This window comes from Mus caroli, unplaced genomic scaffold (genome assembly GCF_978045245.1).
Source record: "Mus caroli unplaced genomic scaffold, Mus_caroli_1 scaffold_4, whole genome shotgun sequence".
Lineage (NCBI taxonomy): Eukaryota > Metazoa > Chordata > Mammalia > Rodentia > Muridae > Mus > Mus caroli.
This window is the reverse complement of record NW_028227259.1, coordinates 11,966,686-12,088,581: the sequence shown is the minus strand read 5'-3', so window position 1 is coordinate 12,088,581 and position 121,896 is coordinate 11,966,686. Positions and strand designations below refer to the sequence as shown.

Sequence of the window (121,896 nt, the reverse complement as noted above, 5' to 3'; positions counted from 1 at the left end):
TAAGTACTGTATTAGAACATCTGAGAAAGAAGGGAAATGGAAATGACTCCTGATTGGACAATATAAAATTAAAGTAGCAACTTTACAACAGTGCAGAAGCCAAATGTAGTATAAATATAAAAACAAGTCAGATCATGTTACGTTCAGAGCAAAGTTTTAACATTTGAACAAAAATTTAACTGTTTAAAAATTGTAGCTTCTTGGAGTCACAAAACAAAACAAACAAGCAAACAAACAAAAAACCTGCCAAGCATTACTGTATGTATTTGACAGAGATAAATACAATTCACTCTTAGGTCATTTATGTAGCTCATGGCAACATCATATAAATAACAACGAAAAGAGTACAGGTGGTTTTGTTCATTTAATGGAAAAACCATAGTGGATAGCATTTCAGTTCAAAACCTTGTGAGCTAAAAGAGCCAGGCCACAGGAGAACAGCTTCAGTATCTCATACACACAGGACTTTAGCAAGCACACTGACCTGTGCTTGGAACACTAAGATCTATGCTATGTGAACCCTAGCCTGAAAGCAAGTGATGTAGTTCAGATGACACCAGCAAGTTAAAAGTCTGACAGATGTTGTACACGAACTAATGTAATCCTAAGTATTTAGTATTTTTACAGATGACTTTTCAGAGACAACCTGTAATTTGAATTCTGCATGTAATTGGAAGCAAAAACATGCAAGTATGCATTCTCAAATTCTTTTTTTTGTTGTTAGATATTTTCTTCATTTACTTACTTTGTTGGGTCTTTGTATGGTTTAGGTATCAGAGAAATTTGTGGCTTCATAGCATGAATTGGGTAAAGAACCTTCTGTTTCTATTTTTTTAAATAGTTTGAGTACAATTGGAATTAGATCTTCTTTGAAGGTCTGATAGAACTCTGCACTAAACCCATCTGGTCCTGGGCTTTTTTTGGTTGGGAGACTATTAGTGACTGCTTCTAGTTCTTTAGGGGGTATAGGACTGTTTAGATCATTAAGCTGATCCGGCTTTAATTTTGGTACCTGGTATCTGTCTAGAAAATTGTCCATTTCATCTAGGTTTTCCAGTTTTGTTGAGTATAGCCTTTTGTAGCAGGATCTGATGATGTTTTGGATTTCCTCAGGTTCTGTTGTTATGTTGTAAGACCCCCAACTCAATGTGTTTCTTAGACCCCTAGAAACGAATCCCAGCATGGAGTTCTTTGTTCTTTCACCTTCAGCCTGAGAGATGAGCTGTAATTCACCATTCCCATTCTTTGTGGTTCTATCCTCGCCTCACTTTGCAGTTTATTCTCTAAAAACCCTCGACTGCAACTGCTTGGGGTCGATTTCCTCTGCCCCTGTGTGGGTTCTGAGCTCGGCCTCAGCATGCTGATACTCGAATAAACCTCATGCATTATTGAATTAAGAATCATTTCTCTCAAGTTATTGGGGCGACAGCTCATCCTGGGACTTAAGCAAGAGTCTCCCCAGAAACAGGGGTCTTTCAGTTGGGGGCTTGTCTGGGATTTTGTGGCCTCCCCATGTTCTCGGAGACCCCTCTTTGAGGTAAAATTCTGTCTTTGTCTATGTCTTTGTCTGCCGGCTGTGTCTGAATTCCGTACTTTCGGTTCAGTTTGCAGTCGTCTGTGCTCGTGAGAGGAACAGACTCCTTGTCCAGGACAGAAGAGAGGGTTATAGACAGATGTGTCAGGGGATACCTGGCTGCCATCCTAGGAGACGTCCCAGGAGGTCTGAGGGAGCTCTAGGGACACCTGGAGATTTCCCATCTGGGTGCCAAGTTGGAATCTGAATCCCTTCTGGAGAGGAGAGATTTTGTGCCCACTCAGCCATCTGATTCTGTTTCTTGGTGTTGGAAGTCCCGCAGGAAGCGGATCCTGGCTTTGACTGGGAGGTATGGGGATCTCCTCTAGAATGTGTGTGTGCTGGCAGGTGTCTCTGTTCTGAGTGTCTGTTTTCTGAAACGAATGTGCACTTGTTGTTTTTGGTTTGTTTGTGTCTAGTCCTTTGTTTCTGAAGCACGTCGCAACCTGAGTTTGGATCTGTCTGAGTTTATTCTGATCAGCCTGAGTCTGGTTTAAAAATTGCCCTGGGGGACGCCCCATCTGTGGGGACCTCTGTCCCATCTGAATGTCTGTAGTGATACTGTAACCCTCTTGTCCAGAACCAGCCATCTGATTCATCGACCCTCTGGGTCATTTCTCTAGTTTTGATCTTTGTGTTTGTTGACAGTTTGTGTGCTGTTTGTATTCTTTGTGACTAAGACGATGAGACAGACTGTGATGACCCCCCTAGTTTGACTCTTAACCATTGGACTGAAGTTAGAACTAGAACCCATAACCTCTCTGTGGAGATCAAGAAACGATTTTGGCAGACTTTTTGTGCCCTGAGTGGCCAACTTTTGACGTTGACTGGTCACCGGAGAGAACTTCTTACTTGACTAAGCCATTATCTTTCAGGAAGGACCAGAATGGCACCCTTACCAACAGCTGTACATTACAGTAATGGCAAAGACCTCTAAAAAGTCTGTAATTTCTTATTTCTTCCTTGACCAAAGTATCCTTGAGTAGAGTGTTGTTTAGCTTCCATGTTAAGGTTGGCTTTCTATAATTTATGTTGTTGAAGATCAGCCTTAGTCCATGGTGATCTGATACGGTGCATGGGATAATCTCAATACTGTTGTATCTGTTGAGACCTGTTTTGTGACCAATTATATTGTCAGTTTTGGAGAAGGTGCCATGAGCTGCTTAGAAGAAAGTATATCCTTCTGTTTTAGGATAAAATGTTCTGTAGATATCTGTTAAATCCATTTGTTTCATAACTTCTGTTAGTTTCAATGTGTCTCTGTTTAATTTCTGTTTCTAGGATCTGTCCATTTGGCCACATGAACCGGGTCCTCCTAAAAAGCAGGCTGGGGCTAAAAGAGAATAAAGGGCGAGAAATAGACAAGGCCAAGACAACTGCTGATCAAAACCCAATGTTTACTGAAATTCTGTGCTTATAAAGGGGGAAAAGCCCATCTCCTGCAGATCCACTCTTGATGACTGCTGCCAGCCTGTAAGCAATTTGCCTGACATCACTAGTTTGGCAAGAAGTTGTCAATCACTGGGTTGCCTGCTTTCTCAGAAATCTCTCAGCCTCTCAGCAGGTAGCAGTGTTTTGGAGAAGAACAGCACAGGTGACAGAACAATAGAACCATCTCAGTAGGAAGGCTGCACCCCAGGTGGTCTTATTCTCAGTGGCTGAGCCAGCCTGCTCAAGTCTGGGGGAGGCTAGAATTCCTCCTTAAATATAAAATAAAAATTAGCTGGACTGGGGCATAAAATGTATTTATGCTCCACAGTCCTGCCTGGGAATTATGGTGGCTTGGGACTAGATTTTCTATGAACTATTCTTATTCATCAAGGAAGCATAAGCAACTTGCTTGTGTTGATTTTGCACAAACATGACTCTGTAGTGTATTATTAATAAACCACGGCCTCTTGGCATATACATCTGTCTTAGATTGATATAGTTCAGAAATCTGGTTGCCCGTCATTGACTAACCAGTCCTCATAGCACACTTTATTCCCAATCAGACCAAAGCCGCAATATATACTCAATATCTTTCTTCATATTGATGAATTTCTGCCACCTGCTCTTGCTGGAGGAAAGGCTGAAAGCTTTGTGAAGACAGGCAGTGCTGTCAGACAAATTGCTTACAGACTGGTGACAGGCATCAAGAGTGGATCTGGGGGAGATGGGCTTTCCCTCTATATAGGCACAGATTTTTAGTAAACATTGGCCTTGTTCAGAAATCTATCTTGGGGCTGGAGAGATGACTCAGAGGTTAAGGGCATGGTCTGTTCTTCTGGAGGTCCTGAGTTCAATTCTCAGCAACACCACATGGTGGTTAACAGCCATCTGTAATGGGATCTGGTGTCCTTTTCTGGTCTGTAGGATCTATGCAAGCAGAATGCTGTATACATAATAAATAAATCTTTAAAAAAAGAAAGAGAGAGAGAGAGAGATAGGAAGAAAGGAAGGAAGGAAGGAGGGAGGGAGGGAGGGAGGGAGGGAGGGAGGGAGGGAGCTAGGGAGGGAGCTAGGGAGGGAGGGAAGGAAAGAAGGAAGGAAGGAAGGGAGGGAGGGAGGGAGGGAGGGAGGGAGAGAGAGAGAGAGAGAGAGAAAGAGAAAGAAAGGAAGGAAGGAAGGAAGGAAGGAAGGAAGGAAGGAAGGAAGAAAAGAAAGAAAGAAAGAAAGAAAGAAAGAAAGAAAGAAAGAAAGAAAGGAAGGAAGGAAGGAAGGAAGGAAGGAAGGGAGAGAGAGAGAGAGAGAGAGAGAGAGAGAGAGAGAGAGAGAGAGAGAGAGAGAGAGAAAGAAAGAAAGAAAGAAAGAAAGAAAGAAAGAAAGAAAGAAAGAAAGAAAGAAATCTGTCTTGTTCTCATTTCTTCTTTCGCCATTCCCTCCCTTACAGTTCTGGCTTCCCACTCAGGAACCTGTTTTGTGTGGCTGCAGCTGGCCACACTTGATGACAGGAGCCTGTTATAGCTGTCTTCTGAGAGATTTTGCCAGAGCCTGACAGGTACAGAGGCAGATGCTTGCAGCCAACCATTGGACTGAGCACTGGGACCAAAATGGAGGAGTTAGAGAAAGGACTGAAGGAGCTGAAGGGGTTTGCAACCCCATAGGAAGAACAACAATATCAACCAACCAGATCCCCTAGAGCTCGCAGGGACTAAACTACCAACGAAAGATTACCCATGGAGGGGCCCATGGCTCTAGCTGTATATGTAGCAGAGGATGGCATCAATAGAAGGAGAGGTCCTTGGTACTGTGAATGGTTGATACCCTAGTGTAGGGGAATGCCAGGGTGGTGAGTTGGGAGTGGTTGAGTAAGCACCCTTGAAAAAGCGGGGCGGGGCAGGGATGTTATTGGGGAGTTCCTGAGGGGAAAGCAGGAAAGGTAATAACATTTGAAATGTAAATATATCACATATCCAATAAAGAAAATGGAGAAAAAAATATTTTCTGTGTGTTTGACCTTGGTTTCTTCTCTTCCAACTATTCATATTATTCTCATTTTGACTTATTTTCATATTTTCCCAGATTTTCTGAGTATTTTGTGCCAGGAGTATTTTTAATATAACATTTTCTTTGATGGAGTTATCCATGTTTTTCTAACATGTCTTCAATATCTGATAGTCTTTTTTTTTTAAATCTCTTGTATTTCTCAGATTCAAGATCTTGGAATGTTATTTCTATTTCAATTTTTATCATATTTTTGTCTGCTCACATAGATTATTTTCTTACTGCATTCAGTTGTTTCCCTATATTTTAAATTTAAATCTATAGGGCAGTCATTTGAATTCTTCCCGAGCATGCTGTTCATGTCCTCATCTTTTCACACTCCATGCTTCCTGACGGTTTTAGCACTGTGGTCATGCACCAACATCCACACAACTGAGGGAGGTAGCACTTTTTCCATTCTTTATAGACTCTGTGTAAAATGTTATGAAATGCTATGCTAAGAACCAGCACAGAGCTGACTACCTGTATTGGTACCACTCTATCTGTTTCAGTGTTATAAGATGCTTCAAATCTATAACACTACACAAAGAAACCATGTGACCACTGCAAAGTGCACTATGAGACATATCTGAAGCTCATAGCAATAGAAATCTACCTATCTATAACTTTCCCCTGAAGTCTAATGCCACTGCAATTTCCTAGTATTGATGCATGCTAAAAATAGAGTTCACCTTCATGGAACTTTGGGTGCTTGACTGATTAGTAGTGGAGAATTTATCAGGTTCCCTATAAGACATGGAAGATTGTCTCCGAATACTGACGCACACCTGGTACTAAAGTCTATAGCAAAGTCTAACACTCCCTTCTAGGTAAAAAATTTTTCTGTCCATACTTTTCTCAGTGAATTTGCAGAGAAATTGATGTGGGTAATATGAACTGTTCTTACTATTCTGTTCAATGTATCTTTTCTCAATACTATACTGCAGCCATGTGGTGTGATCTCACCCCTTGTTTCTCAACTCTGGTGAAGCTACTTCTATCAGTATCTTAAAGCAATGATCTCCCCATTTATTTAAAAGATCACTATGCTTTGAGGACCTTCAGATATCTGAAAGATTCCTCCTAAGAGGTGTTAGCGTAACTTGAGGTTTTAGTAGGATTTAAAAAATAAAACTAAAAACTAACACCTAGATGCTATGTAATTATTTTTAATAGTTCTTTAAATTTTACCATTTATTTATTTAAATTGTTTCTGTGGGAGTGGCACAAGCCTCTAATACCAGCACTCAGGAGGCAGAGACAGGCAAATCCAGGCCAGCCTGGTCCACAGAGCAAGGAGCAAGTTCCAGGACAACTAGAGCTACACAGAAAATCCTGTCTCAAAAAACAAAAACAAAAGCAAAAGCAGAAACAAAGAGAAAAAAATAGAGAAAAAAAAGTTTCTTTGAAATCTGATTTTAATGACATCGTTTCCCACACTCCTTTCTCCTCTACAACCTTCTCATACACTCTTCCAGCCTCTTTAAAATCCATGTGCACGTGCATACCTGAGTGTATGAATGTTCACCACATGCACTGCAGAAGGGTGCACAGGAGAGGCAGGCATAGTATCAACTCTAACAGGAATCATATGAGGCTGTGAGCAGACATATAGAAGCTGGGAACCAAACCCAGGTCTTCTGTAGGAACATCAAATACTCCTAACCACTAATCCAGCACTCCTACCCAAAGCTGGCATGCAGTTTTGATTATTTTTATATCTAGACAAGAGAGTTAGTTGTCTCACCTTTCCTTTTATTTTTCTACGTATAGAACAGAAAATGTTTGTTTTTATTTTGTGTTTTATACCAGAATTTATTGGGACTAATACTAAGTGAAATTGATTATTCTGCTAAAGGAAGTAGAACAACCTATCACTGTGTCTTACCCTGGAAAACATTTGCCTTCAGTCTCACACTGCTGCTATAAAATTATAACAAAATATCTGTGTTCAATTGGATTAAGACATAGCAGAAATGTTAAATGATTCAGAAAGACACAGGACTTCAGATAGAACACTTCTACAAAACAAATAAATAAATAAAATAAATAAATAACATACTGTGATTCAATAGTAACTAGACAAAAAGTTTGAATTTAAGGAACAACATCTTTTAATGTTAGAAACCAGTCCTTTTTTGGGTGATTATGAAAGCAGGAGATATTACCACAAATATATATTAAAGCCCATTCTTTTGTAAGATTCCATATAATAATTCATTTATTATCATTTACATCTTTTAACACTATAACAGCTCTCCAAGGTGTTATTAGTTGCAGCTGAGCAGAAAGAGAAAAAACTACTCAGTTTTTTAAAAGAGCTATGCAGCATGGAACATGACAACATACTTAAAATACAAAGAGCTAAGGTATGCTAAAAAAAAATGTCCATTTCATAAGCTCTGTGTCAGAGAGTAAAAAACAAAAACAACAAAACCAAAACCAATGTGATATCTGGCCTTGCTGTTGCCAAGAACTCCAGAGAGGGAGAGACTTAATATATAAGCAGTGGTTCACATGTGAATTGTTCATTTTTCATTCTTAAGTCTTTCAAGATGTTATACTTATGCCATGCGCTGACAGTTGCAAGCCATATTTGCTATAAACAAAGGGGCCACCCCAGTCATGATAGCAGTTTCCTCCAGCGAGGAAAACAAAAATCTCTCAGAATGTACATTCTTGAAATTTGCCAACATGGAACAAATCAGTAAATCAGAACCAAACAAGATAATTGGTTCTACAGAAATTGAAGTCCACTCAGTTGCAAATGATGGACTTTTAATAAAAGTGCAAGATTTTATTAAAAAATATTGGCTATAGTGACATATTAATTTTTTGAAATATGCTGTGACTTATTGCATATATATATATATTTACAAATAAATATATATCTGCAATAAGAGAGAGAGAGTGAGAGAGAGAGAGAGAGAGCACACACCATCATTTCTTCTCCTAAAGATAGGTGTGTTTTGTAAAAACAAAGCATATAATAAGTCTTCATTTTGTAGATTGGCTTTACCAAAGATGTAGCCAGTGTATATGTAGGCTCATTCACTACCTATAAAATAGAAGAAACATTATCAATCAGAAAGTAGTGAGATAATAAAAAGACAAAATAGTCTTATATCATATCATATATACCATATCTTATTTATTATATCATGTCAAGATAATGACACTTTCAGTTCTGCAGTTCAAGCTAAAGAAAGAAGTCATGTAAGAGCTTCATTACAAAGGAGACACATGCTCCTATTCAAGAATGAGACAGAGAAAGCTGATCCTGACCCCCAAGATCTGACAATAATAAGAACATGGAGGGTAGTTAATTAAATTTGCTGCTGAGCATTGCCATTCTCTCAAGACTGTCTTCCATGAAGAAGTGCACATGCCCAACATGAAAACTGAGCTTAGTGTAGCCTCACAATCTGTAAGCAGCAAGCCACTTTCTCCCTAACATGCTACCTTATCCCATTCTGTACATTTATCCTCTTTTAACATTATGCACACATTTTCCCAGAGACTTAAATTTTTAGAATATTACAAGGTGGTTATTTCAGCAAACCTGTCTCTAATAATTCTGAGCCTAGTAAAGTCAACTTATTGCCAAGGAAAAATCTGTTTTGTGGAAACATCGCCTTTAAAAGGTGTTATTTTTCTTTATAATAGTAGGAAGTTTGAATAAAACAGGCATTTAATGATGTAGACACTAAGAGCTTTTAATTCTGTTATTAATTAGTAGTCTATGAGTGTAAGAAACCTTATAATCAAGGATCATTAAACAATGATGAAGTTATTCATTTAACTAGATAAAATAATAATTTGTACAGGCATGCTTTTTTATTTGAGCAGGATTTGATACATTTTTAGCAGACATTCTGTTTAATCTATGATATCAACATATGTTCACATTTGTTCCATTATAACTTGCTGGGCTAATGAGAAATATTAAAGTATTTTAACTTTGGAGGAGACAATTTTTCTCATGATTTTATTAAAAATAAATGTCTTTCACAAAACAGATTTAAAAGTTTTAATTTTATATGTGTGGGTATTTTGCCTGCATGTCTGTCTGCCCTGATGTGTGTGCAAAGACTGTAGAGGCCAGAAGACATCAGCTAGTGGTACTGGAGTTAGCAGCCACCTGGTGGGAAAGGGTCCTTTGGAAGAGCAATGGTGCTCATAACCACCTGTCATGGCTCCACCTCTTATTTTAATCATTATAATGTATATGTGTCTTGCTAGCCTTTTAAACAGATATTGTGCAAACAAATTTAAATAGGGTGACACAAATGATCCAGAACAAAACATTGAGTTGCATTTTCTACATCATTAAGATTCTCAATTCCCATAAAATAAATATAACTAATTTCCACACTACTTTTGAAAACATTAAAATGGTTATCCTAGACTTCAATATGGATAGTTTGATATCTGTTATAAATTTCTAGAAAGCCTCTAGAACATATACCATAGTATTTACATACATACATACATACATATATACATACATAGGGATAATGTGATAATTCATGTAAAATGTTTAGCATTGTCACTATTTGTTCAATATCAGTTATTGGAATTAAAATAAAAATTTCTGAAAGATACATATTATGGTCAATTTTTGGCTTAAGTAAAATAAGTTTATTTATTTTGAAGTGATTTTTCTTTTTTTTTTAAGATTTATTTATTTATTATATGTAAGTACACACTGTAGCTGTCTTCAGACACTCCAGAAGAGGGCATCAGATCCCATTACGGATGGTTGTGAGCCACCATGTGGTTGCTGGGATTTGAACTCCAGACCTTCAGAAGAGCAGTCGGGTGCTCTTACCCACTGAGCCATCTTGTCAGCCCTGAAGTAATTTTTCAAACCAAGCATTTTGTACTCATACTTCATTTTTCTGACAGGGATTGGAGTCTTCTATTTCAAAGTTTACTTCCATTTAGGCCAGAGAAAGTAGCTTAAGCTTCCATTTTTGTACATGTAAAAAATATGGATATTAAAGTCTAGACACAGTGGTCACTAATATATAAAAACCCCTGCACAATTTTGCCAAGACTCTAAGTATTATGCAAAATTATGTACTTTTTCACTAAACTGAGTGACTCAGTTAATTAATTAATTATATTATTATCTTGTAATTTTATATTCTAACTCTCAGACAGTGATTTTTAATTCATCATCAGGATGCCATAGTATTAAGCCCTGATTGGGAAAAGGTATGGCTGGCATCTACAAGCATCCTCCCACAGTTTATGATGATAATTTCTCTTATACCTGTGTTTTATCAAAATTTATATATTTCTACATCTTCATCTTGTTATTATAAAGTTCAATCTACTAAAATGTTATAATTATAATTTTTCATAAAGTGTAATCTTAATAATTGTTAAAAGAAATTAGAAAGTCTAAATTTTGACAGAAATTAGCATTGTGCTAATTTTCCTATGGTCATGATTTTAATCATAGGTTTCTTAATTTACAACAATTACATCAAAAATTGGGATATATATTAAGAAATTATAACTGGTTAAACATGTCCAGAAATATTTGTGCCTTAATTTTTAATCACTTTGATAAGATGAAAATAGTTAAATAATACATACTTTGCTTAAGAACACTTACTTATTTTCCATTCTTGGATTTGCAAGCACAATATGAAATCATAAAAGCAACAAACATCACCACTCCAATCCCAAGTAAGGCCATCTCTACCATGCCAAGGAGTTTGATTTTCCCAGTCACTTGTGCTTTGAACATTTCTGCTTTCTCATCACCAATGGTCCCAGTCTGCAATCAAAGAAACCATTAATGTTATTTGAGTAAATTAATCGAACAAAATAATTTTATATGATTATCTTCTTTAAATCTACGTATAGGTGTCAGCTACCTGTGTCAGCCAGACAGAAAATTCACTTTATGTCCAAAGTGGGCATGCTGGATATGCTGCTCAGACATGCTGATGATAGGCTTCACATGCTGATGCCCCTGCTGATGCCCCTGCTGTTAGCCCTGCTGATGCCCCTGCTGATGCCCCTGCTGATGCCCCTGCTGATGCACATGCTGATGCACATGCTGATGATGCCCCTGCTGATGCCCCTGCTGATGCACATGCTGATGCACATGCTGATGATGCACATGCTGATGGGCAGGAATGGTTCCTTTCCCACTGTGATCATGCTTTCTGGTACTCAGCAGTGCACAAGCATCCATTTGATCTTTCAGATTTTCTGAAATATTTTGCAACTTTCCAAATGTTTTCCAGTGTCAGGGAGAAATTGCAAAGGTCAAAATCTGTACTTGTTTTGAAGGTGTGTGCAATGCATTTTCTAATTCTGTGACTAATCAGTTCAGTAGCTTACAGTAAGATAGTTTATTAAGCGATAGGATTGTCAGTCTCATGTAGTCTATCCTGACTCAGAATCATTAGTTCTTTACTATCACTGTTATATTCAACTAGCCGTGAATTCTGTGGTGTTGCATTATTGTATGTCTCTTTCTTGAGTACTTGAGTACTCTTACTTGAGTATAAGTAAAATATGTAAAATTATTTGTCTGTCTGAAAAGTAGATCTTAAACTTAACAAATACATCTATGTAATTTAGCTTTTTCTCTAATAGATGTATCAAAGTGTAAGAGCATATATACAGGCAATATAAATACATCTTCATATAGTACTTATGCCATTTTAAATACCAAAAGCTTTTATATAAAATTGTTTTAATGAATAATGAAATACTAACCTCATTTAGCCACAATATAGGTACAATGTAAGGTCTCTTCAGATTCTTTAATGCTCTATAATACACATCAAAAATAATTGTGAGTATATTTATACATACTTAAAATACATTTATAATAAATAAACTATCAGATATCAATTACTCTTGTATATTGCTTAAGTTCTTTGATTTTGTTCTGTCCAATGAATCAATTTTAATTCATATGTCTCTCATATTTTTTACTCATATATCTAATGTAGATTTCTAATTATATTTTATGGGTTTATAGCTACACATTTTGGTCTACAAAAGTATATGACCTAGAAGTTATAGTACTAATAATTGGATATAGGATGCATAGAAGTATGCCCAAAAATATCCAACTAATAGTAGTTAAAATAGACCATTTTAATAAGCATTAGATCTGATTCTTTTTCAAGTAAAATTTGTCCTAGAAATTTAATAATTCTATAATGATATAAAGATAAAAAACATAAGACACTCTTTCCACTTTTGTTAATCTACTCACATTCCTATAAAAAATGCTACTAATGCCAAAAAATGTCAACATTGTTAGGGAGACTCACTCTATTTTTCTAGCTGGCTTGACCAATATGTTGACCTGCAGTCGTTTTGCAAATTGTAGAGTGAATCCAGTTATCTAAAAATAACAAATTTAAATAATTACAAACTCCTAAAACATTTTTTATAATAGCCAGAATTTAGCTTTTCAGTTATATAAGATAGCCATTTTGTATTTAAAAACAGAATTCTTAAGGCTGAGAAATTAGAGTCCTTTAAACTTTGTTCATAAGTACATAAGTAGTCATGTTTTACATGTATTTATATGCACACATTGTATCTGCATATATAACATGTATATATATATATATATACAGAGAGAGAGAGAGAGAGAATTTGTCTTAGCTAATATTACAGTTTTCTTTAGATTGTGAAATAAACATAATTTGGTTCAGAAAAAAGAACATTAGTAAAACAATATAAAAAGGCCAACTTGGTTCATTTTGTTACTGAACTATATGTCCAAATATTTATTTATTCAGAGTCCACCATTACTTAAGGAGAAATGTGTCTCCACAGCTCTCAGATGCTGATAGCCAGTTCCAGAACCTGCATGCCTAGCAAGTTTTAGACTATTGAGAGCTACATTCATTGTCTCCTTTCAAAGGTTCAAAAGAGCATCAAGAGAATTTAAATGTTAATAGTACTATAACCACTGTTATATATTACTCTTGTTACTTATTTTTTCGAAACTTACATATAATCATAATTGTTTTAATCCCCAATAGCAGTGATTTCTCACAAAAGCAAGTCCAGTTAAGTGAAACAACAAACACAATAACAACAACAACAACAATAAAAATAATAAAGGGTAATTACATTAACTTTTATCATTAGAATTCCTTGACTCTAGTAAAAGAATTATGGAGCCATCTTGGTTCCCATATCTCTCAGACACCAGTCTGCACAAGTGAGAGTGTGGACTACAGAAGCTACACAGCTTCTGGGACAGGCAGAAGGGACACAGCTTCTGGGGCAGACCCTGTTTCGGGCTCCAGACATCCGGGCACCTTCCCTGCCAGAGGATAGGTGCCTGCCCTGCCTGGGAGGGCTTTGCCAGAGCACCTGGGGGAGTCATCTTGGTTCCTGGATCCCTCAGAGACTAGTTTGCACAGGTGAGAGTGTGGACTAGAGAAGCTACACAGCTTCTGGGGCAGACCCCTTTTCAGGCTCCAGAAATCCGGGCACCTTCCCGGTCAAAGGAGAGGTGTCTGCAGCGCCTTGGAGGGCTTTGCCGGAGCACCTGGGGGAGCCATCTCTGGTCCTGGATCTTTCAGAGACTAGTCTGCGCAGGTGAGAGTGTGAACTACAGAAGCTACACAGCTTCTGGGACAGGCCAAGTTTCGGGCCTTCATCTTCTGCCAGGAGGCAGGTCTGAAAGCCAAATATCTGTGCACCTTCCCTGCAAGAAGAGAGCTTGCCTGCAGAGAGTACTCTGATCACAGAAACTCAGGAGAGAGCTAGTCTCCCAGGTCTGATGACAGAGGCTAACAGAATCATGGGAGGAACAAGCTGGAGCCAACCAGAGACAACCATAACAACTAACTCCAGAGATTATCAGATGGCGAAAGGCAAACGTAAGAATCTTACTAACAGAAACCAAGACCACTCCCCATCATCAGAACCCAGCAATCCCACCTCAGCCAGTCCTGGATACCCAAACACACCTGAAAAGCTAGACCCGGATTTAAAAGCATATCTCATGATGATGGTAGAGGACATGAAGAAGGACTTTAATAACTCACTTAAAGAAATACAGGAGAACACTGCTAAAGAGGTAGAAGTCCTTAAAGAAAAAAAGGAAACACAACCAAACAGGTAGAAGTCTTTTAAGAAAAACAGGAAAACACAACCAAACAGGTAATGGAATTGAACAAAACCATACTAAACCTAAAAAGGGAAGTAGACACAATAAAGAAAACCCAAGTGAGGCAACGCTGGGGATAGAAACCTTAGGAAAGAAATCTGGAACCATAGATATGAGCAACAGCAATAGAATACAAGAGATGGAAGAGAAAATCTCAGGTGCAGAAGATTCCATAGAGAACATGGGCACAACAATCAAAGAAAATGCAAAATGCAAAAATATCCTAACTCAAAACATCCAGGAAATCCAGGCCACAATGAGAAGACCAAACCTACGGATAATAGGAGTGGATGAGAATGAAGATTTTACACTTAAAGGGCCAGCAAATATCTTCACCGAAATTATAGAATAAAACTTCCCAAACCTAAAGAAAGAGATGCCCATGAACATACAAGAAGCCTACAGAACTCCAAATAGAATTCCTCCCGACACATAATAATCAGAACAACAAATGCACTAAGTAAATATAGACTATTAAAAGCAATAAGAGAAAAAGGTCAAGTAACATATAAAGGCAGGCCCATTAGAATTACACCAAACTTTTCACCAGAGACTATGAAAGCCAGAAGATCCTGGACAGATGTTATACAGACCCTAAGAGAACACAAATGGCAGCCCAGGCTACTATACCCAGCCAAACTTTCAATTAGCAAAAATGGAGAAACCAAAGTATTCCATGACAAAACTAAATTCACACAATATCTTTCCACAAATCCAGCCCTTCAAAGGATAATAACAGAAAAAAAAAAACAATACAAGGACAGTAAAATCCTGCAAGAGGAACTCTCAATTCTGAACATCTATGCTCCAAATGCAAGGGCAGCCACATTCATTAAAGAAACTTTAGTAAAGCTAAAAGCACACATCACACCTCACACTATAATAGTGGGAGACTTCAACACACACTTTCATCAATGGACAGATCATGGAAACAGAAACTAAACAGGGACACAGAGAAACTAACAGAAGTTATGAAACAAATGATTTAACAGATATCTACAGCACATTTTATCCTAAAACAAAAGGCTATACCTTCCCAGCACCTCATGGTACCTTCTCCAAAATTGGACACAAAACAGGCCTCAACAGATACAAAAATATTGAAATTGTCTCATGCATCCTATCAGATCACCATGGACTAAGGCTGATCTTCAATACCAACATAAATAATAGAAAGCCAACATTCACATGGAAACTGAACAACACTCTCCTCAATGATACCTTCATCAAGGAAGGAATAAAGAAAGAAATTAAAGACTTTTTCTAGTTTAATGAAAATGAAGCCACAACATACCCAAACTTATGGGACACAATGAAAGCATTACTAAGAGTAAAATTCATATCTCTGAGTGACTCCAAAAAGAAACTAGAGAGAGCATACACTAGCAGCTTGATAGCACACTTAAAAGCTCTAGAACAAAATCAATCAAATTCACCCAAGAGGAGTAAACGGCAGGAAATAATCAAACTCAGGGGCGAAATCAACCAAGTGTAAACAAGAAGAACTATTCAAAGAATCCACCAAATGAGGAGCTGGTTCTTTTAGAAAATCAACAAGATAGATAAACCCTTAGCCAGACTCACTAGAGGGCACAGGGACAGCATCCTAATTAACAAAATCAGAAATGAAAGGGGAGTCATAACAAGAGATAATGAAGAAATCCAGAACACCATCAGATCCTTCTACAAAAGGCTTTACTCAATAAAACTGGAAAACCTGGATGAAATGAACAAATTTCTAGACAGATACCAGGTACAAAAGTTAAATCAGGATCAGATTAATGACCTAAACAGCCCTATATTCCCTAAAGAAATAGAAGCAGTCATTAGTAGTCTCCCAACCAAAAAAGCCCAGGACCAGACAGATTTAGTGAAGAGTTGTATCAGACCTTCAAAGAAGATCTAATCCCAGTTCTTCACAAACTATTCCACAAAATAGAAGCAGAAGGCACTCTACCCAATTCATTCTATGAAGCCACAATTACTCTGATACCTAAACCACAGAAAGACCCAACAAAGATAGAGAACTTCAGACCAATTTCCCTTATGACTATAAATGCAAAAATGCTCAATAAAATTCTTGCTAACTGAATCGAAGAACACATTAAAACAATCATCCATCCTGACCAAGTAGGTTTCATTCCAGGGATGCAGAGATGGTTTAATATACGGAAATCCATCAACGTAATCCACTATATAAACACACTCAAAGACAAAAACAACATGATCATCTCGTTAGATGCTGAGAAAACATTTGACAAAATCCAACACCCATTCATGATAAAAGTCTTGGAAAGATCAGCAATTCAAGGGCCATACCTATACATGATAAAAGCAATCTACAGCAAACCAGTAGCCAACATCAAAGTAAATGGTGAGAAGCTGGAAGAAATCCCACTAAAATCAGGGACTAGACAAGGCTGCCCACTTTCTCCCTACCTATACAACATAATACTTGAAGTCCTAGCCAGAGCAATTCGACATCAAAAGGAGATCAAGGGGATACAAATTGAAAAGGAAGAAGTCAAAATATCACTATTTGCAGATGGTATGATAGTATATATAAGTGAGCCTAAAAATTCCACCAGAGAACTCCTAAACCTGATAAACAGCTTCAGTGAAGTAGCTGGATATAAAATTAACTCAAAGAAGTCAATGGCCTTTCTGTACATAAAGGATAAACAGGCTGAGAAAGACATTAGGGAAAAAAAAACACCCTTCTCAATAGTCACAAATAATATAAAATATCTTGGCGTGACTCTAACTAAGGAAGTGAAAGATCTGTATGATAAGAACTTCATGTCTCTGAAGAAAGAAATCAGAAAAGATCTCAGAAGATGGAAAGATCTCCCAAGCTCATGGACTGGCAGGATCAATATAGTAAAACTGGCTATCTTGCCAAAAGCAATCTACAGATTCAATTCAATCCCCATCAAAATTCCAACTCAATTCTTCAACAAATTAGAAAGGGCAATTTGCAAATTCATCTGTAATAACAAAAAAAACTAGAATAGCAAAAACTCTTCTCAATAATAAAAGAACCTCTGGTGAATCACCATGCCTGACCTAAAGCTGTACTACAGAGCAATTGTGATAAAACTGCATGGTACTGGTATAACGACAGACAAGTAGACCAATGGAACAGAATTGAAGACCCTGAGATCAACCCACACACCTATGGTCCCTTGATCTTTGACAAGGGAGCTAAAACCATCCAGTGGAAAAAAGACAGCATTTTCAAGGAATGGTGCTGGCACTACTGGTGGTTATCATGTAGAAGAATGCAAATTGATCCATTCCTATCTCCTTGTACTAAGGTCAAACCTAAGTGCATCAAGGAACTCCACATAAAACCAGAGACAATGAAACTTATAGAGGAGAAAGTGGGGGAAATCCTTGAAGATATGGGCACAGGGGAAAATTTCCTGAATAGAACAGCAATGGCTTGTGCTGTAAGATCAAGAATAGACAAATGGGACCTCATAAAATTGCAAAGCTTCCATAAGGCAAAAGACATCATCAATAAGACAAAAAGGTCACCAACAGATTGGGAAAGGATCTTTACCAATCCTAAATCAGATAGGGGACTAATACCCAATATATATAAAGAACTCAAGAAGGTGGACTCCAGAAAAATCAAATAACCCCATTAAAAAATGGGGCTCAGAACTAAACAAAGAATTCTCACCTGAGGAATACCGAATGGCAGATAAGCACCTAAAAAAATGTTCTGCATCCTTAATCATTAGGGAAATGCAAATCAAAACAACCCTGAGATTCCACCTCACACCAGTCTGAATGGCTATCAAAAATTCAGGTGACAGCAGTTGCTGGGGAGGATGTGGAGAAAGAGGAACACTCCTCCATTGTTAGTGGGATTGCAAGCTTGTATAACCACTCTGGAAATCAGTCTGGTAGTTCCTCAGAACATTGGACATAGTACTACTGGAGGATCCCTCAATACCTCTCCTGGGCATATATCCAGAAGATGTTCTACCTGGTAAGAAGGACACATGCTCTACTATGTTCATAGCAGCTTTATTTATAATAGCCAGAAGCTGGAAAGAACCCAGATGTCCCTCAACAGAGGAATGGATACAAAAAATGTGGTAATTTACACAATGGAGTACTACTCAGCTATTAAAAAGAATGAATTTATGAAATTCCTAGGCAAATGGATGGACCTGGAGGGTATCATCCTGAGTGAGGTAACCCAATCACAAAAGAACTCACATGATATGTACTCACTGATAAGTGGATATTAGCCCAGAAACTTAGAATACCCAAGATACAAGATACAAGTTGCAAAACACATGAAACCCAAGAAGAACAAAGACCAAAGTGTGAACACTTTGCCCCTTCTTAGAATTGGGAACAAGACACCCATGGAAGGAGTTACAGAGACAAAGTTTGGAGCTGAGATGAAAGGATGGACCATCTAGAGAGTACCACACCCGGGGATCCATCCCATAATCAGCCTCCACACATTGACACCATTGCATACACCAGCAAGATTTTACTAAAAGGACCCAGATATGGCTGTCTCTTGTGAGACTATGCCTGTGCCTGGCAAACACAGAAATGGATGCTTGCAGTCAGCTATTGGATGGAACACAGGGCCCCCAATGGAGGAGCTAGAGAAAGTACCCAAGGAGCTAAAGGGGTCTGCAACCCTATAGGTGGAACAACAATATGAACTAACCAGTACCCCCCAGAGCTCATGTCTCTAGAGGCATATGTAGCAAAGATGGCCTAGTCAGCCATCATTGGGAAGAGAGACCAATTGGTCTTCCAAACTTTATAAGCCTCAGTCCAGGGGAATGCCAGGGCCAAGAAGTGGGAGTGGGTGGGTAGGGGAGTGGGGGGGGGAGGGCATGGGGGACTTTTGGGATAGCATTTGAAATGTAAATGAAGAAAATACCTAATTTTAAAAAAAAGAAAAAAGAAAAAAATAGAATTATGAAGTCCCTTGTATTGAAACCAAAAGTGAATTTCATGCCATTTATGCTTCAGAATAGGAAGAAGTAAGTTTTATTCTCCTTGACAGTTTCACTCATCTTAAGGATATGATCCAAGAATGTATATATATTTTTTATTTTAGAAGGATATTAACTAAATTCATCAATAAGAGAGTGACTTACGGGTTCCACATCCAAGTATGTCCTATGCTCATCTTCATTTGGATGTAAGCCTTCGATAGGCTCTGAAACATCAGGACTTGCATGTAGGAAATGTGGAAGCGAAATATACACAGGCTTTCCTGAAGGCACATTTTAAAAGACAATTGGAAATAGATTATTTTAAAGCTCATACATTATTTAAAATATTTACTAAAGGGTGAAGCTTTTGTAGATTAAAATATAGTTGTTTTCGAAATGCTGATAAAGCCAGGTGTGGTGGCGCACACCTTTAATCCCAGCACTTGGGAGGCAGAGGCAGGCAGATTTCTGCGTTTGAGGCCAGCCTGGTTTACAGAGTGAGTTCCAGGATATCCAGGGCTACACAGAGAAACCCTGTCTCAAAAAACAAAAACAAAAACAAACAAACAAAAAGAAATGCTGATAAGAGCATTACATGTGGCTATTATTATGCAAAACAACATAAAACTCTGTGACATTTTAAGCAGCCAGTTTTAATTTCTTCATACTAATTTCTAGAATTCAATTGTTCACTGTTGAACCAAATTAGAACATGTTCAAACTTCAAGTGATGATACAACTACACTGAACATCTCATAGTTTGCTATTCTTTATCCTCCTTAATCTACAATAAATACAAACACAACAAGGATGACTCTGAGGTCTGTGCTTTTCCATTGTTACTGTTACACAATAACAGCTTATTTTATTCACTGTTTTCTAGAAGGAGGGGGAGCTACAACAATGGCAGATGATTAGAAAACCTGTTATATACTGGGGCTTTTTTTCTTTCTACCTAACCACCAAACCAATATGGTATAAAGAAAGAAGGAAAGCAGGAAAAAAAACCACATAAAATCACAACAAAATGCACTACCACCAAAGATTATGTTCCGTTATGATTGCTTTCTTTCATTTTAAATGTCCAATAAAAAAGAATTATGGGTAAATATTACATCAGGTGCCTGGATACTTTATTTTCATTCATCCATGTCCTCTTTCTTCTGTACTCTAGCACCCAACTAGCAGCCCTTCTCTAAGCTTTCCTGTCATATGAATTTCATTACTAACTCTTCCCCAGCTTAAGGTCTCTTCCTTTCCAATTGTGGTTCTTATTGTAGTTTCAAGACCATTCCCTAACACACAGGCACACGCTCACACTCACAGAGAGAGAGGGGGAGATAAAGAGAGGGAGATATTTAGCTTAAGTTCTGCATATAAGAGAACATTTGTGTGGTATTTATCTTTTGAAATATGACTTATTTTGAATAACACAATGTTATCTACTCCTATCTAACTTTTATATGTTATAATTTCAGGAATAAAACTTTCAAGCATAATAAATATAAATTCACATGAACTTTGATAATGAGTATATCTACACACCTTCTTTGCATTTGCCAATGTCTAGCACACCATAAGATGTACAGTTATTGGAGATTACTTTTTCAGTGCAGAAACAATGGTTGTCTGGATTCTGGAAGGGTGATGCAAAGGCATTGGCTGGAAGAACAAATCTGTACACGGGGATTCCTTTAAGGTCGATTTCAGATCCGAACACAGCGTAGATAGACCTACATGGGTTTTCAAGAAAAGAGCTTCATACTAGAGAACTCAATCCTGTTCTGGATACCTGATTCTTTTTGATTAAACTAATTTATATTTTTGTTTTAACTTATAAAAAGTCATATATACCTGGTAAAAAATTTAAATTACTTTTTAATTCATAGGAAAAATTGTCAATGTTGTTTTTACACTTTAAGACATAACATGGTTAAAAGCCTGGGTATAAAATATACATTCTTTGGTTCTTTAAAAAATCTTCTAAGGTCAAGTTTACATGTAAACTGTCATGGGGGATAAATGTTAAAGAAGGGTTTTATACTAAAATTCTTCTAACAAATATTTATATGTCTTACTCAAATTATATACTTGTGCTCAATTTAGAATTTTCTATCTTTCAAACATGCTTAAAGAAAGAGCTACTCACTTGCTGGAATATATACATAGTGGACTTGGAGCAGATCTCTTTCATTTATCATGTCTACCATGCACAATTCTTTGTGTCAGAGCTCATTCAATATTCTCTCTGATCCACAGCTACCCTTATGTGACAAAGCACTGTTCTCAGTTATTTTCTACATAGGGTAATGCTTCTGGGATGTGTAATCAATAAATCTGTCTATAGTCTCCTTTTCAGAGATAAGACTGTAGGGCAAGAGTAGTTGTATGGACTTCCGTACTCATGGATATACTCAACCCAACCAGTTCAAAAACTTTGCTGTGTGAATCATTAACATAGTTCTGCAATAAATGTGTATCTTCTTTAGACATCTTCAGAAAGAAAAGATCCCCTTTACACTTGATTTCTATATCTTGAAACTTTATCAGCAGACAGGATAAATATTACTCCAAGAAAATGTCTTGTACTATAAATGTTGAAATGTGTAAGCTAATTATGAAGAATCAATAAATATAAATTCAATTTGCCACATTTGTTCTTAAGAAATCAAGAGAAATGTTTGTCTATTTTAAAAAGTGTAAATAATTACACTTCCAATATTTTGTTTTAAAACAGGAATGGGAAATATCTAATATTTACACTCCAGAAACTTACCTGCAAATGTCAGAGGAAAAGAATCTCAATGTCCGAGACTTTTCAACAAAAGGTGGAAAGGAGGCTGCATCTGTTAAAAGCCAAGCCAGTGACAAGGATTTTTACATGATGTGAATTTTAGGAAAATCTGTACATTTCTTTCTAGTATAGTCAATAGAAATAAACATAAACTGCATATAAAATTTCAAAGTTACCCAGTAGGATAGTCACTTTTAGGAAATTATAAAGAGGTATGTTTTAATCAAATATATACAAGGTATCATTTTTAACATAGAATCAAAATATCTTTCATTGCTAATGTGTAGCATATGGAGTCTTACAGATCATTTCAATTACAAGGGATGTCCTAGCTATTTTTATCAGTTGACACAGCCTAAAGTGACTTGAGGAAAAAGCCTCCATTGAAGAGCTCCCTAGATGATATTGGCCCATGAGCTTGTCTGTAAGGGAGTATAATGATTTGAAAAAGAATCGCCCCATAGATTAATTTAAATGCTTAGTCATCAGGGAGTGGCAAGACTAAGAAGGGATTAGTAGGTGTGGCCTTGTTAGAAGGAGTGGATCACCCGGCTGGGCTTTCAGCAATAGAATGTTCACTAAGACAGAACTTGGTACCAGGAAGTGGGGTTTCACTCTGACTGCTTGTTGGTTGAATGTGGACTTCGGAACTTTGGACTAGAAAAGCACTAGAGTGCTTCAAGTGGGACTTAATGGACCATACTCACAGGAGCATGGAAGCTGGTCCTAAAGAAGACTTGAGCTGTAGGGGCTTGACTCAAGATATTTTAGAGGAAAAGAATACTAGTAAGTGGCCTAGAGACCATTTTTATGATATTTTGTCAAAGATCAAAAAATAAAATCTGTCTAAGGCAAAATTGTTGGATTAATAGCAATGGCAACAGAGATTTCCAAAGCATCTCATAAGAAACACACAGAGCAAGGAAATATACAGCATGTTCAGTTTGAGGAGAAAAGGAGCACCCGGAGCTAAGTCCTAGCTTTTAAAGAAAAGACTGATGCTAAATGGAATAAGGGAGTGGTGATCGATCACAGGGCATTCCCACCCAGCTAAGCTTCCAAGTTCTGAAAAGAAATTAAAGAAAATCTGACACAGTGAAGGAAACCATCAACTACAGAATCTGATGAAAATGTAACTAAAAGAGAGGGCCAAATTCTAATCCCAGCAATCAGCAGAACTTGGCAGCTTCAGCTATCTCCTGGTTCTGGCTTTAAAGTTAAGGATCTAAGAAAGAGGTTATAAAATCTCCCTCTACAACTAATCAGTGCTGCTGAAGCCAGGCATATGTCAGGAATGTCCCTGCATGAAGGCCTAGAGAAGCTATTGCATGAAGCTGAGAAGGTGAAGTTTGGTTTGCCTTGAAGATGCCAAGATGCCAGACATGGGATAAAATCGAAGAATGGGAGATGTGGTGCCGAATCAGAGAGAAGTACGTTACTATCAACAAAGCTGAAAGGAGTCAGTCTGAAGTGCACTTTGACATCACATATGGTAATGCAGAATTTGGAGTTTTCTCATCTGGTTCTCAGTCTTGCTTTGGTCCATTATTTCCTCATATGCTCTCTTTCTCCCACTTTGCAGTGGTAATATATTGGTCCCCTTTTATGCTGGAAATACATGTGATCTGCTATTTGATTTTGATTTTACAGGGACTTACAGAAGAGTGGCCCCTGCTGATCACATACTGCAGCACTTGGGAAAGTAGACCCTTCACCTTGCCTGGGCAGCATAGTAGACCTGACCCTGCATGTGGGAGCTGCAGGTGAGCTACCCACAACAGTATAAGCACAGGAGCCTGTTCTGCCTCTTGTCTGCTGGAATGTGGCTCAGACTCTGCCTCTTGTCTGCTGGGATGTGGGAAAGACAGCCCCTCCCTTTCCTCATCCCTTCATATCTATGCCAGGTGGGAGAGCTTGCCCTGTGGTCATGAGAGTGGGAGAACTGGCCGTATCATTCACCAACTGCAAAACTTGGGACAGCTGGCCCTGCACCTTGCCTAGCCACAGGGCAGAGCTGGCCTTGTTTGTGGTGCTTGCAAATGAGCCAGCCCTGTGTGTGTGAAAGTAAGAGAGCTGGAGGGTTGACCAGCCCTGATACCTCTCAAGCCCAAATCCAGGGCTTTGAATTGTCCCACCACAACACCTGCCCTATCAATGAACTGCTTGAATGCATGAAGAGGTTGGCCCTACAGATCTAAATCTACAGGCTCTCCGTGACATAGGACAACAACAGGATATCCAAAAGGAATCCTAGTGAGGTTCCAGGACTGATAGAGTATCAGAAGTCAAAGGCTTAATACCAGGCCAATGAGTCATTGCCATGAACATTTTCAAGGAAAGAAAGTGTTTATAAACCAAAGGCTACATGGCAGGACACACTACAAATTCCAAATAGAGGTTGCAAGGAGAGAGGGTGGGTATGTGGGAGATGAATGGGATTGGGGTACATTGTGTGAAATTCCTAAAGAATCAATTAAAATTTTAAGAAAAGGAAAAAAAAAGAGAGAATCTCAGAAGAGACAGCGAAGTTTGAACTTTTAAACAGCATTGAGACTGTGATAGAATATGGGGACTTTTAAAGTTGGACTTAATACACTTTTATATTACATGATATGGTTACAAGTCTATGGGTATAGAGTATGGTGGTTTGAATGAGAATGCCCCCATAGGCTTATAATTGAATGCTTAGTCATCCAGAAGTGGCACTGCTTAGAAGGAATTAGAAGGAATGGACTTTTTGGAGCATCATGGAAGGTAGGCTTTCAGATTTCAAAACACCAAGGCAGGTCCATTGTCTCATACTTCTGGCTTACTGTCCAAGCAGATGTAGAACCCTTAGCTACTCTCTAGACCTATGTCTGCTTACATGCTATTATGCTATGATGATAATGAACTAAAACTCAGATACTGTAACCAAGCTCCAACTAAATACTCTTTTATAAGAGTTGCTGTGGCCATGGGGTCGCTTTACATTAATAGAACACTAAAACAGAGAGTGTCTTGACTATTAATCAATGGAGGGAGACCCAGCCTACTGTGAATGTTCCTATTTCCTAGGATGATGGTCCCGGGCTATATGAGGAAGTTAGCTAAGCAAGAACCTAAAAATGAACTTGTAAGCAAGACAGCAAACAGCCTCCACACATAAAATTTGAAAAAAAAAAAAATCCTGCCCTGACTTCCCTCAGTAATGAACCAGAAAATTAAGATAAATAAATTTCTTATTTCCTGCTGGGTAGTGGTTGTGCATGCCTTTAATCCCAGCACTTGGGAGGCAGAAGCAGGTGGATTTCTGAGTTCGAGGCCAGCCTGGTCTACAAAGTGAGTTCCAGGACAGCCAGGGCTACCCAGAGAGACCCTGTCTTGAAAAAAAAAATTCTTATTTCCTGTGTAGATCTCAATCAGAGGGTTGTATCAGAGCAACATAACGCAACTGGGATTATACCCATATTTCAAGCTCCTGAAAACCAGACTTGGATGGTGGCTATATAAATTACTGACAGATATATATATACAATGTATATTCACTACTATGAAATAGAAGAAACCCTAGCAAAGCCACTCTATTGCCAGGTTGGCACTTTTCTTGTCATAAATGGCTTCAGAATCCCTATTATATCAGCATTGTTCTAACTTTTAGCAGTGATCTGTTTATCTGACTTAATAATTTTTAATTTTTTCTCACTAAAATTTCTCATAAATGTTTAAAGTATTTCTATACTTAAGATGATATTTTATTGTTTATTCAAATTTCAATGTAGTTATCTTCCATGGCAGACCCCAAAAGAAGCAAAGAAATAACCAGATAACTCTTCAATTTGTTTCACCAATGAATAAGTCCAAAGTGAACCACCACTGGCTGTATTTGGTTAAAATGGTCTGACATATCCTTCAATTACATGTTCATGTGGTTTTCTCATCACATTTTATTTTTTTTAACTTGTGTTAGTATTCATTTATGCTTCAATGATTACAGAATCAAGAAAATTATAATGCTCTTGTGACTGATGCTTTATTCTTTCAACTAGAGGACTAGATAGCAAATTTTAGTTTAAATTCTCTATACGAGTAGGCATTGTCTACACCTTAGCATCCAGTGGTTAATCAACTAAAGGATTATATGTTGCAAACACTTAAATTATTTTTTCTGAAATATCATTGAAGATATAACATAATTAAATCCACAAATCTCCATATTCAAGAAATGTAAGATAGTTAGTAGTAGAGTCGTTGTTTTCTTTTGTTTACATGTTCATGTATGGGTGGAGACCAGAGAGAAACTTTGTTCATAACTCTGCAGACATTGTCCACCTTCAGTTTTGATCTGGTTCCTAAGAGTCTAACTCCGGTTCTTGTTATCATACTATCTCCTAACCAAATTATCTCCCCACCACCCAAGATTTACTTTTCTGAAAAGAAACATTCTAAACATGCATCATTTGTTTTAGTGGATGGGTTTCAAAGAAGACACAATTTTTGATTATGACGGACACATGTTGGCATCTTTGTTTCAAAGGCATTTGCTCCCTCCTAGTCCCATATCAAGCGTCCTACTCACAGCGATCATCTCCTAATTACTCATCTCTCTTTCTACTCCTTTTACCTCTGGAGTCTGCCTCTATATCCTTGGTTTCAATACTGAAGTTCCTGTAATTATCACTAATAAATTCTCAAAGCTCTGCTCTCTTCAGTTCAACTAATTCCTTAGATCAAGAACTGAGTTCTTGGTGATTTATCTCTTAAACACCAAGCATCCATTACTATTTAGGAACAGCAAGCGTATTACAGAGCATTAGACATATATAGCAAGTATCGAAATACTTGGCAATTTATTTGGAAAAGTGTCCTTGGAGAACATTACTGTCATCACTCATGTTTTTCTATGCTGTGAGACAGAACAAAAGTAAGTAAATTTGCAATTGTGCCGTTTGAAAGGTAGCCCCAGGCTCCCTTTGTTATTTAAACTTTCATCGTCTTCATTGTACCACTTTCCTATTGAGTAACCCCTCACCTACTTGGTAAATATTATATATGTGCTTCTGACTAATTAAAGGCTTATCTTTGATTTACATTGCATCATGGTACTTGATTACCATTGTGTTGTACAACCATAGTTCTTACATGGAAGAACAGTGTGTACTTTGCCTCTCCTTAAGGACAATAATAACCCCAACCTAACTATAGCCTAAAGCAAAGATTTTAATTCTTTCTTTGCATTCCAAGTCTAATGTAGAGAACACATCTTTGCATATATTCTTCCTGATAGTACAAATCTAACCTTGTTTTATGGTTTTTTTTTCTCCCTTTATGCTGAACAGTTAGCCCTTCTGTTCTCCAACCTTGCTGCCTCACTGGGGGTGGGGAGACGTTTCTCTTTGTGAAATTTTATTTCTTCACATCTACATGGTCAGTCTACTATTGAGGCATGATTGACTAGTAACTATGCCTTTACATTTGTTTTTTACCTACTTGTTGAATGACAAATCCCTAAGTCAGATACTTTACAAAGAAGAACTTTTCTTGTAATGAAACAAGGCTTATTTTCCATGGTCAATCAAAAAATCCTATCACATTAAGGAGATATTCCATTCCCACTCTACCCAAAAATAGACTCTGAATTATGATGAACGGTAACCATAGCCCCTCCACCTGGATTTCTTTGGCTAGAAGAGCAGTAGACTTGTGGGGGAAAGATAAAGTTGTTCTCATTGTGGTTATTACAAAAAAAGATTCTTACCTGTGCCATTAATCATGTCGCAATAACTTGGCCAATAGGACAAATTCCTTAGGAATAAAAGAAAGATGAATAAATACTCTTATTTCAAAAACACCATATTCACATTACTCTTTCAACTTTGAAATACTACTTTCATCAACATAATAAAGAATAGAGGTGTTGACAGCAAAGACTTAATAAACATTCCACCTCACTCAATCCATGATTGTTTGATCCCCTAACCTTATTGCTAGGAAGGAAGTACTGGGTAACTTAAGAGGACAGACATGAACGTAAGCAGCTAAATGCCAAGCTCATAGAAAATACTCAGATATGACATGGTTCTGGAAGAAAAGAAGAGAACTGTAGATCTCCAAGGAGGAGTTGGGTTCCTTGGAAGAAATGAATTATGTGGTAATTTGTTCAGTGTTCATCCTGATAGAAGGAAGGTACTAAAAACATTCCTGAAATGAATGTCATATAGAAGTGGGGAGAAAAAAAAAAAGAAGAAGAAAAAGAAGAAGAGAGCACAGTCTCAAGCCTTTGGATTCAGAGAATTCAAAATATGTAAATACTTAATGTTGACTTTATCCTCATTGTACTTTTAACAGGTTTTGTATTTTTCCCATTTTAGCATTATCAGAGATCCATATTAGAATGAGACAGGACTTATTTATCTTTTGTTATCTAAATTATGTGTATTTATATATGGGAGAGATTTGAAACATTAGCATTAAATCTCTATTAATCTTTTTTAGTCATTTGAGTGAGAAAAAAATTTAATGGTGTCTACTCCTAAAAAAGTCTACTAGGATATCAAAATACACTGTAGATTAATTTATTTAAAGGAAGTGGTGCTGGTTATACACAGCCAAAACACATGTAGTTAAATCAACTGCATAATACAACAGCCTCAATTATTCTTTTTCTCCTGCTACTTATTAGGTTTCTTTATATTTTAGTGATACCAAAAATTAGGCCTCTTTCGATGAATTATCAGGAACTGAGGCACAAAAAAGTATAGGTTCATAAACCTATTGTGATCTTTCACCTTTTTAAAATGTGATATATTGTATATTGTGTTAATCTTCCTTGAAATACTAATTTCATTTTCTATCAATAGAAAAAAGTTGGCATGGCAGTAAATTTGTTAAAGTGCATGAAATCACTTTAAACACTTATCTGTTTTGATTCATTTGGAAAAGATTGTAATGTATATTTTTTTCATACATTCATTTTAAAAAAGCACAATAAGATATATTTGCCTACCTCATAGATTATATTGGTGTTTTAATTTGTTATCACTTAATTGTATGGGTGTGCTATAATGTTAGATTTGCTGCAGGGGAAATATTAACTGCATTTTTCTGACAAGGAGAACCTATGAATAAAGGCAAAGATTTCATGTGTTCATACTGCTGACTGTCAATCAGGCTGGTTAGGAACAAGATGGTAGCATGAAGAGTTTTATGTCTGGCAAAAAAAGAGAAGAAAAAAAAGATGCCAAGATTGCTCTTTAGCCATGCCTCTTTTATAGGTCAATACTTGTGCATTAAAAGTAATAGTAAAGTAATACAAATAGCATATTAGAATACCCTAGTCTGTCTGTCTGTCTGTCTTTCACTCTTATGTTGTGTGTGTGTCTCTCTAATTTTTCTGTTTCTGTTTCTCTGTGTCTCTCTCTGTTACTTCTCTCTCTCCCCCCCGCCTCTCTCTTTCTCTCTCTCTCTCTTTCTCTCTCTCTCTCTCTCACACACACACATACACTCTCTCTCTCTCTCTCTCTCTCTCTCACACACACACACACATTGCTTACCTTTTCCCTTTATAGGACTCAATTATGGCAACTTTGCTTATGTTATCCTTTCCATTGAAAACTTTATAAACTCCATCTACAGTGTTATTGTACTGAAAAAATATGAAAAAAAAAAAACCTCATGGATCAAGTTTTATTTACTATGTCATAACACATATGTAACTTACACATTTTTCAGAAAGGGGTCATTCAGAACCATTTTTTATCATTTGTGATATATAACACAATATGAGTTTTACATTTTGAGCTTTAAGTATTTTAATGTTAGAATATAAAAATTGCCTACAAATAAGTGTTATATGCTCACACAAAATATAAGAGAATAAGTAACCATGGCTATAGGTGCCTTTCCAGCATTGCATGAATTAACCAGCTGTAATGATTTGGTTAAAATAAAATTGACTCCAACTCCTTCCATCTTTTCTGTTAATATTTAACTAATATACCACTGAATAATCTGATGCATTAGCAATGAGGGATTGGAAAATGTAAGCAGTATTGCGATCCAGTGTCAGACTATATAGTGATCAAGGCAGAGACTTGGTCAAACCATCTCACTCTCATCCCACTAGGAATCCAAACCTTAAAAGCTGAAACCACCTACAGCAAGGCGTCTACATCCTCTTAAGCTCCAAACTGCCATTCTGTGAGGCTGTCTGGCAGTCGCCACTAAGTGAAGCTTCCTGAATATCTCAAGGGAACATTCACAGTAACTTTTTAATTGAAATTTTACTAAAATTACAGCTCTAGAAAATGAGGAAAGATATGATCAACATGTTTGATTTTGAATAAAAAGACATATATTAACCTTGATTCTTTAGAAAAAATAAAAGTAAATGCAATTTATAAATATTTACATATTTACAAATGAATTTTCAATTTTCTATAAGAATAAAATTTGATTACTTTTAAAATTAAAATTAATTTAGTCAAATATATTAAGTAATTTTTCACTATAAAAATTGATAGCATGTAAAATTTAGACTTTAAAAATAATGAATTATATGTTCTCAGATTAACTAGTAAGGAAATATGCAAAACTATAAATGTTTCTATTAACATTTTATTTACATACTTAAAAATATAGCAAACATTTATATTTGGTACTTACAGGATAAAACACACCAACTGTAGTTTTTATAGGATATGGAACCAAACTCAGGAATGGATCTTGGTAACCCCACAAGAGTTCTTTCAAAGATCTTGTTTGGAACATAGAAGACTTGGACTTTTTTATAAGAGAGTTGAGCACAGATTGAACAAATGAATTTTGGTAGATATGTGGTGCAGCCTACAATAAAAAAATAATCACTATCTGAGAAGTAAGTCCATTATATTTCTTAAATAAATGGATTAAATATAACAATCAAGTTCAATTAAAATCAAAATAAACATTCAAAATCTGACAAATCCTGCCTAGCCTAAAATTATAATCTCTGCCATTTTTCTAATCCCTTATAGAATTACTTTTTTTAAGAGCTGGTTTTAAAATGAGACTAATTAATCAATCAATTAAGTCAACTGATTAGGCTGATCGGGTCATCTCTTCAGATAACAAAATAGCATGGAACATGGTTTTAATGAAGTGGCAAAACAACTAAGGCCAAATGATTAAGGTTCGTTTGAGATTGTGACAGGCTCTGAAATGGTCCACACAACTGCTACTATCCACTCACTGCCACAGCCAGATTCAGAACGGTGAAGTTGTCATCCTCTGTTCCAACAGACAGGGAAGGCTCAAAGATGGCTCCATTGGGCTGTACAAAAGACACAGTGTGGTCCTCGGGGTCCTGAGTTATATTTTCCTTGGCTAGGTAACGAACTCTGAAATAAACAGAAGTCAACAAAATGAGGGGGGTCAAAATCTTGAGTAACAAATATCTCAATTCCTTCAACAAATACTATTTTGAACTCAGAACAAATCACAATTTACACTAACAGAATTTCATGGTAAACGATTAGCTAGTGAGACATCTCTGGCAAAGGTTGTTAAACCTTCCAAACGCTGACACCATTGCATACACTAGCAAGATTTTGCTGAAAGGACCCAGATATAGCTGTCTCTTGTGAGACTATGCTGGGGCCTAGCAAACACAGAAGTGGATGCTCACAGTCAGCTATTGGATGGATCACAAGGCCCCCAATGGAGGAGCTAGAGAAAGTACCCAAGGAGCTAAAGGGATCTGCAACCCTATAGGTGGAACAACATTATGAACTAACCAGTACCCCGGAGCTCTTGACTCTAGCTGCATATGTATCGAAAGATGGCCTAGTCGGCCATCACTGGAAAGAGAGGCCCATTGGACTTGCAAACTTTATATGCCCCAGTACAGGGGAACGCCAGGGCCAAAAAGTGGGAGTGGGTGGGTAGGGGAGTGGGGGGGAGGGTATGGGGGACTTTGGGGATAGCACTGGAAATGTAAATGAGGAAAATACCTAATAAAAATATTAAAAAAAAAACAACCCTGGAATAGGAAAGTAGAATAGAATGAGCTGAGTTAGAATAGACACAGGGCTTTGGATTGGGTAAAGTGGAGTGGGTTGAAAACTCATTTTGGTGGCAATTCCATGTGGTGGTCTAAGTAAATGTAAGTATACATAAGAAGGACTAAAAGTAGCAAGTTTAAAATACTGAAGATCATGATAATGTGGTTTGAGAACTGTAAGTGCTTGAGTGTTGCATAAAGAGTGAGAGAAAAACGGTTGGTGGGAATAAAAAGCACAAAGTGAGATTGTAGACATACAAGGGCAGTATAAAAACAGCCATCTTTATCCTGAGGTATAGAGGGTCAGAGAGTAGGAAATATCTTTTTCATATTAGAAAGGTCTCTCCAAGTGTGTAGTCTATCCAGCCTACATGTGCTTAAGTACATTCATGAGACCACCATTAAGCAATCAAAAGTCATTTCCAATTTAAAGGGATCCAGACCTAACTCTGCTCCTTCATTTTACATATAGAGTGCTTAGTTCCTTTTTTCCCCGTCTTTTGTTTTTTGTTGTTGTTGTTGTTTTTTGGTGGTTTTTTTTTTTTTTTTTTGAGACAGGGTTTCTCTATATAACCCTGGCTGTCCTGGAACTCACTCTGCAGACCAGGCTGGTCTCGAACTCAGCCCGGCTGAGTTCTTAGTTCTTAATCTCTTGTCTTTAACACTTGTAATAGTTTTCATCACTGTGTTAAATGATGATTACATTGTAGAAAAAGATTTTGTCGGTACAAAGCAGACATTAAAATGAAATAGGGTAGATCTCACTCAGCACATTACTCTATTGCTGGATATCAATTATAAGAGCTGAGTTACAACTACACTATTGAAAAACCATGAGTCTACAAGTTTGATAGGAAACTTTGCATTCTTATCAGATACAGATTATGGGTCCCCATAAACATAATGAGTTGGGGTAAGTTTGGTATTTTCTTACTTTTTGCTATGTTTTACCTCAGGCTTTAAGTAGTTCAAGTAAGTACAAAGGTGGGCCAGCATACCTGGCTCTCAGTGCTTCGTGAAATGACCATATTATTTAAAAACATGCTCATGGTCTAAAGGACAGGAACAGTATTTTAATAGATGCTGTGCAAAGCTTTATTATTTATACTCTGTTGAGTAAGATGCTCAAGCAACCTAACAAATCTGAAACAACCCAAGGCACCCAATTTCTAGTAATGCCTGCACACAAAATATCTATTTTAAAATTAAAGTACCTACTAATACCGATTCAAGTAAGGCTACAGTAATTTCAGAGACTTCAATGCAGGTATGACGAAGTGAAACTAAAGTTAATCAGATTCATTTTTTTCTCTAAATGGCACTTATAACATCAAACCAGTAGATGGCGCTCAGGAAGAGAAAAAAAATCAGTAAAACGTCTTAGGAAAGTTCTTATGAAAGAGCAAAATCACTCAAATTTTAAAACTAAAAAAAATGGATGTCTTCGGATGTATTGGTTAACAAGATGAAGGGCAGCACCTTTTTTCACATGGTTACATGATGCCTTTATTACCATTCTTGGCAAAGAACATAAATTTTAAAATGTAAGATATCTAGAAGGAACTCCATAAACTCATAAATGGAGATAATTTTGATATTAATCCATGCAATTTTATGCTTCGATCATGTCTTATGATGTCAATTACCGCTTCATCAATATCGTCTTAACAGTCATTAGCCAAATCAACCAGCGGCTCTGTTTTATGGGGCATATTTTTCTATAGCCTCAATTTAAAATGGATTCAGAGTGTCCTCAATGGCATGTCATGCTTGCCCCTAACATATGGAAGAACCTCAACATAGTATACATTTTTTTTTTAGGATTTCTTAAATCTGATTTTCATTTGAGGCACCTAGGCAAGCTAAAGGAACTCCAGTTTGATGATCTCATGAGACAAGAAGCATACTTCCTCAAGGACAGTTTGAAATTGCCATGCAAAGGAAAACTTGCTGTCTGTGAATTGTACCTATAAATCCTACTTCTTCCCAGCTTTCTGTGTTGCCTTCACAAGCAAAACAAATATATTTAATATATCCCCATTCAGTTCCATACAGAAATAGGCTATAAGGTGTAGGAATAAATCTTATAGTGTGTCTGTGTGTGTGTATGTATGTATATGTGTGTGTGTGTATATATATATATATATATATATATATATACATATATATTGTATATATAGAGTATATATTGTATATGGTATATATATAACATTATATGGTGTATATATTTTATATGTATGTGCTTTAAAGGAGAATATAACTAGGCTAAATTGGTATGTTTAACAGTCAATGTAGCTTCACAAATACCTTAAAAGCAAAAATCATTATCTCTAAGCAAACAAAAATCAAACATTAAAACATGAACCAGAGAATCACTATCCTTAAATGAGAAAGATATTCATAAAGATCCTTAAATAATAAGTTAAATTCTTAAATAATAATAATATAAATTCTAATAACTCTCCTCTTCTCCTTATGCTTGCTTATTTTTTTCATGTTATATCTCTTAGGTATATGTTTTAAATTTTATTTTCTTAGGACTTATAATGGACTACAGATTTCATAGGTATAAACTATACCAATACATTTCTTCATATTTCTTATATTATGATATTCACATTATATTTTGCTAATAAGTAATTATAATATCATGAAAAACATTTTCTTTTGCAGTAACAAAAACAGTCTTCTTTGGCAAAATTGTACATTGTTACAGGTATTTCAGGAAATAGAAGACTATTAAAACATGTAGTTCATAAATCATATGGTGGTAGAGAAGGCATAACCCTTATAACAACAATTGATATCTCTTCATAATTTGGAGAATTGAATTTTAATTCAGAAATATGCTTTGGAGAGGATAAAAAAATGTACAATCCTATAATGTTCAAAACATCCTGAAATTGAATTATAAAATGTAGAAGGAATATAATAAGCTGTTACATAAGTTCATCACATGGCATAAGTAGTTAGGTTCTATCTTGAGATGAAGTCACTGCACGCAGAAAGGATGGCGAATTATTTCCATACGTGTATTTATTTAAGATTCTACCTATAACTTTATTAAATAAAAGTGTATCAGAGCAAAATATTATGTTTTAAATTGCTATTTAAGCTAGGCAGTGGTGGTGCACATATTTAATCCCAGCACTTGGGAGGCAGAGGCACAAGCAGGAGGATTTCTTGTTGGCCTCTTTTTTTTTTTTTTTTTTTTTTTTTAAATAGGATCATTGTAGAAGCTAACTTAGACTGAAAACTTAGCTCTCTTAAATTATCCAAAAACTAAAATACATGCCCTGTCTGCAATTTGAGGTGGCTAGCTTGACCTTTCAGGCACTGGAATTAGGAAGTAGTAGAGGATATTTAGGAATTGTAAAGTGTCTTGTTGGGAAGGAAGATATTCCTCAATTGTAAATTATAACATCTTTTTTTAAAATTAGGTATTTATTTCATTTACATTTCCAATGCTATCCCAAAAGTCCCCCACACGATCCCCCACCCACTCCTACTTCTTGGCCCTGGTGTTCCCCTGTACTGGGGCATATAAAGTTTACATGACCAATGGGACTCTCTTTCCATTGATGGCTGACTAGGCAATCTTCTGATTCATATGCAGCTAGAGACACGAGCTCTGGGGGTAACTGGTTATTTCATATTGTTGTTCCACCTATAGGGTTGCAGATCCCTTTAGCTCCTTGGTTACTTTCCCTAGCTTCTCCCTGTGTTCCATCCAACAGATGACTGTGAGCATCCACTTCTGTGTTTGCTAGGCCCTGGCATAGTCTCACAAGAGACAGCTATATCTGGGTCCTTTCAGCAAAATCTAGCTAGTGTATGCAATGGTGTCAGCGTTTGGAAGTTGATTATGGGATGGATCCCTGGATATGGCAGCCTCTAGATGGTCCATCTTTTTGTCTCAGCTCCAAACTTTGTCTCTGTAACTCCTTCCATGGGTGTTTTGTTCCCAATTCTAAGAAGGGGCAAGTATTACGGGAGGATCTCCCAATACCTCTCCTAGGCATATATCCAGAAGATGTTCCAACCGGTAAGAAGGACACATGCTCCACTCTGTTCATAGCAGCCTTATTTATAATAGCCAGAAGCTGGAAAGAACCCAGATGCCCCTCAACAGAGGAATGGATACAGAAAGTGTGGTACATTTACACAATGGAGTACTACTCAGCTATTAAAAAGAATGAATTTATGAAATTCCTAGGCAAATGGATGGACCTGGAGGGCATCATCCTGAGTGAAGTAACCCAATCACAAAAGAACTCACACAGTATGTACTCACTGATAAGTGGATATTAGCCCAGAAATTTAGAATACCCAAGATATAAGATACAATTTGCTAAACACATGAAACTCAAGAAGAACGAAGACCAAAGGTAGGCAGATTTCTGAGTTCAAGGCCAGCATGGTCTACAGAGTGAGTTCCAGCACAGCCAGGGCTACACAGAGATACTCTGTCTCAAAAAAAAAAAAAAAAAACCAATAAATAAATAAATTGCTATTTAAGTCTCAATACATAGCTGACCTCAACACTTAGTAGGAACTACAACTATGCAAAATCATTTTAGCTCTGTGGTTCTCAAAACTGAGTATGTATCTGAATCACACAAAGACGTTTAAAATGCAGAGGTAGAGTCTTTTTGATCTACTTGCTGTAGTGGTTGATGGGTGTTGCTATCCTTTCTGGCCTAGAAGCCACACCAGGATGATCACAGAAGTAAGATACCAGTTTCATTCTAAGACATCATCATGTATTCATAAATTTCTCAGCATGCCAACTGCAGAGTTTGGGACATGACAGAAGTGTCAAATAAAACCATAAGTTTTTGAGGAGGGGAGTTATTTAATAGCTTTAAAATGATAATAAAGTCTATATTTCTTTTTCATATAATATACGATAACATTTGGGTAGCGCACATAGATAGAATCTAAATCTATAGACTAAGATTCTTTACTTGTAGGGAAAACATTTTGATGTGAATTTTGTTGGCAAGAAAATAAGTATACTTCTGCACAATGGGATTCCTAAGGAAGAAGAGTTCTCAGAAACAAAGTGGGAACACAACTCCTTCTCAAGAGCTCACTCACCTGTATGTGTAAGGACCTCTTTGTTTAACCTTGATTTTGCTGCTGTTCTTTGCCACGTCATCTGGGTTTTGCACATCAAAGATCCAAAACTGTCTGTACACAGTGGTGCCTGTTTTAACCCAGTTTTTGAAAGCAGTGGTGCCCTCTTCAAGGACAACTTCCTATGAAAAAGAAAACAAGTTTGGTTTGTTTTTTGTAATGAACAAGGAAATTTTTAGGGCCTTGTTATGTTTAGTCAAAATAAAAGGACTGCCTTGTGAGAACTTGTGAAACTTTGTCACACACTTGAAGCAGGAATTCTGTCCACATAAAGAACACTCTCTTGGTTAACATTTATGAAGAGAACCAGTGTGTAAATGGTGAAGCTATCCTTGTTGCTTATTTTTTTTTTTTTTTGGTTTTTCGAGACAGGGTTTCTCTGTGTAGTCCTGGCTGTCCTGGAACTCACTCTGTAGACCAGGCTGGCCTCGAACTCAGAAATCCGCCTGCCTCTGCCTCTCAAGTGCTGGGATTAAAGGTGTGCGCCACCACGCCCGGCTCCTTGTTGCTTTTAAAGCAACCTTTCAAGTGAACCTGTGGCAGCACTCCCTTAGTCAACAAAACAGTAAGTTAAGCTAATTCTAAGTGTTATCAAACAAAAGATTTTGGTCAGGGATAATCTAACTCAGAATCTGTGTTGATGAGCCAAAAGAGAGAAGCTGAGAGACAACTTGAGTACTATTTGAAGCTTTCAACAATGACAACAATAACAACAATAACAAGAATAACAACAAAATTCCTTTCTTCCAAAGTTGAGCAATTCAAGGGATTGTAACTAATCTTTATTAAATGAAGATCTTAAATCCTTGAGGCTTAATTACATAAATATGGGTATTTCTTTTTTGGAATCTTTTCCAATATGACCTCTGTGAATCACATGTTTGAGGATTGCCGGATTGTGTTTCTCCCTAATTAGTCATTGCATCACTAGTTCTCAAAGAGCAAAATGAGGAAGGGGTGGTGTGTGTATGTGTGTGTGTGTGTGTGTGTGTGTGTGGTGTGTTAATGTCTGTGTGTATGCATGATACACATTAGAAACCATGTGTATCAGTGGTGCTGAAAATATGAAGCAATTAAATATACAGCATCACAACTGAAACACCTTTTATTAGAAACTGCCTCCTGTTTAGGAGCTTTGGGACCAACTAGAAAGCCACTAAACCCCTTAGGGTCCCTTTCGTTGTCTGCAAGGTAAGAGAGTTACCATAGATGCTTGCCCAGCTTCTTTTCTAGTGCTTGACTCTCAGAACAGGATGTCTGTGTAGTCTCAGTAACGAGTGCAAACAAGGAGAGTTTATCGCTTCCAATTAAGTAATTTGGGAAGAATGCCCATGTTTAAGAGTGTTCAAGAGAAAGAGGAAGAAACATCTTTCATAGAAAATTAGCCTAAGGGAGTCCATGAACATAGGAACAACCTAACCTACTTTCTTCTCCTAGAAATATCAATTCACTGAATGATCAGATCAGAAAAGGAGAGGGAGAAGTAACATACTTTTTGAGGTTGAGTTTCCTTGAAAGCACATGGCTGGAATAGGTGCAGCCTGGGCAAATAGTAGCAGAGTCTTAGGGAAATTTGTATTATTGAGCTTTAAATCAGTCCTTTCTTGGTTCATGCTGTTACTGGTTTCCCTAACATACACATATCCTGATCAGCTGTTTAGGTAGTAGGTGTGAATTGAGTTTTCTGTCTTCAGAATATGAAATTACTTAATGCTGGGGATAATGGAAGCCATTAGAGAAAAGCAAGGTATCAGGTTAGAATGTGCTTGAAAATGCTATAAATGCTACAATACTGTAACCAATGTACACAGGAATAAGAGTCAATATGTGATGCTCATATAGCTATTGCTTTTCTATTATAATATCCTTTAAAAAAATAGGCAGCCAAAATGATTATTTCTACACAAGCCCAGTATTAGATCAAAGTTACAAAATTGATTAAACCCAGCTTTCTTAAGATAAAGGTGTTTGTGAATATTAAAGGTGAAATCTGTATTAACTTATGTCACAAGACCATGAATCTATATGTCATAAAAAATTTTAAGGCCCAACATAATAGTTACTGTTTACCTTGAATTACATAAAACACAAAATTATTTTGTCCTTAAACAAAATAAGTCAGTATACTATTATGAGATCAGAAATGCAGGCAATGGTGGTACATGCCCTTAATCCCAGCACTCAGGAGGCAGAGACAGGTGGATTTCTGAGTTTGAGGCCATCTTGGCCTACAGAGTGAGTTCCAGGGAAGCCAGGACTACACAGAGAAACTCTGTCTCGACACAGGGAGAGGGAGAGGGAGAGGGAGAGGGAGAGGGAGAGGGAGAGGGAGAGGGAGAGGGAGAGGGAGAGGGAGAGGGAGAGGGAGAGGGAGAGGGAGAGGGAGAGGGAGAGGGAGAGGGAGAGGGAGAGGGAGAGGGAGAGGGAGAGGGAGAGGGAGAGGGAGAGGGAGAGGGAGAGGGAGAGGGAGAGGGAGAGGGAGAGGGAGAGGGAGAGGGAGAGGGAGAGGGAGAGGGAGAGGGAGAGGGAGAGGGAGAGGGAGAGGGAGAGGGAGAGGGAGAGATCAGAAATGATTTCTGACCTTATCATTTGTTCGTTGAACAGAGAAACTAGTAGACTGGTAGGGTGGGGCAGCTATCACTCAAAGACTGAGGTGTGCCCACTAACTTTGACAGTTGTGTGGGTGAGTACTCTTTTAATATAATGGCAAAACCAAGTGTACATGTCTCCTTCATATAACAGTTAATGTTAGTGTAATAATTAAAGTTCCCTTATACTTTTTTGTATTGAGGTAGGTGGCACACAAAATTATAAGAATTGCCCCATTCACCAAAGAACATGTGAAAACTGAGTCATGTTTAGCACATTCAGCATATTTTGAAACTAGATCCTATTCTAGAAACTACATAGTATAGATTTATGTGAGTCTGTGCAGGTTATTTAACTTAGTTATATCTTAGTTTCCTTATAATGTAAAGACACGACATACATCCAATCTACCCAGGACCGGTTCTAAGTAGAACAGTATAGCTAACCTCTTTCAGCTTAGATGTGAGGCTCCATGGCACAGGAGGGAATTCTATCCTGGCACAGTAAATCTAGTCAAATGCCCTAGCTGTGGAGGTTGCAGACCCTAACAACTGCAGTTGTTTGGCTAAGTGGACTTGTGCTCTTCCAGCTTTCTTAATATTTTACTTCCATGCCCATAGACAAGCACTGCAGGGAAGCTGGCCTTGGCAGAGGATGGGAGTTATTATAGAGATTTATAACTGAGAAAGTGCTCAGAATAAGTGAATGTTTCTTGCTGGCTCAGCCTTGAATAAGGCATCTATAGGGAAAGAATGTGATGACATGGTATGGATGGTATGGCTGTATTGCTCACAAACTCATCAGAGTTGTTAGTACAGAATATAATATGCAGAAGGTTGGATATAGCAGCACTTCTCTAGGGATAGGGGGAGTTCTCATGTAAACAACACGAATTAAACTCATCCACCCTGTCACAAATAAAGAAAAAAAAAAAAAGCAGGTGAAAATAGTGCTTGAAGAGAAAAGATATTGCTGAGAGAGGACAAAGAGGGTCATGAGAAATGAATATAATCAAAATATATTCTATGCATGTAGGAAAATATCACAGAGAAACTCATTGGAATGTACAATTAATACAAGCTAATAAAAGTTCTTACATTTGTGGGTTATATCTGTAAAGTGAAAGAGAATTCATATAATTGGTTACAGTTGTGTTAAAAGAACAAATGGCTGTATTATTAGGTCTTAACTCATTAAATTAGGTTATGATCAATTTAAATATGAATTAAAATGTATTAAATTATATTGGAGCATTAAGATTTAAAGTTTCAGCTGGGCGGTAGTGGTGCACACCTTTAATTCCAGCAATTGGAAAGCAAAGGCAGGCGGATTTCTGAGTTCGAGACCAGCCTGGTCTACAAAGTGAGTTCCAGGACAGCCAGGGCTATACAGAGAAACCCTGTCTTGAAAAAAACAAAAACAAAAACAAAAACAAAACAAAAACAAAAACAAACAGATAAAAAAGATTTAAAGTTTCAGAGATTGAAAAGTTATAATTTTAGGATTTATATAAGAACTTTACATAGGAGATTACCATTCGGGGTGAGTCATGAACTACATGATAATAATCTGGGAAAGAAAAAGGAAACATACATGTGCTGAATTCTGTTTCTAAAGCATTGATTGTGAACCAAAATCATGTGCACTTGCATGTGGTGTCCTAAGGTCTAACCCACTTATCAGCCTTTGGGATCCCTAAACTCCACAGTCCTTTTTTAGGACAAATAACCCACCGAGTCAGGGCTCAGGTTAGGCTGTTGGCCAGAAATCCCAGAGAAGTCATCTCTCTCTGTTTCTTCGTTACTGCGATGTCAACTATGAGTTACCATGGCAGCCCTTAACATAAGTTCTGGGGACAGAGCTCAGGTCTTCCCACTGTGTGACTAGTGTATCACAACTGGGCCATCTCTATGTGCCCTAACCACTATTTTCATCAGCTAGGAAATATTTCATTTGATCATGCCTTAATAGCTGTTTTCCTCCTAAATTACACTCTTTTCCCCACACCTTCTTCATAAAACAAAACCAAAACCAACCAACCAACCAATCAAACAAACAAAAAACCTTCTTTTCCCCTTCTTTTCCTTTCCTGTTTCCCTTTGTCTCTGACTATGCAAAAATTCTTGTAGTATACAACCCTGCTTTTTTTTTCTTTTTTGGACACTCAACCCCTAAAAGGCAGAATGCTTGTCTAGGTTTATCTATTATTTCCAAGCAATGATCAAATCTATCTGAACTCTGACCTTTGAGTACAGAGTGATACTTGCATCAGCCACTTGCCAAATATCTATGCTTTCACGTCTTCGAATATGTATTCCCATCAACAAGCCAACTGGACATCTTATGGTAAATCCATGGTTACTCATTTCCTCCCTGATTTAATCCTTCTATCCAAAATTTGAAGGCTATTTATCTACATAAATAGCTTTTCCTTGAACTTACCCACTTCAGGGCTTTTTGCCATGGAATGGACTTATAAACAAAGACATTTCTATTGTACAAAAACTATTTTTAATTCTCCTTTACAAAGATTTGTGAGACGATGTTTATTCTTCTGTATCTTTTGTGTCTTCACTTCCTAACCCCATCCATTTAAGGGTCATACTATTCAAGGATATACCATTTAATCTCTAACTTTTCCTATTGACTAAATAAGGCATAATTGATTTAATATCTTGAGATAATAAAATTGATTGAATAATCTCACATGTTTATTTATGACAATTAAATGAATTTTTACATAGGAAGGTCTTAATTATACCACCAGGCTATTGATGGTACTGCTCTCTAAATACATGTTTCCTTTCATCTTACTGAAAACAATATAGCAACTATGTTTATTACATCACCAATTAGTTATTCTTCTTATTGCTTAAAGCTTCTTAAATCCAAGTACACTTTGCTTTATACCCACCTTTTGTTTATTCTAACCTTGCTAAGCTATTCACCTTTTAATACCTTACAGTATACTTTGATCATGTTTTCCTCTCCCCCAACACCAACTCCTTGCAGATTCAACCCTCCTATCCACCACCCAGCCCACCTGATTTCTTTCTTCCTTCCTTCCTTCCTTCCTTCCTTCCTTCCTTCCTTCCTTCCTTCCTTCCTTCCTTCCTTCCTTCCTTCCTTTCTTTCTTTCTTTCTTTCCTTCCTTCCTTCCTTCCTTCATTTTCTCTCTCTCAAATGAAAATCAAAACAGAGAATCAAAGAAAAGCAAACCAGACAAAGCAGAAAACCTAAACCAAAGCAAAGCAAGCAAAAACTGCACGACAAAACATGGAATCCATTTTGTGTAGGCCAACTACTTTTTGATCCTGCATAGGACCTTTCCTAGTGTGTAGTTTAAATCACTCAAATTGGTGCTGCATTGAAGAAAAGTGATTTTTTTTTCCCAGCAGGTATCCACTGCATAGATTCTTGGTTAGGGGGTGAGAATTTTATGTCCTCTTCCCTTCTCTTTGCTGGCTTCTTGTCTAGTTTGAACTTGTGCAGGTCTTCTGCATGCTGTCACCATCTCTGTGAGTTCATATGTGCATCTGTTGTGTCTGAAACCCTGCTTCCTTAGAGTCATCTTCTACCTGACTTATTCAATCTTTCTTCCATGTAGTACCTCAGTCTGCCCCTCACCACGGCATTTAGCTGCAGCCCACAGCTTCTCTCCTGACATTAATTAGTCTCATGGGCTTTTCAAGTGATATGCTTCTTCAAAATCAAACAAAATTTCAGTATCTTCCTAATACTCATGAAAATTCTCATTTTTCTTCCTATATGACATTTATTTTTCTATACTATACAAAATTTAGTTCTATACTCTCAAAGGTTTGTTCATTTTTCTATAAGATACACATTGTTTTAGATATTTCTTAAACTTTTTTATTTATTTTGCTCTCAATAATTCATGCTATAAAAATGAACTTTGATTGTCTAAAACTCTCTTTTTATAAGTTCTCATTATGATCTCAGATAAAATTAGTAAAGATTTAATTCAGAATGCTGCTAGCACTCACATACTCCTCAAGAAAGTTTATATGAACAAGTTTTGTTATATGAAGAAAAGATTAATTATCAGTGTTCAGCCACTGTTCTTGCTAGTTTATAATGTTGTATCCTAGAAGACTGTGACTATTTTGTTCCAACAACAGTTCTAGTCTATGTGTTAACAGAGAAAATAATCTACGATGATCTGGGTGAAAACCACAAGTAGCAAAATAAAAAGGCCTGTAGAAGTGGCAGTTCCATTCTCCCCTCCCTCCGCTCTTCAACTCTGGTCAAGCAAGCCTCCACTCTTCCACCCCTACCTTTCTTGGTAATTCTGTATTGATAATAGTACCAAGAAAGATACTACTACCCAACATTGAGTTAAAGGTCATATATAATATATTTATATGTACATATATAATAGTATGTACAATTTAAAACATTTATTGAAGAATATAACATTTTTCATTAAATGCAAACATTTGGAGAAATGGATGATTCTATAATTATTGAACAATATAGTGTGTGTGTATAGGAATTCTTACCTTTATTAACCCACACAGAGAGATGACAACTAAATAATTCAATGAGAGGGAATATTTCACCTCAAATCCTCAGCATTTGTAATGAAACAAGAAAAACTACAAAGCAGTAACTTCTATTTGTGAATAGCTATATATGAGGGCTTTATGTTAATTCTATTAAATCAATGTTCCTGTGAATGCAAATAATGCTTGCTTATATCTTGAAGAAGGCAATGTAGCAAGAAATTAACAAGTAGATAACAGACTGAATGGTCTTATCAATAACAGAAGTTTCAGCACAAATGAATACAACTAATCCACTTCTCTGGTTCTTCTCTCTGCAGTGCAGTTACTGGATGTCTAGCTTACTAGAATCAGAACTAATTTGGGAGGTGAGTGCTCCTGCCTATGACATTTGGGCACTATTAGCTGATAACTTTTCCCATGAACATGGGTACTTCTGCACAGGGCAGAAACCTTTCCTCTACCGTTCACTTTGTTCTGGGTAGATTTATTTATAACCACTATTTTCAAACTGTTGAATTTCTTTCAGGACCACAGCAGGTAGTCTTCCCCTTAAAATATCTTCAATTCACTAAAATCTCTTTGAATTTGAAGTTAATTTCAATGAACTAGGGAGGGAGATGATTTTGTCCATATCAATATATTTAAATCATTCCAACTTGAGTTTCAGTGAGATTTATTGTGTTTTTGTTTTTGTTGTTTTTTGATGTTAGCTTGATGCATCCTACTGAACATTTTCCCTGAAAGTTTAACAAAGCCAAATCCTAAAGCGAGTAAACAGAGACTACTTATTAGTAATGACTATGACACCTATCTAAATGAGCAGTTTTCCAGAGCTTCTCAAATAGATACATGCATTTTTTCATGGTTAATTAAAATGCAACTACTTTGATAATCATACCCTTATAAAACACTTATTTGAATATTTCTATTCAAAAGCATGCCAGTCTACTCCAGAAGTAAAGAAAATTGTTTCTACTAAATTATATGACTCTGATCTGAAGTCTTAACAAAATGATGTATTTAAGATTAGTAATGTATTCTAGTCCAATTTACATTATATTTATAAGACTGTATGTGAGCTCACTTTGCATTACATTGTAATGTTTCCCAAATGCTTACTTTATCTTGTTAGGTTACAGTGATTCACCCTTCTTACTCAAAGTATAAAATTACCAGACAATATAAAACAAGCAAGCATCCAGAACAATAACACAATAACAACAAGAGACACGGGACAATAAGTAAATGGTACACCAGGTTCTCGCAGTCGTTTTTACCCTTTTGATTGTCTTCTCAATAAGCATGTCTCCGACTGGCATGAGAATGCCTCCAAACACAGCCAGGACTGCACCAATAACAGCTCCAGCAATGAGCCCACAGTTCCGATCACAGCCCATTCTCCTCGTGCAGCAGAATCAAGGGAGCGCACTGGTTTTCTCGCCAACTCCCAGGTACAATCACAGGGTTTTCTACGTGGCCTGGTTCTACTATTAGAAAGAGGTCATAAAAAAGAAGCTTAAGTATTAGCACAAAAAGATCAAAGTACAAAGAAATCATGCTACTGATACAGATGATTTTGCCAACTAACAAACAAGTCTTTTTGTTTGTTTTACCACACTGGTTTTCTAGGTTCTACTCCTTCCTTTTGTTCATAAAAAAACTCACCAGAAGCAGGAGTAACAGAGAGAATGCTTGGTTTTTAAACTTTTCTGCTTTGCACATTAATCCTTTGGTGATTAACATACTATAATCTTATCTAAGGAGAGCCATATAAACATATTCCCATCCTAGTACTCCTTACCACAGTGTGGCATGCTTTTTTATACCTTCACTCCCTATCTAGTTTCTCCACCCAAACAGAAACCTGAGTGCTCTGCCAGGAATTCTCCTGCAAAACAAATGTGGCTGGACTGATAGGCCTTGTCTACTAACCCATGACCGTAGTGGTAACATACCTAATTCATGCATAAAAAGCAATGTATGAGTTGTTTGAGAAATAATCTGTTGAGACTTTGAAAGGATCAGCACTTCAAATCATTTGTAAACTACCTGTCAAAACAAAAAAATGCAGAGGAAAAACATTATCACAAAAGTCAATACTACTATTTTCTTTAATATAATCATAGCATTAATGAAAATTCCACTTCCTTTCCAGCTTTTATGTTCATGCCTGAAACTTTCCCCATACAGTGTGGAAAACATTCCAGAAACTTTTAAAAGTATATGGTTTCTAATTTCACTATCAATGATTTTGACAAAACATATGTTAAAGAATTTGAAGATACAAATATAATATGTATATATTATAGTAGGTTTTTGTTATTCTTAAAGATTCCTTTGTGCATCCAACTCTAGTAGCATTATTTTTTTCCTATGTAGAGATTCATGTCAATGCTCTTATAGTATTGCTACTATGCACTCCATGCAGGCAGTTAATTGGGTGTTGTATAATATTGGAAGGAAGCACTTTACAGAACAACAGGATCCTGCTGTAACAAAACTGATAGAATCGTGTCTTTTTGATCAATACTTGAAGAAGAAGTTGGGCTTCAGTGACAGTTTTATAATAGTGTTTAACCCTTCATGGTGTGGTGTATACCTGTGGTTTGTACTTTAGAACAGTTTTGGGTAACAACAAAATGCCCATAGCCAAGAGCGCTACACAGATGTCAATAGAACCAAGAAAAGATAAGGCACACAGAGAGCATTTATAAAATACTCTGAGTACAACCATACGCCTTTCTCAAAGATGGAGAAGCACAAACGGCCCAGACCCTTTCCTGGCAACTGTACTCCCTCTGTAACCCCTGGAGCTTCTCTTTGCTTAGCCCTACTCCTTACATGCAATTGGAAGGTCTGAGACTTTTCCTTGAAACAATCTTACAAGCACCCACAGAACTGGTGTGGAGGCTGGATTCTGCCAACTGTATAGGAAGAATCATACCTGTGAGGCAGAAATGAAAGCAGAGGGATCCAGCACCCGGCACAAATAAAAGGTTGGAGGTGAAATAAACCCGACCTTTCTGCCTCCTTCTAAGAGGCAATAAAGAAATACTGTCTCTCTATATTTTGACTTTTCTAATGTTTCAAAATAGGATCTAAAGTGAAAGTGGCAATTTCCTATGCTAGAAGCAGAAATGATATTCACCCATTTTTGGATGGTTTCCAAGTTGTTTCCTGGGAAACCAAAAGGTATGGCAACTGTGATTACACAGCAAGGTGACAACCCAGAGACCTTTGTTCCTGACACACTTCATATCTGCCTAACTCTTCTTAGAAAAGTTGAAAAGAGCCTCTTTAAGAAAATGTGCCCCTCCCCCCAAAAAAGAAAATGTGCCCCATGATCTTAGAACTGGGACAGGAAATCCTGTGTGTTATAGAAGTTTGGTGAATATAAATTAATTAGATCTAAGAAAAAACACCTACTGAGTTACTTTATTTAGAAAGTTATTTAATGTCCATATGAACATCATTAAAATTATTTATTTGGGGCAGGGAGATGGCACAGTGCATAAGTACACTTGCTGCCAAGCCTGATATATTGATTGGCATCTATAAGGCAGAAAGAGATCATTAAACCCTGAAAGTTTAATACACACACACACACACACACACACATTTTATAAATAAAAGCTAGAAATTATTTAGTAAAATAATTTACAATTCTGACAAGTAGAGTATAAAGTGACCTTAAAATTAGAATATTATTGGTTTTGAACTAGGAGTGCATATATTTGTCCCTTGTTTGGATCTATATTACCATAAATATGAATTGTGAGTATGCCATTTCCACATTTTTGTTATTGAAGTATTCCTATTATTAAGAGCAAAAGGTTTCTACAAGAGATGAAAAGTTATAACAGCATCTACTGAAGCATCCAAAAAACAGAACCTGTTTTCCATTGCCAAGAAATCAATCATAGGGCATGTAAACCTGACTAGTAATCAGTAGGTAGAGGTAGGTATGGCCTGAGTTATGTCTGTTCAAACGGAAGTGAGAACATGCATGTGTCCCACTGAAGTACAGTCAGACTTCTTAGAAAACAAGGGTATCAATAAATATATTTAGTTAGATTATTATGGTAAACCTTAATATAAGCATTTATATAACATTCTTTCAACCATGTGCTGATATTTGACAGAGTGGAAGAAATTAGCTTATCCACTGGTTCATATTTTCAATGACTAATTTCTTATCATTACATCATGTCATAATAAAGTTTCTGGGATTGCCCTAAAATTAGGAAAGATCCTTGTTTGACTAGGGCTCACTGATTATCATTTAGTCCCTTAACATTACGAGGAAGGAGGGGTTTATAGTGTGTTCGTGCTTTTCTTTCTCATAGTACATGACATAAAACTGAAGGTCTTTTATTGACCTGAAGAGATAAATGCTCAAGTTAGCACATTCTAGCCTGCACCTTGGCCATCCATACTTATCTTCAAAGAAACATATAATCTTTTTAAATACTTTCTGTCAATTTAGCTATTAAGGACTCCAAAATTTGGATCTGAGAAGATCTGAGAGGATTACATTTACTCAGTAGCATACCTGCTCATATTTTACATTGTTATTTATTTTCTAACTTAACATTAATTTTGCTAACATTAATTCTATAGTGCAGATATTTACTTATAAAAAACTGTTTCCTGCTTAAAGTATTGAACTTTAAAAGACAAAGAATAATCAGGACCAGAGAACTGTTTGAACTAATCTAAAGGAGGAGAGGGAATAGGATGCCATGTGTTAAAATATCACTAGTTACAAATCTGTCAGCTGCTATCTCTTATCCACTGAACAAAATACATTTAGATTGCATTTTCAGAACTTCAGAGTGGATTCTATATTTTTCAATGTCTTTAAAAGGAGCAGGGGAAGTGGTAGTATTATTATCATTTATTATTACTATTATTATTATTATTATTATTATTTTCCTGGTGTTGTCTGATTGTCTATTATGAACTTTGAAACATGGGGCCCTTTTAATAAATGAGAAACCTAGTAGAACCCAATAGATTGGGCAAAGTCTGAGGTAGGATGCTATAAGCAGACTCCCTGGTAAATAGGCCAAAGTATAGAGCAAATTCCCGGGAGGAATCTCTTAATTATTCCCACACGTGTTTCAAACTGTGTTCCCTCAGAAACTCCACCTAGAGAAGACATGATCCACAGGTAATGTATGCTGAGATGTGAACAGTGAATATGATAATGTTTCAGAATCAGTCTGGCACATGGATTCTCTTTTCCTCCATCTACCAACAGCGAAATATTCTTATTCTTAACATAGGAAACCAGGCCATAAAACTATAAAAAATGTCATCTTTTCCTGTAGAGTCTTCCTTTCCCAAGAAAAGAACAGCACCTACCCATGATAACCTAATGTGCAAATACAACTTGAGGTAATTAAATGAATAACAGGTTAAATATGAATACAGGATTTTTAAAAAAAATTATTATGTGTTTTTACACATTTACCCTCCACCCTGTCTATTGGTATTTATAAAGCCATGATTCTATAAAGACAATATATACATTTAAGCATAGATGAACAGGAAGGTGTAAATGTGATTTTATTTGCCAGATGCAATTGTCATCTCAGAGGCCCACTGCTGAATAAACTTACCTTTTCTAGTTTTTTCTGAATTCTGGCTGGCTGATTCAACTCAGCTTTTCTGGCCCCAACTCTTTTCCAGACTGACTGACTCAAACTGGCTTCTCTCAGCTTGTAGCTGAATTTCTCTTTTTAGCCTCAAACTAACTCTGGCAATCTATTCTAATCTTCTGTCTCTTTGACATTCTTTGGCTCCTTCTGTCTTCACCTACAACCCATCTGTTTAAAACTATCCTGGTAAAGCTGACTCTATGAAGTGAACTGCCAAGAACTCCTCTCTACTGCAATGCCTCTCAACTCATTGACTCAACAGAACTGACTGACTAGAACTCAGAGGTCCACATGCCTCTGTCCCTGAGTGCTGGGATATAAAGACATGTACCACCATGCATGGAGCTAAGCTTTTCATTACACTAAACTTGCTTTATCCCTGGATGGTCTTCAATTTCTTAAACCCAAGAGAGCTGCTTGTCTCCTGGGATTAAAGATGTGTCTACATTCCAGCCAGATCACACAGACCTGGGAGAAACTTGGATATGATCACTTGCTAGAGCAGCCATGTTGCTGGATTAAAATTCCTCTATAGGAAGATGTTCAGTTATTTGGTAGTAATTGACCATGCTGAAACAAAAGACCTAGGCCAATTGTTATAAAATTATGTGTAGAAATAGAACTCTCTGGTTAAATAGCACATATGATTCAGTGTTAAATATAAGATCAGAGAAGGGCTAAAAGGTAGAAGATGGTAAGAATTCAGTTGTGGTTTTTTGCAAATTATTTTGTTATTCTATTTTCCCTAAGATTGACATAGATTAAGAAAGATTACAAGTGTATACAAGAAGAAGTTAAAATGTGTAAATAATGAGTTTCAAGTATTATGTAAGATTATTTTAAGCAACCACAATGTAGTAATAACTAATGTTCTGTTGCCCAATACCATAATTTAGAAAAGTGCAGTAATTGTGGTTATATAAAAACTGCATAAATATTTTCAAATTTTAATAAAATCTGATTTGTATACATTGCACGTGTAATATCAAATTTTTGTTCAGTGGTGAAATAACTACTCCATCAGACCATGCAATTGAATATTTTAGAAAGTTAACTATAAAACAGTGGATTAAATCACAAAATAGTAACAAAATTGGTTCCTTCAGGAAATGAAAAGCAAAGTAGGCAAAAAATATTAAAATTATTCAAATTTAGAGAAATATAACCATAATTTTATTAATGGTAAGAGGAGCAACTGTGACTTTCAAAATTAATTCCAAAGTTTTTAGTACACTCTGTACAAATACCCCACCCATTGTTAACTTTAATATTTTCTCCAGGCCACCCTGTTATCTGTTAATCTAAGTTTGGTTTATTGTTCTGGTTCAATAATGATTTTAGTGGAAAGGGTTTTCTACATTGGTCATTTATATACTCTAAAAGACTCTTGGAAAATCAACTAGTAAAATTTCTTGAGGATTTTATTTTTACTGATTTTCAAAGTAGTATGTACAGGAAAGATCTCTTACACTTTCAAAAGACATTGCCAACTTAACATTATTTATGAAAGGACTGGAAATTCCTGGATCCTTACATCTTCAGAAACATTTCAAATTGATTATAAAAAATATGCCATTTATAGTTATGTAGTTAATAATAATAGTTAATAATTAGGTAGTTAAATTTTTTCTAAAATGTGTTATCTATTCTTTAAACCCAAATTTAAGATTTAGGGAAATAACTTACTAGTATTTGAAATGATTATTTTTTTAATTTTCAAAGGCATTAATTTTCTTTCATTTTTACATTTAAGTAGTATACTGATACACATTAATTAAATTTAAAGTCATTATTTGAAATTACTCACTCCTTTTGGGGAGTAAAATATTTTTGTTCATTAGAGAAAAGTGCTCAGTAAATGTATATGTAATTCCTGCCTTATTCCTAACTGTGGAAAAAATAATCAAGTTCACCACAAATTGTCCACTGAAACTTCAACAAGCTAATGACACTGAACAGCAGCAAATAGTTAACAAATTACATTTCAAGACACTGTATCAACTGTATCAACACTCTTGAAAAATGTTCTTATATTTTAAAGTAAAAATCATGTTTAAATAGAGAAGTTTTGAATAAAACCCAACTTGGCCTATAGATCATTTTAAATATTGACAAAGGAGTGTTGAAAATACACATGATATCAAAAATCATAAACTAAAATATCACTGGTCATTGAACACAATTTTAATACTATCCAGGAAAACTATAAGTAGATCTGTAAGTAACATATAAGCATTCAATAAAGCCTAAAGACTGTAAGAAAGCAATGGATTTATTTACTCTTCATTTGACATTTTTCATAGTAAGTGTTTTAAAATATTATTATCTTCTCTCAGTGTAAAGACAGAAAAATTTTTCTTTCTTTCTTTTTTTAATGTAAAGGGAAAATCCCATATAACTTACCTTAGAAAGGCTAGGAAACCATCCACCAGTTGCACCACACATCTCAGAAGGCAGCTGTGAAGAAGAAAAAGTCCTCAGTAGAAAACCCCTACCCTGGATTCCTCACTACTTATGTGTGTGAGAGTTGAAAAGAGCTTTAAAAAATTCAACGTCAGATGCTAATTTGTGGTTGGTTGCCAGGGGAATTGTAAAAAAGAAGAGAAAATAAAAGTCACACTTCACTGCTAGTTAAGCTCACAAGGGTCTATTTCTGGTGAAGACCCATCACCTACATTTGAAATACTCAGCAGTCTTTTTTTTTTTTTTTTTTTGGCCATGTTCCCATCCAAGTAAGTCAGAGGCCAGAGAACCAATGGAACTGATTACTTGAGCCGCCCCTTCTATACTTTGTTTTCCATTGTAATTGTTATTCCAGATGCTGGAGTGTAGCAGCAAAAGGGAAGTAAATTAGGGAACTGGTTGGTCTGTCCCAGCAAAGCCTGCAAATCTCAGGTCATAAAGTGCAGAGAAGAGTGTTTTTCTATCCTACCTAGCATGAACCTGAAGACTTTCAGATTCATAATTTGGAAAACAATTGGAAACTCTTGTCAATCAACAGGGATGACAAACAAACTTCACAAAAGGAAATGGCCCATTGTTCTAGGTGGAAGTTCTTAACTATTTGTCATTTTTTGTTGTTAAGTTAGCTGAAATTTCAAGAGGATGGTGATATACTTATAAAAAAGAAAAATAGCTTAAATATATTCATCCAAAATAAAAACCGCAAGTACCAAACAACTCCAATACTACTGAGCATAGCATGTCATCAACCTCAGTCATTCTAGATCTACAATGGGAAGAATATTCTCACAAAAAATCCACTAACAGACACGCAAAACCCTCATAAGGTTATCACGGCCCAAAGCTGACAAGCTCACTAGAAAATAGTCTCCAGGTCGCTCCTAAAATGAAGCAACTAAGAGTCACGGGCAAGAATATATTTAGCTCATAAGCTCAGGGATAAGCCATTCCTTGGTCTTACACTGTGCTTGCCATTGGTGTGTGACCCTGGCAAATCTCCCTCTTGCCTATAGGGGTGAAAAATGACTGGAGAACATCTGAAACTCCTTTTTAGCCTCATGAGGTTTCCCAGGGGATAACACCTATATATTTAACTACTACCAAGAGGTCATTAACATACTTCAGGGTTATAGGGATTTTGACTTTGATTTCAGTGGGAAAAGTGATGACACCATCTTGTAAACCCTCAATATAAATTACTTATGCATTTCATATTGAATGAGTTACTTATAGGAAAGGAAACTATTGGCAATCCTCTTAAAACTGTGAAAAATGTATCTACATTTCATGATATGACAAGGAAAGAAAAAGAATACCTTAAGAAATATTTTGACCGGGATTGTGAATTTTCTACAAATGTATTATGGACTTCAATCTTTTTGATATAAATACTTTTTTCTCAGATTGAATTCTCATGCATATAAATACCAACACAGCCATCTAGAGATAGGTTTCTAACATAAGTACAGATAAAGTGGAGTCGTAAAGAGAATATTTAACAATATTGGGAAGACCAATACAGAATGAGGAAAATATGGGCACTAACAGAAAACGATATTTCCTGCAAATAGATGTGCACATGAACATTGCATTCATTTGACTGATTATTAGTCACACTACTGTCATATGTATCTTCTGACTTTCTCTGGAGAGGAAAATGTTACATCTTCCATTGAGCATGCCAAAACACCAAATTCATATTCACAAAGACCACTGGTCGATGTTGTCCAACCTCATAGCCAACAGCTCTTGCTATTCAAGATGCAAAAGGCACACAGTGGAATTGAATCCACAGCATGAATTTTTTTGTAATCTTTTTTGTTATTATTATTTGATATTTTCTTCATTTACATTTCAAATGCTATCCCCTTTCCTAGTTTCCTCCCCAAAAATCCCCTATACCCTCTCCCTCCTCCTGCTCACCCATCCACACACTCTCACTTCCTGGCCCTGGCATTCCCCTATACTGGGGCATAGATTCTTTGCAAGACCAAGGGCCTTTCATCCAATCAATGGCTGACTAGGCCATCCTCTGCTACATATGCAGCTAAATAACAACTTGAGCACTAAGGCAGTGTATGCTATGATCATTTAAGAGTAAAGAGTTGGGTTGTTTTTTATGTATGTGTATATAGAGAGAAGGTATATACATATATGTGTAATCATGTATGTGCATCAGTACAAGTGAATACATGTATCGATATACACACATGTATGTGGAAGAGAGAGTACAACTGTAGGTGTTATTCCTCTGTATGCTATCTACTTCTTTTTTGCTGTTTTATGAGATAACGTCTTCACTAGCATCAGGGACTCAGTGACTATGCGAGGATGTCTGGCCATAAATCTCCAGGTATATGACTATCTCATCTCCCCAGCACTGGGACTAGAAACCTCACCTTTTCACATGGATCCTGAGAACAGGACTGTCATCTTCAAATGCTTTACTGACTGAGCTATCTCACCAGGCCCAGGTTTTGATCCTTAAATATCACTTGATACAGTATTTTGAGCCAATATGTTCCCCAGGAAGTTCCCCTAGCCTTATAGATAGCAGTTCCAATCATAAATAAACAGATAATGAATGGTAGGATAGGATATCAATGGCCATAGGTCAACAGAGCTTCAATTCTTTGGGAAGTCTCCTTGGCATGATAACATGAGCAGATGTTGTTTTGAATCCTGTTCTTATTAGATATGACTAGCTAAGTGTGCATCAGGAGCTATGGAAGCATCCCTTACTGCCTGCTTTTGTTTGGTTTGTCCTGTGGTTGCCTTGTTATACATGAAAAAATGCCGAAGTTGTATATGGAATGGTGACATGTTTACACTGTGAGGTGATCGTCAAACTTAATGTGCCTTCTACATTCTTTCTTTTAATCAAAAAAAAAATGATGAAAATTAAAAAGGGCATTAAACACTAAGTTGTTTAGTGTAAAGCACTTGACAACGCCTGAAGCTGCCCGTCAGTCAGTCAGGGTTCTGTTCCGACACTCCCATTCCTGAGCCTATTAAATCTTTCCTTCTTTCTTGCTTTGCTTTCCCAAAGAACACTTATCATGGCTGGAGAAGGCCTACAACTGATTAGCCTTTACGACCTGTTTACGCACCTGCTGGTATGTTTTTTCTATGAGGAAGGATTATGTCTGTTTAGCGGTATTCCCCAGAGCATTGAACAGGATGGTAAGCACTCCACAATATGTGAGAAGCCTTCAATCACGGTCCACATGGACTCAAACAAACCTCTGAGTTTTAAGAAGTACATTGATCAGGCTCTGTTGTTGACTTCGTGGTAACTATTTAAGTAAATTATATCCTATTTTCTGAAGCCTATTTGTCATTTTTATCTTAACACTTACTGATAATAGTGCCATTTTTTTTCTTCAGAGGTCATTTTATATTTTTCTCTTATTTATAAGTAGAAAAGCAGAAAATGACCTTTGTGATTTTTAAAAATGTTCAACTAAAAATGTCAGCCTTTTAGATGGACGTAGGCCCTCTGCATACGTAGAGTTATGCAGCTGGGTCTTCATATAGGACTCCTCAAACAGCAGCAGGTGCTGTCTCTAACTACATTGCCCGCCTTAGAATTGCTTTCCCACTACTGGGCTGCCTGGTCTAGCCTCAATAGAATAAGATCAGACAGTCCTACTGCAACTTGATATGCCAAGGCTGGTTGATAGCCATTGGAGGACTCAGGTTTTTAGAAGAAAAGAGGAAAAGAGGTGGATTGAGGAGGGTAAGGGAGGGGGAGAGACTGAAAGGATAGCAGGGAAGGGAAGTTCCTATCTGGATCTAAATTAAACAAATAATTATAAAAAGCAGTAAAAATAGTAAAAATCTTACCCTTTTAAAATATTTTTTACACTATAGAATTTAGTACTTCATTCATCAATGTTCTGTTATTTGCTTTTAAAGGTCTTGGCACAGTTACAATGTCTCTCTTTGTTTTGAGATTATGAAAATTATACCCTTTACCCCGCAGTCTAGGACTATTTAAAAATCCTTTGTGGCAGTAGTTTAAACAGCTGATTTATGCAGTTCAACTCTTGTGAAAAGAGCAAGTGCAATAAGTTGACGACACAAATATTGGGACATATTTAAGAGGCTGATGACAGATGCATTACAAGTTTCTAGAAGAGAGGGGTCACATGACACATGTCTAATTCTCATACATTCACAATAGGATCTGACACAGAACGTGATATAGTCACTGTGCCACTGATGTCTTTCAGTGGAATGGAAGTCCATACAGTCTACCTACACCCTCAAGCTTAATAAAACTCATATAGTGGCTGTAACCTTTAAAAGGTAGGTTTACGTTAAAATTGAGGTTGTTGGTGATTCACAATAATTGACAACTGTTTAGGATATTTGAGTTGCTTTCTCTGAGACTTCAGCAAATTAAAAGCAACATCTCTGTATGACTAAGATTATAAATGTATATTTATACAAAAACTCTTAATATTAAGGTAGTCATAATCTGAAAGTATTGACACATTGGGCATTTACTATCTGCTAGACATTGGATTATGTTTGGATTCTTTCAGTTGACCACCATACTCTCTCATTAGACTTAAGAAAACACAAAGATCTCCAGGGTGACGCTTGTGAAAACAAACATCAAGTCCTTTTGGGGGGGAAGAAATAATGAATGGCCCAGTTAGATGGCTCATGGAAAAATGCACTTGCCATACAAACCAAAGTCCCTGAGATTAGTGCCTAGAAATCATGGTAGACATTTGAAAAGACAGCTAAAAGCTGCATTATGACCTCCGAACATGAGACATGCTACACACAAACCCACACCCCAAACAAATACAATAACAATGCATTAAATAAGAAATGTTAAATATAGTCTTCATATCTAGTTTGATGTATCCTTTTCAAATTAATGTTTAGAAATAAAATTAAAATGATCTGATATTAAGAAGAAAATTATGTGTGTACATTATAAAGAATGAACAGGTAGTAATTAGTAATCAAATAAGATAAAATAGCATTCTAATGTCCTATAAATTAAATCAAAACATTAATTAACAAAGTAATACTAATGAAATCATTTATTATTTAATGTTCTGAGAATAATAAATATTGTCCATGGCAGACTTAATTTACAAGTGTGTATTACATGGAAAATTATATACACTATGATATCTAGGCTTTTCAATGTCTAGCCTATTTAGTTATTAGAAGTATTGAATGCATGCTATATTACATTTGTCTCATTAAGATACAGAATATTAATTTGTTGTAGTACAATTCTAAAAAATACTGAAAATATAAATCAGATTGCTAATATTGCTTTGAAAAGAAAAATTTGAGGATCCTCTCAAAGAAAAACTACAGGATATTAAGGCAAGCTGTAGGCTAACATCACATGGCCCAAATGAATCAAAAGAATTTGTGTCAGAAGCATTAAGAACACAGAATATCCTTACTTACATGTTTAATAGAAGCCATAGTAGGAGCTATGCATAAGTGAGAAAGAATGAACAGAGACCAACTCTGTATTTGAGGAAGATTCTCCTGTGGGTTTGGCTAGGTCAATATGCAAATCTCATGATGCAGTGAAAAGTATTGGCAGACCCAATTCTTACGTGAACAAGTTACTAACACAACTTAACTCTGTAAGGTAAGGGAAAGGAAAGTGATTGTTTAAACTATGAAAGATTTACCCTAAGGAAGTTCATTTCAACATAATTTGTGAGGATATATGTTCATATGATACAAGGAAAAGAGGAGGAAAGAAAAAAAAATCTACTAAAACAAAGAGGACTCAGTGGACAATTGGTTAAAATAGCAGAACATAGCACTAAGTAGCAGCTAAACCAAGCATTAAGACAGTATGTAATGAATAACACATGAAAAAGTGTTTATTCAGTGTCTTAACTTCAAGGTTACATGGCAGAAAGTAAAGCATTTATTTTAATTGAGGAAAAACAAATATTAATAATGAGTTATTTTATCGCAAAGCCAGGCTATAACAGAGTTACTGAAGTGTGTGTGTGTGTGTGTGTGTGTGTGTGTGTGACAGAGACAAAGACAAAGACAGAGACGGAGAGACAGAGAAACAGACGGAGAGAGAGGTGGGGGGGGGCGGTTAAAAACAAATTTAATAAAAAATAATACATTAGGAAAAAGAATAATGGTTTGGCCCTTGGGTTGAACAAAATAATATGCTTTGTGATTCGAAAGTAATATCACAATTTTATGCTGTTTAAAGAGTAATATAATTGAAGTATATGATAAATGCTTTAAAAGAGAAAGATTTCCATTTTTCATTAAATATTTAAACTTAGTGATTTTGTTCTGCTTATTAAGTATCCTTTATGAGACTTATAAGCTTGTGCCAAAAATAAAAATAAAAAGTCCATAAATAACATTTGATAGTTGTATCTTTTATTTAAAGTCCCAATGGCAGAATATAGCTTCTGAAAGAGTTAAATAAATATACAAGGACACACAAGCAGAGTCACTGACTGTTCCCAAGGCATGGATGGAAACTTAATTAGACCTCCTTGTAAAGCCAGGGGAGACATATTCTAAGAAGTAGCTTACCTAACAATAGCTCAATTCAAATGTTACCACATAGAAAATAGTGTGTCTTTGATGCTTTTTGTTGTTGTTGAATGAGGAAGTGTGATCCTTCCAGCACCCCAACATTCAAAGAACCACTCGACACAAACACTGCATCTGAGTGACACAGCAACCTCACTTAGGTTTTATATACATAAAGCAATGTGTCCCGCCTTGCAGTGAAAGAAACGCTCATTTCTCTAGCTTGGATCTTGAAGATATCTTCTCAGAAAATTCAATAACTTATGTCTTTCAAGAACCTGCTACTTCTTAAACCAAACCTCAGAGATCTTTAAATAGTATGCTTAGGGGATCGGAAAGTTGACTCAGCAGTCAAGAGCACACGCTGCTATTGCAGAGGATCAAGATTTGTATCCTAGCACCTTCATGGTAGTTCACAACTTGCTATAACTCTAGTTCCAAAGGATCTACCCGATACTTTCCTTTAACCTCCAGTCGCACTAAGTACACATGTGCAGATAGATATACGCAAGCAAAACAGTCGAATAAATAAATAAATCCGAGAAAAAACAGTGTGCTTAGGATTTTCAATCCTCACATGAAAAGTGGGAATATCTTGTACTCGAAGAATATTTTTTGTTTCAACAAAGCATGATTCAATACTTTCCAAACTATATAGACATGAAAAATGTATATGCTGTTAATGTATAAACATACAGAATATACTGAATGAGGTCATAAAATCTCCAGAACAAAATACTTTTCTTGGATTGCTATGAATCATTTAGATGTCATTATTATTATTATTATCATCATTACTATTACTATTATTATTACTATTATTGGTGGTAGTGGTGGTGGTGGTGGTTTTGAGAAAGAGTTTCACTGTGTAGCATTGGCTGTCTTGGAGCTCATCTTGTAGACCAAGCTGACCTTGAACTCACAGAGATCTGCCTGCCTCTGCCTCTGGAATGCTGGGATTAAAATTGTGTGCAACCACTGCTCTTTATTTCATTTTTTTAAATGAATACATCTCAGGAAACAATAGACTCCAAAAGAGTAACAAATGTCAGGCTACCAGTCTATAATGAATATGACAGAGTATAAATTCCGAATCACCCTAAAATAAAGAACCTTCCCATGGATGTGTGTGTGTGTGTGCGTGTGTGTGTGTGATTTGTGGTGGATGTTGTTACTTGCATAGATGAAGGAAGTTCAAAACTTGTGGATCAGAGCAGGAAATGATCACTTAGGAATCTCTACAATTAACCAGTGGGTAACAGAAGTTTAACTCATTCATCCTTTTCCTGGCCCTGACAGCATAGCAGAACCATGAATGATTTCTTCCCATTATTGCATGATGGCAGTGATTCAAGTATTTCACCTTGTGAGCTACAGAGAAAAAAAAAATCTTTCTGTCTCTTTGGGGTAAATTTAGGCATCATGAACCCTATCTTTACGCCATTGTCTGTCAAGTCCATTAACTATCTTCTCTTATCCTTATAAAGGTAACTTGTCTCTTTTGCTCCTGGTTATAACTTTTGTAAACAGTAATAGGCTGTGGAACCTTATGAGCTGTGGAATGTCACCTTCAAACGACTTTACTACTGAACGAGTTCTGTGACCTTTGCAATAAGTAAGGAGAAAAATGTTCATGCTAGACTTTCAGGACACACCTTTGTTTGTTTGGGCTCTGAAAGCTCACAGCCTCTTAGCTATGGGTAGCTAACCATTCTACAAACCAGTCTTGTACTATAATGTCTCTAGCTCATGGGTGAAAGTATAATGTGAGATGCTCATGAAATCAGAGTACATTTTGTGGTGCTCCTTAACACTGTCTTTGTTAGCAACAGTGTTGCTGTTCGGAACGAATATGCTAAGGGTGTCCCATATTTCTCCAAGCTCTATGTATAAGGCTGGTAGGACCATCCTCAATGTGTTCTACGCTCTAAAAATACCTTTTTGGATGTGATCCAAGATATTGCTAGGCCTGTTTTTCCTCTCATTTTCAACAACTCCTTGGGGAAAGTTTGATAATCACACTACTTGGAGGAAAGAGGATGGGAGTTAGTAAAAAACTGTAATGAAATGAGTCAGTACAAACACCAAATAATCACATTTTATGCAAACCTATTAAAAGCTATGAAGATGAATATCCCAGAAGATAGATTGCATAAAACGTTTTCAGAACAGTCCTAGTTGCCTTCCTCAGTGGCTTTTCAGTCACTGTGTACTTGTTTATTTTTGAGTACTTGAGATCCTGTCTTGAATTTAATTTTCTTTCCATATGACATCTGCTTTTAAGTATGTGAGTTTGGGATTACATCCAAACCAATATATTACAAGTCCACATACAATCGCACAACTTCTTAAGTCAGAACAAACTGTAAGTTCCCGTGGTCCTTGACTCCTTTAATTGATACCGCTCATTGTATCAGTTTAGCGGATGTTTATGCTATGCTTTGTTGCTTCCGGTGGCAGCTCACCACATCTCAATAGAGTGATATGTGTCTCAGCCAAAACTTCAGACATTCTGATGCATATTCTCATGCTTCCTCTCGACTTCGTACATCTCACTCTGTAGACCAGGCTGGCCTCGAACTCAGAAATCCGCCTGCCTCAGCCTCCCGAGTGCTGGGATTAAAGGCGTGCGCCACCACTGCCCAGCAAGGGTTTCTTCTTGAACCTAGAGCTCATGGATTCTTCTAGGGTGGCTATACAGAAAGCAGAAAGAATCTGCCTATCTTATTCTTTTATTCTCTAGTATTCAGATTACAAATGTGCACTACTGGGGTTGGCTTTCACATGAGTGCTGGGGATCTGAACCCTTGCCCGCCTGCTTGCACAGAAGAGCTTCACCAGCCTAACCACACAGATTTCAACAAAAACAACTAACTTGTAATCAACCATTTAATTCATCAAATGTGGTCAAGAAGACTGCTTGAAATAATGTTTTTTTTTTTTTTTTTTTTTTGGAACAGAAAAAAAAAGAGAAAAATATTCTACACAATAAGAAGCTTTATGACTACATTTTAAAATTCTGTGTGTATTAATAACACTTTAGTATCCCTACCATAGAAATCACAACATATCCCCAAGTTCAAATTCTGAATAGCAAGGTAGAAGGTTACAAAATGAGTCTCTGTAACGTATTTACTAGGAATTGTTTTTTAAATTTGTATAATATATCCCGCTGTTTAAAATTGTTAGCAAAACACAATTTTGTCCAAATATTCACTGAATGAATATTAAATAGCCTATTATCAAGATATACATTTACAAGAGACATATTTATGTTAAATACTTGCCTTTTCCAGTTATCTGATGCAAAATTTTAAAGGGTAGTAATTTCCCAGATGTAAATTTTTTGGTTTAATAGACATTAAGCATGCAATGTGACTAATAAAAGCTGTAGTTTGCTTAAACAAAAACTGAATGTGATTATATATATATATATATATATATATATATACATGCAGGCATATATATATCATATTTATGTCATATTAGCAAATATTTACATGGGTAGCTTGAATTCTTCCATTCTATAAAATATTTGGCACATAATTAAAATGCACAAATGAATACTACTGTAAAATATGCTTTCCCTAAACATTTTAGATGATCTTGTATGCAAATTCTATAAAGAAAGTCTATAAAAGAATGCTTTAAATTGATAGTTGTAAAGATGGCTTTCAAGATATTACGCAGAAGGAAACATGGCCACCATGCATTCTTCTGAAACTTTTGATGGCAGGCAGAATGTGTCAGCTATATTGGCTCTTAGAACTTATTAGCTCAGTGATGGTAGTTCACATGTTTAGCCCCAGCACTTGGGAGGCAGAAGTAGAAAAATCTCTGGGAGTTCGAGGCCAGCCTGCTCTACAGAGAAAGTTCCAACACAACCAGAGCTAAAAGGGAAACCCTGTCATGAAAACTAAAGCAAAACAAAGCCAAACAAAACAAAGTGAATTTTATTGTAAACTGTTAACCATCTAAACATACATAAAATATAGATGGGTTTGTACTTTCAGAGCAACTGGGAGGAGTAGAGAAAAAGGAAACTGTAGTCAGGATATATGTATGAGCTACAAAAAAATGTAATTTCTTTTCCTTTTTTTTAAATTTCTTTTTGGTTTTGTTTTGTTTTTGTTTTTTGAGTTTTGAGTTCTGAAGACAGAATTTTTCTGTGGAGCCTTGGCAGAGAAAGGAACTCACTCCATAGACCAGGCTGTCCTTGAACTCAGAGATGGTTGCCTTTGCCTCCCAAGTGTGAACTACTGCTGTGCAGCTAAGAATCTATTTTTATATAAAAGGGGAAATATTTATGCAACACATGATTTTCTTAATGAATGTTCATTAGAATCTTAAAGAGCTCTGGGTTAGGCTTTCAGTAGACTATTGACTCCAGGAAACAGCCCAAAGTTCTGTGTGTGCCCTTCTCTACATTGAGGCATATTACTATCTACAAAGACACCATCTACCTGTGCTAACATACTAAGTCATTCACAGAGGCTGACCATGTACAGAATCACAAATATGGAAAAGTATAAAAATTTTAGTATCTCTATTAATTGAGATGTTTTCTGTAATAACCTAAGTCAAGTTGTTTCTTCTCTCAAGAGAAATATTAACAGGGTGAACAGTTAAATATCAAAACAAAATGCATAAATGGTAATGCCCAGGAGAAAAGAACAGCAATAGAGCCTGTGGTGGCTTGTCTCAGGAGAACCTCGGCTACTGATAATGATAAACACAAAGTTGGAATTAATACAGAGATAAGCTAAGTACAGGACTTACACAGGGAGAGCTCAAGAAAGAGCAAAGATTCTACATGGTCCAAATGTGTAGACCAGGGAAGCTACTCCCTGACTCTAATAGCAGAGCTAGCCACAAAGACCACATTCTATAAACACACTGTGATGAGAAACTTCACAAACTAAAAGGATAACAGTTTCCCAGTGCCTTTGCAATGACTTCCAAAATATGCTCACCAAAGGAATTTGATTTCTAGTATAGCAGATGACATAGTTATTAATTTAAGATCTTAAGGAGAAACTATATAACGATATACATATATATGGTCTGCAAATGAGTTAGGAAAACAAAATAAAATTAACAGTAAGTTGTACTATATTCATAGAATATGTAAATATAACTAAGGAGTCAAATTTATAAAACAGTTGATATACTATTTTAATAACTTTCTGTTTTAATTTTGTTTTCATATTTTTAATGCACCATATGTAGTTATCTCTCTCTTATACATACATACACACACGCATATATGTATATATACACACACACACAGACGCACACATATATATACAAAGGAAATATATATATACATAAAGCAAACACACACATCATTAATTTGAAATAGAACACATATATGACTAAAAATCAATTTCATGTATGTATAATCTATTAAAGTAGCTACTTTCATATTTGAGTGTATTAACATACCATTTATTCTGGTTGCATAACTAACAAAATTACTGAGATTATGGAAGCTATTATCTGAATATTCTTACCAGTACAATATGGAGAGGTAGCAGAATGCCAACTAAGTTTGTAGTCACTGATAACTTGGGTTGCCATAGCAAGCTCATAGTCACTGAGTTTCTAAGCAACGTAAGGCTCCACAGACTGCTCTAGGACTCTACTGATCTTTCATCATCTTTAGAGAACAAATATCACTGTTGTGGTACCAAATCCAATAAAGGATTCTTTAATTATCCAGTAATGCAGTGACCCTCACAGGTCCCCTGTGTGGATATCCTGGGAGTTTATGAAACAGTATTTGCACTGGGAATTCTTTGAATGTTTACAGTGCTAAGTGCATAAAATTAAGTTTAGAAAATGACCAGTATTTCATATTCATTCAACAAACAAGATGAAACACAACATCTACCTCTTCAGAGATAGTTATTTACATAATTCTAAAATTAACGAGTTCATTGTCATTTAATATAAAATATGTTTTGTAGCATTACTACACAATACAACACTGGTTTGTAGTTAGTATTTAAAGCTTTAGGTAAGCTAGATTATATGAAGTAGAAATTACCTGAGATTGTGAAAGTATACTTTACAATATGTAAGTACCACTTCTAGTTGCCCAAGGGAGAAAGAGAATTGGAGAGATCTAGACACAAGCACAGCTATGATTTGGGGAAAATGTAAGTGTTAGCATTATCTCCTCCAATTTAGAAAGACCTTCAACTCTGCATTCCCCCAGTGCCCACTGAGGCTAAGTATGCCTGCTGTCCCATGGTCTAATTCCCTAGGCAATATTGCCAACCCTATAATGTAACTACAGTCAAGCTGTTCAAATATTGCTATAGAGCATTGCATCACAATGTCAGTCAAAACATCAAGCACCGAGGAGTAGAAGTATTGTATATAGGCAACAAAGCAAGTGTGCCTACAACTTTGCTTAATTCCAATACCTGATTGCATATACCTTCTATTATCAGCAAAGTACTACCATGAAAACATCTTGGTAGTAATTTGTGGATTGAAAACTTTTTAATTTAACTTTAGGATTTTAGTATTTCTTATTACCCTTTTAACTATTTCATCAATGTTTCAGTAGCTTATGTTAAATGAGTTACATATCGCAGTGATGAAATTTTTAACTTGAGGAAAAAAAAAAAGGCAAGGTTGCAAAATCACCTTACAAAAATTTCCCAGAGGACCTGTTGACTTGCACCATGCCAGGAAAGCCAGCAGCAGGGACTGCTGTGACCTCTGTGTAGTATAATCGGTCACCAGAAACAGGCACGGTTATAGTCTTCTTTCTGAAAGATTTCAAAGCCAAACACTCTGCTGCAAAATCTCCCTAGGCTAAAGCCTTGGCTATAATGTTTATTATGATTCCTTCTTGGGAAAAAAAGAAAAGACCATCTACTATTTAACAGTCTTCTTAGGATACACGAATAGATAGGCAGATAGGTAGATACACAGGCAGATAGACAGACAGATAGATAGGCAGATAGAGAGACAGACAGATAGATAAACAGATAGACAGAAAATAGAGGCATATTTAACCTCATTAAGATAAGCCTCTAATACAACATATATAAATATAGATAGATAGATAGATAGATAGATATACACATATATATAGTATTATAATTTTAAATATTTCTGAATCCTTTTTTAATCACTTAGTAACTTAGTAACATCACTGTCAAAATTACAGTATAATTAGTATAGCTGACAAAGTGTCGACTTTCCTTCTCAATTACAGGTTTAAGCAGGATAACTGAATACATATAATACTTCCCACTTATTCCCCTTTCTGTGAGAAAATCCCAATTATTCTCTAAACTGTACAAGAACAAATCAAATAATCCTATCAAAAGAACTGATTTTAGATTTGCAAGCACAAGTCTGGATCACCAAATTTTTGTCTAGTTAAGTTTTACTTACTACACAGAAGTAATCAGCTAGAAGTCCGATGAGAGAGTGCAAGGCCACAAGTTTAAAGGAACCATCAAAATGCAGTTGCAAGGTTACAGAGTCCCTGATATCTCCAGCCCTGTTTGCCACAAGTCAAATCACTGCTGCTCACCACTTAGCCCCACCTCCAAGTGTCCAAGAATGGCTGGGGAATTTTGATTGACACTCTAGTGCAGCAGTGAAGCTTCTGAACCAAAGTAAACCTGGCATCCAGCATGTGCTAACCTATCCAGCTTAAAAATGAACTGCTCCTTAAGAAACAAAAGAAAGAAAGAAGGAAGGAAGGAAGGAAGGAAGGAAGGAAGGAAGGAAGGAAGGAAGGAAGGGAGGCAGGCAGGAGAGCGAGCGAGCGAGCGAGCGAGGGAAAGAGAAAGAAGAGAAAGGAGAGAGAGAGAGAGAGAAAGAAAGAAAGAAAGAAAGAAAGAAAGAAAGAAAGAAAGAAAGAAAGAAAGAAAGAAAGAAAGAAAGAAAGAAAGTCCGTGATACTTAAAAGAACAGAGGAGTAGATCCCTCTCTAGGGAAACATTCCACTTAACATCCTCACAGCAATTCCCTTGACAGTATGCTGTATCTTAGCAATACATAGGACATTATAATCATAAAATTTAAAAACACTTTTATTGATTCTTTGTGAGTTTCATATCATGCACTCCAGTTCTCATTTTCCCATCCTCTCATATCTACCCTTTGCCTTTGTATCATCACCCTCAAATAAAACTCACACACACACACACACACACACACACACATACCCCAAAAGCAGAGAAACTATCTCATCTCATCGTGGGAGCTCTACCATGCCGTGGTGTCCCACAGTAATCTCTCTGTTCACTCATCTACACTTGCAAATGCTCATTGCACCGGCCTAGTATGAGATAGCTGCCTTCTGTGACACCATCAATACTGGATCCTCTCCAGGACTCCTCTGGGTTATCCTGTTGTTACCCTGTGTCATAGAGATCCTGCAGCTTTGGAAGAGCACGACTGCTCTTTTGTGCATTGCATACATTCACAGATAATACAGATTTAGGCGTAGGCCAATTTAGAGCTCAGGATCTGGGCCTAGATAGTAGCTGAGTAGGTCAGTTCCCTGGCTCTCCCTTAGTCTCACCACCAGGGAGAGCTCTCAAGCACTGCTCTGACTAGGCAATTTTGGAGACCAGGTCTACAAGGCTCAGGTCCTGAGACAGGCAAGGGGGATTGACTCAAATAAAGACATAGACCACTTACTGACTTTCAAGCAAGTGGTCCCAAACATCTCAAAACATCTTTATTTATACAGTGGTAATCCTGCTCACCTGACCAGTGACTTCATTGGTTATTTTACTTAAAAGAAATCCTAATAGCAGCATTATAAAATCGCCATCATTACAAATCTCCCCCAATAATCTTCCTTCCTCTTTTCCACTATTGCCAGGACACTCACTCACCCCTGACTTTATGTTGCACTACGAACCACAATTTTAGGAAGCCAAAAATGTCTAGCTAGACATGCCCTGTAGACATGAGCCCATACCCAGCTGGTAGCAAAGTTAGTTATATGGTTAAGAAAGGTGAGAGACAGATTAAGTATTTGTGGGTCTAAGTCCAGTTATCAAATAGCACCCCTCTGACATAATCCTTTATTAAATTGCACCCAGAGATATGCTTACTCTACCAAGCAACCTTTTCTGATATACGCTTATCAATTTCTGATACCATTTTTTCCAAGAACCATTTTTAAGTCTCTACTGATCAGACATAGTTTCCCTATTTCCTAAGTCTCCGTTGTTCAGACAGAGCCTCCCCATTTTAAATCTCCCTGGGTCAGACACAGCTTCCTCAAAACAGTTATGGAAGCAGAAACTACTGTACTCCAGAACTGCCATGGTCTTACTCAGCATGACTGTAGCTCCTTTTCAATGGACATGATTACAAGTCCCATCATACCCAGGATTAATTGTCACATCTGGAGGATTGATAGACACAGAAAGAGAAAAGGAGGGTTTAACCCCTCGAAAAAGTTTTGGGAAAAACAGAATCATCCACGGGGCTTTCAGCCTGCATGATCCTAGCCTTGTCCATGACCAAGAAAGTGAAATAAAGATTGCTATGAGAATAGAGAACATAGCAAAAGCAAGGACAACTTATAGCACATGTGACCTAGGTAATAATCATAGAGGCCACCAAACTTGTCACTGCCCCTTGCCAAGTGAGAAGGAGTCTCATGGGTCTTGCCACAATAGAGTGCCAAAACTGAAGCACTCATATGCTTTGCCCTGAAGATGCTGCATGCCCACCTGCGGTGACTTGAATATGCTTGGCACTATTAGCAAATATGACCTTGTTGAAGGAAGTATGTTACTGTGGGGGTGGATATAAGACCTCCCTCCTAACCACATATGAGCCAGTCTTCTCCTAATGGTCTTCAGATGAAGATGTAGAACTCTCAATTCCTCCTGCACCATGACTGTGCATGGTGCTGCTATTCTCCTGCCTTGATGATACTTGACTGAACCTCTGAACCTGTAAGCCAGCCCCAATTAAATGTTGTCCTTATAAGAGTTGCCTTGGTCATGGTGCCTGTTCACAGCAGTTAAACCCTAACTAAGACACCAGCACCATCTCTCCCCCCCCCCTTTTTTATTTTTTAATTGAGGATATCAGACATCATGAGATACAACATGGTGACCTGAACTTACTTGTTGGAGGGTGACTGCAAAAAAGAAAACAAAAATAAGAAACAGAAATAAGAAACCACTGTTGAGCAGTTCCTAGATAACTGAGAAAAGACTAGAAATCATATTAGAACCATAAGACTGGATGGACCTGAGAAAGAAGGCAGCCACCTATTCAGCCGAGGGGAACTGTAAAGGAGCATGCAAGACTGCTGCAATCTGCTCACAAAGCATATTAATATTTAAATCAATCTTAGAGTTATTTCATATGTATCTATAATATGAGTCTGAACTTGGTCCCAAGTATAATCCAAGGGAGTAACACAAATTCATTTATAATTATTCTGATAGGCAGTGGTAAGCCTAACCTTAATTTTGAATTTGAGTTTCCACATACAATATAGCGTCCTGTGAGACATTAATTCTATCTATACCTTCATCAATTCTTTCCTGCATTAAAAAAGCTATGAAAACACTTTTGGAAAGTGTGAAAACATGTTCTGCAGTATGGACTTGCTGAATCAAGGCTGTGGTGGAAGCAGCAATGAAAGGTAGAGATCCTAGAGACCCACCTTTCAATTCCTATCATAAGAGCAACAGTAAAACACATGGACTAAAGGAGCCACACTCGCCACTGCATACGCTCCAGGATCAGCAAACCATGGAGACAGGTTTGCAGGCAATAGAACCTAAGGAGGTTGCCTAACAATAATAATTAAAAAAGGCCAGGGGAATATGTCTGATTAGTACAATTGATTATAACACAAATAACACGGGAGGCATCATAAAAGGACTTTTTTTCTCAAATATTAGAACACTGAGCAAACTTTCAGTCAAAATTGCAAAAGAAAAAATAACAGGCTTAAAACCCAGAGTAAAAAGAAGGGACATTTAATGACAATCTAGTTGGTTGCAGCAAAAAGTTTTTATAAATGTCTTTGGAGGACAAGATGGTCAGATGGTTTAGCTAGAGAAGTAGAAGGCACTTATCCATCAGAAAACCAATAACTAATTTGAGAGAGCCTTTTTAAGTATATCCTCATTCCAGGAAAGCAAACATTGCTGGTATTCAAAAAATTCCTATAATCATAACCATGACTAGGAATAGAGCAATTATCTATGTTGTCTGAGGATTCTTTAACCATACAAGTAACTCCTTTCCTGGGAAACACTCAGCATAACCATTGTGGGTAGCCACTTCTTGGATCAACCATATCCCAATTGTGATTAAATTGTTTAGCTGGGAAAGAGCTGGAGAAGGAACTAGGGGCATCCTTAGGGGTTGTAAGGGCCCCAGGAGAAATCTCATCAGAAGGAGAAACAATGTTCCAAGTCCAGGGGTATCTGTTACCAGCTGGTCCTCCTTTAGGAAAATTAGTCAACAAGGTTCTATAATTAAGAGAACTACAACTATGCTGAGGAGAAATAGATACAGTGGCAAACAGATGGGTGAGCCATCAGCATATCCAGTGTAATTTAGAATAACATACATCTTGTGAGTAACAAATGCAACACAATTCAACCCCCCATCCCATTGGTTTAGGGTCCTTTACCACAACTATAAGGTCCTCATGATCCCAAGTGACAGGATGGAGCAATGACGGCTCAGGAACATATAAGTCCAGAATTGACCTTCCTTGGCACAAAAAAAAAAAAAAAAAAAAGAAAGAAAGAAAGAAAGAAAAGAAAGAAAGAAAGAAAGAAAGAAAGAAAGAAACAAACAAACAAACAAAAAACAAAACAAAAAACCCATAAAGGAATACCTGAACAGTGAGCAAAGCAATCGCAGCTATAAACAAAAAATGTGAGGCAAATTCTTGGCTCGTGAGGGCTTTGATCTGACCCCAAGTGAGCAAAGCAGTGTTCTGAGTGTTGTAGACATAATGGTGAAGTGAAACTTTCTCACCATTATCTCCTCCTCTAGAGCCAGTGGGAGAAGTGTGGGTGGACCCAGCTAGCTCCCCAGTAGTGGGTGTTTGTGTTTCCTGTTCAGCTTGGGCAGCAGTAGAACAAGGTATTTTGCCATGATGATGTCTCATCATCAAGAACTCAAACAGGTGTGTCAGCATCCTGGGTAAAATATCCAGACCCTTTCCAATGAAGGAAAGTGAGTCAGGTCCATTAGCTAAAGCCCATTAGCATGAAGACCCCGGGGTTCTACCCCGTAAAGTAGAGGATGCAAAGACATAGGGAAAGTGGAAAAGTCTCTAATAATAGCATGTGCTGTTTCATGTGGAATGTGAAACTCAAGTTGAAAAGCAGAAGCACTTTGATGGCGCAGAACATGGTCTCTATGATGCTCTTGCATTGAGCAAACAGTGGGCTGAGTAAGTCAATCTGCCAAGGCATTTCCCTCATGTCAAGGACCAGGAAGCTAAAAAGGAGCATGCATGTGCCCAATGAAACATGGGAAAGACTGAGAAGGAACTGTAACTTGAAGCTGTAGTAAAAGCAAAAATAGAGAAGACTATGTAGCAAGAAGCAAAGCATTTTCAAGGTGAGGAAACAGTGTAGCAGGAATCTGCATATAGGTTAAAAGTCTTGTCTTAGGGGCAATCAAATACTGCAAGAACTGCTCTGAGCTCTGTGGAAAGGGATGTGGCTTAGCATTAATGATAGATGCTTCTGTGTCATTAGAAGAGTCATGTGTAAATACCAAGGCTGCATGGGAAGGTAAAGGAGAGATATGGCAAAGGGGAAAAAAAAGAATGTCTATGGACAAACTGCAAAAGAGGGGACAGAAGCAAATGATGTTTATAAATATCTGTGAAACCCAAAGTAGTAATCAGCCAACTATCAGATTCAGAGAGCAAAATAGTTACTTGTTCAATAGTGTAATAGTATAATAGTTCAGAGTAATAATCTCTGAAACATCTTGACCAAAAAATTCCTTGCTTCTATGGCAGGGTTTTATTATTACTGTGGCCACCAAATCGGCGTATGAAGCTAAAGCCTTCTTGGAAGGCACAGGTAAATGAAGCCATTCTAAAGAACCCACCTGTCATAAACAGCCAGTAGGTATATGGTATGTTGAAATAAGGAACAAGAGCCTGGATTTAATATAATAAAGTCTTGTCACTTTATGTAAGGCAATAGCTTGTTCTGCTATCCTTGGGACCTCTTGGGCCCCAGTGGTAAGTGTCTCAGGATATCTAGGCTCTAAATAATCCCTAACTATATCAAACAGAGGCCTAAATTAGGAAGTGGATAATTTCAAATATTGTCTGAGCCAATTAATATCACCCAATAATCTTTGAAATGATTTAAGTCCTGTAGCTTATCTATTCTGATCTGTGAAAGACTGAGAGGTGACAAAGTCATTCTCTATACTTCTTCCTAAATAAAAATATCAGGGTTCAATCTGGTTTGATGTGGTTGTTGGTTTGGTTTTTTTTTTTTTTTTTTTTGGTTTTTTGTTTGTTTGGGTTTGGTTGGGGGTGTGGGGGAATGGGAGGGCAACCATAAGCCCAAATTTATCAAGTGCTATTATATAAAAAGCAACAGACAGAGTGAGAGATTAAAATATATTACTTTCAACAACAGGAGTGCTCCAGGGACCTGTCTTAAGTTGTTCTTCTGCCAATTGAAAGGCTACCTGAAATGTTTCCTGTGTAAGGATCCATAATCTACAGTAGCCACTGCAAAGCTTCTGAAAATCCTACTGTTCTTAGGGGAGTTTACATTTAACCTTTGGTCTCTCTGTGTTCCTGTTAGCTCTCCCTAGAGGAGGCCAATCTGGATTATGATATAGAGCTGCCTCTGTTTCTAAATCAAAGGCATCTCTGGTATCTGTGCCATAGAGGTGCAAAACAATCCCCCACAATGCAAAAGTAGGAATAGGGACTTCTTCACCCTCATGTTCTGAGAACTAAGCCCTAAGATCAACTCCTACTCTCTCCCAAACATCTAAATCAAGGGTTCCCTAGTAGGTAAACCAGGGGCAAATTTTCTGAACAAAATGTAAGACCCTAAAGCCCAATTAAGTAGAAACTTTAAGAACTTTAGGTTTGACTATTTGTTTTATGATATCTGCATTGAGAATAATTTCCTTTGACTCAAGCATTCCCATTCTGAAGGGCAGGGCACAACACTTCTCAAGTTATTATGTAATTTCCTTTGATGTATGATGTCCTTTTCTGAAGGACAGGGCACCACCTTTCTCAAGTTTGTTTTATTTCCTATGATTAACTCTGTCCTGTTCTGAAGTCGAGGGCACCATACTTCTTGGGTTTTGATCCTCTGCCTCTTCCTCAAACCAGGTTCCTCGTGGCAGATGTGCAGCACCCTTAGGCAGAATCCTAGCTCCTTCAGTCCCCATGTTCACCTACCATCTCCAGGCTCCTGTTCAGTGTCACTTGCCAGAGACCAGCGCCAGCTGCCAGGCTCAGGTCCTGAAACAGGCAGGGAAGGTTGCCTCCAGTGAAGACACTGACTACCTGTTGATTTTCAAGGAAGTGGTCTCAAATATCTCAAGCCATTTTTATTTATACAATTACAATTTTGACCACTTGAACAGTGACATCTTTGGTTGTTTTATTAAAAGAAATCATAATATCACCATTATGAAAGTTCTATCATTACACAAAGGTCCCAGTAGATACCCTGTCTCCTTCCACACCACCACTGGGTCAATTACCCCCATTCCCAAATTTATTTTGTTCTACAATACACAATTTCAGGAAGCCAAAAATAAATGTCCAGTTAGGCATGTCCTATAGACATGAACACATGTCTATAGCTGGTAGCAGATGCATTTACACAGTTATACAAAGTGAGAGACAGATTAAAAATGTGTGGGCATAAGTCCCATCATCAAATAGAACTCCTCTTTCATCTACTTTTTTAATTGCAGAGACATGCTTACTGTACCGAGCATCCTTTCCTGATATACACCTTTCAACTTCTGATACCATCTTTCTAAGAATCATTTTTAAGCCTCTAATGATCAGACATCGCTTCCGCATTTTATGTCTCTGTTGATCAGACATAGCATCTCCATTATAAGTCTCTTGATCAGACCTAGCTTCTCCATTTTAAGTCTCTTGATCGGGCATAGCTTCCTCATTTTCTAAGTCTCTGTTGGTCAGACATAGCTTCCTCAGAACAGTTATGCAAGCCAGATCCACTCTTCTTTCCAATTGACCCAGGCTTACTCAGTATGACGGTAGCTGTTTCTTTAGGGGTATGATTACACATGCCAAAATACCCAGAATTAATGGTCATATCTGAAGGATTGATAGAGGCAGAAAGAGGAGAAAAGAGTTTTATCTCTAGAATGAACTTTAAGAAAAACACAGTTTCGTCCACAGGATTTTCAGCCTGCATGATTCCACCTTTGCCCATGACCAAAAAGTGAAACTAAATATTCCTATGAGTATAGACAGCATAGAAAAAGCGAGGAGAGCTTGTAGCACATGCGATATAGGTAATAAGCATAGTGGGAAGGGATTTCCATGGGACTTGCCACAGTAGTGTCCCAATAGTGAAGCACTCACATGCCTTTCCTTGCAGATGCCGCATGGCCACCACCGTGGCCACCCAGTACTGCCATTTGCAGGGTCAGCTCTCATGCTTTCATGTTCTCAGAACAATTCAACTACCTCCATGACTCCAGAGTCAGCCCTCCTGTACCATCCTGTCTAGTGGGACTAGGAACTTTCCCAAGTTCTGCTGACTGTGAGGAGCTGGACCAACCCTCCTCCTCTCACACCTTCGAAGCTGGCTCACCCATGCATTCACCATCATGGCTCTGCTGTGGTGCTCAGGTTAGGGCTAAGCCTCTCTTCCTAGTGGTACAGCTAGTGATGGGACAGCACTAGGTCTCTCATCACCCCAGGGCTAGCTCTCCCCACATCTGCAGGTGGCAAGGCAGTAGGGGAAGAAGTAGACATAACCCCTGTACCCAAGCCACCTCATAGGAGAAGAGTGGATAGTGGCCAAGAACTTTCTTGTGTTCTCCTTCTTCCTACACTATAGTGCTGCCCAGACAAGTGCAGGGTTCACTCTCCTGAGCACTGCAGCTGTAGAGGAACAGGAACAGCTAATCTCTTCTCATGACCTCTTAGACTTGGGGTCAATTCTTCTAACTGCCACAGGTGGTGAGGGGTGAGGGGGTAGAAGGGCAGTGGCAGGCCAGTCGTTTCTTGCTCTCTGAGGTCAGCTCTATCCCACTCATGACCTCAGGCTGGTTCACCCACACTCCTACTACTAGGTCCAGCTCTACTGTGCTGACTAGTCAGGGTACATTCTCACTCTGCTCTCCAAAGTGCTGCCAACAGGGAGAGACAGGGCCAGCTCTACAGAGTACTTCATCTAAGAGGGGTGGGATCACAGCTCTTAGACATCCACATGAGCCCCTAACCTGGGAAATCCCCTGTGTTCTATTGTGGTAATATAAACCAAGAACATTGACAGTGACCCCTGCCACTGCCCAAATAGCCACAGACTCAGACATGGACTTCAGTAGCAGCTCAGCCTATGGCCTCACCGTGGCCCCAGGTGGCAGAGCTGGCCATTCACAACAGGCTATTCGTCTCCACCCTCGAGTCTCCAGTTCTACCTCCCTTCATATTTCTCTTACTGCTCCATTCTCTATCTCTTTCATCTGACTACCACATATATTGTGGTGGTTCATGCTGCAGGCTGGACTCCGGGTGATATCTTCCATCCATACTGCATGACTTGGTAGCAACTGGGTGTCTATGGCCCACCTGTGCCTTGTGCTAGAAGGCAGGTCTATGGGTGTCCTGAAGATCTTCCTCCTGTGTGTCACTGCTGGATTTGATATTTATGAATTCTAGGCATAAGATAGCATTGACCACCAAGCCAAGCATTAACCTAGGATGAAGAAAGGGCTGCCATCTTCTCTACCTCTGACTAATATAAGAACACTATCACCAACATCATGTCTCTTTGCTCATTGTTAGGAGGGTATAATCATAATACTTATCTCAGAAAGACATGTGCACTTGCATTTGAGATGAAGAACATTACTGCCTTAGTTAGGGTTTCATTGCTGTGAGGAGATACCATGACCATGACAACTTTTAGAAAGGAAAACATTTAATCAGGGCTGGCTCACAGTTTCAGAGATTGAGTTCACTCCCTTCATAGAGGGAGGCTTGGAAGCACGCAGGCAGAGAGCATGATGGAGAAACAGAGAGTTCTACAGTTTGATCAAGAGGCAAGAGAAGAAAACTCTCTTCCACATGGGATGGAGCCTGTTCTCAAAGCCCACCTCCACAGTGACACACTTTCTCCAACAAGGCCATACCTATGCCGCTAAGGCCACACCTCCTAATAGTGCCCAGTCCCCACAGGCCAAGAATTCAAACATAAGTCTATGGGGGCCAAACCTACTCAAACCACCACAATTACCTTCAAGGATAGTATTGTTCATGAGGACAGCCCTGTAGAAAGGCCAGCAAAACTACCAAGCTCATACTTAAAATAATTTTGATCTTTTGGAACATATGCCACTGAGGAAAACAGTATTTGGTAAGTCTAATTCTCATGCATATGTGTGTGTGTGTGTGTATGTGTTATATCAAATAAGGTAATATATATATATATATATATATATATATATATATATATATATATATATCTCACAAAGATACTCCAAAACATAAGGTCATTATAGTATATCCAATATGCTAAATTTGCTAAATAGTATATTTATATATCAATATTATTTAGAATGTTAGTATAATATGCTAATGTGCTAAATAAGACCAAATATTCATGATTTTTCTTCCTATTCACTTAAGTATATAAATCTCCAAGGAACAATATTGATAATATCCTTCCTCATGAGTTCATTTACTATGTGAACCCTTTGTACTTAGAACACTGCCACAAAGAGGAAGAAAACAGATACCTGCTGCCAAATGTTCTGTAATAAGTATCACTACAGTTCTCCATGAGGCACTGGAGACAGCAGTCCAATCTCATGAAGGACGCATTATCCTAGTTTAGAGCATTTAGTCTAGAGCTGGCTGACTAGCATTTAATACTTCCTAACTTAGTTACATTTATAGCTTCACAAGACTGATATCATGATATGACCATGAGATTTTTACTGAAAAAAAGAATGATTTTAAAGCTTTATTAATTGAAAAGAAATATTACTAAATTCTACCCTCACATATCAGAGTTTTAAAAAAAAACCAGAGTTTTCAAAAACCCGACTCGGGTTCCATGTGTGGACTAGTTGCTGATTTTATAGCAGGCATGACTGTCTGGGATCAGAAGATCAGCTATCTACAATTAGCCTTTTAAGCACATACCTTGGATTAACTGCCCTTTATTGAATCTGCTAACACAGCCAAGCAGATGTCCTGATAGCTTCTGTCAAAACTTGCTTTTCTTAGAAAGTTTCCAGCGGCTCACTTTCAAGAGATACATTGTATGAGTAGGGAACTTTGTACCAGAAGGTTTGCTGGAGATAGGAATGATGCCCATAAGTTGTGTTCTTGATTAGCAAGCATCAAGTTTTGGGCATGACACCTAGTATGACATAAAATGGGCATGGTGGTACATATCTGTAGTTCTAGACAAATCAGTGGAGGTGGAAGCAAGGTGATCAGTATCAGAAGCTCAAGGTAATTATATAGTAAAATCAGTGACAGTGCAGAGTATGAGCAATCCTTCCCCCCCACCTCTCTCAATAACAAACAACCATTGCCAAAATAAAGAACATGAGCTTCCTCAGTTGTCAAAAAGCTACATCTGTACAGACATGAATGCTTGTTGCTTTAACCCATGACCCTTCTCATCTACTCTGCTGTGATGCATTTCTTCTCATCTCATTGTCCCCATATTACAGGAGGAGAACAAGCTCTAGGAAATTACCATCTGATCCTCCGCATTTGACACAGGAGAATCCAGAGGTCCAAGAATCAAGAAACACTTGGAAGTTACTTAGTGACCTGAAAGCCCACAGAGCATCTTGCTCGTGGGGTGGCATGGTTTCCTCTTGTTCTCTCTTTTGTCATCTTGTATCTAAGGTTTTGCCCTAAGCCTCGATAAAGAATTACTCTCATTCTCTGTCATTTATCATTGAGTTTGGATGACATGGATTCCCCTAATTCACACCTCTGGGATTATGTATATTGCTTTGGGTTTTCTATGCATTGTCAATTGTACTCTGATGCTAGGATACTAATTAACTTAAAATTTCCCATTTCAGTGGACTTTGATATTTTAATTGAAAAGTTCTTTTGATTATTTGAAATTAATATGCTTCAGTTGACATATCCTGTACTAATTGTATGTTTTAGGACAATTCTCATTATTATCATGGACAGATTACAGCAAACTTGTCTTTGGTCATTTACTTGTAAGAAACTAGTCTTTCTCCAGTATTTCTATTTCCTGGTCCAGTGTATCTGAAAGTAAATAAACTATTTAATAGAAATAAATTTCAACATAGAGAAAAATTGACATGAAGTACACAAGGATTGTGCTAACAGAAGGCAGACTATAGTAAAACATAAGAACAGAAGAAGTCACCAAAGGGGGATGTGTAGGAGAGAGAGAACACGGCACAGGACAAGGGACCTTGACCCCTTTCTCAGGTGAGTCAGGAGTCAACTAGTTGTCACCTGCCAGTGCAGAGGAGGAATGGAGAGGGAGGACATTTCACCATCCCTACAGAGATTTAGAAACATCTTAAAGAAGTTTCCAAGGAGGAACATTTGGTTTTGTGACTTCAGAACCAATGAGAAACTTTTCACTCGATTCAGGCACTGGTAGAAATAACTTCATAACTTGTGTATTTCACTCTAGAATTTAAAAGGGATTAGTATCAAGTTGCTAAACATGCTAACTTCCTACAAAAATATCTTGTCTCAAAATTTATAATTAATGGTAAATACCAAACACACTGAAAATATTTAAAAGCCTTTTTTATTTCGATACTTGGTATATTGAAAATTTAAAGCAAACCCATTTGGATATAGAAAAAGAGGAAATATATATTGTAATGTTATAGAAACATAGCAACTTGAATTTGAAATGATAAGGCCAAAATTAAAGGGACATATAAATAACTGGAAACACCTTAATTATTTTTTAAAACTAAAACTTTTTAAACTAAAAAAAAATGTCTCTAGGAAAGTGTTTATGGTATTACAATGTTTATAAAGATCCTAGCATATTTTTATCTGATTTACAGTATATAAAAGCATGTCACAGCAAAGCCATGGAAAACCGACACTCATGATTAAGGAAACAAACAAACAAACAAACAAAAAAACCCCAAAGCCTGAAGATGGATGGATGAATAACAAATAAAACAGGAAATAAGTATTGTATCATTATTTAAAAGCCAGTAAATGCCAGCAAAGAACTTTTTGTAAATATTTAAAATCACAAAAGAAAAAAATATTGAAATAAAACTCTTTATTTTCCTCTTTTTCACTCACTCCACTCCTAATTTGAGGAGAACCTATATTCTAAGTCTGTTTAGTCATAGTTTTCTAAAAGCTGTAACATAAACTCCTAGGGATCTTTTTATCCTTTTCTATTAATAACTTTTTTAGTTCCTACAGTTTAGTCATTTCAAAATTCCCCAGACACACCAAATGAACACAAGGCTCTTCTGGTAGCAGACATTCATAATCTCTAGTAACCTTCCCAGAACTGAGGCTAGCACGGACAGTGCAAGGACAGGAATGCTTCTTCATGAGGAAACTACTCCTGGCCTTTGTCCCCAGTTTGTCCTGGAAGCTCTCCTATTTCTCAACCCCATTAGGCAATAAGAAACAGCAGGTGGCTTACTCAGTCATATGAGGGTTAATGATCATCTCAATACCAAGACTGAGCTGATTTATGGCCAAATATTTAGATATCTGAGTAAATTTTCAGAAAAAGACAGCTAGGGAACTAACATTGTAAATAAAATAATAAATTCTACCTAAATGTTGTCTTATAGCCTTCCTTTCCAGAGGCTAAATAAAACTAAGGCTATTGTGTTTTAAAAGTCTCTGTGCACGTGGACAGAATCTGATTGGAAAGAGGGAGGCATAATTGTGTAGTGTACTGACTGGCATTTCAAATAATTGCATCAGTTTTACGCCTCTATGCCTAACTTGCAAAATTGTAATAATCCTTTCAGAAATATCTTTAATAGGAGGCCTAAGTTGTGATATTATACTAATAGTTAGCCAAGATAGTGTTTTCCCCATGTTAGAGAGCATTTCAGAAACAGATGCATCATATAAAGTAATCTTGCTATCAGTGCTTGAAGGTAGTAGAATTTTCTCAATCATTCAAGTAGCTAAAGTGATACTCTGAAGTTGGGAAACTTACAAAAGTTTTAGTGGAGTTGAATGAAAAGTGAAATGCCTGATGCTCAGCTCTGAAGGTTTCTCTATATCACACTGTTACCAAATACTGTCAACATGAAACAATGTATAAAAAGACCACCTACAAAGGTGGTCTTTACTCCTGAAACAGTGTTATACATGATAGAAAATAATCACATTACCTAAAATTCTGTCTAAACTGGTTATTTTTGCATGACTTACTTAATAGATTTGTACTTTCCAAAGCATTAAACTGCTCTAAAGAAAATAATTACGTTTTAAAATGTTGAAACAAAATGAAAATTTAAAAAGGAATTAATTACATGTTTGCATTACTCAGAGAATCAGAATGTTCCTCCTGACAAGTGGAATGTGAAACAGTAAGTTTACTTAGACCAAAGAAGAGCTATAATGGATAAAGAAACTGCCCTCATTGTCACTGGCAGGACAGAACTGTCAAAAGGGGTGTTTGTGAAAGCAAATGTCATTTAAACAAAATGCAATTTCAGAGGATGAACTCAGGTCTGCAATAAAATGAACTTGTATTTTACATTCTATTTTACTGGACATCACCATTCTGTATTATCCAGGGTAATTTCTATTATCATTAATAAGATGCTTGAAAATATTGACAGGTTTAGTCATTTTATCTTTAAAATTCAAGCGCTATTTTTCTCAACAGGTATTTCATTTTTAAAGGTAGGAAGATAGGACATGCATTTTCTAAATTCAGTATTATGGTATCCTTTTGTCCTCACGACAGGTATTTTTTAGAAAGTAACAATCTTGTCCTTGATCTAATTATACAATCTTTCCAGGGCATTGAACAAAATTTTAAGATCTAGAAGTTCTAGGACTTGGCATTTAGCCAAAATACCTGTTCTCTTTACCCAGCCCATGATACTTCAATGTTTTGTACTCTCTGAGAAATACTTCTGTTCTGAGACTCCCACAGCCACCCATTGGATGAAAGACATGGGCACTTTGTCTTCCGGTGAAATTACAATGGTTTTCCCTTTCTAAAATCTGAATAGTATCATAAGATCGGTTTCTTAGCTCCACCAAATTCCCTTTTCCATTTTTCAGATTCATATATATCCAATGCAAAAAGAGATTGAAGAGAGTAAGAGAGACAAACTTTTAAATTAATGCCAGACTATATTGGTTTGAATATGCTTGGTCCAGGGAGTGTCACTATTAGGAGATGTGGTCTTGTTAGAGTGGGTGTGGGCCTTTGGTAGAAAGTGTGTTACTGTGAGTGTGGACTTGTAAACCCTAGTCATAGCTGCTTGGAAGTCAGTCTTCTCCTAGTGCCCTTCAGATGAAAATGTAGAATTCTCAGCTCCTCCTGCACCATGACTGCCTGGATGCTGCTGTGTTCCCACTTTGATGATAATGGACTGAACCTCTGAACCTGTAGGCCAACTTCCACTTAATGCTGTCCATAGAAGAGTTGCCTTGGTCATGGTGTCTATTCGAAGCAGTAAAACCCTAATTAAGATATATGCAACAGCATATTTGAAAGGGTAGGAGGAGACATGTAACTTGGAAGTTGAGAGAGAGAGAGAGAACTCAACAAGCACTGTAATCTGATGAATACATTCACAGAATCACTAAAGCCTTAATCTGTTCAAGAAGATTAGTTGGACCTAAGTAGAAGGAAGTAAAACTGAGAGTAAATAAAGGTTAGTGCTGAAATAAGACCTTATATGACTGTATTAGCATAGCAGTTGGTGGGATTGGAAAAGGCAGGTGAACTTCTGAAGCCTTGTTTGATTTAAAAGCTCACAGCTATGGGTACAGGGAAACAGACTATAATCACTTCACATATGTGGGTACAGGAAAATGAATAAGATCAATCATTAGACACAACAATGCCTGCCTGCAGTCCAGTGTGAATCAAGTGCTGAAAAAAATAAAATCGAATATTGAGACCAAGTATCCTGGTTAACATGCCATACTTAGACGCAGCATTTATTTTCCTTTTTGCCTGAAATTTGCACTAGAATGCAATACAGTTCATAGGAAGATGAACATACATTTTCCCAGAGATGTAGATGATAAGGAACAAAAGCTGAGACAATACTTAGAAAGGAGATGTAGAAATGATTAACTCAAAAAAAACCCTAAAAGTATCAGATTTAAAACCCTTCACCTCAGACAGAAAGCGTATCAGAAGTCAGAAGAATGTGGCAAATCATCTTAGGAAAGACAACGAGCTAGCGAAAAGGGAAGCCCAGGATCCAAGATAGAAAGCTTTAGGGAAAGTCTTAAACTCCCGATTTCTTAAACCATCAGCATGACCTGTCTGTTCTCATGTGCACCTTATCAAAAGACCTGAGATTTCTCTTTTGAGCCAGACAGTGACATAAGAACAAGAGGCTAATCTTGATAATGTTATGGATGAGATTGTGTCTAAAAGAAACACATGGACAATTCTATTCTATGACCACTTTTCCAGTGCTATTTGCTAAGTTCTACCAAACTGCTCATTTTAGGATAGCTTTGCAGATAAATAGAATAATACAAGAAAAAGCAATGGTTTCTGCAATTTTTAATTTTTTTAAAAAAATATAATAATAATAATATTCATTATTTTAGAATTTCACATATGCACACAATATACAAGAGCAAAAGCAATTGTTACATACTTCTGCTTCTGCTAGAAAAACATTATAGCAACAATATACAGTAGCAAAACAAAACCAACAATAAAAAATGGTGTAAGTTGATCAGTTAGAAATACAATGTGGAGAGGTGGTATGGATATGACATACTATTGCTATAATAATACAAAAGCTGTTTTTTTCCACATAAACATTCTAACAATCAAATTTTAAGAGAACATGTAAAAGAAACACCAGATACATCAAGAGTAGTACATCTGGAAGTTCAAAGTGATTCTTCCTAGAGTTAAAAAGAATAAGGTTTGAGGAAAATAGTGTAATCGTCTCTCTCTTTTTTTTATTTTAAAATATAAACATTCTTTATCATTATATTTTCATTATTTAAAACAAATTTCAAATACAAATATATTTTGACCATATTCTTCCCCTTCCTGAAGTTCCTGCAGATTCTCTCCTCCTCTCTACCCGCTCAACATTAAGTTCTTTCTCCAAAAAGAAATAAAAACATCTGGGCATGATGGCTGTTGCCTTTCATCTCAGCACTTAGGAAGCAGCAGCAGGTGACTCTTTGTGAACTCTAGGCCAGCCTGGTCTACAGAGCAAGTTTGCAGGTTCCAGAACAGTCAGGGCTACACAGAGAAACCCTGTATTGGAAAACCAAAAAAGAAAAGAAACAAAAACTAAATACAGCAACATCTTCCACTCGATAAAAGAAGAGAATAGAAAAAAAAAAAAAGAGCACATCGAGAAAGAGAGAGTCAAAACTGTAACCAAATAAAAGCAAGCATCTGAGCGCGAGTGCGCGCGCGCACAGGCACACACACACACACACACACACACACACATTTCTGTTTGTCAACTACATTTACACATGGGTCCTCTCTTAAAGAGGTTGATAAACTGATTTCCCCTCTCCCAGCAGGTAGGTATAAGTGGCAGTTCAGTTGTTAACCTCTACCATAGCAGCTATGTTTCATCCCTTTGTTCAGTCATTCATGTTTTTCATTCATTCACAAAATAAAATACAATAAGATAAAAGCTATCACATCAAAGAAATATGAACAGAAGGAAAAGAGCCCAAGAATAGGCACAAGAATCAGAGACCTGCTCATTTGCACACCCAGGAATCCCATAAAAATACTAAACTGGAAACCATGATACATGTGCAAAGGATTGATGCAGACCCATGCAGACCCTGTGCATAGATAGAGCTTTAGTCTGTGACTTCCCATGAGCTTTGCTCGTGTTGATTTAGAGGGCCTTGTACTCTTGGCTTCCTCTGTTCCCTCTTACACTCTTTCAGCCGACTATTGCATGGAGTTTCCTGAGATCTGAGGAGAGGGATTTGATGAAGACGTCCCATTTAGGTCTGAGTGTTTCAGGGTCTCTCACTCTCTGAATGTCTGGAGGTGGCTCTTTATATTTGTCCCCATCTTCTGTAGGAGGAAGCTTCTCTGCTGATAGTTGAACGAGGCTGTGACCCAACTATAGCAGTTTATCATGAGAAGTCATTTTATTGCTACATTTTGTTTTCTTTTTTTAGACCAGTCTTATTTGATTTTTACCCAGTTCCCTGGTCCATCTTGTCCCAGGTGTCAAGTAGTGTCAGATACAGGTTCCATCTTGAAGAATGGGCCTTAAGTCAAATAAGAAATTGGTTGGTTAATCCACAAGCTTTGTGCCACCACTGCCCTAGTATATCTTCCAGACAGTACATCATTGTAGATAAAGGAGTCTGTCCGGCTTAGTGTTAATATTTCTTTTTTGAGAACATGAACAGTAGGTCTTGAACCAACAATACTAGAATATCAAGCATAAAGTTTCTATATAGGAAACTACTTGATATTTCCAGTTTATAGAGTTGTATAATTGTTGTCTTAAATAATGAGGACTTACTATTAACTGGTAAAAAGCAATTTATTGAAGAGCAATTTATTAGTTTTTTTTTGTAAATGTTATAAATGCATCCTATACTGTATTTACATAATTTCTGATCAACATTCCTTCATCCCTGTTCCTTCCACGGGTATGCTCATTCTTACCTCCATGACCTCTCTATTTAGTTACGATTGTTTTACACACACACACAGAGACACACATAATATGTATATATGTGTGTGTTGTGTGTGTAAGTGTGTGTGTGTAAATGCACTTTCTGAATCCATTTAGTCTTGCTCATATGCATATGAATTTTTAATAAAAGTCACTCATTTGATAAACATATTTTGACAGAAGATTATAGGTGAATTGAGCAGTAGATGGTAACTCTTGACAAGTGTTTACAGTTCCAGCCATCTCTAATCTTCTCCACCACTCTGGGGATTTTCCCATGGTTTCTCCATTTTCTGAAGAAATTCTCTGGAGATCAGGCTTCCTATTTTATATTTTGTATTTTATGGAACAGTGAGTCCATCTGCTACTTGTTATCAACCTCTTGACAATCTCCCTGCTATTTAGCTTCTTCTTTCTTCTTGATACACTACTATTGGTTCTTCCACTGTGGTTTTGACCATCCTGCACACTGTGATGGCTTTGGTCTGAGTTCTCCTTGAGTTTACCCTCCAATGACTCTAGGTGCTCATAGTTATATTTCCTTAACCTATGATGAACATTTGAAGTATATGGAACCCATTCCTGTGACTCACCACTATATGAGCTTGGATCAAAGAAACAGGCTTATTTCTGTTTTTATAGAAACACAATAGCATAGAAATAGAGGTGTCCAGTAGCTGGGGCTACTGCTTGACAGTCACAGAAGCAGCTGTACTGCCATGTGTTCATTCAACATAAAATTCACATTTAGTAACTTGCCAGAAGGAAAAGAATGAATAAATTATCCACATAATATTAGGATGAAGTTAACTCTTTCTATAATGTAAATATGTGGAAATATATTTTAGAAAATTAATTTTTCTAAACCTTAGCAGATTGTCTGATAAATGAGTTTGCTAATTAATGTCTATTTATGGATAAAAGTCACCCACACACAAAATTGTTATACAAACATTGCTTTCCCTATAAGAAAGATTATAAAGTATTGGTCTTGCTGATGGCTATGAAGTCAATGTGATAATGTAATATTAGTATCTTATGAAAACTGTGTCTAAATTTCTTTTATAGCCTGTTTCAAGCTTAGCTAATTTTCTATAGTAACACAACTCAGTATAATTTTATACATTAACAAATAGGATTTTCTTAATAACAAAAAGAATATGAAGTAATGAAGCTCACAACCCTGAAAGAGTAAAGATTTTACCTAAATCATTTACAAAACTAAAAGTTGAAGAAAGGAAAATGTAAGATTTATTGCTTTCAGATGACTACCAACATATAAACAGCTTTATAATATAGTATTTCTAAGATGCCAGAAGGAATGGTAGAGATGTATGCATGTTTGTACTGGCAACACTTGTGTGATTTTTACAAGCCATTGGCAAAAACAATATTTTATAATCGTTCTTACAGAAAAAGCAGTTTGTGTGGGTGACTTTTATCCATTAGGCATTAATTAGCAAATTCATTTATCAGACACTTAACATTTGCTAAAATTAAAAAAATAATTTTCTAGGTTCCAATTCATAACTATATATTTCTAAATGTGTAGTACTGAATTTTTCTCCAGTTTATATCATTGGTTGAAAATGTTTTTATCTATTATTTTTCTGTAGTTTTCATAGCCCTTAAACAACTCAGCAGTATTATTAAAAAATACATTTAAAACACGATTATATTCTATTGCAAATAAATATTATTAAAGTTAGATGTTAGTTATATAATCTCAATTTCATTAAGATTTTCATATATGATTTCTACATTATTCTGTACATATAAAATAAATTCACAACAATTTTTGTTTGGAAGTGGAATATTTTAGTAAATTCACAGTGTACTAATTCAGTTACTAACTTCATAAGCTTATACTATTTTCTCTTTTAAAACCGTCTTTGTTGCCATTACCATCTCTAAAGGGATAGGAAATCCACAAGAAGACAAACCAAGCCAACTAACCTGGACCCTTGGGGCTCTCAGAGACTGAATCACTAACCAAAGGACATACATGGGCTGGACCTAGGCCTCCCTGCACATAGGTAGCAGATGTGTAGCTTGGTCTTCATGTGGGTCCCAAACAACTGGAGCAGGGGCTATCCCAAAAGCTTTTGCCTGTGTGGGAGATACACACAGCTGGGCTAGCCTTATCTGGATTCAGTAGGAGACTTGATATGCCAGGGTGGGGTTATACCCAGTGGGACCCCCATCCTCTCAGAGGAGAGGGGGATAGGGGAAGGATTATGGGAGGGGTGACTGTAAGGGACAGTGAACAAAAAAGTGAATAAGTAAAAAAAAAAAAAAAAATATATATATATATATATATATATATATATATAGTCTTTGTAAATAACATTAAAAGCAAAATTAGTGTTGACAGATCACCTCCACAATGCTTAAGAACCATCACAGAAGTGGGTCTGGAATGAATGTAAGAGCCAGACTAAAAGGAAGAGGGTTGTCACGGGTCAAAGACATGACAAACCTTTGTACATATAAACTGAGAGTAGCAGGTAACTGACTAGCTGGTTTACCTATGAGCAAGCTGACTCAGGTTCCTTAGATGGTACCCATGGTTGGCTGTACATCCCCAAGTGATCCCACTCCTATGCACTAATCAGTGGTGCTAATTGGCTTATGTATGCTATTGGTTAAACCATAAAGGGAACACTAAGTAAGGAGAGAGGTGTATTGAAATTTTGCAAATGGGATTTTAGCTGGAATTTCTCTGCTTGCTATAACCACCTATTTAATGCTGCCATCAAATATTTTGTATTGCATGTTTTATTATTTTATTGGATTTTTATTATTTTATTTTGCATATGAGTGTTTTGTGTGCATATATGGAGTTTGAGGGAATGTACGGTTAGTATAAAATCAAAAAAGGGTACACACACACACACACACACACACACACACACACACACACACATATATATATATATATATATATATATATATATATATATATAAAACCCAAGGAATAGGTTTTAAAATAAATAAACTTTAAAATATAGAAAACATCAATGTAATTGTATATAAAAATTAGAAACAAAGATTCTTTGATTTGGACCACAATAAAGCAAATAACCACAGCATTAAAATGTTGTTCATGTAGCATCTAGGACAACTGCTTCTCTTTATTTAAGAAGTAGAAGTATAATATTAGAAGTTGCTTTTCTCTTTTCTTTTTTATTTTTTTATAGAAAAGCTACAGATTTTTACTTATTATTTGTTTTTATTTATTTATTCACTTTACATCCCACTCACTGATGACATACTGTTCACCCTCTCCCACAATCCTTGCTCCCATACTCCTTCCTCTTCTCCTCTGAGCAGGTTGGGGTCCCCCTGAGTATCCCCCACCCTAGCACTTTAAGGCTCTGTGAGGTTAGATATATCCTCTCCCACCAAGGCCAGACAAGGCAGCCCAGCTAGAACTTATCCCACAGACAGGCAACAGCTTTGGGGATAACTCCCACTCCAGTTTTTGGGATCCCCATGAAGACCAAGCTGCACATCTGCTACATATGTGTGTGGAAGCCTAAGTCCAACTCATGTATGTTCTTTGGTTGGTGGTTCAGTGTCTAAGAGCCCAAGGGTCTAGGTTACTTGACTCTGTTGCTCCTCTCACGGAGCTTCCATCCCCCTAGGGCCCCAATCCTTCCTGTTCTAAAAATTGCTTTTTCAATGTCAAGATAGAGTTAAAGTATGAGATCAAATATCATGCTTCCTGGTTCTGTAATGAGAGAGACAAGAAGTTGCCTGTCATAGTCTAACTAATGTCTGCTTTCTTCTGTCTTTCTACTACACTCAGTGTTGACCCACGACTTATAAGGGATTTATAAGCAATCCTGTAGGAGACAAATTTACTGTTCTCTAATTCAATTCAGGTCTGACACTATTGAAAGTGAAGATAATCTCAAATAAATCTGCATTTAATTTTGGGCAGTTGATGTAGGTGACTTTAAAAGTCGTCAATTCTGGCTTATATTGTTTGTTAGATTATTATAGCTAACCATTGTCTTATTCTTCCACTGGCTTTTCTGTAGCTGATACTCTGACACACCAGTCACGGTGACAACGGTTTCCTAAGCTGTGTCTAACATCTCACGGGCTGCTGTTGTCCATTAGAAAAGACTGATCCTGTACTTGGGCCTGAGAAATCACAATGTGCACAGGTGTCTTTTTTATGTAACTCCAATCATTAGAGAACTCTAGAGCTTCTGTCTTCTGAGTGTGTTTCCAGTAAAAGCCATGAAGTTTGATTATATGCAGAGCGACACACTACAATTTTTCCTTCCTTCTTGTACAACCTTGATTCTTTGTCTTATAAACATCTCTAAACACTTCTTCCTGGAAATGAACTTGACATTTCTTTTTCTATGGTTACCTGGTGAATAAATTCCCTTTAATGAACTCTGCATTTCAGTGAATGATACACTAAGTGATGGGCAAAAACCTAGCTTTGGTACCACTACCTACATGGAGTCAGCCTCAGACCCTTTATAATGAAATCTCCATCCCCAAGGAACACAACCTTCCCAGCTTTGCATGCTGGTTCACAGCCATGGAAACATTTTCTTGCTATATTTTTACTAACTGTTTGTAAATTGGGTTTATAGTGTGAACTTGATTAATTTGCTAGACCAGATGAGGGAACGCAGAGGAATGCTTACCACAGTTGCCAGCTTATAAGAATGGATATAAGTGGCATGAATGGGGAAACACATAGATGGAGCTATATAAGAAGAGCTACTGAGTTTCCATGCTGTTCTACCTTTAGTTCATGTCACAGGTCCAATTATATAGAAACTCTTCAAATGTACTGACTAGTGGTTTGTGAAGACACTTGCATGGGCATAACTGCATGAATCTATGCTGAATAGGAAGCTAACAGATCACTGAAACACTGGCTCTCTACAAATTCTCTTGAAAGACAAACGCAGCATCTCCCAGATATGAGGAGAGTCCTAGCACCTACTGTCAGCTAGATGAGGACAGAGAAGTTTTTAAATCAACATGGGTATAGAAATATGATGAAAGATTAAAATTTCTGTCACTTGTCTGGATGTAGAGGAGTTCTAGTTTATATGGTATATATTAGAGGCAGAGTTATCAATGAAGACAACAGATACAGATGAAAATGCTTGTATCTTAATGTCTTAATTTACACAAAAATTTTCTTCTCTCCTGATAAAAGTTTCAAATTTCCCATATCTTGTTTGGTTTCCACAACCTCAAGCACAGGATACTTCCATGCTTGTTTTCAAAGGAGATGCTGAAGTTAGAGAATTTATTTGTGGTCATGAAACAATTGTGCTACAGAAATACCATTTAAGTTCAAAGACAGCCCATACCACATATATGCAAATTTTACCTTTGAAAATAGCCATTGGGGAAACATGAATTTTTTTTCTTTTTTTTAATTAGGTATTTATTTCATTTATATTTCCAATGCTATCCCAAAAGTCCCCCACACGATCCCCCACCCACTCCCCCACCCACCCACTCCCACTTCTTGGCCCTGGTGTTCCCGTTCCCCTGTACTGAGGCATCTAAAGTTTGAATGACCAATGGGCCTCTCTTTCCACTGATGGCCGACAAGGCCATCTTCTGAAACATATGCAGCTAGAGACACAAGCTCCAGGGGGTACTGGTTAGTTCATATTGTTGTTCCACCTATAGGGTTGCAGATCCCTTTAGCTCCTTGGGTAATTTCTCTAGCTCCTCCATTGGAGGCCCTGTGATCCATCCAATAGCTGACTGTGAGCATCCACTTCTGTGTTTGTTAGGCCCCGGCATAGTCTCACAAGAGACAGCTATATCTGGGTCCTTTCAGCAAAATCTTGCTAGTGTATGCAATGGTGTCAGCATTTGGAAGCTGATTATGGGATGGAATCCCAGATATGGCAGTCTCTAGATGGTCCATCCTTTCGTCTCACCTCCAAACTTTGTCTCTGTAACTCCTTCCATGGGTGTTTTGTTCCCAATTCTAAGAAGGGGCAAAGTGTCCACACTTTGGTCTTCATTCTTCTTGAGTTTCATGCATTTAGCAAATTGTATCTTATATCTTGGGTATTCTAAGTTTCTGGGCTAATATCCATTTATCAGTGAGTACATATTGTGCAAGTTCTTTTGTGATTGGGTTACCTCACTCAGGATGATGCCCTCCAGTTCCATCCATTTGCCTAGGAATTTCATAAATTCATTCTTTTTAATAGCTGAATAGTACTCCATTGTGTAAATGTACCACATTTTCTGTATCCATTCCTCTGTTCAGGGGCATCTGGGTTCTTTCCAGCTTCTGGCTATTATAAATAAGGCTGCTATGAACATAGTGGAGGATGTGCCCTTCTTACCAGTTGGAACATCTTCTGGTGGATATATGCCAAGGAGAGGTATTGGGGGATCATCCGGTAGTACTATGTCCAATTTTCTGAGGAACCGCCAGACTGATTTCCAGAGTGGTTGTACAAGCTTGCAATCCCACCAAATTGCTTTTATAAAGCAATTTTGTAAAGGTCTTGGAAAGAGAATTATAAAAAGGAATGAAAATGTTCAATTTCACATTAAGAAGGGAGAAATCTCTGAAAGAACAAGCACCAGAATTCAAAGAAAAGAAAATAGTCTTAAAAGATACTGGGTTTGATGAGAGGAGATAGGCTAAAATAATGAAGTTGTTTCAATTCGTGAGCACACATTTTCTATTAACATAAAAGGAAGAAAAGATATTAGGGACGAAATGTGTAATTTCAGAAGCAGGAGGGGAGTGACACATTTGGAAAACTGACAAGAAGCTAGCATATTGGGTGCTGACCAGAACTTTGTGTGCCTTGTGCAATATTCTAAGGAATTTGAACTTTATGCTGAGAGCAGAATGGCACTATTAAGTAATTCTAAGTAAAGAATGTTAAACAGGATATGAGTTTGTAACTGAAGGGGATATGAAAAGGAGAAAATAGGGAAGATTATTCACCCAGAAGGATTAATGCAATAACACCAAAACCACATAAGGTTCTGAACTGACATGTGTAGGCAGTTCTAGAAAAGTACATCGTGCCTAGGCTAGACGGAGTGTGGATTACCTGGGAATGTGCTTGATGTTCAATGTGACAACAGAAAGAGCTGATAAAGCAAAAAGCAAACTTCAAGCGCCATTATCATACATGAGACACATGCTTTTCCTAACTGCTTCTGAGGACACTTTGAGACATAACAGGCAGGGTAGAGAAAAAAGAGGCAATAGGAACCAGATAAGAAATCAAGCAACAGTCTCAGTAAAGGCAGATGATAAACCACTAAAGGTCAAAATAGAGATCTTAGTACTTACTGTATACCAGCAGCTCTGCTTGGTGGCGGAGCAGCTCTGAATGGCAGCGGAGATAATAAAAGGTGACTTTAAGGCTTCAGTTAGTGTTATGACATGAATAGTACCCTAATTCTTCCATTTTCTCAGTTTGTGTAACAGTGATATATTTAGATAAAAAAAGCTTAAAGCTTAACTTCAGTGTATTGTAGAATAGGGACAGTAGTTTAGTGTCTCAAATATAACTTAATATAAATATAAGGTCAGGTGGGGGGTCTTGAGTGGGAGATAGAAGAGGTAAGAGTTGGGAGAAAAAGTCAAGGGACAAAGTGCCTCCCAAAGGCCAGAGACCAATAAGCAAGGGATATCCACCATTCTTTTTATATCATCTGGGATCTGGAAACAGATTCAAATCTCTACAACTTCTCAAAGGGGAAGCAGTGAATGATATTACATAGACTTCTGGCTTCATAGCAAATGTTTAGACCATCTTATTAGAGAAAGGGTATACAATACAAAAATGTATCATGATTATTTAAATATATAGGATGAAAGAGGGAGAGATATAGGAGAATGAAAGCAGCCAAACAAAGTGCAAGACAAGGAGATTCTCCAGGAAATGACCAGGCCAAATTTACAGTTGAAAACTGCTATAATGATTGAAGGAAAAGGCTGTTAAGACACTGGCAAGATGAAGAGTAGACATAAGCAAAGAAATTTACATAGTTATGTTAAAATATTTAAGGTATTTAAAAACTCAACCATAGAGTTAATTCCATAAAGAAAATCTGTATTTTTTTTTCCGGTTCAAGTGACTCTATTGCAAAACTAGGCATACAGAATAGTCTTTGACCACTAAGAAAGTTTGCATTTTTCATTGTAGTAACATTGCAGACAACAATGTTAATCAATAGATGTATACAATAATAATAACCATATGTAAATCTGATGCTGAAGAAAATGACTCCAAGAGTAATATGTTATTTTCCCAAATCACTAATACAACTTTATGTTTATTTGTAATGCACATTTTATATTGCTACTAACAAAATATCAACTCAATGGTCAACACATGATTCTTTAATTTAGTATTGTAACAATCAGATTAAAGCATTAAAAGGGCAATTATGGGTTTTATTGGATATAAATAAACCTATGGCCTGAGCAGCTTTAATATTTCAAAGTATTTATTCTATATATGGCATGCCCAAAACATCAACAAAATACATGCGCACACATGTGCACACGCACACATATGAACCTCTAGGAGGAGTCATAAGGCTGTATTTATATAATTATGGAAATATGTGTGAAATAATAAAAATAACCAAAAAGAAAGCATGAATTTGAGAGAGTATTAAAGGCGGTAGGAGAACTTAGAGAAAGAGGAAATGAGGGGCACAGGAAAGAGGGAAGGGAAGGAGGAAAGAATGCAGTCACCTTTTAATTTTTTGAAGTTATAATAAAAATATAATATTTTAAGATCACAACACAGGATTGTATTCAATAAATGGTTATTTTAGGTTTTATGAAATAGTCATATGTCTGACTTGAAAGCAGCAACAATGAACTCTCACCCTGGGAGAGGATAGTCCTTGAATAGAAAGAACGAACATTTTAGTTGTTTTGATGTTATCATCAAAAAAAAAAAAAAGGCAAACTGTGAAGTTTAATCAAAATAGCTTTCGATAGAATACAATAAATATAGAAGTAAAAAGCAAAATTCTCTTTCCTTTGCACAGTTTTATTATCCTGTTGAGCACTGTGTGGGCCTTAAAGTTACATAGTGGCTGATCATCTATCATGCCTCTTAACAATCACACTCGTAGCAAAACAATGACATTTCCTGTTGAAACATCCAGTGTGTTTTCTCTATCTTATGGGCTAGGGAGGAAATTACAAGAGGAACTTTCTTAGAATCTTATTCCAAACTTGTAGAAATTGTGTTTTTTATACAGCCTTTATCATGTAAGTTTGCAGAGTGTTATGGAAAACAGCCAACTCATGAGAGCTGACCTAGTCCTACCAGTAGACACTGTTTGACATTCACAACTAGGCTTTCATGTTCTTCTTTAGATAATAACTCTCTGAGATCATAATGAATAAATACTAAAGAAAACCACTCTATAATCATATGTGAACACAGGGAAATTATGAACATCTAAGCCACAGAAACCACGAATTTTTCCACACACTGTGACAACTGCTCCCATGTCAATTACATCTTTAGCATCATTCTAGTCTCTCCTCTGCCTAGAGAAGATTAAAATTGTCTTATCTCACTATCTACTTCAGCTCCCCAACTTTATATTCCTTCCCAAATTTACCAACTATAATTAAATTCCATCATTATTTTTTTTAATTTCAGAGCTTCTGTTATTGTTTGGATGTTAATGGAACCAAAAATTCCATGTGCTGAAGACATTGTCTTCTGAATCAGTGTTCCAGTCGGGACAACTGAGAGCTGTTTAAGACATGAAGGCCCTAAATTCATGAATGGATCAGTCCATTCATGCATTCATAATTCAAAGGGATATTATGAAGGTATGGAGACTTTAGAAGGCAGAATTAGTAAAAAGCAGGGAACCGGTTTCCTTGTCCCCTTTTCCTATGCTCTTTCCCTCCATATTTGCTCTAGCAAATTAACTTTGTTAAAATTCACTTTACAGCCTGATTGAGAATCCCATTCCTCCTTTCTTCCTAGTCCCATGCTTACAAATTCTTCCCCTTCCCCGCCCCTTTTGGTACCACCTCATGCTGCTCTGCTATAATGCTGATTCACTGCAAGTCCAGAAATAGTGGAACTTCTACAGCATCAGTCTAATGACATCATTTCCCCTTTAACTTGATATACTCAACTATTTCTTTTTTAAAGTGATGGAAAAATTGCTCAACACAAGTGCTTACTGAGTCACCATCACTTTGACCTACTATATGTTACCTCCTTGTAATAATTAACAAGTTCAACTACAGATGTTTTCTGGTAGTCAGCAGAGACAGTGCTAACAGGTAGTCAGCAAAGACAGTGCTAATAGGAGCCTAAGTATGCTGAACTCCAAATGCTCTGTATGTTTGGAAACATAACCTTTGAGAATTTTCAAGAAATCTAAATGTACCTTCTAAGAAGGAAAAACTCTGGGCTAAAAGAAAGAGTAGTGTTAAGAAGTCATCGGGAAATCACCATGAGGTCACTGGGATAGAGGCTGCCTACTCAGGAGTCATACAGCACCTTAGAGCTTTTTCATAGTTCTATTTCAAAAGATGGCCAGGAACTGTTCATCTATATGACCAAGACATCACTCAAAGGAAAAACCCTGGACACAATGTTATGATGTTGTTATAGAAATGTCCATCAGAAGAGTATAATATGGTTTGAGAACAAAACATCCTTCCAGCTAATAACAAGCCAACTCATGATTTTTTAATAGCATTTAAAGAAGAAATAGACACAATATAGAGAGGAAGTTAAAATCTTAAATAATCTGTGTCACAGTAAACACAGGCACAAATTTCTGGTTTTTTTTAAGTAACAGTGACAATAATTGTTACATTATAATTATGACAATTTTTTTAAAGCAGGCATCAAGAGTGCCAAATTCAGTACTCCAGTGTCTACTGGTTTTTGAGAAATAATATTCTAAGCCTAGCCTGGTTCATTCCACTGTCAGAGCAAGCTGTGTTTTCTCACTGCCTTGCGTGCTATATTTGTTTTCCAATCCCTAGTAGCTTGGAAAGATTTAAAATTAACTCAGACTCTGAGCATGGCACTCCCTGTATGATGCATGTCCTTCCCTAATCTTATCTTGCCCTCAACCCTTTGCCTACATAGCAAGCACCTGCTGGCCAGGCATGCCTGCAACCCAAACCATATTCAGATATGTGTCTCCTCACTGTCAGATTAACACCAAGCACACAGACAAAGACTGTGTCAAACCTGTTTGATCTTATTTGCATTTTCTGGTTCTGAGGCTTTTATCCTGCCTTTTAAGTTATTTCTTGTTTAAATTGGCAGAATATATTTGAACTTTACACTTCTCCCATTGCTTGGAATTTACTTTTTATTTTCTTTTTCTAAAATAATATTATTTTTCATTTTATGTGTATGAGTGTTTTGCCTGTAAATATGCTGCACAGTATGTGTGTGATGCCCAGGCAGGCCAGAATAGGGCACTGGATCCCCTGAAATTGGAGTAACAAGACAGTTGTGAGCAGCCATGTAGATGCTGGCAATTAAGCCCTGGTCCTCTGGAAGGGCAACCAGTGACTCATCTCTCCAGTCCCTCAATAATTATTTTTTAAAGATACAATTTCCTCTGTTGTTTACACTCAAACTTCATGATGATCTGCCTGTCTCAGCCGTCCCAGTACTGTGGTTACCGAAATTAGAGACCTCATTCACATGATTCTGGACTTTATTTTGGATACAAATAAGCACAAGCCTGGGATCCTCCCCAAATAGATCACAAGTCATCTGAAGGGTATAGTCCTAAACCATTGACTGAGCTAGAATGTGACAGACACTCCCAGGTGTTGAGAGTGAAAGCCAGAGAGAGCCAAAGGAGGTGCTCTGGCACAGTTAGTGCACGGAGCCATGACATACGTGAGGACTGTGGAAGGCAAGCCCAGGTATAGGGTGGAGTGGGGTGTGGTAGGAAGCAAAGATGATTTTTCAAAGACATTCATAAGAAAACATACATTAGAGACTATATAACAGGAGAAGTATGGTTTTGGTAAAGTTTTAGTATAATGTATGAATCACTAAGAAAATGGGCTTAAAAAATATCTTGGGCCATATAATAGCATCTAGTACTGCAAATTTCCTTCAGTAAATTTTCATTCTATCATATTTAAGTCAAAGAATAGAACAGCCATTGAACAGAACCAGTTGGTGGTAAGACCAGAGTAAGCTGCTAAAGAAACTAGGAAGGAAATGTAGAGCTGACTTAGCACATGGGTATAGGAAGGAGACATTGAGACATCGGGAAAGAAATTGAGAAATATGGACAAGTCATGGAACACCATGACAATGAAATTGGTAGCTGGACCATGCACACAATTAGCTAGTTGGGGGAACTATCCCAGGTTTGGGGACTAAGTAACAAAATTAAAGGAGGTACCACTGGCACAGAAGAAAACATTTGGTTAGTACTGTCTGAGTTTAAAGTGAACACATGTTTTCTAGATGAAGAATTCTGACTCAATCTTTTGATCTTTCTGCTTAATCATTTAAAATAGTATTAATATTTAGTACTTTTAATTCAGTGTAAAAATTGTACTTAGGCTGTTAAATCAATTAATACATGAAAGTCACTGGTATAAGCATTATATATATATTAATATATTATATATATAAAACAATATTATCTATAATATATATATATTAACTCACTAATTTTCTAGAATTACCCTATGAAATAGGTACATCTATCACCCAATTTTACAGTACAGAAGCAAACTCACAAAGAGTTTTACTAACATGCCCAAATTCACAGACCTGGGGACTTTGGAAGATCTCAGCTTACACCTATATAAAATAGTAATAAGAGAATACTTTAACCAATCATTTATAATTATTTTCATTAAATAATAATCAGTTGCTTAATTGTTATCATATTCCATTGTGGTTATCCAATGAGGTCAAATAAGCATATTCTACCTATTTATTTACAATGTAAGAATTTATACAGTGTAATTTATATGCAGAGTATAAATTATTGGCTTTACTGATGTCTAGGACACCTTTATGTACAACAAGGCACACAGATTCAGAGGTTATTTCTCATTTATTTTAATGGAAGCACAGTCACCATGAAATTTCAGAATGGCAAGCATGTATATTGAAAGGATTTAGACAGTTTTGAGTCAGTATGCAGCATGCCAGCATCTGAAACTAAAGCACTAGACATAGAGATACCTGAGTAGAATACTCAGGAAGTGGTTAGAGATACAAGATGTAGATCAAACAATGATCTTGGAAAGATCTTTTAGGAGAAGGGTTGGTGTGAGGGGGTAGGCTTAGATAATGTGAAAACTGGAAAGAGAATTACAGTGAGTATATAAAAGCACTTTAAATGTCTATTAGTCTGAGTCCTTTGCAAAAGTCAGTAGACATTGATTTAAAATTATGTGCAGACTCATTCCCACTACTAATATTTGGTGCATTTGAAGGAAAACAAAATGTAAGCATTAGGGAATAGTTGAAAGTAGACTTCTGTCCCTAAGTCTTATAAAACAGACCGAGATTTGTTTCTGGGCCATGGAAAATATCCACTGAGCATTCTCTTTTAATGAAAGACCATTCATATTGATTCAATTGCTTTTGTTTACTCTACAGAACTTCTGCTTCAGAAATGCTCCCTGTTACTATGTACGGAAGCTGTGGATGGGAGACTTGAGAAGATAAAATGCATCCTGGACACTCAAAAGGAATATTAATGGCTTAGGGAGAATAATGAGATGATTATGGTCAACTCTTTTATGTTTACCCTCCAGTGCAAAGAGTTTATTTTCCTTTGCTTATCCTTCTGTTTCCTGGTGTTGGTTGATAAAACAATGTTTTACACTATACTGTCATAGGCTGCAGGCAAGGATGCTACACACAAAAGCATAGAAGACAGAAGGAGTAAACTTTGGGTTGTCTTTCAATAGAGTTAGAAGGAAACCAAGAAAAGAAATAAGAAATAGGTGATAATTGGATCTCCTTTATTTGTCAGCCACAGCAACTACACCCAGAAGAAAAATGTTAAGGAGAATGTGGTCAGGCCAGAAAGACGATTGACTATACAAATTGTGGTCACTCACAAAATAAAAGCAAGAAAAATCACAACCAGACACGAGAAAAAGCCAATAAATCCTTAAGAATATCTTAGGATAAACAGTAAGAAATATTGATTTCAGTGTTTCCATTGATTTTATCTTGAGAAAGATACATATAGCAAAAGGAGTCTAGAAAACTGAGCATGGAAGAAAGATTGTCTATGTCATGCATGCAAGGGGAGAAAAGGGACTCAGACATTGCTGGCTTAATCAATGAACTAGTGGTCAGAATCGCTGGAGAATGGTCAGTAACTATGAGGTGCCCATAGAAGCACAGAAAAATTGTAGAGCGTTTTTCTAATAAATTTTAGAGCTATTTTTGAATGGATGAAAAAAATGAAAGTAAATCAATAAATGTCTATAAAAGATGCTACCAAATCCAAAAGAATGAAAGAATGAGAAGAAAGAAAAGAAAAGAAAAGAAAAGAGAAAGGAAGGACGTCTAAGCCCAAGGGTACTAAGATATGTAATTCTTTAACAACTAACTCCATATTTTTATTCAATTTTTTTTCACAAATCTCTGTGTTTTATGGATAATGCACGTGAATGTTTTACAAAGGTATGAAACATAAGATGAAAGAACTTCATTCTTAAATTATTCAAACAATTAATTTATTCTAACTAATTGGAGTTCTCAATGAACATTTCAGATTAGAAAACCTTTGCTTCGACATTAGAAAGAATCTATTTAGTGGGTGCTTGTCCCTGAAATACTGCTGATTCGAGCAAGTGAAGGCCTTGCCTTTATGAGACTGTCATTTTAGCCAACAGCACCCATTCTGAGCAGCACTGTCCACCTCTGAATGGGTGTGGAGGCAAGTCTCACATCACAGGACGCAGACTTAATCAATATTGCCTACCGGCATTGTTCTAAAAGTTCTCTAGCATTGTAAAAGGAAGCCAGACATTTGATCAGGAAGGGAAGCAAACAACGCTGCCCCATCCCGACTTATGTCGCTCCCTTAATGTCTCCATTGCCTGTTTGATCCATTTTTCCTTCAGCAGCTTGCTCCAGTATCTGTGGGAGCGGTTTAGGAAAACGGTACAAACACTTTCAATGTTTTCATTAATGTTTTGTTTTTGTTTACATTTTATTTTGTTATGTTTTTTTTGTTCAAAAAGTTTTATTCTATATGAGCAAAACTGAGAAGTTATGAAAAGATATTGCTTAGTTAGAAGAGGCCAAGACGAGGGAAGCAGAAACTGGCCTGAGTAGGGCCACAGGCCTCATCCAGCCGGATCAGCGCCGGGGTAGCGGGAGCGCAGGGTTGCCTGACACCCGCCAGCTACCCACGACCCCCGCCGCAGGATTTTGGGACTGCTGGTGAGTGGAACACAGCTTCTGCTCCAATCCAATTGCGCAGGACCTGAGACTGCATTAGTTAGGGAAGCAGAAACCGGCCTGAGTAGGAACACTCACCAGAGACTATGAAAGCCAGAAGATCCTGGACAGATGTTATACAGACACTAAAAGAACACAAATTCCAGCCCAGGCTACTATACCCAGCCAAACTCTCAATTAACATAGATGGAGAAACCAAAGTATTCCACGACAAAACCAAATTCACACATTATCTCTCCATGAATCCAGCCCTTCAAAGGATAATAACAGAAAAAAACCAATACAAGGACAGGAACCACGCCCTAGAAACAACAAGAAGGTAATCCCTCAACAAACCTAAAAGAAGACAGCCACAAGAACAAAATGCCAACTTTAACAACAAAAATAACAGGAAACAACAATTACTTTTCCTTAATATCTCTTAATATCAATGGACTCAACTCCCCGATAAAAAGACATAGACTAACAAACTGGCTACACAAACAAGACCCAACATTTTGCTGCTTACAGGAAACTCATCTCAGAGAAAAGGATAGACACTACCTCAGAATGAAAGGCTGGAAAACAATTTTCCAAGCAAATGGCATGAAGAAACAAGCTGGAGTAGCCATTCTAATATCTGATAAGATTGACTTCCAACCCAAAGTCATTAAAAAAGACAGGGAGGGACACTTCATACTCATCAAAGGTAAAATCCTCCAAGAGGAACTATCAATCCTGAATATCTATGCTCCAAATACAAAGGCAGCCACATTCATTAAAGAAACTTTAGTAAAGCTCAAAGCACACATTGCACCTCATACAATAATAGTGGGAGACTTCAACACACCACTTTCACCAATGGACAGATCATGGAAACAGAAACTAAACAGGGACACAGTGAAACTAAGAGAAATTATGAATCAAATGGATCTGGCAGATATCTACAGAACATTCTATCCTAAAACAAAAGGATATACCTTCTTCTCAGCACCTCATGGTACCTTCTCCAAAATTGACCACATAATTGGTCACAAAGCAGGCCTCAACAGATATAAAAATATTGAAATTGTCCCATGCATCCTATCAGATCACCATGGACTAAGGCTGATCTTCAATAACAAAATAAATAATAGAAAGCCAACCTTCACGTGGAAACTGAACAACACTCTTCTCAATGATACCTTGGTCAAGGAAGGAATAAAGAAAGAAATTAAGGACTTTTTAGAGTTCAATGAAAATGAAGCCACAACATACCCAAACTTATGGGACGCAATGAAAGCATTTCTAAGAGGAAAACTCATAGCTATGAGTGCCTCCAAAAGGAAACTAGAGAGAGCACACATTAGCAGCTTGACAACACACCTAAAAGCACTAGAACAAAAGGAAGCAAATTCACCCAAGAGGAGTAGACGGCAGGAAATAATCAAACTCAGGGGTGAAATCAACCAAGTGGAAACAAGAAAAACTATTCAAAGAATCAACCAGTCAAGGAGCTGGTTCTTTGAGAAAATCAACAAGATAGATAAACCCTTAGCCAGACTCAGTAGAGGGCACAGGGAAAGCATCCTAATTAACAAAATCAGAAATGAAAAAGGAGACATAACAACAGATCCTGAAGACATCCAAAACACCATCAGATCCTTCTACCAAAGGCTATACTCAACAAAACTGGAGAACCTGGATGAAATGGAGAAGTTCCTAGACAGATACCAGGTACCAAAGTTGAATCAAGATCAGGTTAATGATCTAAACAGCCCTATATCCCCCAAAGAAATAGAAGCAGTCATTAATAGTCTCCCAACTAAAAAAAGCCCAGGACCAGATGGGTTTAGTGCAGAGTTCTATCAGACCTTCAAAGAAGATCTAATCCCAGTTCTTCACAAACTATTCCACAAAATAGAAACAGAAGGTACTCTACCCAACTCATTCTATGAAGCCACAATTACTCTGATACGTAAACCACAAAAAGACCCAACAAAGATAGAAAACTTCAGACCAATATCCCTTATGAATATTGATGCAAAAATCCTCAATAAAATTCTTGCTAACCGAAGCCAAGAACACATCAAAACAATCATCCATCCTGACCAAGTAGGTTTCATCCCAGGGATGCAGGGATGGTTCAATATACGGAAATCCATCAACGTAATCCAGTATATAAACAAACTCAAAGACAAAAACCACATGGTCATCTCGTTAGATGCGGAAAAAGCATTTGACAAGATCCAACACCCATTCATGATAAAAGTCTTGGAAAGATCAGGAATTCAAGGCCCATACCTAAACATGATAAAAGCAATCTACAGCAAACCAGTAGCCAACATCAAAGTAAATGGTGAGAAGCTTGAAGCAATCCCTCTAAAATCAGGGACTAGACAAGGCTGTCCACTTTCTCCATACCTATTCAACATTGTACTTGAAGTCCTAGCCAGAACAATTCGACAACAAAAGGAGATCAAAGGGATACAAATTGGAAAAGATGAAGTCAAAATATCACTTTTTGCAGATGATATGATAGTATATATAAGTGACCCTAAAAATTCCACCAGAGAAATCCTAAGCCTGATAAACAGCTTCGGTGAAGTAGCTGGATATAAAATTAACTCAAACAAATCAATGGCCTTTCTCTACACAAAGAATAAACAGGCTGAGAAAGAAATTAGGGAAACAACACCCTTCTCAATAGTCACAAATAATATAAAATATCTTGGCGTGACTCTAACTAAGGAAGTGAAAGATCTGTATAATAAAAACTTCAAGTCTCTGAAGAAAGAAATTATAGAAGATCTCAGAAAATGGAAAGATCTCCCATGCTCATGGATTGGCAGGATCAACATTGTAAAAATGGCTATCTTGCCAAAAGCAATCTACAGATTCAATGCAATCCCCATCAAAATTCCAAATCAATTCTTCAACGAATTAGAAAGTGCAATCTGCAAATTCATCTGGAATAACAAAAAACCTAGGATAGCAAAAACTCTTCTCAAGGATAAAAGAACCTCTGGTGGAATCACCATGCCGGACCTCAAGCTCTACTACAGAGCAATTGTGATAAAAACTGCATGGTACTGGTATAGTGACAGACAAATAGACCAATGGAATAGAATTGAAGACCCAGAAATGAACCCACACACCTATGGTCACTTGATCTTCGACAAGGGAGCTAAAAACATCCAGTGGAAGAAAGACAGCATTTTCAACAAATGGTGCTGGCACAACTGGTTGTTAACATGTAGAAGAATGCGAATCGATCCATTCCTATCTCCTTGTACTAAGGTCAAGTCTAAGTGGATCAAGGAACTTCACATAAAACCAGAGACACTGAAACTTATAGAGGAGAAAGTGGGGAAAAGCCTTGAAGATATGGGCACAGGGGAAAAATTCCTGAATAGAACAGTAATGGCTTGTGCTGTAAGATCGAGAATTGACAAGTGGGACCTCATGAAACTACAAAGCTTCTGCAAGGCTAAAGACACCATCAATAAGACAAAAAAACCACCAACAGATTGGGAAAGGATCTTCACCTATCCTAAATCAGATAAGGGACTAATATCCAATATATATAAAGAACTCAAGAAGGTGGACTCCAGAAAGTCAAATAACCCCATTAAAAAATGGGGCTCAGAACTGAACAAAGAATTCTCACCTGAGGAATACCGAATGGCAGAGAAGCACCTGAAAAAATGTTCAACATCCTTAATCATCAGGGAAATGCAAATCAAAACAAACCTGAGATTCCACCTCACACCAGTCAGAATGGCTAAGATCAAAAATTCAGGTGACAGCAGATGCTGGCGAGGATGTGGAGAAAGAGGAACACTCCTCCATTGTTGGTGGGATTGCAAGCTTGTACAACCACTCTGGAAATCAGTTTGGCGGTTCCTCAGAAAATTGGACATAGTACTACCGGAGGATCCAGTAATACCTCTCCTGGGCATATATCCAGAAGATGTCCCAACCGGTAAAAAGGACACATGCTCCACTATGTTCATATCAGCCCTATTTATAATAGCCAGAAGCTGGAAAGAACCCAGATGTCCCTCAACAGAGGAATGGATACAGAAATTATGGTACATTTACACAATGGAGTACTACTCAGCTATTAAAAAGAATGAATTTATGAAATTCCTAGCCAAATGGATGGACCTGGAGGGCATCATCTTGAGTGAAGTAACACAATCACAAAAGAACTCACACAATATGTATTCATTGATAAGTGGATATTAGCCCAAAACTTAGGATACCCAAGATATAAGATACAATTTGATAAACGCATGAAACTCAAGAAGAATGAAGACCAAAGTGTGGACACTGTGCACCTTCTTAGAATTGGGAACAAAACACCCAGGGAAGGAGTTACAGAGACAAAGTTCGTAGCTGGGATGAAAGGATGGACCATTTAGAGACTGCTGTATCCAGGGATCCGTCCCATAATCAGCTTCTAAACGCTGACACCATTGCATACACTAGCAAGATTTTGCTGAAAGGACCCAAATATAGCTGTCTCTTGTGAGACTATGCAGGGGCCTAGCAAACACAGGAGTGGATGTTCACAGTCAGCTATTGGATGTATCACAGGGCTCCCAATGGAGAAGCTAGAGAAAGTACCCAAGGAGCTAAAGGGATCTGCAACCCTATTGTTGGAACAACATGATGTACTAACCAGAACCCTGGAGCTCTTGTCTCTAGCTGCATATGTATCGAAAGATGGCCTAGTTGGCCATCAATGGAAAGAGAGGCCCATTGGACTTGCAAACTTTATATGCCCCAATATAGGGGAATGCCAGGGCCAAAAGAATGGGAATGGGTGGGTAGGGAAGTGGGGGGCGCTATGGGGGACTTTTGGGATAGTATTGGAAATGTAATTGAGGAAAATATGTAATAAAAATATATAAAAAATAAATAAATAAAAAATAAAGTTTGTCTTTTCTGTGTAGAGATTAAAAAAAAAAAAAAAAAAGAAGAGGCCAAGACAATCTATTAATATTCTGTATTTCCTAGAAAAGACACCATAGGACTCATTTCATGAGTAGGTATGTCTAAAAGACAATAATCCCATCACCAACTGCTGCTTTATGCTTCACTCATGAAATCGCAACGGAGAAAGCCTGGCTTACTCATTTTATGTTTGGGGTTCTAAGCCATGAAACTCCTGTATCAAAAGGGGATTCTATGACATCATTTCTCAACTTCCCAGAATCAGATGAAGCAATTGTGCTTTATGATGATGACATTGATTACAGCCCAAATAGAAAAGTACAAACCTTCCAGAAAGGACAAAAGCAGTGTCTAAGTGAATTGTAATCAAATTGAAATGATCTTAATTAAATCGCATTTTAAACATGAAAGAATGATTGATAGTCTATTTTGTGGTGGTAGTCATTTTCTTTTGTCCAGACAGAGACTCATTCTGTATCCCAGGGTCTGTGGCCTGTTCGAGTGATTGCCTCAGCCTGCTGACCTGATGTTCTTCACATTCCTGATGTCCCAAAATACTTTTGAATTTTCTATAAAATTTTTCAAAGTATAAAATTTATACTTGAAATATTTGAAGACAATGTATATCAAGGACAGATAATAATAATAATAACAATAACAATAATAAATGTTAAAAGTTGTCCTTATCACATTTTTTAAACCTTAGAAGCACTGAAAGGCGAAGCAGTTTATTTCTAGAAGATCATGCTCTGGCCCTTGATGAATGCAGCCAAGTTGTCTCAAATGTCCCTTCCATAGCCAGTTTTCTGTCATTTCTTCTTTCATACGGTAGAGCTTCTATGACAAAGATCTCCGGACACATCACATCTTCAACTACTTAGTAGAGAATTACAAAGCACCTAACTAAAAATGCTATGTAATTTTGCACATGGTCCATTTTTAAAGGACACAAAATGGAATTTAACCTATTCTTCCCTTTTACAAAAGCTTATTGGAGCTGAGGGTAGAGCTGTGCATGAAACCCAGGGTTTGATATGCAGCAACACATAAAGGTGCTTGGAACCCCATACCTATAATCCCAGCAATTGGGAGGTAGAGAAACAGGATCAGCAGTTCCATTATCCTCTGTCTACATAATGAGTTTGAAGCCAGTCTGTCTCAAAACAAACAACAAATAAATGACTTGGATCTGTGGGAAGACTGTTAGCCCTTCATACTCATTTCCAGTGTCTTAGCTAATTTCTGAATCTCTACACAAAACAAATGATATACTAGAACTGTTTACTGAACTTAATTCCTTCTACATTCCTGTGCACTTAGAGTTTCAGACCATTTCCTGTTTTCACTAGCTGTTTATAAGAGAAAGGATTTCTAGGACTAAACACTGTTTCTGGTATCCTGTTGTAAAAAGTAAGGCACACCACAGCTTCCCTCCAAACAATGCTCTCAGGAAAATCACAGTAACTCACAAATGCATTGACAGAAATTCTTTGTCCTTAACATTTCTCTTTTTCAAAATGGATTTTTTTCTGACATCATCTACTCCTTCCTTCTCCTCGCCTCCCACCCAGATGGACTCCCTTTCTTTATCTCATTAGAAAAGAAAGAGGATTCTAAGAGATAATAACAATTATATTGTAATTCATATAATACAAAAGATAAAACAAAGAGTAGCACATTGGAATTGAACAAAACCAACAAACAGAAGGAAGGAATCAAAGAGAAGCCACAGGAAACAGAGGCCCACCCATTCACATAGTCAGCAACCTCATAGAAAAGCTAACCTGGAAGCCAGAGATGATATGATTTATATGTAAAGGGCCTGGTGCAGACCCACACAGACCCTCAATTTACAGAAATTCTTAATTTTAAATTCTGTAAATTTTTTCCATCAAACATAAATAACTATGATGGTAAATTTATAGCCACCAGTAGTAATATCTGATTAAATTTTTAAGTATTCATTTTAATGAAGAGTAGGCTCCAGAAGCACCATGCAGCTTGGTCACATCTTACAGTAGGTCGTCTTTGCTGTCACTCGCTGAACGGCCAACCCTATACTTCCCTGGGCACTAACTTTGCAGCACTTGAAATGTTTTTTTTGTTTGTTTGCTTGTTTGTGTTCTTTTATTTTTGTTTCTTCTAACAACAAACAACCTTCGGAGACCTGGAGCTTGTCATTTGGCTTTTCTTCCCAAGTGATGTTGTTTTACTATCCTCTGCTTCTTGATTTCCTTTCTAAGTTATCAGATCAGCCCATTACAAAGCTGTTGTTGCCCTTTCTGAAAGGATCCAGTTTCAGATAATTAGTGTTTCTGGGGTACATCATTTAGAGACATTTCTCCTTCCCATTCTCAGGCTCACAGGAGTCTCACTGATCCACAAATCCACTTGTATTACTTAGGTACACCTGAGAAGAAGGCAGGTGGCCTGTTTGTCTCCATTTGATCCAGATTCCTTCCAACCAGAGAGGGACACAGATATCTACACTTTCATAATAATAAGCCAGAAGTAAGCAACCATGCCATTCTCCAGAGACAAAAAGCCAGTGACCTTTTCCCAGTAAAGAAACATATCTAATTCGGCCCTAAACTCGACAAAATAGATTGGAAAGTCAGAGTGAATTGCTTTTTTTGCACAAGCAGCTATTCAATCCATAAGTAAGCACACAGTTGAGTTTACTTCATGAACCGTTGACACTTTAGAATTGTTTACTTGGCTGTACATGAAACACACCTGCAGAAAAATATCGGCTATATAATCAAACCTTCCACTGACCCACAAAGGACATATCTGGCAGACAACAGTCAGTGTCAATTGTGTGATCATCAATGATCAGTATGTCTTTCCCATTCTTTCTAGGAGTTAACTAGCTAAGAGTACAAGCTTTCCCATTATTTTTTTATTCACTAAATCGGGAGTGACACAAAGCCAGAAAATGCTTTCAAAGCATGTAAACAAAGTCTATTCAGCCTCTTTTCTGATTTTTAAGAACAACATTTTATAATCTTAAAGCAAAAATTACAAAGTCTAAATCATGGTTTTAGAGTAACATGACAAAAATATTAATATTCAAGAAGGTCTAAAACTTAAACAGATTTTAATAAGATATGAAATAAGATTTAGACATGAAACATAAATTTTGAAAATAAAGAAGAAATATAAAAAGAAATATAAAATTCAAGGATAAGTCTGTTTCCACAAATTCTCAAAAGAAAATGAAATTCCCTCCTCCCCCCTAAAAAAAGAAAATTACAGAACCAACTGGGAGACTTGGCAATGTAAAAATAAGGGCTCAAAATAAAATGTCCCTAGCTCCTTAACTGCAAGCAAATAAACTTCTTAAGAGAAGTATTGCACATTAATTATTATACCAGATGGCACACATCAGAAAGTTCACATAATTAATTCATAGATAACAGGATATCAACTACAAAGACACAGACAGCTATACTCCTAAATAAAATTTCTGCTCACCAACTTCTAGAACAGCTTGCTTGCCCAGTCACAGGATCTTAAGATTGGCTTCAGGGAGACTGTTGAAGGAGACACACAAAGTAAACACACCATTTCAACAGCGGAGCAGCTGAGAATTCTGGGAGGAGGCACAGGGTCTCAACCATTCATCTATCTTCTAGGTTATCCTGACGCCTGACAGCCATTGACATCCTGAGCATTCCAGTCCTTCAGACCCACGCCTACTAGGAGATAAATATAGGTCTCTGACACCTGAGCCAAATGAAATGAAAGCTAAAGTGAAAAATCACCCTCATTTTGTGCCTCAGTTGAGGAAAATAAAACCCTTAATCCTCTTTCTGCTGAAACCCTGTTGTGTTCCTTAAGAAATAGTTGCTGTGCTTATGAAATACAGAAATACTAGTCAGTTTGCTTCTCTTCTGATGATCATTTGCTTTAATAGAGACAATCTTGGGTACTTTCTTGATCAAGCGTAAAAGCAGGACTGCAGTTTACTCAACAGATTGGGTTTTGCTCTAACCACTTGGGGAAGCTGTTATAAGCCAGTCCCTAAAATGTGTGTTTACGTTGTAAGCTTTCTTAGTATGTTTTCCCCTGTTTTTAGTCACAGTGCCATCATTCTTCTTTAACTCAATTAATGTGTCAGAATGTGCCACTCGTGGCTGTGGTGGTTACATTTGAACTATTGTTATTTAAAAATCTTTTGGATGTTTTTAGCAGCTGGGCTTAATATTACTAATAGGTACAAGAATTAAAGCATGACCCTCAATCTGAATAAATCTGGTAATAAAAGTTAAACTCTGATCAAATAGGGGCATGTGCTCTATCAATGCATCACTAGTTTAGTGAATAATCCATGTATTAAGAATTTCTTCATAGTTAAACAACTAAGGAGAGAGGCCAAGAAAGCCCAACCCAATCAGACCTACAATGCTCCTGTGACTCTTTTGAGATGATAAGCATTTTCATTGAAAAATTCAATTCTACAAAGGTCTAAAAAGGTACTAAGGGGAGGAGAGGGCAGAGAACGCCAACTCTTATATGAAACTCTGATGTCACCAATAATACTTGCCAGATGCTTGGTCAAATCATTAAAAACAATACTCTCATAATATTTTAACTACTGTTCTCATGTGCAGAGAAATCCATCTGCTTCGCATTTTGCCTTGTGTGAGTGACAATCAGTTTTTGTTCCCTTATCCCAAATGAGCGTTTCAATCAACTTAATAGTTATAAGGCAATTCTACAGTAAAGAAACGTAACTAAAAAATATAGATGTGGCTGTCTAAACTGTGTAGTTTTGACTGGATCTTAGTTGTTGCAGGTTAGCCATCAATTTCACCTGTCCTTTAGCTTTTGTTAGATTAATTATTCTATGAGCAATTCCAACGTTCAAGTATTTGTAGTTATCTACTAATCTATTTATTTTTGTTTAAGCAAATTTAGAGAAAGCATAGAAATCTGCCCTCCCTCCACGCCCCGTAAAGATTTGCTCAGATACCAGGTAAGTTCGAGAAGCATTGAAGCAGAACAAACACAAAAAGACAAGACAGTAATCTTCACTTGTAGAGGGGTCTCTGACATCTCTGGTATTGTGTGTCAAGTTTCTCCTGACAACATTTTTTAAGACTTTGACTTAAACTGGGAGGAGCATTTCTGGTAAAAGCACCCCAGAGGCAATCTGAGGTCTAATACATGACAGACCAAAAGGGTAAGCAAGTGACAATAATTTCAGCTGCTGACTTCTTTTCTCAATACCAGGAAGAACTTTTAATGTGAAGTTTGAACCATATATTCCAAAATATAATTCAAGATAATTCATTATTATAGAGAACATTTTTATGCCCATCATTTCGACGAAAAATTGTTTTATTTTTATTTGAAGATAACATTTGGAAATACTGTCCAGAACCTACCAGTAGTTACAGAACACCATGGGCATTCTGAGCATTCTTAGCTCTAAGCAGGGATTATTCTCTGTAAATAAAAATAGAAATTTTGAATGTTCTATTCAAAAATTACAGGCGTGTATTATTTGCTCATTGGTTGGTGTACATAAGTTTCTGGGGAGTAGATGGCTGAGAGCAAAATACCCATAGCAAGGGTTGAACTTCCAAGTGCTGAGGCTCTGTGTAATATCACTGGACAAGACCACTGACCCCATGTGCTCAGGTCATCATCAGAGATGTTTTTGTTGTTTAATATGGAATATGAATGTAACCTAAAGTTAACCTGTTGATTGTTTTAGTAGTGTTTATAAACCTAAAACTTTGAGCAAGTCAATATAAGCCCTTTCGGGGGTCTTTGTTGTTCGATGACTGGCTTAACCTTCAGTTTGAAATAAGATCCTCATAGGACATTATCATGTACTGCTCACTCCTGTCTGAAAAATCTTACTCCAAAGAAGCAAGGAAATCCACCTGGACCTTGACAATGCCACTCTGATGTTGACATTGTGGTAGCATTTATGCTCTCTTCCCTATTCTGGAGGGATCTTTTTCTCTTATATGTCTTCCTCTTCCACTTCGCCAGCATTAATTATTAATGAAGTTCCCTTACTCATTAATCAATATGTCAGGCTGCATATGTTTGGGGAACATAAGGTGATATAACATGGTCATTTTCAAAATCATTTCAGACAAGGCAAAAATGTAAACTACAAATATCCTCCTTTGTATTCCCTTGTCCATTGTTTTAGAGTTCATGGTGAACTGTTTCGAATCCTTGGCTCAGTAACATAACACGGAAGGAACAGATTGTAGCCTTCTAGGGGAAAAATGGCATAAACTCCTTGACCCACTTGAAAACAATGTGTAATTGTCACTGAGATATGAAAACCTTAACCTTGCTAACGTGTTTCAGAAAAATATTTTTGAGAAACACCCATGGATAATTATCAGCTTGCTAAGCATGAACAACATAGGATCAAAAAGATATTTGGTGGCAATATTTATAACTAAGTATGCCAGCAAAATCCTACTGGAATTTTCTGTAGGTTAATAAGACAACTTTGCATACCACTCAAAGCCATCCTTCCTAAGAGACATTACTTAAAGGAGAATTGTGGCAAATGTTTCCTATTAGACTTCTCTGCTTAACTTGGTCTCAAGTCTGCCATGCATGTAGTATCCTTTTTCTAAACATCAGCTTGAGGCAAAGGTTTTGTTGTCACTCTTTCTCCTTAATTCTTTTGGTTTTGGAGGAAAAGAGTTATAATTTTGTAATAGTACACTAGAGCTCACAAGGCCTCATAACTTCTGTAAGCAAGGTTTGACTCACACTCATAGGAACTCTCCTGTCTCAGTCTTACAAGTGCTGTGATTAAGAAGAAATGTGTGCCATAGAGCTGACTTTACTTTTTTTTTCTTGAAAAACTTAAAAAAGAAGCTAGTTTCACTCTACACGTGGTAGAATGTCTGGAAGGATTCATGTTAACTCGTGGATTTAGTCATTCTACAAACCACATGAATGGTAAGAATCACACTGGCTATGATTAACATGTAATACTTCTGCTTACATTTAAAAATTGTGGTATTATGTTTGTAAACTATTAGATTTAGAAGAAATTGCTTCCTATTTGCTCACTATTAAGAATGGAGATTGAAATAATCTATACTATTAAGATCACCTTCTATTAAGTTCTTTAGTATTTTCCCAAAGCTTAAAATTTTCAGTAGCTTTATATGCCATTTAATCTCTATTTCCATCCTCATCTGCACTGATTACAAAAACCTCATCAACAATTAACATAACACATCAGAGCCTAGAGAAACACTGTTGTGTTTTGTTTTTCATCAAGTGGCCATTTATTCTTTGATACAGCAGGAGACTATGTTAACGTCATGTACATATGAACATCTTCTTTTAGGTGATAAGTTGAGTACTAAAGATTGTGCATCTATTTTATTATTTGGTGAATGCACATCTATATATGGATGCTTTGCATTTGTGTACACATAAAGGAAATGAACTGAGGTATAAAAGTAAATAGGTTTTAGTGGGCTAACAATTAGGAAAGTATTTAAAGACAAGGGCAAGCAACTGCAGTGAACCATGGAGGGAAAGGAGCATGATAGGTTAAAACAACTAAAAGCACAAAAGAGACGCAGGATGAGAAAGAAGAGCAAAGAGTAAGAATAGATGGCATAGGAATATGTATGGATTATCCCTACTCTAGGAACAAGAAGAAACCTTTGAAGTATTTTAATGCTTTGAAGGACTCTAAGGAAGGCATAATAAAAATCTCAATTGCATTGATAAAGTCTGTATGAGCAATGCTAGTGGATACAGAAAGGTAGAAATGGATGCCAGAAAAGCAACTGGGGCTGGATAGAAGGGAGACTTGGCCAAAGTGGATCCAAAAGCAAAAGGGAACACATAAGTATTTTTTGAAAATGTATTTTGAATGCAAAATAGACATCCAATTATGGGTTGGTATGAGGGAAATGATGAGGTTAATTTAAGAAGTCTTCTATGGAGTTGTAGAAGTTGCGTTCCTTGGGTAATCACCAGGAAACATGAAGCTACAGTGGCTGGCACAGACCAAGTGTTGAAACACCATTTTATGGATGAAAATGAGAATAAGTGAGAGAACAAATTATTGAGGAATTTCCGAGGAGATGCCAGTAAACAGTGAAACATGAAGAGCAGCAGTCCTGGGTGTTCTCTGAACTTCCAATTCAGACTCAACCAACACCATATAATTTGTTATTTGAACAAAAACTGAATCTATACTGGAAATAGACAGACGTTTTCTTGTCATTATCTCTAAGTAATTCAGAAGTTTATATTTTATTTATATTAGTGAAAGTATTATAAGTAATCTAGAGGTAACTTGAGATATATGAGAGAATGTGTGTTGCCTATAAGCAAGAATTTTTTAACACAGCTTCTAGATTGTGTAACCCTTACCCATTGAGAAAACAAAAGCCCTCAAGGAAAAATGGGAAATTGTGAGGGTGTGAGTAACTGTTTAGTTTTCTTCTCACAGAAAGATTTCACAAGGTATAACAAACTAAAGGGCACCTTTAACTCTTGCACACCAATAAGTAAAGGAATCCAGTACTTGAAAACCAACCAAAACTGATTTAAATAAATGTTGCAAGGGCTTTATACACATCTGGGTATGTGTATAGAGCTTGTAATCTAATGGAAACTTAAGTCCCTCTGGACCAAGGGGAGAGAATATACACAGGACACAAGGTCCCTCTTCCAGCAGAACAAAACAACAGGCTGCTAGCCAATTATGGTAGCAGCCAAGCAGATGTCCCCACTGGTTTTTAAATCAAACACAGAGCCTGCATTTGTTACAGTGATTGCTTTTATATTGTAGGCACTTTCTGTTTATAAAACTGTTTTGAGGTGTTCAGGTAATTTATCAGCAATAATAATCATCTTCAAACACACTTCTGATATATTTGCTTGCTGAGCAACAATACATAGCACGATCCACTTTTCTTTTAGAGAAACACACGGTGGTGAAGTGGCACAGATGTGAAGTCCACAGTAATTCTCTAGCACTGACATATCTAGCTACGAGAGTGTGTTTCAATATATTGTTATTCTGCTTCTTGTAAAGTTCAGAGTCCTGGTTTTTTTTTTCCTGTATTTTCTTGGTCCCCTGTTGGGGCTATTTTGCTCTATGAGTATTCTAAATATAGGTATCTATTAGTGTCTAGTCTTACATTTTCATTTTTCTACCTATATTTTTTCTTCTTTAATATTCTCTCTTTCCTCTCTCAGCTTCTGTTTGTGTTTCTAAAATGATCCAAAATTTATTTCTTAATCCACATGTAAAAATGGTCATTGAGAATTTTTATACTGTGGTATATTGTATTTTTAAAGGATTTATTTATTTTATATATGAGAGTACACTGTTACTCTCTTCAGACACACCAAAAGAGGGCATCAGATCCCATTACAGATGGATATGAGCCACCATGACATTGCTGGGAATTTAACTCAGGACCTCTGGAAGAACAGTCAGTGTTCTTAACCCTTGAGCCATCTCTCCAGCCCTGTTGTATGCTATTTAATCTCTTGTGATAATATAAATATGTACCATTCTTAAAATTAAGACAAAAAATAAACCTATCTTATCCTTGAGAGGCAGGCAGTGAGTTTCAAGCTAACTGGTCTACAATCCCAAGAATATCTTAAAAGAAAACAAACAAAAATGTTAAATGAGTGATTTTATTGACTCCATATTTACTGTGGCATATATGGAGTAAATGCTCCATAGACCACTTGGAACCATCAATCATTCTGTTGAGATGACTGTGGGAATTAACCTGCTCTCAAGAGCATAAATGATATCAAATTAAGTGAGAATGTAGAGAAATGGGACATATCTAATGCTGTGGGTGAGAGTACAAACTAGCATAGATACTACAGAAATCAGAACATTATATGAGGGGCCCCCAAGACCTAAAAATGAATTTACTACTATCCAATTCTTCCAGTCCTGGGCATATTACTAAAGGCTCCATGTCCTACGATATAGTGATACCTGCTTACCCATGTTGACTGCTCCTCTGTTTACACATCTACTCCCTGAATGCAAGGAAGACTGCATTTGTAAAAGAAGCATTGCTAAAGCTTAAATCATACAGCAAACCCCACACATTAATAGTAGGAAACCTCAATATGCCCCCCTCACCAATTGGCAGGTCATTGAGACAGAAACTAAGAAGAGAAATTACAAAACTAACAGAGGTTATGATTCAAATGGACCTAACAAATATCTATAGAATATTTCACCCAAATACAAAAGAATTTACCTTCCTTTCAACACCTCACAAAATTTTCTCTAAAATAGACTGTATTTGAGGTCACAAAGTAAACCTCAACAGATACAATGATATTGATATAGCCCTATGTGTCTTATCACATAACCATGAATTAAAACTAGACTTCAAAATCAACAGAAACAATAGAAAACCTACATACTCATGGAAACTGAACAACTCACTACTCAATGATCACTGGGTAAGGAAATAAATAAAGAAATGTAAGACTTTCTAAAATTGAATGGAAGTGAGTTCACAACATTTGCAAACTTATGGTACACAATGAAAGCAGCATCGAGAGGAAAGTTCATAGCACTTGATGTTCTCATAAAGAATTTAGAGTTCTCATACTAATGAATCAAAACTAAATCTGAAGGCTCTAGAAGAAGAAAAAGAAGATGATGATGATGATGAAGGAGGAGGAGGAGGAGGGGCAGCAGCAAACACACTCAGGAGAAGTAGACAAGAAATAATCAAACTCTGGGGTGAGATCAAACGATTAGAAGCAGAGAATGATACAAAGACTTAACAAAAGCAAGAGCTGATTCTTTGGGGGAAATTAATAAAATAGACAAACCCTTAGCCAAACGAACTAAAAGACAGACAGAAAGTACCTAAAGTAACAAAATCAGAAATGAAAAGGGAGACATAACAATGGACACTCAGGAAATTCAAAGAATCATTTGATCTTACTTCATAAGCCTATACTCCTCAAAATTGGAAAATCTAAATGAAATGGATGATTTTCTAGACAGATACCAATTACCAAAACTAACTCAAGATCATGTAAACTGAAATAGAAGCAATCATTAAAAAATTAAGTCTCCTAACAACAACAACAACAACAAAGCCCAGAGCCAGAGATAAATGGATCTTGGTAAAAGCCAAGATCAGATAAGCTATCTGAATAGCCCTATAACCCCTAAGGAAATAGAATCAGTCATTAAATGTCTCCTTACAAGGACAACAAAAAATAAACAAACAAAGCCCAGAGCCAGGGGGTTTAGTGCAGAATTTTACCAAACATTCAAAGAAGAGCTAAATCCAATACTCCTCAAACTATTCTACAAAATAGAAACAGAAAATACACTGCCAAACTCATTCTGAGGCCACAGACACCCTGGTACCTAAACCATGCAAATACTCAACAAAGAAAGAGAATTTCAGATCAATTTCCCTTATGAACATTGATGCAAAAACATTCAGTATAATACTCTCAAACTGAATCCAAGAACACATCAAGACATCATCCACCATGAACACAGTAATCCTCATAGCGTCTCTCACTTTTCATATATTTCTGTTATCTAGAATTTTTAATTTTCTAGCTAAATGTTGGTCTAAATTCAATCATGATTGAAAAATAATACCATATCTACTCTTATTCGTTTACAACGGATTCCTGATTTTAATGGGCACTCCCATGATAAACTGTACTATCAGTTCTGTAATAAGCCACTTGCTAATGTCCACATATCTTGAGAAAATTTCAATTTACGCTACAAGACACTTGTCATAATACATTTCTACAATATGTGTTATATGGAATGTGTATCATACATAATATATCATATGTAGTGATATGCTAAATATAACTGTCACCCTGTAGTTTTCTTAAGTAGAACACAAGCATTAATGTATTTAGTACCAAACTTGCCATGTCTTCTGTATATCTCTTATGGTTGTATTTGGTGTTTTCGTGAGACTCCTAAATGTAGGAGGGGTCTCCGACCCTTTTGCCTACTCTTGGGATCCTTTGCCTTCTGCTGAGTGGACTCTTCCAGCCAGCTGATATGAGGGTTTGTGCCTAGTCTATTTACATCTTACTATGCCACATTTGGTTGCGATCCCTTGGGAGAGGAGGATACCCTTTTCTGAAGAGAAACAGTAAAGGTGTGGATCTGGGAGAAAAAGTGCAAAATAGGAAGAGTGGAGGGAGGGGAAACTGTGGTCAGGATGCATTATATTGAAGAAGAATTAAAAAGAAAAAATCAGTGAAAGCATCCCCTCTCTGATATCTTCTTGAATTTCATAACCCAACGAAAGTGTCTTGGGCACATTTTACATAATATTAAAAATATGCTCTCAGTTTTCTTTCAGATTTACATGCTTATTTACAAAAGTTAGCATACATATTTATCATCATTGGAAGAGTGAAGAATTGAGTATTTATTTATTTATTATTGATTTATTTATTTATTTGTTTTTTTGAGACAGGGTTTCTCTGTGTAGCCCTGGCTGTCCTGGAACTCACTCTGTAGACCAGGCTGGCCTCGGACCCAGAAATCCACCTGCCTCTGCTTCCCAAGTCCTGGGACTAAAGGCATGTGTCACCACTGCCCGGCTGAGTTGAGTATTTATTCATTTTTGCTTAATCTACAGTGATTTATGATATTAAACAACTATCTATCTATCTATTTATTGAAGACAGGGTCTCTCCTGGTGACCTTGCCTATCCTGGTACTATCTATATAGATCATTATTTAAACATAGGTCAAAGGTCAGGAAACTGGTGAATGTACCCATTGCACATAATTATGGACAAACATTTTATTGATAGACACCTAAGTACTATTTAAACGCAGAGATCAAAATTAAATCAAAAGGGAAAGAAAGAAAGAAACAAACAGCACTTTAGTCTCAAAATTTTTTTTAAAAAGTGGCTAATAATGTTGCCAATAGTATTGCTTTTTCTTTCAATGGTTTATAGTGGAAATGCTAACTATACAATCATATTAAGCATTTGATATAAGCAATTGTAACTGAAAATATAATTGTTAGTTTTTATTTGAATATTAAAATAAACATATAACTATTTTCTATTTAAATTGGAACATTTTCCCATGGAATTATTTTAGATTGTGTTTACTGTCAAGGGCTCTTTCTATTTTTTTTCTTAGCATCATCTGGTATTACCATACACTGTGATTTTTTTTCCCTTGTCTTTTCCACACTTAGAGCTTCCTTCCTTGGCACTCCTTGAGGCAAGGAAGTGCCAAGTCTCCAGCTCAAGGTTTCAACATGATAATGTCCCTCAAAGCAGATGTTGTCCCTCAAAGCAGGCTTCCATGAGAGGAAGAAAAGGCAGTGCATAAGTATCTGCCACTTACTCTAAAGGAAACATCTGCTCCCTCACATAAGTGATAGAAATTTAAGCTAACAATGGCTATGCTATACAAATGAGTGGATTCAGCAGGAAGGATTCCAAGATCCAACTCTTAATCAAAGTTTATCAGACATTGCTCCTTCTAGGAGACTTCAAACTCACAACGTTTTTTCCTTTCATATAAAAACAGAAGTGCATAGGAAATACATGAAGTGTGTGTGTATGTGTGTGTGTGTGTGTGTGTGTGTTTAAAGGGATAATAGTCAGGCCTGCTTGATCCCTCCTGCCCCCAGAAATTATGTTTCTTTCTGTACAGTTCAGGTCAGTGTAATCTGAATTTTTTCTCATGAAAAATAATATTTGAAGGTCACTGGTTTTGATCTTGTATCACTTTTTTTCAGAAGTGAAATCTATAATGATAATAAACGCCAGTGTTTATTAGCTTTTAACTATGTGAACATAGAGTCCTAAGTTAGGATTTAGGTTCATCAGGACCTTCAATACTAAAGGGAACATGAGGTCCACAGACAACAATTAGCAGATAGGCTAAAACGGAGAGAGGTTTAACTGAGTGAGAACTTAGATTACAATTGTAATAAACAAAGGTAAGAGAAATCGAGGTGGGAAACAATCTTATTTATTTATTTATTTATTTATTTATTTATTTATTTATTTAGGGGGGTGGTTTCGAGACAGGGTTTCTCTGTGTAGCCCTGGCTGTCCTGGAACTCACTTTGTAGACCAGGCTGGCCTCGAACTCAGAATCTGCCTGTTTCTGCCTCCCAAGTGCTGGAATTAAAGGTGTGCGCCACCACGCCTGGCTAGGAAAACAATCTTATGTTGGCTGTTTTCCTTGCAGACATCCTATCACCACCAAGAACCCTGAGTGGACTTATTTAGTTATTTGGTATTAATTATACTGTTCAGGTGTCCAGGACATCATTGTTTTAAAAAAAAATCAGGGTCCAGAAACAAGTCTCTAATAGTAGCTCAAATGAAAACTTAATTTATTGCTTATGAAATATTGACTTTGAAACTCATCCTAGTTAGGTGCTGGTGACTTTTCAGTGAGTTTGGTAAACCCCTGTTTGTAACAAATATCAAAGAGTTATAACTATCTGATTGGATGAATTATTCCCATGATCTATAAGGATGGCAATCAAAAGTCAGGTATGTTACAAATGAAGTATATACTATCATCCAATACAGTATAAGGTCAGTCTGAGAGTGGCTACCTCTCCATTTCCCTTTTGAAATAACAAGCCAAGTGACTACCTTATAAAAGCATCCTTTATTCTCGTGAAGCAAGTGTCATTTGTAGGCTTACTGCCTCTATGGGCTAACATAGGCATTATCCTAGAAGCTTCTACTCTCCATACAGGGAAGCATCAGGCTGTGAGAAGCTGCAGGACCCCCACTCCAGGGGTGGGGAAGTGCAGTCTGGAGTCCTGCAAAACTGCAAGGACACAGCTCTTGGGTCCCCAGGCCTGCATGGAGGCCAGGGACGGCAGGCTCTAGCTCTTGAGCATTGCAGATGCTGCTGGATGCTGTAGAAGAGCTGAGAACAGAATGGGGCCCTCGGGGCTGGCTCTAGACTAGGGCTAAAGGGAAAAGGGTGGGAGGAGAGAGCTCCAGTAGTTCTCAGGGGCTTATTCAGCAGGCAGCTTAACTTGGTGGAAACAGTGGCCTGGAGTACAGAGAGGCCTCCTGCAGGAGATTAGATCTGGCTCTTTAGAAGGGAAGACCTGCTCCGTTGCTCGCCAAAGCAGGTCCCAATAAGAAGAGGCAGATCATGGTTTTAAAGCATTTATTGTCACGGCGGAGAGTTGTGGTGAGTGAAATGGTACCCTACTTTCTCAGAGCGGACCTAGGGTTAAATACGGTTTGCACGGAGGAGTGTCTGGGAAGGAGAGCTTAACTGACTAAGCCCTTCAGGCCTTTAGGTTCCTCATTAAAATGGAGAGCATGTCCTCAACCTATGGAGGGGCTTGGGGGTGTTGCCCTCCATGCCTAATAGCCACAGACCTATGGAAAGCTGCAGTCTCAAGTCAGGAGCTGGGTGTCTAGGAACATGTGGCAAACTAAGTTGTTATGCTATCATGTCTTCATATATTGTTGAGCCATTAAATAAAACCAGTTAACATGTTTATCATTTTGTATACCAGTTTTCTGAGAAAAGTCTGAGGCTTCTAATTTTTTATCAGCACACACACATATGGATATATATATATATATATATATATATATATATATATATATATATATGTTTGTGTGTGTGTGTGTGTGTGTGATTTTTCACCTTCCCCAAATCCTCATAGACCTTCCTTACCTGCCTACCTACCCACCCATCCTTCTCTTTCTTTCAAAAAGTACACAAAAATGAAAAATAAATTAGACAAATTTGTACCAATGTTTAATGATAAGAATGCATGAAATTTTTTTTATATTATGTCTGGCCACAAAATAGATCTAAGGTGACTCATCTGAACTGTTCACACTATCACCGACATCCCATCATCTATTTCCAAGTCCTCGTAGCAGTCACAACACAGGGAATCATGCAGTATTTGTCCATCTTTCCTTGGATAATTTTGTTTAGAATAATATCCTCCAAGATCATTCATTGTGCCACAAATGGAAATATTTTCTTTCATAATTAAGTTATGTCAAAACTATTGCCAGGAAATGCCAGAAAGTGTCATAGCCAAGCTTTCTGGGCCTTAAGTTGTCTTTTATTTTTAAATTTTAATATTTTTAATTTAAATAGTATTGTATTGATTTTCTTCTCCCTTTACTCCTCCAATCTCTTCAGTTCCACTTCCTTGAACTCCTCCCATGTTCTCTATATCATGCTATATGTATGTAACAATAATAATTAAAGAGAAGGAGATTTTCTGTTGGTAAGTGAAAATATAAATATCTACTTACTGATTTTACAGTAAAGCCATTTACTTCAGCCAGACAGCTATCCATTTTTCTGGAGTCCCACTGTCTTAGAATCAGTTTATTCATTGTAAAAAGTTCTTGTGGCTTTTTAAAACCTTCCCTTCTTTATAATAAAGTATAATTTTGCTGTTCACTTACTAGTAATCAGAATCCCAAAGTAAG

General features: G+C 37.0%; 1 protein-coding gene across 4 annotated transcripts; it reads right to left on the bottom strand.

The window, feature by feature from the left end:
- Window positions 1-7,128: 7,128 nt before the first annotated feature.
- Cd36 (CD36 molecule (CD36 blood group)) lies at window positions 7,129-109,030 on the bottom strand. Of its 4 annotated transcripts, none has more exons than XM_021162090.2 (16): window positions 108,895-109,030; window positions 52,325-52,378; window positions 46,214-46,307; window positions 45,536-45,745; window positions 37,102-37,262; window positions 31,192-31,339; window positions 30,627-30,806; window positions 29,516-29,607; window positions 27,721-27,767; window positions 21,966-22,035; window positions 20,735-20,922; window positions 19,352-19,470; window positions 12,349-12,422; window positions 11,783-11,837; window positions 10,665-10,829; window positions 7,129-8,096 (listed from the first exon to the last, which is right to left on the bottom strand). In XM_021162090.2, exons 4-15 carry the CDS (start codon window positions 45,653-45,655, stop codon window positions 10,665-10,667), a joined length of 1,419 nt encoding a protein of 472 aa, XP_021017749.1. In that variant the 5' UTR covers window positions 45,656-45,745; window positions 46,214-46,307; window positions 52,325-52,378; window positions 108,895-109,030; the 3' UTR covers window positions 7,129-8,096. The 4 variants fall into 4 exon arrangements, with proteins under 4 accessions (XP_021017749.1, XP_029332937.1, XP_029332939.1 ...); XM_029477077.2 differs by lacking the exon at window positions 108,895-109,030 and adding an exon at window positions 66,362-66,485; XM_029477079.2 differs by lacking the exon at window positions 52,325-52,378 and having other exon boundaries at window positions 108,895-108,982.
- Window positions 109,031-121,896: the final 12,866 nt, after the last annotated feature.

Coding starts and splice junctions, on each gene's coding strand:
- Cd36 (XM_021162090.2), bottom strand. CDS start 45,655: ATGGGCTGTGATCGGAACTGTGGGCTCATTGCTGGAGCTGTTATTGGT. Junction 31,340..37,101: donor AGAGGTCCTTACACATACAG/GTGAGTGAGCTC, acceptor TGTTTATTTCAG/AGTTCGTTACCTAGCCAAGG. Junction 30,807..31,191: donor TTCTGAATCTGGCTGTGGCA/GTGAGTGGATAG, acceptor TTTTTATTGTAG/GCTGCACCACATATCTACCA.